At 39.9% G+C, this 144,179-nt stretch overlaps 1 protein-coding gene across 2 annotated transcripts; it reads right to left on the minus strand.

Moving 5' to 3' along the window:
- KITLG (KIT ligand) lies at positions 2,442–109,734 on the minus strand. 2 transcript variants are annotated; one of them, NM_001285670.1, is given in 10 exon segments: positions 2,442–6,797; positions 16,242–16,318; positions 17,521–17,588; positions 18,248–18,357; positions 26,358–26,441; positions 27,167–27,326; positions 32,058–32,228; positions 52,957–53,019; positions 68,849–68,962; positions 109,532–109,703. In NM_001285670.1, coding segments are annotated over 9 exon segments (825 nt in total). In that variant the 5' UTR covers positions 109,547–109,703; the 3' UTR covers positions 2,442–6,797; positions 16,242–16,278.

The raw sequence follows: 144,179 nt of genomic DNA on the forward strand, positions 1-144,179 counted from the left end.
TGGATAAGAGGAATAAATAGGAGACTTAAATAAGACCATTCACAAGCTGAGTAAGGTTGAAGCTAGGTTATGTTTACGTGGAGTTTCATTACACTGCTCCATCTGCTTTTGCATATATTTCAAATTGTCCACAAAAAGGTACAGAAAATAACTTATTGAACATTGCAATAGGTAATATCTATTCAGATGAAATTTTGTTTCCATTCCATACTTTATTATTTGCATTAAATTTGGAGGATGAGTGAAAGTTGCTCAGTTGTGTCCAACTCTTTGCCAGCCCATGGACTATACAGTCCATGGAATTCTCCAGGCCAGACTACTGGAGTGGGTAGCGTTTTCCTTCTCCAGGGCTCTTCCCAACCCAGGGATCGAACCCAGGTCTCTGGCACTGCAGGTGGATTCTTTATCAACTGAGCCACAAGGGAAGCACAAATTTGGAGAAGGCAGTGATATAAATATTCAGTCCTAGTCCTTGTGTTATTTATAACTTAAAGGGGAAAACAAACTATTAGCAAACTTCCCCACCCACCCCCCAGAAAAATTATGAGATGAGTCAAGCAGGGCCTTGAAAACCATGTTGAGTTTGGGTTCTCTCCAAAAATAATTAGAAGCCATTTCAGTGTTTTAACCAGAGAAAAATATTATCCATTGTCTCCATATTATTCACTCTAACAGAGGAACTGATTGAAAAATTGCTTAGTTCAGAATTGTGATCAATTACAAGGCTATTATGATCTAGGCTTATATTGATGGAAATTCATAATATAAAATGTGAGTAGAGAGAAAATCAGCAGAAAAATTGAAAAGAAATGGTGGGTGAGTGTTGTGTTATAAAGCTGGAGGATGGTCTCAAGAGTCCAGTACCAACTAGGGGTTAATACACAGGATGATTATTTATTGCCTAAACCACGTAAGCAGTGGTGGCTGATCTTGCCATGCTATCCTTCTCAGAAACATGCAATGGCTTAACCTAAGAATAATATGATTTCCTTATTCTGGTATCCAAGGCTCTGTTCTCATCTCACCATATACCTCCTTATGGGTTCCATGCTCAGGACCCAACTGATTCAATTTGATGGGACAAGCTGAAACATTTTACAACTACTTGCTTTGGAAAACACTGCACAGGCTGGGCGTGATTCTCCTTCTTTATCAAAATCTGTCTCATCCTTGTAAATCTTGGCCCAAACGCCAACTCCCCCATAACCATCCCTGTTCTATCCATTTCTCCTTGCTGCATGCTGCAACCATACTAGCTGGACCTCAGTTTTGCACTTAGGAAATTCCTTCACTGGCTCTATGCAGTCAAAAGTGGTTTTCATATCTTCTCAACTTCCCTCATGGCTCAGTCAGTAAAGAATCTGCCTGCAATGCAGGAGACCGGGGTTCTATTCCTGGGTTGGGAAGATCCCGTGGAGAAGGAAATGGCAATCCACTCCAGTATTCTTGCCTGGAGAATCCCATGGACAGAGGAGCCTGGCGGGCTACAGTCCATGGGGTTGCAAGAGTCAGAGATGACTTAGTGACTAAACCAACTTCAATGAAGTTAGACACCGCTTGCGATCTAACAATGTGTTAATTCAGCTTTACCTTCTTTGATTACCTTACCTATCTTTCTCAGTTACTTAACCAATACATATTTATTGGAATAAAATGATTTCTTTTTTTAAATCTTTCTTATGGGAATAGAGTTGACTTATAACACTGTTAGTTTCCGCTGTACAGCAAAGTGAATCAGTCATACATAAACATATATCCACTCTCTTCTCGACTCCATCCCCATATAGGTCACTACCGAGTACTGGATAGAGTTCTCTGTGCTATACAGTAGGTTCTTATTAGTTATTTTTGAGCTTTTTTATTTTGTATTGGAGTACAGGCAGTTGATAATGTTGTGATAGTTTCAGCTGCACAGCAGAGCGGCTCAGCCACACCTATACCTGTATCCATTCTTCCCCAAACTGCCCTCCCATCCAGGCTGCCACATAGCATTGAGCAAAGTACCCTGTGCTATACAGCAGATCCTTTTTGGTTATCCATTTTAAATATAGCGGTGTGCACATGTTGATTCCAAACTCCTTAACTCTCCCTTCCCCACCGGCAACTGTAAGTTCCTTCTCTAAGTCTGTGGGTCTCTTTCTGTTTTGTAAGTTAGTTTGTATCATTTCTTTTTAGATTCCACATATAAGGGATGTCATGTGATATTTCTCTTGCTCTGTCTGACTTCACTCAGTATGACAATCTCTAGATCTATCCATGTTGCTGCAAATGGCATTATTTTGTGGAATAAACTGATTTCTTATCTCCTTGTGTGCATATCACAGCAAAATCAAGATTGATGTTTCCATAGAAAAAAGTTGAGATTAGCGTAAATGCTCAATTATCATAATTATCATTATGAACATGTGTGACAACCTTAAGATAGCAAATCACAGGATAACTTTGAGTGCATAAAATTCTTTATTTAGAACAATAAAGTATATGTATATATAATGTAATTTCAAATTCAAACCTGTATAAAAAAGGGTCAGGACATATACCTATTTTAAAAAGTACACTTACAGTACATACACATACACATCACATTTTACAACTTTTTTTACTTAATTAAACTTCAGTCATAATAAAACTATAGAATAGTGTTGAAAGACATTTATATTACAATATGCAAACTCCAATCTATGACTGAACTAGCAATATATCTATACATCCATCTAAATGTCTGAATACTTTAAGTCCATTGATTTATAAAAAAAAAAAAAAACACAGTGGCAAGTGGACACTATAATCACACATTAATCCTTAGAATATAGGAGAATAGGATATTTTGATTGGAAACTTTTATTGAGTCACAGCTCAGAAATTAAGTAACTGAAAATACTACGGTTTTTAGTTTAAACAATGTTATTTAAAAAACAATATAATTAAGATGTAATTGTAGATGGCACTTATAAATAAATTTACAATGCTTAGGAAACATTTTTAGGATCATGAATATCCATTATAATATGGATTATTTCTAAAACAATACCTTGTTAGGAAATGAAAGTACCATTATTTTATCTTCACAAAGGGCATTTCCAGCAACATTATAAACAGCACAAATGAAGTGGTTGGAATTTCAATCTGAATGTTTGTATTTTAACTCCAATTTCAAAATAATACTGTTTCAAAACAAGCTGGCTTTCTTTAAAATTCTTATCCCATTTTCCAATTTTAAAATTTAATTTATGCTTTACCCATCTCCAAATGGATTCTAAAGTATCTTTTGGCACTTAAAAACTTTATGAGCATCTTACATTTTCTGCCCTTAGCTTTTAAGAAAATGAGAGATTTAAATGCTTAATTTGGTGCACTTCCAAATGCTACACACATCTTATAGTATCTTTTCCTGGATAAAATATACTCTTGGTTTTCATTCTTCAGAGGTAATCCAAAAATGTTTATTTAAGCAAAGGAAAAAGCCATCTCTTGTGTAAATGGTTATCCAATTCAACCTACAGTAGACTGAATTTCACTTTAAGAATGGACCATATTTACATTACAAACAAGAACAGCCATAGCTTTTTATGTTCAAATTGCTTATTCACAGAGATCCTAGTTGGATATTTTGTATGCGATAGCTTCAGCTTTATTTTATCTGTCATCTTTGTCATTCACATATCAGTAGGTTTCTCTCACACCTGTGGTATGACCTGACTTCACCACATAGATAAATAAAAAATTGAGATCCAAAGAAGGGCAGTGATTTATCAATACAGGTTAACAGCAAAGTGGAAGCTCCTGACAATTTTTCCTAACATCCACCCCACTATGTCAAAATGCCTTTTTGAAAAATATATTTTTTAGTTAAGTCAGAAAAGGTAGGCAATGGCTAAAAGCCCCATACTGGAGTTACATTTTGAAACCAGAAACTAGCTGCAGAAAAACATGAAGAACTATCTATGAATTCTGAATGGATTTTTCTATTAATTTAAAATTTCATTTGAATTAGAATATCAAAATATGCCACAAAGTTTCTCCAAAGACTTTAATTCTTACTAAAAGCAAATATTTCATTGCGAACATATTTTATCATAAATTGACATTTTCACATACTTAGTCCTTTTTAAAGAGGGTATTGTTCTATTAAAGTGTTGAAAAAATCAACGTCTCTGACTCATTTAAAAGTGGCAGTGTGGTAAGCACAACAGATTACAATACAAAATCCAGCAACACTTCGATATCACTGGGCAGGCATCATTTATCACAGAGCCAGTTTCTCTATAGATCTGGGTTCTGCCAAAGAGGTACAAAGCTTTTAGTATAATTGAGAATCTGAAGACTTCTGAAATTATTTTAAAAGACAATTTTAAAACATTACAAAAGAAGACTATAAGATACATGGCACCAATTTATAGGGTGATTTCACTGTATAAGATGTCAGTTGTGAGTTTTCCATTGTTTATGAAGGCTATTCAGAACACATACTGGATAAAATAAAGCAAAGCTATATATATTAATCTCTAAGCAGATAGGACAGTTAATCCCAAGCAAATACCATCCAAAGTAATGTTCAGCATTTTTCTATTGTTCGTGTGTTTTATTGAATTTTAGTGTTTTAAAAATTGGTATCCATACAACTGTCAATGAACTAATATATTTAATTAGGCAGAATACATTTCCCCTCACCCTACCATGCCAGATTTCATAACTTGCTGAATTTGTTTACTTAACTCTATTGATTTAGGACCATGTCCTTGAGTGTTAAAAACCCAGCTACCAGTTTTGAGAACAAAAATACATTTATTGTACTCTGAAGCTCATTAAGCAGCATTTTCACATACCTACGAAAATCGAAACCATTGCTGAAATGAACTATTAATTAGATTGAGAAGTTTCAATCTTCTCAAATCTATACGTGACTTACACATACTCATGTTAATCTATGTCTATTCAAAACAGTATCACACACTGAGACAGGTCCTTACAGCCATTAATTTGATCTCTTTTATTATACATGTCATAGTTGTATCATGGGATATTTGAGGGCCTAAATAAATTCATGCAGCTTCCTAAAGCACCTGGGTTGTATCTTAGAGAAATGACGAGCATTTGAGGAACCATAGCACTTTAGAGAAGACAGGCGTCATAGAGATCATCTGAGCTCTTTGGTATAAAAAAGAGCAAAGGCCACTTACTGGAGTTGTATTCTAATTAGCATTGAATGTAAGCTAAAATCCAACTCTATTAGAAATTCTTGGACTAGCAAAGTCAAATAAAAGGTAGCAGTTTTTCATGCCTTTCTGTGTCACTCTATTGAAGGTCATCTGATGGTGGTAGGATATGGCAATAATGTTGTATAAGGATGAAGTTAGAAGGAAGGCTTTGGATTTCTTTTATGTTCATGACACATTGAAAGACTCTTCATCAAAATAAACCATAAGATATCATTCTTTGACCTTAGTCAGATGTTCCTTTGATATAAAAAAAGAAAATTGGCAAGGGAAATTCACTTAATGTCTTTACAAGTTCTGGTTTAAAAACGCAATGTCCATCTTGGGAATTCCTGCCAAATTCACTCAATATGACAAAAATGCTGTCGCATATTTTAATAGCAAACTGACATGCATAACTACATAAAGCTCTCTCTTTATTTTTAACTCATAAACCTTAATGAATATAGAGTGCCTGATTTTAAACAAATGGATCCTTTAAACAGATAATGGTGATTATAGTATAAATAACTAAAGTTACCTGATTTCCTGCATTCTTGTAAAAGCCAAGTCATCTAATTTTCAACACCCATTATCAGCATGTGAGTGTGGTTTTCTAATCTTAGATACTAAATATCATAACTTATTTTTCCTCTCTCCCACAGCAGAAATTGAAAATGGGGCCTCCATACATTCAGTGATTCCTCCTAAGTCCCTTTACATAACTCTGTAATAGTTTTAGAATATAAACATTTTGAATATATTTTGCAAGCACAATTTATACACTCTAGAGTGGTCAAGGGCAAAGGCCGGCTTCACTAGGGGTGCCCGATGTCCTCCTCGGCAGATGGTTCTGCTGATCAGTGTCCACAGCTTCTTCATGTGACAACTCTCTAGGAGTCTCTTCTCAGCAAAGGCATCATGTTGTCATTCAGTACTGGCTAGCTTGTATGGATAGGGCCAGCCAACTTTGTCCATTTGTCTCGTGGGATACATGTGAGCACCTTCTATGTCAGGAAGAGACCCAAGTTCAGACCCACATCCCTCACTGATCAGCAGCTATGAGGCAGACCTGAACCTACTCCCACACTGTGTCCACTGCTTTCTAAATGAACAGTGGATGATGCTACTGAGTTTTTGTTTTTTGAACATTTTCTAGATCCCGTTGATACAAATGATGACCCCCACCCCCCACTATCCAGGCTGAAATCTATTTGCAGACCAAGATAACTGTGAACTGCAGGTTGTCACTGTAAAATAAAGCTATGTGGGTTTTCAGCAGTTAGATGCTTCTGGAGGCATGCAAAATTGTATGTGCAATCTGGGACACGTGCTTTCTCTCCCAATATCAGTTTGCAAGTTCTAATTGAGACCACAACTCCCTGTAGGTCCTTAAAATAGAGTCCCGCTCCATACAAGTTCTTCTTTATAGATGATTAATTCAGTGCCAGTTTCACAGTAAAACACTTTGTTCCAATTTCTCAATCATCCATAGAGTCATGGGTAGCAAGAACAGATAAAGATGTGGTCTGTCACTCCAGACAGAATAGGAATTTGTTTAAAGCTGCTTCATTTATGAAGCAAACATGAACTGTTACCCGCCTAGAGAAGAAAGGAAAAGAGAGGAATTATATAGCATATCTGCTTTTTGTCTTCTTTTCATTCTCAGCAGCTAAATTCATGTGCCTACAGAATGAGTACTAGATTTACAATGTATGCCTAAAGTTACTTGACAAATATTTTCCTAGCTATTAGCGATCACTCTGTGATCCCTCTAGTAACATTTTACAAAATCTGAAATGATCTTTTTACGTAGTATGCTTCCCATTAGAATGTAAGCCCTCTGAGGACATGGAGCTTTGTTGATCTTTTTCACTGCTGTATTCCAATAACTACAGCGCCTGATACAAAATCCATACGGTTATTCCCTGCTTTTTCCAAGTTCCCTCTACACTACTTTGCTTTTACAAAAGACCTACATTAGTACTTGTTTTCAACATACGATAGAAATCTCAAGAGGACTTTTGCTTCTATGAAAAAAGGCAAAAATTGACATAGCATTCAGGGTTTGTTTTGCAATAAGCCTATCAGTAAGTGTGCACCCCCATCAGTAAGAGTGTCACTCCCACCAAGTTCTTTCCCCAGAACTACACTTAGAATCTCAGCAGAAAGCTACTGTATCTTTGAAGTGTATCTATAAGTGTCTGTGCTTCACCTCAATTTCTTTTGTGCATCCTGTCAGTAAGATGTGTCCTAAGATGATTGCTTCTTTGCTTTAAGCCATTTTGGCTTAAGAAAGGTTTCACAGGAATCCTCTACTCTTGGATAGTGCTGGAGTGGTCTGTTTGTGCGTGCTCAGTCATGCCCGACTCTTGGCGACCCCATGGACTGTATGTAGCTCACCAGGCTCCTCTGTCCATGGAATTTTCCAGGCAAGAATACTGGAGTGGGTTGCCATTTCCTCCTCCAGCGGATTTTCCAGACCCAGGGATTGAACCCATGTCTCCGGCATCTCTTGTATTGGTAGGCAGATTCTTTACCACTGAGCCACAAGGGAAGCCCCCCCCTTATATTTGATAAATACATCTTGAACATGGAGTGGATGAATGAATGCCCTGTGGCTTTCATATCCCCAGGCACACCACAGATTATCTCCGTTTGTGATGAGAGTTATCAATCTGTGTAGCCGTGAATTTCTCTAACAAGGCTATGAAAAGGTTGTAGACAGGCAGTGAGGTATGAGGGACAGTGGCGGTGTCAGAGTGGAGAAGTGGAGTGGCATGAAATACATCAGGGATCCCACAAATGGCAGCCTCCCAGCCACTGAGAAGCACCAGTGTCTTGACTGCCTACCCAGGTTCTAGCAATCACGTCTACCAACCAAGGAAAGAACAGCAGCAAGATCGCCAGTACTGTGAGCCAAAAAAGAAACAAAGAAATCCTGTCACCACATCCTGACAAAGCCTCTGGGGAAGTTCATTTGGCCTCAGAGCAGCTTATTGTACTTGTTGAATCATGAAAGCCAGACTCTGTTCTAGTTTTTCAGTGCTGGGGTTAAACTGCTGAGCTGCGGACTCAGCTTTCAGATTTTTCAACTTTTTATTATTATTTTAATTAATTGCTTTATTTTTGGTTGTGCCGGGTCTTCAGTGCTTTCTCTGGTTGTGGTGAGTGGGGGCTAGTCTTCATGGCAGGGGGAGGGCTTCTCATTGCGGTGATTTCTTTTGTTGAGCAGCACAGGCTCTAGGCACGTGGGCTCAGGAGTTGTGGCACTCGGGCTTAGTTGCTCCATAGCGTATGGAATCTTCCTGGACCAGATATTGAAACTGTACTGGCAGGTGGATTCTTATCTGCTGTGCCACCAGGGAAGTCCCAGATTTTTCAACTTTCAACTGAAGTGTTTGTACTTCCTTATCTTATTTTTTTTATTATAGGCAGCATTTATATTTTATCTTTAGTCACAACCCCTAAATAAATGTGTATTTTGCATTTAGTTTCTTCCCTGTGAGAAGTTACAGTGTTAGTCATTCTGTTGTGTCTGACTATGGATGACTCCCATGGAGTGTAGCCCACCAGGCTCCTCTGTTCATGGGATTTTCCAGGCAAGAATACTGGAGTGGGTTGCCATTCCCTTCTCCAGGGGATCTTCCTGACCCAGGGATGGAACCTGAGTCTCCTGCCTTGTAGGTGGATTATTTATCATCTGAGCCACCAGAGAAGCCCCCTACTCTTTACCTATTTTTGTCCTTATTTATCAATCCAAAGAATCAGAGGTCACTTGTTTTAAAATGTTTGAGATCAATACAGAGGCTATATTAAAAACTGTATTAGTGTATGAGTGGTAAGAAGTACAGTGTTTTTTCCAGTAATATACTAGATGTATATAATCTCTAAATGTAATATATTTTGTATATTCCCTAAATGTAATTTACTAAAAATATAAATATATAAAATGTAATAATATACTAAAAACTGTATTATATGACAATCTACCAAACTCTGAAAAATAGGGAAATTATATTTAGGAAAGCAGAATTAAATCCTGAAGGAAAAATTAATAGACATTAAGAGAAAATTTCAGAAATACAAATTACCAAGTTTAAAAAATAAAACTTGGTTAGAAAAGCAGAAGGAACTAACAAAAGGCAAAAAAATACATTTTTTTTTTGAAAGCTATGAAGAATTTGAAATTCTAAACTTAAGCAGAGAGAAACAAGAAAGAAACAAGTCAGAAAGTCTTCTGACTTTGCCTTTGGATCATTTAGCAAAAAAAAAAAAAAAAAAAAAAAAAAAAAACATTTAAAAGCCAACAGCTGGTTTCCTATAGAACAAAACTACTATTTTAATAATGATACCCTGGATTCTTACAACAAACTCATGAAATAAACAGGGTGAGCGTTATTATCCTTTCAGTTATATTTGAAAAACCTGGGGTCAAAAACAACTGACTCACCCAGTAACCTACAGCTTGTTAAGGTGCAGCTCAAGGTTTGAACCTAAGGCTAATTCCTTCTAATCCTCTGCATCACAATGTATCAGCAGAGAGCAAGCTCCCAAACCAAACCTTCAAAGCTCTAGAAATTCTTAGGAAATACGTGGTAAAGAGACACAGATCTGGCCCTTTGGTAACCAACCAATCCTGAGTCCTGTACATTAAATGTCTCCACATAACTTGCCCTCATCCCTATTCCAGTTCTAGGATCTCCCTTCTTCTGTGTTAGCTCAGATCCACTGGAAACTTCCAAGTTGTGTTTCTTTTATAAATCTCTCCACCAGCCTAATTATAAATTACTTTCTCCACTTACTGTGCTGGGATAAGTCTACAAACACTGCTATCTGAGTGTCTACAGACTTATGCTGTTTAACCCCAATCAAACTAGGCTTTTGCCATGATTATGCAGTCCTTCCCCTAAGGTCTCAATTAAAATTCTTTGTAGATGACTTCCCAATCCCAAATCTACTATTTCCATCCCTGACTGTTCACTGAAGTTCCAGTGCAACATATTTGGTCACTGGTTAATAATTACTAACATCTCCTCCTCCCATTTTTTTCTAATGGCACTGACATCCGGTTGGTCTTATAGGCTCTAAATCATCAGAAATCCACATGCCAATGCAGGAGATGTGGGTTTGATTACTGGGTCAGGAAGATCCTCTGAAGAAGGAAATGGCACTCTACTCCAGTATTCTTGCCTGGAAAATTTCATGGGCAGAGGGGCCCGGCAGACTACAGTCCACAGGGCCGCAAAGAATCAGACTCTACTGAGCGCATGCATCCCTGAGTGCTGTAATATCAAGCCTTACATCCCATCAGGAACTAGGACTTCATTCTTTTACTGCTGTGTCTCCAAAATGGCCTACTCTTTCCTATTTCCATGGCTGGGAGCCTAGCTCAGGTTGTCATCCTCTCACATCTGTTTTGAAAATGCACTCCTCAGTGGACTTCCTGACTCTAGTTCACCACTCCCATCCATCCGGCCACATCAACATCTGATTACTTTCCTAAACCTCTGGTTTGATTGTATTACTCACATTTTTTCTAAACCCTCCAACAACTCCTTACGTGACTCAATAGTGTGTAAGCCCTGTATATTGGAATTCAGACCCTCTTTCACACTGAGGTCCATCCTTTGTTGGCATTTAAACCCTCTATGTGTGATCTCCAGCTGTATAGTCTTGAACAGTCTGTGCTTTTTGTCTTCTGATTTAGCTTATGCCATTTGCAGCACCTTCCCTACTGCCAGTAAAATTTTACCAATCATTCAAGACCTAGCTCAATACAAATGCCACCTCCATCACCTACACAATGAAGCTTTTCTCCTAGTGCTTTCGCTCCCCTGTTAAATAAGACAATTTTATCAGTTCAGTTCAGTCGCTTAGTCATGTCTGACTCTTTGCAACCTGATGGGCTGCACCACACCAGGCTTCCCTGTCCGACTCCTGGAGCTTGCTCATGTCCATCGAGGCAGTGATGCCATCCAACCATCTCATCCTCTGTCGTCCCTTTCTCCTCCTGCCTTCCATCTTTCCCGGCATCAGGGTCTTTTCCAACGAGTCAGTTCTAAGACAACTGTATGTGGGTGGAGCGATTCTAAGGGATGCTGTCCATACCATTCATTATCTAGTTATGTTGAGGGTACATCCTTGACAACCATATGCAATGGTTTGGCCTTTGATTCTTTACTGCATTTCTCTGTCAGCTCCTTCTATTGATTTTTAACCAACACCTCCTTTGGTGCTTTAAAAAATAGACTATTTATACATATGTCTTATCTCCTTTTATAGGCCATAAGCAATCTGAGGACTGAACTAGGTTATAGTAAGTTTTGCTATACTAGAGCTTGTTGGTATCACATTTGTGGTTAGAATGAAGAGGAATATGTTCTATGATCTACTCTATTTTTCTCTCCTGAACTGTGGTACAGGCAACCTAATAAATGAAAAATTCTGGGATGTCACATACGAATACTTGTCATCAGCTAGTTGACTAAATACATTTTTAACTTTTCAGAGATAATTTCACATTTGATGTCAAATAATCACAGCTTTAGTATATTTTCTCCTAGAGGCAATTTCTTTTTGTTTCTGGTTCATTATCTACTTCCCTTCCCTGTATTTAAAATATCAAACCCTCCTCCTCATTTTCCAGTTATAGGTTGGAAATCTAACTATTCCATATGTTTTCAATTCTAGCGTTCCAATATTTGTCCTGGTTTAATTTGTTTTAGTTCAGGCAGAAATTTTTGCCTCAAACCTAAGTCATTCCTTATATTTTCCCTTCTTTTGTTAACCAAGAAAATGTGTATAATACAAATTATATCCAATTTTTAAAATATATAATTACAACTTCACATTTCATTACTATTTTGATACTTTTTACTATGGTTATTCTTATTTCTTGGAAGACTTCCTCTCCTACCATGCCACAGCTTATTCTCCCTCCACCATATCCCTTTCCCCAAATTATACTCAAATTTCTTTGGCAGGTTTTAACCTCTATTGTTACAGAGAACAAAGCTTTCTCAATAAATGGTCACAAATGGTACATTCACATTTTGACTTTGGGGTTTGCAGATTCATGATAATGAGCTGCTTTTTACTTCCTTTTATATCTATCTTCCCCTCAACATTTGAATTATTTACTTCTACCTATACACATCTATTTTTACTACATAAAATTTATTCTCACATTATTGCAATTCTTTGATGTAGTCATTCATCTCTTCACTTACATGTGCAAAGTATAAACTATATAGTTCAGTGGGATTCCATAAAGAAATTCAGAAATGAGTCCTGTCCTCTCAGAGCTTATGGTTTATAAGAGGACACAAAAAGTGTATGTAAGTAAAGGTGATGCCTTCCTAATTTATTAGTATGGTATGAAATGTAATATGAAATATAATTGTGTGTGCATGCTCAGTTGGGTCCCACTTTTTGCAACCCCAAGGACTGTAGCCTGCCAGGCTTCTTGGTCCATGAGATTTGCCAGGCAAGAATACTGGAGTACGCTGTCATTTCCTCCTCCAGAGGATCTTCCTGACCCAGGGATTGAACCTGCAACTCCTGTGTCTACTACATTGGCAGGTAGATTTCTTTACCACTGAGCCACCTGGGAAATCATAGAGATTACTTTCATTTGGAAAGTCAGCTTTTCAGAGGGGCTCAGCTTTTCTGAGCCTTGAGAGAGCTTTGCCAAGATGATGATGAGTAAGGTCATCTATTTCGCACCAACTCCTCAATTATTATGTGATGAGTTTATTTCTAAACAATCTGGGGCTTCTTTAACCTGCTTCATTTTCATTCATTTAATTATATGAGTAATATTTCAGATTCTAAGAAAATAAGTTAGCTGTTCTCTATATTACCGTTTCCTCTTACTGTATACACTTTGCTGTCCTGACCAAAATCAGCAACTTAAACATACACATATAAGATAAAATAAACCTTACTGCACTTTTTAAAAGATTGTTCATCTTACTTTATTGCAGTAAGAACACAACACAAAATCCACCCTCTGAACACATTTTTAAATACACAATATAGCTTTTTTTAAAACTCTAAACATTATGTTGTACAGCAGATCTCTAAAACATACTCGTCTTGTAAAACAAAAAACCTTTTTAAAAAGGTCAATGAAAACCACAATGAGGTACCACTTCACACCAGTCAGAATGTCTGTGATCCAAAAGTCTTCAAGCAATAAATGCTGGAGAGGGTGTGGAGAAAAGGGAACCGTCTTACACTGTTGGTGGGAATGCAAACTAGTACAGCCACTATGGAGAACAGTGTGGAGATTCCTTAAAAAATTGCAAATAGAACTGCCTTATGACCCAGCAATCCCACTGCTGGGCATACACACCGAGGAAATCAGAATTGAAAGAGACACGTGTACCCCAATGTTCACTGCAGCACTGTTTATAATAGCCAGGACATGGAAACAACCTAAATGTCCATCAGCAGATGAATGGATAAGAAAGCTGTGGTACATATATACAATGGAGTATTACTCAGCCATTACAAAGAATACACTTGAATCAGTTCTAAGGAGATGATTATACAGAGTGAAGTAAGCCAGAAAGAAAAACACCAATACAGTATACTAACACATATATATGGAATTTAGAAAGATGGCAATGATGACCCTGTATGTGAGACAGCAAAAGAGACACAGATGTATAGAGTGGACTTTTGGACTCAGAGGGAGAGGGAGAGGGTGGGATGATTTGGGAGAATGGCATTGAAACATGTATACTATCATGTAAGAATCGAATCGCCAGTCTATGTCTGATGCAGGATACAGCATGCTTGGGGTTGGTGCATGGGGATGACCCAGAGAGATGTTATGGGGAGGGAGGTGGGAGGGGGGGTTCATGTTTGGGAACTCATGTACACCGTGGTAGATTCATGTCAATGTATGGCAAAACCAATACAGTATTGTAAAGTAAAATAAAGTAAAAATAAAAATTAAAAAAAAAAATTAACACCAAAACATTAAAAAAAAAAAAAGGTCATTTCGTAAGAACTATATTCCTTACCACTTAGTAAACTTTTCATTTAGGGTTTGTTTATTGCCTCAGTCACTCATTCAATAGACACTGACTGAACATCTACAATGCTCAGGCAACAAGTGAGGTGCTCATGAGGAGATACAGCAAGAACCAGTCTTGGTTCCTGTCCTTGTATATCCCCTGACTGGTAGACATGTGTTAGTTGCTTGACTACAGCCTTTAAAATGCCATCTTTTTTTTTTTTTCCCCTCTTAGGTCAGTTCCCTGGGCTTTTCCATCAAAATCTATTCTCCAAATGTCACAGGACAAGTATCACAGTTAAACACCACATGACCTGCATGCCAAAACAGGACCCCAGTGAGGCCATCCAAAAACAAACCACAGAGGACAGGCCATCCGAAAGCAAACCACAGAGGACATTACTTGAACCTTGAAGGTTCAATTAACCACTTAACGTGTGCTTGGAGGATGTCTGGCTTAAGGGAACTGAAACAGCAGATAGGGAAGAAGCAGTAGGTTTGTACTGGGATTCAAGGGCAGAAAAGTTAAGTTTTTAGAAATAACAATGATTTCAGCTTAGGGAATACTGGGCCTGAAAATAAAGAAAATCAAGTGTTCCTTTACAGTATTTGATAGGAAACATGAGTCTAGAGAGGGCTAGGATGGGAGGAGAAAAAAGAGAGGGTGCTATTCATGCCCCAGACATGGTGATCAAGGGCATGATTCAAGGAAAAAATGAAGTCTGCGTAATAGCAGGGTTAAAATGTGAGCGGCATATGTGACATAATTACTATTATTATATGAAGTTATTTTGGGTTGCTAAAAAATGGCGTTTTGATAAAAAGTGAGTTCCTGGAGGAGACAAGAGACTCTGTGACCCAGTTTCCCTGCAGAAGACTCACTGTAGAGAGAAATCTCTGAATCTGGGACAGAAGGACGAGCTGGAAGGACAATGACATGAAAGAAAAGGGCGAAGCTCTCCAGAAACCGTGTCTGTAAAAATCTGAGCAGATAAATGGTCCTCCAACCACGAGGGGGTGCCGGGGAAGAAAGGAAGATTTAGAAAAATGAAAGAACACTCATACCCCACTGGAATACATCGGGGTTCATGGGCAGAACAGAACTAACAGCCAGTTGGCGGCAGTAAAATGGGAAGAGCACGCATGATGCTGGGTCAGGTTAGTGCCGTTCAGGGTGCTGCCCGCACCACATCTGCAACTTTTTTGGAAGCTAAGACAGGAGAAGGGAGAGGAGATGTAAAAAACAGCGCCCTCCGGTCATGTTCTCCTGGTCTCCCTTCTCCCTGAGGCCTCCACAGACCCACGCAACCACCAACCTCAGGTATCTATCCCTGGCTTGTATTCAGTGCATCTGGGGTTCTGGACTGTGACGAGGCACAATGAGGACCAGTCATGTGGCAGGTGGCACCTTACCTTGACACCTTCCCTCTCCTGACTATAAGGGATTTTGACCTTTACTCCTTTTCCTTAAAATAGCAGGGAAATGTTTTTGGTTTTCACCTGATTGAGCATTTAACAAATGAGATACTTTTCCTATCATGTTATAGTAATCACACCTAATTGAAATTGGTTTTATTTATTCTTCTTCTATTTTATTTTAATCCTACTTTGCTCTATCTCTCTTGTTTATTTTTGGCCTCAAAAATAAGAAGCACTCAGGAATTCCCTGGCAGTCCAGTGGTTAGGACTCTGCACCTTCACTGCTGAGGATGTGGGTTCAGTCTCTGGTTAGCGACCTAATATCCCACAAGCCGTATGGTGTGGCGAAAAAAAAAAAAAAAAGAAAGAAAAAAAGAAAGGAATCACTCAACTGTTAATGTTCTGTATAATTCGTCTACAAGATGAATCCACTAATCTGGAATAACACTGCTTGCCTTTCAAAATTTGAGAATGCACAATTCAATGTAACAGTTTCAGCTGACATACTGATATCAGCTTGATAGAAGACAATAAATTCTGGCATCTAGGATGCTGTGTAGTTCCTGTTATATCTTTTAGCTTGAATTCTGAAAACTTACCAATGTACGAAAGTAACAGTGTTGATAGAAGCCACAGTTACACTTCTTGAAACTCTCTCTCTTTCTCTTGCAACATACTGAAAACCAAGAAACACGCTTATTTGCTTTAAGACAGATTCTGAAGTATACCATGATCTGGGCATTGTAAAGGGCAGTTTTTATTTTTCTATAAATACAGGAGCAAAAGGCTTGCAAAATTGGGTGGGAAGTTTACTTTTGTAACATTACTACAGGGAGGACTTCAACACAGTCTCTCCTCAAATAGTTAAAAAATTCTCTACGCATATGATACATATACAGAAAATGCTTGTATGTGCTTAATATGTGAATGTGTACACATACAACATGATATAAGAGGAAATAACATGCCAAATGGAGAAACCTGGATGTAAAGTCAAAGTATCGGTCCTGAGCAGTATGTGGTAAAATAGCGATCAGAAGTCAAGCATCATAAGTGGAGTGAGTGAAGTTGCTCAGTCGTGTCCGATTCTTTGTGACCCTATGGACTGTAGCCCACCAGGCTCCTCCATCCATGGGATTTTCTAGGCAAGAGTACTGGAGTGAGTTGCCATTTCCTTCTCCAGGGGATCTTCCCGACCCGGGGATCGAACCTGGGTCTCCCACAGTGCAGGCAGACACTTTACCATCTGAGCTACCAGGGAATCCCATCATAAGTGGAAGGTATCTTAGATTTTGTATCTGGCTTTAAAAAATACTGAGTAAGTTGAGATAAGTTAAAGGCTCCAAAAGCCAGCGTGAGGTCTAATAGATGAAGTGTGAGAGAGAAAAGCACTGAAAATATCTTGACTAGGAAGTGATGTCAAGAATGGGGTTTACAGAAGGAGACAAAGGTGGAAGTTCGAAGGGCCAAGGAAGGTTCTGTGGCAGCAACTCAGACAAGATGAAAATAATGACTGCCGCTAAAGAAGGAGCTAGGCATGTCTCAGTCACAGTATGTAAAAGAGGAGGGTAAACGTGCCTCCCGAGCTCCATGACCAGGAACACGATGAGCAAGATTCTGCTGCTTATAGAAAAAGAGAGAGCATACCCGAAGAAGGGTCAGGAAGCCAATTCTGTGAAGGTATTTCACAGGTAAGTGGAGATGTGGGACTGAAGAGACAATGGGAGATCAGAAATGGAGCTAAAAGTTGGAAGACATTGGTTAGGAGATGCCCTCATGAGGGTGAAACACTTCTTAAAAGATGTTTTGAGCACAGGCATGGCATGCAAAGTGGCGAGGTCAACCTTACCGATGAACATATTTAGTCACATGAAATACCTTATTTCATTATCCTCTTCATTAATCTGTCTGTTTTCAACTGTCCTTGTAAGATTTGGTTGTTTCTTCTGGGAAAAGAACAATGATATGTATTGTAAAATTATCATGTCCTATTTAAGAGGTAAATAGTCTCCACTTTTATGTTTTCATCCACAGGCAGCCTATGAAAATACTTTTGCAGTAAAAAATTATGAAAAATGCATAGTATTATCACTCAAAAGTTTTAGGATGTTGGAGATGAAAGAGTAGTAAAGAAACTGAAAGACTTAAATAGTAATCAAATTAAAAAGATATTTCAGAAAGCTGACTTGCAATCATTTAGCACATTTAAAAATTTCAGACAGGTTTCAATGAGAAGAGAATGTAAGAGTAGAAATCCAAAATAGCGTATCATACAAATGGCATTTCTAGCTAATTTTAAGCACATCATGTACTTATTCCTTTTTATATTTAGTTCAGACTAATAAACCAGTTTTCATTTTCTTAAGTATGCATTCTCAGTTAGAGGAGTGGTCTTCAAAACTAAGAAGGAACGGGGGAACCTTTCTAAGGTTTATATTCTGTGGAGGCTGTAAGTTAAGACATAGCCTGTCTTATTGTTTTCTTGGTAGGATCCTTTCTTAGAAAAGGGCAGTTTGTTAATCATTTATGTAATGTAGTATGAGCAAATAAACATGTAAAGTTTTTGATTAAGGGGAAAAAAAAAAAAAGGAATAACAGCACTTACCTTCCAGTATAACGCCCCAAAAGCAAACCCGATCACAAGAGAAAAGAATGCTGGCAATGCTACGGCTGCCCATTGTAGGCTGGAATCTTCAATGGAATTTGAGGCCTTCCCTGTAATTTAAACAGTACAGTGGTGAACACCACATACCCATACCCATGCCAGAGGTTTTGCTCTTAATGCTGTGGTTGTTCCCAACTGTTTCCGAAATATACTCTGGACCTAGCATCTGTTTAAAGTATTTAGCATACTGATTTTTCCACTTTCAATACAAGTTCATGTCGTTTCTGAAAGATATAAGGTGAAAAAGAAACCCCACAGATAGAACGCTGTCTGACTTGGTTAATGTGGACCCATATGGAACGCAGAGAACATCTATCTGAAAATGATTGCTGTCTAATCAAGCAAATTCATCTTCTATGCTTCTAATATCTTTTCACTTTTTTACACATCACCTCTTGCCAAGAAAGGTTAAAGATGACATTCTGCATCCCAATCAAGGTCTCGATGCATCAAGCTATGTCTGGCCTGCCTCAAATTTTAGTTAGTATCTGCACATTATGCTTAGGGTATTTTCAGGGACCTCAAGCTTAGAATTGGGGTGTCTCTTCATTGCATCGTCAGTTGGCATTTGCTGGATACCGAGCAGTGCTTTGCATTGTGATATGGACTAAAGGTTTCAGGTTTTCAGGCTTTCTATGTTAGAAAGCCAGAGGTGACTCAACAGGGGAGAATGGCTGGAAACACCAGTGTCTCCCCATATAACTAAGTGAGAGAGAGAGCCTGCACAGGAAATCAACTTGGGACACCTCCCTGCATCCTGCTTTGATCTTCCTTGAGAAGCAGAATGATTCAGGAATTAAACAACAAAACTCCTCTAAGGGACTCTTGCTCCCACCACAAAACTTAAACGTTTTGACAGATTCTTCCTCTCTGTCTCCTTACAAGAAACAGCTTCCTTGTTTGAGAACATGGACATATGTGTGTCAACTCGTAAGAGTTAAACTTTCAGTTCTCTTTGGAAGATGTAATACATTTATAAATTATATACTTTCAGCCATCATATGATCAAAATGTAAGCCAATTAAGTAAAAGTGACTGATTTGGGCTATGACATTTTGCAATGATACTTGGGTTACTGTGTCAGCCTACAGTCACCTATTTAATATTAAATACCTAAAGTACATGATCTAAAAGAATCAAACCACTGTATGTGTATCAGCATTTAAGAGGGAAAAGTTAACTCACAGACTTAACCCGAGAGGCAAGAAACAAATCTTGTCTACTGTAGTGAGAATAGGAATTGCCCATTTCCCTACCATTTGTAAACTTGGAACAGGAAACTCATTAATTCTACGATTCTTAGGTTTCCAAAGAGGTTCTCATAATAGAAAGTTTGGGTGTGTGTTTGGGCAGTGTAGAGGAAACATAGTGAGTCACGGTGCCCCTTATACTGAAAGGAGATTGAGTGAAGAAGTGGACTCTTCCATTCATGTAACTCTGAATCACTTTCTAAGACCAGACTGACAGATATTTTGGCCAACCCCATAGGAAATATGTCTTAGGCATCTTAAAGCTCAACATGAATTCTATCACCAAAATAAGCCTGAGTTATAAAATGGGATTTGGCATAATTAAAGTAACACTATTATTACAATAATACAACCATTTTAAGGGTTATATAAGATTACATGTGCTTGTCTGAGATTTTGCTACTATTTATAAAAGTGATTTCTATGAGGAAATGTGTTTGGAGTTACAGGCAATTCTGACCATTTTAGAAATGTTTATATCACTATCGGTAAATAATAATTTGGGTATTTGCGTTTGTATTCCAGTGACATGTTCGAATTCCCATTGATGGCAACCCACTATGGCCCACACTGTCTATTTTGATTGCTGGCATGTGATCATGATTTGGCCAAGTGACACATCCAGACATAGAGAACAAAGGAAGCTATGAATATTTTGTCCCCAGACTCCAGTGGAAAACTAGTGGGGATGGTGCTACGGAGAACTCCGTTACCTATGCTTGAGCAGCCAGATGCCCCAGAGTCAAGGCAGCTAGACATCTGCTCTTCCTGTTCTATCCAAAGGCCAAATCTTGAATTGTTATTACTCAGACCAGAGGAAAGAGCACACCCACCAGCAGTAAGCCAAAGGAACTTATTACAGAGTGAGGTGCTCTGGGATTCCCCACTCTAAATCTTCCTCAGCTAGGAGGACAGCCCCCAGGGGAGGTGCTGCAAATAAAGCCAAGCTGGAGGAGAGACTAAAGGGAGTACACCTCTCTCCCAGAACACTGTGACTCGTTAACCAAAGTCCTACCCCTAGGACTCTGGCCTTGAACAAAGTTCTGGAATTTGACTCACACCTAGCACCTGTCCTCCTGTATGAGACAGAAAAGGAGATAGGAGGTGGTCAGAGCCACAGGAGCTGACTTCACCTACAGGTGTCACTTCCTCATTTCTTCTCTGAATGTAAATGGCTTCACAGCTAGGCCTTGGGTTCTCTCCAGGGATCCTGCCATCCCTCTTCCAGGAGAGAAAATCTACTTTATTAGAAAAGGCTTTGCTTACACCTCCAAGGCATGAGTCCCAATACTTGCTACAGCTGCTATCCATCAGGGGTCAATGAGAACTGAATTATGTGCCTCAAGAGCCAAATGAAGGGTGTGCATGTGTGCTAAGTCACTTCAATCGTGTCTGACCCTTGCGACCCCATGGACTGTAGCCCATCAGGCTCCTCTGTCCATGGAATTCTCCAGGCAAGAATACTAGAGTGGATTGCCATTTCCTACTCCAGGGGGACTTTCCCAACCCAGGGATCGAAACTGTCTGTCTCCTGCATTGGAAGGGGCATTCTTTTCCACTAGTGCCACCTGGGAAGCATAAATGAAGGCTATTGGGTCCAAAGTGTTGCTTTTATATAAAAATGCCTCTAAGTTTATGGGGGTGGGGAAGCTCATCTGGACAGGATTTGAGTAATCCTGAATTCCTGAGTTCTTATTAGCTGTTCTCATTATTATGAAAACTGTCCGGTGTTCAAAATTGGTGGGAACTGACTTGTGTGGTTTGACTAATAATGCCAGACATCTGTACAAACACAGATCACAAAAACCTGTGCTACAGTTCTGCTGAATTTCTTTGTAGAGTGAGTCTGCTTATGGGCACCATGCCCAGGAATATGTCTCTCTTCTCGGTCCTTAGAAAACATGCAACTCAGTACTCTCCCTTGATTCAGAGCTCACCACAGGCTCACCACTTACTGACCCAGCCTAGCTCCTCTAATTGTTCTAATAATTCTTAATGAACATGTACTATACATCAGGCATGGTGCTAAGTACACATGTGCTAACTCATTTAAAACTCATAGAAAACTTGGAAAGATTATCAACCTCCATTTGATTGAGGAGTCCAGAGCAATTAAAACACTTGCCCAAGATCACACAGCTAGCCAAGCAAGGGCTAGAGCTGGGCAGTGGTCTTTCTAGAAGATGTGTAAGGTAATGTCAAAGTAAGGATCTTCTCTCTGTCATTTAAACATACTGTCTGTAAGGATCGCAAACTTAAACATTTTTAAAACACACTTTAGCTTGGTACAAAGAATATTACCATTACTTTGAAAGCACAACTCCCTTTGGATAACTTTTACACTGTTACCTTACCCATGATTCTCCCTTATAAGCTACAGAGAGGGCACTTACATCTCTGGGCTGCTCCATCATATGCCACGGTCCTCAACATTTGGAGTCTTATCCCTGAAAACAGCATGGTTTCTTCAAATTTCCCTGACCGTACTCCCCAAAACGCCTTACTTTCCTTATGTTACAACTAAAGACATTTACATACTTCTGTTAAATATACTATAAATAACAAAATATGAATATTTTTATTTGTGTCTGCTTCTCTTATGAGACTGTACACTCCATAATACCTAGTCCTATCCATGGGCATCTAAGTGCCATTTTCATGAGTGAGAACACCTGGCCAAAAGCTGCTGATCATGCAAGAGCCACTTTTTTTTTTTTTTTTTTTTACAAAAAAAAGAAAGGGAGAAAAAGGGAAACAAAACACAAGTCTGGTCATTCATATTGCCATTTGAAACTACCAAAAGTCTCAAAGGTACAGGACCGAACAGGTGTTTTATATTCAGTTCTCTTGTAAGTAGAAAAGATTTTGCATTCAACCCTGATGATAGCAATTTAACCTTCCCAACGTAAGTACTTATCATACTAAACAAATTATACTAGGCAACTACTTTCAGACCTTGGCCGAAAGGCAATGCGAGAGTGTAATCCCTGGGAGAGGGAAAATGCAAGAGATAAGCCCCACAACTGTCCCGATTTGCTGGCTGGGTGACAACTATTGACTTAGTAGTCTCACTGCGATAGGAAATCAGAGAATGAAGCTTAGGGCTGCTGCCTTGGCTGCAGGCAGGGCTATTTGTGAGGTTTGTAAGGCAGGGTTATTTTGGGGAGAGGAACTGTGTAGAACAGAAGTGCTGTAAGTGACTGGAGGAGACTCAGTCATTGGTTGAATAATAAGCTGTACATGCACAGTGAGAAACTTCACAAAAGCTGGCAATAAACAGTGTCCAAGAAGCTATGACTTAAACAAAGACCCTAGCAGTCAATTCAGAGACAAAGAAGTTCTGACAAGCAAGAATGGAGAGATTTTCTAGGCATTCAAGAAATAGCTCAGTGACCTCATGCCTTAGAAATAACGCTACTCTCCCTCCACCCTCTAAGAAAGCTTAAAAGAACTGAACTAACTGCCTATCAGAACAAAACAGTCACAGAAGAAATGCTACAAAATCCAGATATTCAACATAATACCTGTAATATCCAGCATATGGTCAAAAATTACTAGCCATCTAAAGGAAGATGTGACCCACAATCAGGAAGAAAAAACAATCTGTTAATAGAAACCATGCTGGGATGGCCTACATATTGAAATTTGAAAACAAGAACTGTAGAGAAGCTATTGTAACTATATCCAAGAGCCAAAATAGAAAATATTGTCAAATGAATATGCAGATGGAAAATCTCAGCAGAAAAATATAAAATATAAAAAGAATCAAATGAAAATTCTAGAACACAAAGCACAAATTTAGAAATGAAAAAAAAATGCACTGGATTCAAACCCATAGAATGGATAGCACCAAGAGTGAGCCCTGTGTAAACTGTGGACTTTGGGTGATATGAGGTGTCCATGAAGATTCCTCCACTGAACAAATGCACCACTCTAGTGGGGGATGCTGATAATGAGAGAGGCTACGCATGTGCGGCAGGGAGTATGCGGAAAACCTCTGTCTATGCCCCTCAATTTTGCTGTAAACCTTAAACTGCTCTAAAAATAAAGTCTTAATAAAAAAAATTAATGGAAAAAGGAAAACTTACTGGAAGAAAAAATTTAGCAGATGACAGAAAAGTCAGGGAACTTGAAAATAGGTTGAAATCATTCATCTTGAAGATTAAAGGGAGGTTGGAAAAAAATGAACAAAACATCCATGATCTGTGAGACTGATTTTATCAATAATATATGTGGATTATGTGTGTGATTGTACATATGTGTGATTCTTAAACTTACATATCCAAGAAGCTTGACAAACAAGAAAACCACTCCTAAACGCATCTTATTTAAACTCTTAAAACAGAAGTAAATTTTGAACGGCAGAGGGGGAAAATGACTCAGTACATATAAGGGAAAACATCATATAAATGCTGGCTGCCTTTTTGTCAGAAACAATAGAAGAAGGAAGACAATGGAGTGGCATCTTTAAATATACCAATAACTGTATTAAATACAAAATGGATGAAACAGCCTAATTAATGAAAATAAGGGACTAGATAAAATAGCAGGGCCCAACTACATCCTATCAGAGATACACTTTCAAAATAAGAAGAAAAACAGTATACATGAAAACAGTAAATATAAGAAAGGCTGGCTCTACCAATGTCAAACAAAATATGCTTCAAGACAAGAGCTCTAGCAGAGTTAATAAGGAATATTTCAGTAACATGTAAAAGTCAATTAATCAGGAAAGATATAACAATAATAAAATATATAAGTACTTAATAATAGAGCTGCTAAGTAGGTGAAGCAAAAACCATACCAAAACAAGAAATAACAAAATCCACAATCAAAAGGGAAGATTTTTAATGCTCTCCTCTCAGTAAACAATTAAAAAATTGACAAAAAATGTAATAAGGACAGAAGATCTGAACTTTATCAACCACTTGTATCAAATTTCAGGATGCTACACCTGAAACTTTAATATTCACAAAATGTCTCAATAAATTTCACAAGACTACACTGTATGTTCTCTGACAATAATGGAGTTAATTTAGAAACCATTAATAAGATATCTAGAAAAATCACATAGTTTTAGACAACAACCCACTTTTATATTCCCATGAACAAAAGAAATCATAAGGAAAATTATTTTTAAAGAAATGATAATAGGAACACAATGTATCAAAATATGTGGAATTCAGCTAAAGCTGCTTATAAGGACATTTATACCTTTAAGTGCTTATTTTAGAAGAGAAGAATGGTTTAGAGACAATGATCTAATTTTTCTACCTTGAGAACTTAAGAAGTTAGAAAAAGTTAAACAAATAAACCCAAGGCAGACGTAGGGAAATTATGAAAGGTAAGATTATAAATCAATGAAGTACTAACAGAATTTTGAAAGTCAAAAACTGCTTCTTTGAAAAGATTAATAAAATTCTTAGTAAGAAAGACCTTAACATACATAGTATCTTCAAATTTTTCGAATCCAATGGGTATTCAGAATTTTAGATCTTAGAATATTTCTGTCCTATAAATATTGTATATTATATAATATCCTCAATGAGGTATGAGTAGCACCCTATAGTCAAACACATTAATATTTCTTAGTGAAAGGCATGCCTTAGTGAAAGACATACCCACTTTTAGAGGGTAAAGATTACAAATAGCCTCATCACAATTCAGGTCAGGTGGCGCAGAGGTTAGAGCGTCTGCCCGCAATACGGGAGACCCAGGTTCGATCACTGGGTCAGGAAGATCCCCTGGAGAAGGAAATGGCAACCCACTCCAGTACTCTTGCCTGGAGAATCCCATGGAGGGAGGCACCTGGTAGGCTACAGTCCATGGGGTCGCAAAGAGTCGGACACCACTGAATGACTTCGTGACTTCACTTTGGTGGCAAACGTCCAAAACAGATTGATTTTAGAGGTTTTCCTTTTAATTTCTGAATTGAAGCATTGCTATTGTGGATTTGTATCAAATTGATTACTCTTTTTTTACAGATAGGTCTTTGATGCTCTTGAATATATGAGAGTGTCCCATTACTAACTTTTAAGACATGATCTTGTCAGCTAAGATCACAGGATGAATTTTTTCCTCCTACAGCATCCATGAGACTAGAGAGTCAGAATATTTAGTAAATCCAATGACCCTTATAGTGACTTTTGCCTGGGTAGGTAAGTTTAGTCTGTCAGTTGTGTCCGACTCTTGCGACCCCATGGACTGTAGCTCTCCAGGCTCCTCTCTCCATAGGATTACATTTGACAGAAAAAACAACATTTGACTTCCAGGAAACTGGATTCTTCTTCTCGAACAAGGATAGAAATTTCAGAGAAAGAAGCATATTGTCCCCCAACATATAATTTTATAGTAAAATTAAAAAAAAAATCAACTTTCTAAACATACAGTAATAAATAGTGTTATATACAACAAAACAGAAGATATCCTTGGAATTTTACACAGCCAGCACCTGTATTTTCCATTTTAAAATTCCATTTTTTTGTCAAGCAAATTCCATGCAAAATATATTTCAAGTCAACAATGAAAAAAGCTTAAATCATCTAAAAGTAATTTCATGCCTTATTGAAAACTATCTTAGCAGAAAATTTATTATCCCAATTAAACATTATCTCCAGCTTTAGGGAAATCCAATTGTGCAAACCTAATTATTTAATTCTCAGGAAAATCATAACAGGAAGAATAGTAAGAGAACAGAATTAATAGTAATGACTGTAGAAATTTCCTTTAAAGCTCATGCAATACTCCTAACAGAAGCTAATTGGAGCCATGCATGCATTAAGTCAGATATATGTACTTACTATTACTGCTACTGCTGTCATTCCTAAGGGAGCTGGCTGCAACAGGGGGTAACATAAATGGTTTTGTGACACTGACTCTGGAATCTAAATAGAAAGCAATAATGCGTCAGTGTTGCATGGCGATTTACATAAATTAAAGACTCCTCAAAAGGTGAAGTGCAATATTAGAGTACTTTCCAGGCCTGCTTCCCAAATCTTGGTTATTCAGATACTATTTATTTTATACTGGGTCCTGCTATTCTATTTTTATTAAGAAATTCACCAAAGTCACCTTACAGAACAAAGATTCACTGCCTACACATGCTAATAAATGTAAATAATGCAAATGGCTGGAAATTGGTCACTTTTTCAAAATAAGTAATTAAAATTTCATATCATAGGGATGATAGTGGGGAGAAAGTTTCAATACAGGGTTAAGTGGTGAAGATGAGAATTCATACCTCAGAGTTAGACCCCTAGGGAAAAGATTTGAGAAGGGGACATTAAGAAGACTGAAAGTGAAGAAGAATATAATTGTATATTACTAATAAATATCAGGTGAAAATGAGTGACTATCTCATATATCATTTACTCATGCGCAATTCTGTACTTTGAAGATGGTTAAGTGTTGTTTGGGCTTGAACACCAAGAAGTATATAACTGTTTTTTTTTTTTTTTCATGCCACCGATATTTGCTTTTATATTAGACATACACACACACATGTCTTTTTCTAGCTACATATATATTTGAGTCAGAGGTAGATTCTTACCTACACATATGATTCAGTCTTGCTTTTTACACTTATCTTAGGAATGCTTGTATGTCTTACCTTTCTCAGGACTTGATGTTGAGGAAATCACACATTCACTCATTGTAGAAGCCACTATCTCCAAGTCCTTGAAGGCATCGATGGATTTATTAAAAATTCCAAAGAATTTCTCAGGAGTAAACTGCCTGGGTTCTGGGCTCTTAGATGATTTTTTTACATTCTAGAAGAAGAAGAAAAGAAAGATTAGGTTTTTCAAATAGTCTGCAGATTTAATTAATGTCAAAATAATAGACCACAAATATGTCCTTGACAGACTCAAGTGAAACGGACACTTTTAGACAACTGTTTTTTTTTTTTAAAATAACATTGTTAATATTTTAGGAACATATCCATTGAGTTAAATTTGAATTAGATTTTTTTGCCTCTCCACAGGGCATGCAGAATCTAGTTCTCCAACCAGGGATCAAACCTGTGTCCCCTTCAGTGGAAGCCCAGAGTCTTAATCCACTGGATCACCAGGGAAGTCTCTAGACAACTGTTTTAAAACTCATAATTCAAACTGGCACTATAGGACAAATGATTCTATGCAGTTCAGTCTGGTGCTCAATTCCGGATAAAAGGAAGAAGGTGGTGGTGAGGGTGAGTAAGGTGAAAGCAACGTTAAAACAATGAAATAATCCTCACAACAAATTATAGACTGTTCTCTTTAAAGATGTTCATTAAAATCATTACTTCTCATTAAAAATATACACAACACATGCTCCAAATATGCACTAATTAAGAAGTCTAATGATGATAAATACTGGCAAGGACCTGGAGCAGAGGGGGTCTCTTATATACCGGTGGAATGACATAAATTGGCACTTTGATATTAGTAAGGTTGGACATGTGCCCATCCTGTGACCCAGAAATTCCACTCCTAGGTAACTACTTTAAGGAAACTCTTGCAAGATGTACCAGGAGGCATATTAAGAAAGTTCTTGCCAGCAGTGTTCATTAATTCTTACACCAATCAACAGGAGAGTGGTTTAATAAACACTGGTATATTGAATCAATGAACCGTTTATGAACAGTAGAAAAAACAGTCCTTTGGACTCTGTGGGAGAGGGAGAGGGTGGGATGATTTGGGAGAATGGCATTGAAACATGTATAATATCATATAAGAAACGAATCGCCAGTCTAAGTTTGATGCAGGATACAGGATGCCTGGGGCTGGTGCACTGGGATGACCCAGAGGGATGGTAAGGGGAGGGAGGTGGGAGGGGGGTTCAGGATGGGGAACACGTGTACACCCATGATGGATTCATGTTGATGCATGGCAAAACCAATACAATATTGTAAAGTAATTAGCCTCCAATTAAAATAAATAAATTTAAATTAAAAAAAAAAAAACAAAGTCAAACTGATTTCCTCACTCCTGGACTTTTTTTTTTTTTAATGTGGACCATTTTTAAAGTTTTTATTGAATTTGTTGCAATATTTTTCCTGTTTTACATTTTTTGACTGAGAGGCATGTGGGGTCTCAGTTCCCTAACCAGGGATTGAACTGGCATGCCCTAGATTGGAAGGCAAAATCTTAACCACTGGACCACCAGGGAAGTCCCTATTGGTTTGTTCTAGAAATGTGCATTTTGCATCTAAGAGCAGAATATAGCCTGAAGATTTCTCAGTATTCTCCACTCTCTGTTTTGTTATTTTGCATAGAGCATCTCTCCCTGGGATACAGTTAGGAAAAATGGATGAGGAAATTCAGATTTAGAGACTGATTTGTTAAAACCATGTCTTGAGTAAGAGGCAGATTTGGGATTAGAACTCAGGCATTGCTTTATTCTCCGTTCATGCAATTAAAAAATCATTCTCTGTGACAGACACTTCTGTGCCAGGTACCGTGTTATAAACCTGAACAAGTAAGTAATTAGCCTCCAATTAAAATAAATAAATTTATATTTAAAAAAAAAAAACCTGAACAAGAGAGTCTTTTTCTGTGGAGAGCTCACACTCTTGTTGGGGAGACAATTATAATATGCTGTGAATTTAGAGATATACGCAGGATGCTATGTCCTCAGAGAAGGTACATTCTACATCAATGAATTTATTTTTTGTTTTTATTATTTGGCTGCACTGCACAGGAGAAGGCAATGGCACTCCACTCCAGTACTCTTGTCTGGAAAAATCCCATGGACGGAGGAGCCTGGTAGGCTGCAGTCCATGAGGTCGCTAACAGTCGGGCACGACTGAGTGACTTCACTTTCGCTTTTCACTTTCATGCACTGGAGAAGGAAATGGCAGCCCACTCCAACGTTCTTGCCTGGAGAATCCCAGGGACAAAGAAGCCTGGTGGGCTGCCGTGTATGAGGTCGCAGAGTCTGACACAGTGAAGCGACTTGGCGGCAGCAGCAGAAGTTGTGGCATTTTAGTCACCTGACCAGGCATTGAACCTGGGCCCTTGGCAGTGAACGCACAGGATCTTAACCATTAACCCACCGGGGAATTACCTCAATGAGTTTATTTTAAGCATTTACAGTCTCCCTATATGCATATATATAATTTCCCTTCCTGATTTGCCAGTAGGGATTTAAGTCCATCCTAATTGGCCTCTGTGCCCTTGCTCACCTCCTCTACAACCATCTTCCACACTCACCTGGCATCTGAGCATATGGAATCACAAATATCCCCATACGTCCCACCCTTTTCGTTCTCTGCACCTCTGCTCCTGTCTTTGCCTGTGGTTCCTTGCTGCTTCATCTTTCTAGGCAACTTGGATTCTCTCTGTAAACTCAACTGAAGAGTCACCTTTTCTAAGATGTCCCTGATTTTTCATGGCACATTTACTCTCAAAGTGGGGCTTCCCTGGGGGCTCTGATGGTAAAGAATCTGCCTGCAGTGTGGGAGGCCTGAGTTCAATCCCTGGTTCTGGAAGATCCCCTGGAGAAGGGAATGGCTACCCATTCCAGTATTCTGAATCCAGAATTCCATAGCCATAGGAGCCTGGCGGGCTACAGTCCGTGGGGTCGTAAAGAGTCAGACACGACTGAGCAACAAGCACTCTCATAGTATATAAAAAAAAAAAAAAATTAACTACAGCTTTAATAATCAATGTGGATATCTTATAAACATAATGTGGAGTGAAAGAAGCAAGTCTCAAAAGCATAAAAAGAGTCTGATTTTCTATAAAATCCCCAAACAAGTCAAAGCTATATTTTAGGAATTCATAAATATATGAAAAGTGAAAGTTGCTCAGTCATGTCTTTCTGACCCCATGGACTATACAGTCCATGGAATTCTCCAGGACAGAATACTGGAGTGGGTAGCCTTTCCCTTCTGAAGGGGATCTTCTCAAACATAGTTATCTATAAATAAAAGCAGGTAATAATAATTAGAGTTAATACCTATGTACCACTATGTTAACCTCTGAAACAACTGAGAGATACCACCTGGTATGAATCTCTTGGGTTCTAGCCAAAGTGCCATGGTTAGTAAATTTATACTTTTTGGTATCTGGAATGTTCTTCTAGATGAATTGCCACTTATTGACCAATTAATTCATCTTTCAGGCCCTAGGGCATATCTTATTTTCTTCATGACACCTTGTCTGGTATACTCTACTTTTTGTGACCTCTCCTTATCATTGCCATTAGTATATCATTCATACTGATATGATAAAAAGGGATGCTAACTCTAAGATGTCATTGATTATAAGATACATTCTGATTGGGAAATTAGAAAGTAAAACAGTAGAAATGATGAATTATAGTGATTAGGTGACTGGCAGTATGAGAATTTTAAGATTGGAGAGCACAAATGGGATGAAGGTTGGGTCTTAGAGAGTGACTGGAATTTGAATGGAGACAGAGTATTTGACTATTACTATAGAGAATCATCGGAGAAGGCAATGGCACTCCACTCCAGTTCTCTTGCCTGGAAAATCCCATGGACGGAGGAGCCTGGAAGGCTGCAGTCCATGGGGTCACTGAGGGTCGGACACAACTGAGTGACTTCACTTTCACTTTTCACTTTCATGCATTGGAGAAGGAAATGGCAACCCACTCCAGTGTTCTTGCCTGGAGAATCCCAGGGACGGGGGAGCCTGATGGGCTGCCGTCTATGGGGTCGCACAGAGTTGGACACGACTGAAGTGACTTAGCATAGAGCATCATGGTTAAAGCCTTAGGTTGGAACTTCAAGAAGGCCTGTAGGTTAAACCTTGGCTTGTGAACTCTATGCCAAAACAGGTGTCCCAAGAGGTCATTTATTAGATAGACATAGTGTTATAAGATTTTAAAAAACTGTTAACATTTTACTTTGCCAAATTTGCATGATAAAAATTCCTTCATAATGATGAATAAAAATTCATCATTAATCATGTAATATCGACTCTTCTTTGTCCCCATTTTATGTGTAAAGAAGGTGAGCAAAACTATTTCTGAACAGAGCCAGGATTTGACCTCCAGCATCTCTAATCTCTAGTGGGTACACTGCTTCTTTCATATGCTTTGAACCCAAAGCACTGCCATACCCATACTCTGAAGTGACGACTAATCATCAAATGACCCAAAGACATCGAAATGCACTACTTTGTTGTGATGTTATTACTATAGATAAGAGGTCAAGTGTTCATTATAGGCAATTTTCCATTTAAAGGTAAATGAACATTGGTAACCTCACAGGAAGGCTATGAGAACCTTATCCACAAGATAAAGTCAGGGTTGTTTTTATAAGTGTATTGTGAATACATTTATTTTTATATTAAGTTACAACATTTAATTGTCTTAATATACATTTCAGTTGTGATATAACTACAAACATTTATTTTCTGTGCTCATCTTCGAAATTTTTTTAATTACAAATTTATAAATTAAAAATCTCACAAACACATCTCCACCCCTGCCACCACTAATCAGTCATAGGTTACAGAGTTGAGTAATAAAAAGCAGTCCCAATACAAAGTTACCTCAAATGAGTGTTCTTCCATGCACTCCACAAGGTCATCAACTATTTTCACAAGTTTGTCTATGATAGAATAATTGCTCAAGCCTTCAGAAATATTTGAAAACTTGTCCAGAAGATCAGTCAAGCTGACTGACAGTTGTTCCACCATCTCGCTTATCCAACAATGACTAGGCTGTAAGAAATTAAAAGAAAAGACAAAGCACCTGTTTTAAGTACAGTCACTGATTACTGGACAAAAGATTTCCTTCTATTAGAACAGGTTCGTTCTTAGGTTTTGTTTAAGTCATATCTCACAGCTGTTTCAAAATTTCCAAATGCATAAAGATCAGAAGACATTGTTGATGGTAAAGATTTTGCCCTTCCATAGAGATGAAATTAAGACAGAGCCCTTGACAAGGTTCAGATACTGCAAAATTTAATTCTATGGAAGCACATTTATTTCTTACTTACTGTATTCTGAAAAGAATTTAACCCAGAGAAATTTTTTTTTAAAGTTATAGTGGGAAAGGTTCCTATGTTCTTCAAGGAACTTCCAGTCTTTGGGGGGACTAGAATATGAATCAGAGGATCAATAATAGCTTATTTTTCTCAAGATCTTGATAGATTTCAAAGCTTCTACATAGCTGAGTTTCTGTGGGTGTTAAAAAAAAAAAAAAGCCCTGGCAAAATATGGTCTGGGAGAGAAGCACTTTGGCTTCAGTGGCAGGACCAGCTACATAATTTGGGGGGCTAACAGCAAAATGGAAATGTATTTACTGTTCAAAACGTGTTCAAAAAATGATGAAGCATTTCACGACGGTGACAGAAGAGCATGAAGCCAAGTGTGGAGCCCCACTCATGAAGCCAGCCCCGTCCACTGGTTAGAAGCTCAAGCCTTGGAATAAAGCAAAACTGGGTTCAATTCTGGCTGAGAGAATCCCAACAAGCTACATAAATTCTCTGAACCTTATTTTGCCCCTCTGTAGAAAGGGAATAACGGAAGTAAGGCAGTTTTGAGGCGATGAGGTACATAATTTGAATGTAAGTTTCATGAGGGTAGGATTTTTATAAAATTGTGTTTCCTGTGGTGTTCCTGAGACCTAGAATAGTGTCTGGCATATGGGTGTTGCTCAGAAACTGATTGCTTAACTGATATAGAAGTGAAAGAAAAAAAAAGTGAGAAAAAATACTACATAACAGGGGTCCCAACATTTTCTGGAAAGGGCTAGATGGCAAATATTTTCAAGCTTTGTATGCCAATAGGCAAAAATCAAGAATATTGCGTAGGTCCAGTTATACAAGAGAAAATGAATTTCTATCCATTCTTATTACCATTTAAAAAGTAATGATTATAATTAGATATAATTTCTTTTGCATAATTAATAATTTAGCTTCTTTTGTAACACAGGTTTAGCAATAAGAAGACTGGAACTCTTTATTGGGTCAACATTTTTGTTCACTTAGGGTTAAAAGCATTCTCTATTATCAAGCAGACTATAAATGTTCATCTGTAAAAAGACAAACTCAGCTGGCTGTACATATAATATCAGCAACATACTGGATCTGGTCTATAGAGTGTAGTTTGCCAACCCCTCTTATACATTTGCAGATAAATAAAGGTTTAGATTATTAGGGAAAACTTCTTAGCATATTAGAATGAATCATAGCATTTTTAGAAATTAAATGTGACACCACTTAAAATAATTGGAAATTTACATACTTTGTACATTGTAATATTCTCTTTTCTCATAAAGAACTTTGAAGTCTAGGTTCTGATTTATATTTTTAACTGTTAAAATGTTATAATGAAAAAAATAAGATAGATATTAGACAAAGGTAAAATGGTCTTGGCTTATTAAGATCTCACATAATTTTAAATTATTTCTATTGTGATAAAAATACATTATCAGAGAGGGTAACCAATGCCATGTAAAATGAATAAAACCCACTATAGTTTATTTTTCTACTTACCAGCAGAATATCTCTGTGGGGGAAAGTCATGTAATTCATGTTTTCTAAATTATACAAGAGAGCCATTTTATATTTATTTCATAGAACAATTTTAATAAATATGACCCAGTCAAAGGGAAACTGGTTTCTCTACAGATAGGTACACTGCAATTTCTGGAAGCATTAAATGCCATTCAAAACTTTTAGGGAGTGTTGGCTCTGGCTTCAGATAAGCAGAATAAACAAACTCCTAGTGGGAATTAGTTCAATTGGCCATTTCACTGGACTCACCAACCCAGCTCTCAAAGACTAAGTGTTTCCAAAATATGCTGAGAATGAACTCTTTGTTTTATAAAATCAGTGCTTATCTTAAGCACATGCAAGTTCATATTTGCATCATTAACAAGTCCTTTACAAGCTGTCAGTCTTTCTTTGGAGGCTGATTGCTTACCCAAGTTTCCCTCCCTTTAGACAGCGATAATTCCCTTTAGATAGTCATCCCTATCAGCAAGGGGCAGATTTCCTAGGATATGGAAAACAGCACATTCTGTAAATACCACTTTAGTAGTATTTATATGGTAGAATAGCCTTCACCAGTTAGTTCATCCCACTGAAATTGTGCAAATTTTTCCATGGCAAGTACAGCTCATGTACTAATCTTTTCAAACTCTGTCCTTGCTCCACTTTATGAATAAGCTCGCCTGTCCTCTCTGATCCTCTGACGTGTAGGAACCAAAATCAAACTCCCCTATTATGAATTAAGGTACTGTGGTCTTTGCGTTAAATGAACAGGTTGTTTTTTCTTTTTGGTTTTTTGTTTGTTTGTTGCTTTTTTGTGGTTAAAGCAGAAAGGAGCTTGTTTACATGTTTCTTAGTTTTAAATGGGGAACACTGGGGTGCTTACTGTCACTTCTGTTTATCTCTATCTTCAACTGAACTCTATGTTTACATTCCTCATTCAAGTTCTTATTTAGCTATGAGTACTCACCCCATGGCCACCCACCCTTGTTTTCACATACCTCATCAACAGTCCAAGCAATCAACTTTCCCAGAAACATTTTCAACCCTAAACCTGTAATTTCTTACTGTTAAATCATGGAAATCCCATAATCGAATCCTAGCCCAATACCTGCCCCTTTAAGGTTATGAAAAATTCATTGATATTTGACATAAACATTGAGACTACACTGCTGAAAAATATATTTCTAAACACCTTTAACTGTATTTCATTTATTATACATTCTTGCATAATTTTCTTCGAAAGACTAATCAATTCAAAGCTATTTCTTTTCACTAATCTGTTTAAACAGCTATATTTTAGCTTTTAAAGTTTACTGAATTTAGGAGAGATAAAACTGAGGTAAACAATATTAAATATCAGCCAGTTTTAACTTGTCTGCCTACAAGAAAGGAAACCAGCCTTGACTAGAATACCAAGCAGTTTCGCATTTTCTTTTTAATTAAATCTAGTCAATGATTTGTAGACAGCAAAACACAGTGACCTAAATATTTCATTTGTGAGATGATATGAAGTCTGTTTTTCAACTCTTACAAGATTATTATGATTAGGAAATAGATAATTAAGTGTGCAATTCACAAATTTAAGTTTTTCCTTTACCTTAATAAACAGGCATTATTCATCTTTCAGAGACCATTTTAAACAAATAGTTTTATATTGTACAACTATTAACTCACAATATATATTAGAAGAATAGAAGATATAAATAATGTTCTCTTTCACTAGAAGAATGTGAAAGATCAGTAAAGTTGATAGAGTCAGACAGGACATCAAAGAGGTGATGTAAAGAGCATGTTTCAAATTCCTGAAGTACATATAATGTAATGTTTTATTCACTCATATACACACAAAAAGAAATATAGTTTTTTGCTTCGAAAGGGAAAACTTGTCTGGATTTTCCTTAACTTCATACTCTTAATTTCTTACCTTCTTTTTTGGTAGCCTGTTACATTTTCTGGATCAATTATAACAGCTCTATTTAGGATTATTGGAGCAACATATGCTTTCATTCATATTTGTGTGTGTATATATAAATGATATATAACACGCGTCATTCTAGAATGCTAACTGAATCGATGACATTGAATCAATGTCCTTGACCTGCTTGCATGCCACCACCACAGAAGATCTGGGTAAAAACTATGAACTTCCTAAGGATCTTAAAAGTACCATAAGCACCAAATTAATGATAAGATTTAAAAAAAAAAACTACAATTGAAAGCATTCTAAACATAATTAAGAATATGACCACTTCCAAAAATCAACAGTGAAAACTCACACATTCACACAAATATAAATTAGATGATACGTGGATTTCACAGGATGTGTGATATAATATCTCTGCAGACGTAGAACTGGTAAATTTGAGAACATGGCTGAAATAAAAACATCCGAGAGACTTGCTAAATCTGGCCTGCCTTCTTCTCTCCATCCCCTGCTTCATTTAAGAAACTATGCTGGTTTATTAGCTGAAAACATTTGACTCAGGATTCTGCATCAGTCTTAGATGAAGAGTCTCCAAGAGCAGCCCAGAAGCCTTTGGAACTAGAATCTGAAAGTGGAAAAAACACACACTAATGTTTCTTCACGGAGGTACTTGGCACTACTTTTTCATTTAGTAACTGTTCTTTGAGAGAGATGTGTCTGCTTTGTCAGGAAGCCTCATGGAGGTATGTGCACTGTGAGGAATTCTCCACAAAGGAGCTGGCGTAAAACATCCATTAGAGATTCTGAGGGAGCAAAGCCCTGGCTCATAAACTATGAGGCTTCTGAGGAATATTCACAATGAGTCTTCTACCCCATCTTCTAATCCAACTAATCTAATTACCAGCATTACCGCCCAGTTTGATTGTTTCTGTTTTGCTTTCTTTAATGTGTGTCAACCTTCAATCTTGCCAGAATTAGAAGTATGAATGCCCACAGGCACAAAGCACCCCTTTCTTTCCTCTTGCGCTTCCAGCATTTACCTCCTGGCTGGTTAGTCAAAAAGAATCTAGCACTATGGCGCTAGAATCGTAACGGTTTAGATCTGGAAGAAATGCTAAAAGACCATCTGGTCCAGTCCCACCAATTTCATAAACGGGAAAATCAAGGAAGGTCTTGAGCAGTGAAGTGGTTCACCAAGGTTACACAACAAATTTAAAACAAATGCCAGAAACCAAGACTCCCAAGCACTTGCCTGGTTCTTTCATCAGTAAATACAGTCAAAACACATACAGCTGCAGCACTTTCTTCTGCTGGGCTCTCCATGACTCATGTGGTCCCACTTCCGGACGAGACACACTGGTCCTTAAACTCAGTTAAGAGATTACTTAGGAATTAGAAATGGCTCTGTCTCATTTCAATGAATCCAGAACTGTATTATAGGAACCAGATTTCTTCCAGTAACTGTTGCAACCAAATAACAAATGCTAATTGCTATTAGCGGGCTTCCCTGGTGGCTCAGCCGGTAAAGAATCCACCCGCAATGCAGGAGATCAAGGTTGGATCCTTAGGTCAGGAAGATCCCCTGGAGAAGGGAATAGCAACCCACTTTACTATTCTTGCCTGGGAAATCCCATGGGCAAAGGAGCCTGGGTGAGCTACAGACCATGGGCTCACAAGAGTTGGACACAACTTAGCGACTAAACCATCACCACCAATTGACTTTAATGGACTTTCCTTACTCCTTCTGGTTTTTACTCTTAGGACTAGAAAGCAGACACTCCTTGCCAATCTCGAACATTTCATGGGCAGGCAGATTTAAAACATTCCTATAAAAACACTTCGTAAAATATTGTGTGCTCAAGTTACTGCTGTAGAGTCTCCAAAATCTTAAGTCCTTTTTTGAGCTGGGTTTTGTCATGATTTATTTTAGTCCTCTCTCTAAACAATTAATTTGGGTCTTCAGTGTTCACTGCAGACATCTAACTGCATTTTCTTGCTTTAATTAAAGTGAGTAGAAACCTCAATCTGATTAAGATGGTAATCAGTCCAAACACTATAAATACATGTGGTTTCCCCAGGCAGGCCTATAAATGGCCTCTGAGCCAGATACAAAATAGCGCCAAGAAGAACATCGGAGATGAGGGCAGCCCTGATGAACTAGGGGCTGAGTCTAGCCCTAACTCTGTTAGCACACTTTGTGATTTTAGGCAAGTCACTTAATCTATTCAGAGCATCACTTTCTCTGTCTCTAAAATATCTCTGTCTAATCTGTGTGAGCCAATAGAGGGACCATTAGCCACCCTCAGCTACTCATCACTCAAAATGTGGCCAGTATGACTGAGGAACTAAAATATTAAGTTTGCTTAACTAATTCAACATGTTGAAAGTTAGAAAATCATTACACAATTTGGTGACTGAACACTTTTAAGAATCTTCAGAAAAGCTTAGGTATGTGAATCTGTGTTTTCAATTGTCAATTTTATAAAAATCTAAATGAGTAAATATTTCTGATGAAAATTTAGTATTTGAACTGGAGTGTACTGTAGATATGAAATACACAGTGGATTCTGAATAAATATTAAACATTAAAATATGTTGATAATTTTATATGGTTTACAAGGTACAGTGATAATATTTTGAATATATTAGACTAATAAACTTTATTACAATTTTTCATGTTCCTTTTTTTTTTTTTTTAATGCAGCTACTGGACAATTTAACATTACATATGTGGCTTCTGGGCTTCCCAGGTGGCTCTGTGGTAAAGAATCTGCCTGCCAAGATCTCAGCTGACACGGATTTGATCCTTGGGTCAGGAACATCCCTTAGAGGAGGAAATGGCAATCCACTTCAGTTCATGTTTGGAAAATCCCGTGGACAAAGGAGCCTGGTGGGCTATAGTCCATGGGGTCACAAGAGTCAGACACAACTGAGCAACTTAACAACATGTGGCTTCTATGCTGTTTTTTTCAGGTAGTAATGGTCTAGATGTTCTGAAAGTATCTTAATGTAATCACTTACTTATTAAGATGGGCCCTGTAGTTTGAGTATACAAAGTGAAAGTGAAAGTGAGGTTGCTCAGTCCTGTCTGACTCTTTGCAACCCCATGGACTATAGCCCACCAGGCTCCTCTGTCCATGGGATTCTCCAGGCAAGAATACTGGAGTGGGTTGCCATTTCCTTCTCCAGGGGATCTTCCCAACCCAGGGATCGAACCCGGGTCTCCTGCACTGCAGGCAGATGCTTTATCCTCTGAGCCACCAGGGAAAGAGCCACCTAAAAATTAGTTTTTAATGTTACATTTCATTCATTTACCTAACATTTTATACTTATTCCTTTGAAAGAAATATTATATAAGAGCTAGAAGTAGACAAGTACAGTGTCTACCTGACTGACTTCCATTTCTATAGGAAGCATTTCAAATCATAGGGGTGGATCCTTGGGATCCACAATTACAAACAATGGCCTTGCCCAGCAGCCACAGCTGACTGGACAACGTGGCATCCTGAGACAAATGGGTCAGTTGGAAAGTCCCTCCCCGCAAAAGGTAGTAGTGATAAGAACTGATAACTAGTCTCTGAGCAGGGTCAAACTGTAATATATAAGTGTGGGAGCTCTGGGGCAGCTATTATGCCATCAGGTGACTGAAAACACACAAAAAATTCTGCACCGGTGAAACAGAATGAAGCAGAGATGCGGAAAGGAAAACTTGGAGGCTTTCCAGTCCTGGTTCGAGTCCCTTTATGAGGCCTCGCTGTATCCCTCCCCTTGACTTGAAATGCTATTCTTCAGTATCCTTACAGTAATGGGACTTTTTTTTTTTTTTTTTCGGTGAAGCTTGAGTTCATTACTGTTAGCAAGAACCAAAGGAATCTAAACAAATAAGGTAGGCTCCTTCAAGATTTGTAAATCAGACATTTTTCTGGCCAGCAGTTAAATGTTTAATGGTAAGTAGCTTTTGAGTTGGAGAAGGGAATGGCATCCCACTCCAATACTCTTGCCTGGAAAAATCCCATGGATAAAGGAGCCTGGTGGGCTGTAGTCCATGGGGTCGCTGAGTCGGACGCGACTGACCAACTTCACTTCCACTTTTCACTTTCATGCATTGGAGAAGAAAATGGCAACCCACTCCAGTGTTCTTGCCTGGAGAATCCCAGGGACAGGGGAGCCTGGCGGGCTGCTGTCTCTGGGGTCGCACAGAGTCGGACACGACTGAAGCGACTTAGCAGCAGCAGCAGCTTTTGAGTAGCTACTACCTGCTCAAATGGTAAGGAAATACAACAGGGTAAAAGAGTTGATCCCTAATCTTTAGATAAATACAGTAAAAAGAGAAAATATAACAACAAAATAATCATGAGGACATAGAACAATTATTGCATGTACACTATATCTTGGGTTTTTCACATCTTAATCATTTCTCACAACAATACTATGAGACAGATCCATAACACATACAATTTTTAATAGCTTTGTTAGCAATATATGATCAATTACCCAAAATGATTAGTTTTGAGACAAATTCTATAGAAATTCAGAGATAATAAAGTAACAGATAAGGTCCACGGAACAAATACCACATCAGTATTGCTCATCACTTTGTCCCACACAAGAACAGATTCAGGGTGCTGTCAGTTTTTATTGGCCAATGATACAGGGAAGAGAGTGTGGTCTGGGACAGTAGGAAATGGTCTTATGAGAAACAGGGATCTTAAGCTGACCTTGGAGATGATGACCTCTAAGATGCATTCAGTCCCAGGATACTGCATAATTCTGTGGATAGAATTTGGATGAGTGGGTGGGAGAGGAAAGAATATTCCTAGCAAAGGGAAGCTATATCATGCAGTCTTGGAATTGAGAATAGAAGAGAATGGCAACCCACTCCAGTATGCTTACCTGGAGAATTCCATGGACAGAGGAGCCTGGCGGGCTAATAGGGTTACAAACAGTCGGACAAGAATGAGCAACTAACACTTTCACTTCAAGGTGATTCTAGGAGGGTGGGGCTCACCTGACTGGGTGACGAATTTGTGTTGCAAAATAATGAGCATTAAGGTGAGGTGGTTGGCATGGGGCAAGAAGGTTATTATGGAAGCTTATGAACATCAGACTCAGGAATCTGGCTTTCAGCCTTCAATCACTGAGAACAATGAGAAAGTTCTTGATTAAGGAAATGACTCAATTTAAAGTAGTCGCATAACAGAAGGCTTATGGAAATCATGATTCCTCAAAATAGCATGATATTGCTTTTAGACCTAAACCTTTTTACGAAATGCATACATATCTAAAAGAAGATGGGTAAAACACTGAGGTGCAAATACTTTGTGATAAGTTACAGTCATTCACCACATCATCATAATCTTACAGATTCTATTCAATTGGTACCTCAGGGAAATTACAAGGGATTACCTGTGAGAGAACGTCCCTCCTTCCTTCCATCTTCACTTTCAGCACATAAGTGTTTTTCATACATTGAGTACAAAAGAAGCAGGGCAAATGCTAACAGAATTTTGCCAAGGGGACACACTGGTCATAGCAAACACCCTCTTCCAATAATACAAGAGATGACTCTACATGTAGACATCACCAGATGATCGATACTGAAATCAGATGGATTATGTTCTTTGCAGCTGAAGATGGAGAAGCTCTATATAGTCAGCAAAAATAAGGCCTAGAGCTGACTATGGCTCAGATCATGAGCTCCTTATTGTAAAATCCAGGCTTAAATTGAAGAAAGTAGGGAAAACCACTAGGTCATTCATAAATGATCTAAATCAAATCCTTTATCATGTACAGAGAACGTGACAAATAGATTCATGGGATTAGATCTGATAGACAGAGTGCCTGAAGAACTATGGATGGAGGTTCCTAACATTGTACAGGAGATGGTGACCAAAACCATCCCCAAAAAAAAGAAATGCAAGAAGGCAAAATGACTGTCTGAGGAAGCCTTACAAATAGCTGAGAAAAGAAGTGAAAGGCAAAGGAGAAAGGGAAAGACATACCCAACTGAATGCAGAGTTCCAGAGAATAGTGAGGAGATACAAGAAAGCAAGTTGAACAATGCAAAAAGAAATAGAGGAAAACAACAGAACGGGGAAAACCAGAAATCTCTTCAAGAAAGTTGGAGATATCAAGGGAACATTTCAGGCAAAGATGGGCAAAATAAAGGACAGAAATGTTAAGGACCTAAAAGAAGCAGAAGAAATTAAGAAGACGTGGCAAGAATACACAGAAGAATTGTACAAAAAGATCTTAATGAACCAGATAACTATGATGGTGTCGTCACTCACCTAGAGCCAGACATCCTGGAGTGCAAAGTCAAGTGGGTCTTAGGAAGCATTACTATGAACAAAGCTAGTGGAGGTGATGGAATTCTAGCTGAGCTATTTCAAATCCTAAAAGATGATGCTGCAAATCTGGAACATTCAGCAGTGGCTACAGGGCTGGGTCAATTTTCATCCCAATGCCAAAGAATGTTCATACAATTGTGCTCATTTCACATGCTAGCAAGATTATGCTTAAAATCCTTCAGGCTAGGCTTCAGCAGTATGTGAACTAAAAACTTCCAGGTGTACAAGCTGGATTTAGAAAAGGTAGAGGGGCCAGATAGTAAATTGCCAACATCTACTTGGAACATAGAAAAAGCAAGGGAATTCAAAAAAAAACATCTGATTCATTGACTGCGCTAAAGCCTTTGACTCTGTGGATCACAAAAAACTGTGGAAAATTCTTCAAGAGATGGGAATACCAGACCACCTTACCTGCCTCCTGAGAAACCTGAATGCAGCTCAAGAAACAACAGTTAGAACCAAACATGGAACAAAAGACTGGTTCAAAATTGGGAAAGTATGTCAACACTGTGTAATGTCACCCTGCTTATTTAACTTATATGCAGATGTGAAATGCAGGGCAGGATGACTCAAAAGTTGGAATCCAGATTGCCAGGAGAAATATCAACAACCTCAGATATGCAGATGATACCAGTCTAACAGTGGAAAGCTAAGAGGAACTAAAGAGCCTCTGATGAAGGTGAAAGAGGAGAGTGAAAATGATTACTTAAAACTCAACATTCAATCTTGAGAAAGAAGAATGGAACTGGAGGAATCAACTTGCCTGACTTCAGGCTCTACTACAAAGCCACAGTCATCAAGACAGTATGGTACTGGCACAAAGACAGACATATAGATCAATGGAACAAAATAGAAAGCCCAGAGATAAATCCACACACATATGGACACCTTATCTTTGACAAAGGAGGCAAGAATATACAATGGAGTAAAGACAATCTCTTTAACAAGTGGTGCTGGGAAAACTGGTCAACCACTTGTAAAAGAATGAAACTAGATCACTTTCTAACACCGCACACAAAAATAAACTCAAAATGGATTAAAGATCTAAATGTAAGATCAGAAACTATAAAACTCCTAGAGGAGAACATAGGCAAAACACTCTCAGACATAAATCACAGCAGGATCCTCTATGATCCACCTCCCAGAATTCTGGAAATAAAAGCAAAAATAAACAAATGGGATCTAATTAAAATTAAAAGCTTCTGTACAACAAAGGAAAATATAAGCAAGGTGAAAAGACAGCCTTCTGAATGGGAGAAAATAATAGCAAATGAAACAACTGACAAACAACTAATCTCAAAAATATACAAGCAACTTCTGCAGCTCAATTCCAGAAAAATAAACGACCCAATCAAAAAATGGGCCAAAGAACTAAATAGACATTTCTCCAAAGAAGACATACGGATGGCTAACAAACACATGAAAAGATGCTCAACATCACTCATTAATAGAGAAATGCAAATCAAAACCACAATGAGGTACCACTTCACACCAGTCAGAATGGCTGCGATCCAAAAATCTGCAAGCAATAAATGCTGGAGAGGGTGTGGAGAAAAGGGAACCCTCCTACACTGTTGGTGGCAATGCAAACTAGTACAGCCACTATGGAGAACAGTGTGGAGATTCCTTAAAAAATTGCAAATAGAACTACCTTATGACCCAGCAATCCCACTTCTGGGCATACACACCGAGGAAACCAGAATTGAAAGAGACACATGTACCCCAATGTTCATCGCAGCACTGTTTATAATAGCCAGGACATGGAAACAACCTAGATGTCCATCAGCAGATGAATGGATAAAAAAGCTGTGGTACATATACACAATGGAGTATTACTCAGCCGTTAAAAAGAATTCATTTGAATCAGTTCTGATGAGATGGATGAAACTGGAGCCAATTATACAGAGTGAAGTAAGCCAGAAAGAAAAACACCAATACAGTATACTAACACATATATATGGAATTTAGGAAGATGGCAATGACGACCCTGTATGCAAGACAGGAAAAAAGACACAGATGTGTATACCGGACTTTTGGACTCAGAGGGAGAGGGAGAGGGTGGGATGATTTGGGAGAATGGGAATTCTAACATGTATACTGTCATGTAAGAATTGAATCGCCAGTCCATGTCTGACGTAGGGTGCAGCTTGCTTGGGGCTGGTGCATGGGGATGACCCAGAGAGATGTTGTGGGGAGGGAGGTGGAAGGGGGGTTCATGTTTGGGAACGCATGTAAGAATTAAAGATTTTAAAATTTAAAAAAAATAAAAAATTTATTAAAAAAAAAAGAAAAAGAAAAAAAAAAAAAAACAACTCAACATTCAAAAAACTAAGATCATGGTGTCTGGTTCCATCACTTCATGGCAAATAGATGGGGAAATAGTGGAAACAGTAGCAGATTTTGTTTTCTTGAGTGCCGAAATCACTGCAGATGGTGACTGCAGCCACAAAATTAAAAGACATTTGCTCCTTGGAAGAGAAGTTATGACAAACCTAGACAGCATATGAAAAAGCAGCGATATCACTTTGCAAACAAAGTTCTGTAGAGTCAAAGCTATGGTTTTTCCAGTGGTCATGTAAGGATGTGAGAGTTGAACCATAAACAAGGCTGAGCACTGAAGAAATAATGCTTTCAAACTATGGTACTGGAGAAGATTCTTAAGAGTCCCAAGGGTAGCAAAGAGATCAAATCAGTCAACCATAAAAGAAATCAACCCTGAATATTCATTGGAAGGACTGATGCTGAAGCTCCAATACTTTGGCCACGTGATGCTAAAAGCCCACTCATTAGAAAAGACCCTGATGCTGGGAAGGATTGAGGACATGAGGAGAAGGGGACAACAGAGGATTAGATGGTTGGATAGCATCACTGACTCAAAGGAAATGAGTCTGAGCAAACTCCAGGAGATAGTGATGGACAGGGAAGCCTGGTGTGCTGCATTTCATGCAGTTGCAGAGTCAGACACCATTGAGCAACTGAACAACAATAGTCATACATTGGACTGTGAGGATGGACGAGCAAAATATACAACTCCTGCCCTCAGGGAGTTTATAGGTAAATAGAAGATTACAACTAAATACTTGCACAAATAAACAAAAGCACTACCATTCTGAGGAGTACTATTAGAAGTTTCTAATATGAGGGTATGGCTTCCTCAAGGAGAGTAAAGGCTTCCTTAAAGAAGTGAAATTGAAAATCAATTTGTCAGACAAACAACAAGTGCTAGAGAGGGTGCAGAGTGAAGGAAAGTCTCCTGTGCTGTTGGTGGGAATGTAACTTGGTGCAGCCTCTGCAGAAAACAGTATGGAGGTTCCTTAGAAAACTAAAAATCGAGCTACTGTATGATCTTTAGCAATCCCACTCCTGGGCATATACCTGGGCAAAACTAAAATTCAAAAAGATACATGCACCCCTATGTTCATAGCAGCACTATTCACAATAGCCCAAACAGGGAAACAACCTAAATCTCCATCAATGGATAAAGAAGATGTGGTACATAAACACAATGGAATACTACTCAGTCATAAAAAAGAGCAAAATAGCGCCGTTTGCAGCTACATGGATGGAACTTCACACCAAGTGAAGTGAGTGAGAAAGAGAAAGGCAAGTATCATGACATCACTTATATGTGGAATCTAAAATACAGCACAAGTGAACCTGTCTACGAAACAGAAACAGAAACAGACTCACAGGCCTAGTGAGCAGACTTGTGGTTGCCAGGAAATGGGGAGGGAATATGGGGTTGGTAGATGCAAATTATTACATGTAGAACGGATAAACAACGAGGTCCTATTGTATAGCACAGGGAACTATATCCAATATTCTCGATTAGCCATAATGGGAAAACATATTGAAGAATGTATATATATATATAAAACTGAGTCATTTTGCTATATAGCAGAGACTGACACAACATTTATAAATCAACTACCGTTGTTCAGTCGCTAAGTTGTGTTCTACCCTTTGCGACCCCATGGACTGCAGCACACCAGGCTTCCCTGTCCTCTATCTCCTGGAAATAATCAACTATACTTCAATTAAAAAAAAATTTTTTTAAAGAAAAATCATAGAAGAAATTAAAAAGAAAATGAAAGAGGAGTTATCTAAAGAAAAGGATTAACCAGCACACTAGGTTCAGAGAAAGACTTGCAGGAAAGGAACAGGGGCAGCAGGGAACATGTGAGGCTGCAGGACTGAAGAAGAATCTGGAAAGGTGCCAGATCACCAGAGTCTTGGAGGCCATGTTAAAGGAGCTTCTTTTCCTAAAAGCAACCAATCGAAGTATATGAAGAAGAGGGATAAAATGACCAGGTGTATTTGTTTTGAAGAACTGCTGTCTTTTAAAGAAGAGTTGAAAAATCAAGTAATAAATCCCTTGACTGGTGAGGGATTTGTGAGAAGACCCAGAGGGGCAGACCAGCAAAAAAAGGTACGAATAGTTGAAAAAGTGAAATCGTCCAGAAGGGAGGAAGGGTGCTGCAAAGGGGAGATGGCTGGGATCCATATTTTTAGAATAACATTATGTATTGCCAATGACTTCTTTGCTTAACCTTGACTTAAAAAAAAAAAATAAAAACTGACATGACAGTAAAGACTGGTTCATGTAAAAATCAATCTACAAGAGAAACTTTGATGAAGAAATATACATGGTCTTCAGGTATCTTCCCAAAGATTGCTGCTTAGTAATCTTTGAGTAAATACAGAGGAATAGTGGGACACCTGAACCAGGAGATTAAAACAAGCAGCACCATGGGAAGAAGATGGACACTGTGCCTCTGGGAGTGATAACCAGAGGACACACCATGCCTTAATGTAGCATCACACCTTGGGATGCATATTCTGACAAGATGGTTGGATGGCGTCACTGACTCAATGGACATGGATTTGAGCAACTCCGGGAGATGGTAAAAAACAGGGAGGCCTGGCATGCTGCAGTCCATGGAGTTGCAAAGAGTCAAACAGGACTGAGTGACTGAACAACAATAACAGGCTGAAATCAAAGTGACCACAGATTACATGGTGTTTCCTCTAGAGGCTCTACAGAAGAATCCCCTTCCCTGTCTTTTCTAGCTTTCGGGGATCGCCCACATTCCCTGGCTTGTGGCCCCTTCATCTTCCAAGCTAGTGGTGTAATACCTTCTGTCTGGTTCCTAAACTCCCTCTCATAAGGATTTATGTTATTAGATTGGGTCCACCTGGATATTCCCAGGATACCCTACCCATCCTCAGATCCTTAATTAAACCTGCAAAGACTCCTTGCCATGAAAGGTAATATAGTCACAGCATGAGACATCTTTGGGGGACCATTATTCTGCCGATCATACATAAAATCAAAATGCAAATCATGATAATAGATTAGATCTTGTACCAGAAGAAAAACATGCCAGAAATATTTGGTAACATTGAAATACAGCCAACAGATTGAAGTATTTTAGTTACTGCTAAATTTATTCAAGTGGACAACTGTGGTTATGTAAGAGAAAATACTTAGGAAACACACACTTAAGTATTTAGGGGTAAACAGTCATTTTGTATACAACTTACTCAAGGGGTTTAGATATGCGCATACAGAAAGCAAGAATTTATAAAGCAAATGAAGCAAAGTGTTAAAAACAATTGAATCTGTATTAAAAGGTATATGGGTGAATATTCTTATAATCTATAAATTCGAAAGTATTTCAACTAAAAAGTTACATAAAAAGTGGTTAAGTACGCAATTTAACTAAAAGCAGATTAACTTTATTATGCCAATACCACAAGCAACTCATAGTTTATATCATTTTAGAGAGGTCAGAATGACTGCTGATTCAGCAACTCTATTTCTGTTCTTTCTACATGACTAGTAAATGAAAAGGATAAGAAACATTTAGGATTTTTAGGCTAAGAATTTAAAGGAAATCCTAAGTCTGACAATATTATAGTTTCAAAGAGTTTAAACTAAAATCGGTAATTATCGTTAGATTTAAATACCAACCAGTGGATCATACCCAGCTATTTGTGAGAGACAATCTGCTGGGTAATTTTCTAAAAAGGCACTTAGAAAAGTAATCTCCCCTTTTCAGGAGTATTTAGTTGATTTTTAAAACAAAACAAAACAAAACAAAAGTATTCTATTCTAGAACTTTCTTCTGCCCAGTGCCTCCAGCAGAATTTTATTGGTTTGGCCCCAGAGAATATTTCTGCTACCCATTCTGGCTCCCACTCCACCCTGTATTGTTTAAAGACAAAAGATAAGGCTGCCTGGACTCCAACCACTGACAAATAAGCCTGAGCCTCTCCACTGGGAAACTCCTCTGGTCTTAGAAGAAACTAACATTTTTAAATGAAGGTAAAACAAAGCATACGAACCCCTGTGTTCGGGTTTGTTTTTCTTGCCAACTGTGGTAGCCAAGAACAGAGTTCCTCCAATTGTGCCAGGACGGTGTGCCAAGACCGAATAATAGTGGGCTTTTCTCAATTACAGAAACAAGGCGGAAAAAATAGGTGGCAATGAATCCGTTTAATTTTTATAAGTTTAGCTGTTGTTAGCACCAGCCAATACTGAAATTTATGATTCAGCACAATCTATGATTACACCAGCACAGAAGAATCTATTTTGCTATTTTCAGTTTAACACATTGTTTTTCAAAGAGTTGCATGATTTCTTTAAATGAATTTGGCAATCCCAGCCTAAGTATTTCTATAGTCAGGAACAGGGTATGTCTTTATTACTTAGATGCTTCACTGAGAACTCTTTGCCTTGCTATTAATAGATTACCACATGAAGGGTTAAGAGTCAGATGACCTAGGATTTCTTTTTAAGACTATCACTTTCTAATTGTTTAACCTTGGTCAAAATGCTTCTGGTTTACAAAGCTCAGGGTGTCATTTGTATAATAAGAATCACAGTAGCCATCCTGCTTGCATATTTTTCTAACCATCCAAGGAGATAAAAATGTGAAGTCATTTTTCAAATAGAAAAGCATTATAAAAAGGCCAGCTAACCCAACCTCGTAATTACTAGTTTTTGAACGTGAGGTTAATTGATGGATGTTTGTTTGTTTCTTAAAGTGTCTCATAAAGTTTTCGCTCCATCAGTTTAGTTCAGTCACCCAGTCGTGTCCGACTCTGCGACCCCGTGAATCGCAGCACGCCAGGCCTCCCTGTCTATCACCAACTACCGGAGTTCACTCAAATTCATGTCCATCAAGTCGGTGATGCCATCCAGCCATCTCATCCTCTGTCGTCCCCTTCTCCTCCTGCCCCCAATACCTCCCAGCATCAGAGTCTTTTCCAATGAGTCAACTCTTCGCATGAGGTGGCCAAAGTACTGGAGTTTCAGCTTTAGCATCAGTCCTTCCAAAGAACATCCAGTACTGATCTCCTTTAGAATGGACTGGTTGGATCTCCTTGCAGTCCAAGGGACTCTCAAGAGTCTTCTCCAACAACACAGTTCAAAAGCATCAATTCTTCGGCACTCAGCTTTCTTCACAGTCCAACTGTCACATCCATACATGACCACAGGAAAAACCATAGCCTTGACTAGACAGACCTTTGTTGGCGAAGTAATGTCTCTGCTTTTGAATATGCTATCTAGGTTGGTCATAACTTTCCTTCCAAGGAGAAAGCATCTTTTAATTTCATGACTGCAATCACTATCGGCAGTGATTTTGGAGCCCCAAAAAATAAAGTCTGACACTGTTGCCACTGTTTCCCCATCTATTTTCCATGAGGTGGTGCGACCAGATGCCATGATCTTTATTTTCTGAATGTTGCTAGTTTTCCCTAAACAAATACTTGCTGAGTGAGCAGATGATTAGATTAATTAAGGTTCAGGCTGCTATAAAATTTACATTACTATTAGGACAGACACTGACCTAGGCTTGCTAGGTCAACAAAGAGGTACATGGTTCAACAACAAGGTACATGTTCTAAGGAGTTCTAAGGAATTTAGTAGATAGTAAAGATTTTAGCAAGGACTAATGAAAAGAAATATGCCTTTCAAGAGAATGCTCTTGAAATGACAACCGTACAAAGTTTGGAAGACATTTTAAGCACAAGCACTTAGTGATGTGCTTATGTAACTTATACGCAGAGCACGTCATGTGAATTGCCAGTCTGGATGAGTTACAAGCTGGAATCAAGACTGCCAGGAGCAATGCCAACAACCTCAGATATGTGGATGATACCACTCTAATGGCAGAAAGCTAACAGGAACTAAAGAGCCTCTTGATGAGGGTGAAAGAGGAGAGTGAAAAAGCTGGCTTAAAACTCAATATTTAAAAAAAAAAAAAAACTAAGATAATGGCATCAGCCCCATCACTTCATGGCAAATAGAAAGGGAAGAGGTGGAAGCAGTGACAGATTTCCTCTTCTTGGGCTCTAAAAGCACTGTGGATGGTGTCTGCAGTCATGAAATTAGAAGACGATTGCTTCTTAGAAAGCCATGACAAACCTCGACCGAGTGTTAAAAAGCAAAGACATCACTTTGCTGACAAAGGTCCATATAGTGAAGTCTAGGGCTTCCCTGGTAGCTCAGCTGGTAAAGAATCCACCTGCAATGCAGGAGACCCTGGTTTGATTCCTGGGTTGGGAAGATCTCCTCGAGAAGGGAACAGCTACCCACTCCAGTATTCTGGCCTGGTAAATTCCACAGACAGAGGAGCCTGGCAGGCTACAGTCCCTGGAGTTGCAAAGAGTCAGACAAACCATGAGATTTTCATTTTCACATGGTCTTTCCAGTAGTCACATACAGATGTGAGAGCTGGATAATGAAGAAGGCAGAGTGCTGAAGAATTGATGCTTTTGACTGCAGTGCTGAAGAAGACTCTTTAGAGTCTCTTGGACTGCAAGGAGATCAAACCAGTCAATCTTAAAAGAAATCAACCCTGAATACTCTTTGGAAGGACTGATGTCGAAGTTCCAATACTTTGGCCACTTGATGGTAGAGCTGACTCATTAGAAAAGACACTGATGCTCGGAAAGATTGAAGGCAGAAGGAGAAGAGGGTGACCGAGGATGAGATGGTTGGATGGCATCACCAATTCAATGGTGAACTTGGGCAAACTCTGGGAGGTGGTGAGGGACAGGAAGCCTGGTGTGCTACAGTCCATGGGCTTGCAAAGAATTGGACACGATTTGGCAACTGAACAACAACAATTTAGTGACATGCTTATTAACACACTTGAACAGGTAATAATTTTGATGGATGTGTCCACAGAAAAGACTCAAAGTCAACTTGCAAGAGGTCAATGTGTAATAAGTATTTTGGATGTTATAGAAAGATGTCAATTTGCAGAGCAGAGAGTAACCCAAGTGGTTTTAAATTAATTCAAAGGAACACAATACAGTAAAGTGAATCAACATGGAACATATTATGTGTCAAAAGCATTTTGCAAAATATCAGCAAGTTGTAAAGTCATAGATGCCTTATAATGGTATCAACATAAAATATGAAAATATGTAAAACATGGTATTATATATATATGGATGTAGAGTTTGCTATCAAAGTATAAGAAAGAGTAGGGCTACTGTGGGGTTACACTCAACACAACTCCGAGGGGATGGTACCCTCATGTCAAGCCCTGAAAACATGCATTGGAATGAGAAACTCCAGCTCAGAATACTTATTCCTAAGAGATAAGTTCTCCCTAAGAGAAAAAATGGTACTTAAGGGTATAGGAGAGAGGTATATACGGGGCTTTAATTTATCATGATTCACTATTAAAAAGTACATTTGAAACCTATTTCCAGGGCAAGAATAGAGAGGCAGAGGCAGAGACTGGACTTGCAGACATGAGGGGAAAGAGAGGGATGGGGGAAAGGGTAGGATGAATTGGGAGATTAGGATTGACATATATACACTACCATATGTAAAACAGATAGCTAGTGGGAACCTGCTATTTATATATAAAAGCACAAGAAGCTCAGCTTGGTGCTCTGTGATGACCTAGATGGGTGGGGTGGAGGTAGGTGGGACAGAAGTCCAAAGAGAGAAGGGATATATGTATATGCACGGCTGATTCACTTCATTGCACAGCAGAAACAACACTGTAAAGCAATTATACTCCAATTAAAAAATACAGTTGAAACAAATATTGCAAAATGGTAACATCTGATGTTATGTGACGGGTCCACAGTCGTTACATTAGTCCCTATATGTGAAATATTTTTTCGTGACTTAATACTAATACTATGTAATTAGAAAATCAATGAAAATTCTTGGTTACAGTCATAAAAGCGTACCTACAATCATGGCTACATTTTTATTGCAAATTTTGAAGAATCAGTCACACTGCAAATAAATTCAGAGATAAAACATTTTGTGTTCTCAAATTAAATAGGAGACTTTATAGGACCTTTTCAGGTATGAAAGTAATTTACATAATTTTACACTTGAGCCTTAGCTTGGAGGAAGGCTGAAAGAAAAAGAAGTCAGTGGCTAGCTATAAAGGTGATCTTATGTGCTTTGGGAGTATAGAGGGGAGACACATGCTGAAATGTTCAAACCAAACCAAAATTTAGCAGTTGCCTGAGGAAAAAATACAAATATACAAGTCAAATTCCAAAGATACCTTCTTCAAATTCTGACAATTAGCAAACTCTTAAATGGCAGACAGTTTCCTATCTCAATATGAATGACCCCGTTTCTTTTGTCAGCTACCACAATGAAACCCAGAAATGTACAGTTTACATACCAAAACGTCCATCCCGGGGACATATTTGAGGGTTATCATATAGTCTTTTGGAAGATTTGCCACCTACAGAGACCAAAAGAGAAAAAAAATCTGTAAGAAAATTTGTACACATCAGTTAATCATATTGTTTTCAGTGGTTTAGAGAAAAACACCTGCAAACCTAGTTTGCTTTTAAATTACCACTGATTTTCAACATTTACATACATAGTGATTTTTCATTCTTGATTTCCCTTTGCAATCAAAAGCACTCTCCAGAAATGAAGTAATAATACAAATCTTTTTTCACTCCAAATTCAGTTATGGGTGGCTAACTATAATCTACTGAGTTTGGAAACATGATTTGAATTTCAGCTTCCATCTGTGGTCTTGGAATTTCCCTTCAGGACTATTTTCCTATTTATTCCTCTGAAGGATCAGTAACACGGTGTATTTTTCTCGTTAAGTGGTTCTCCAAGTGATGCATCAACGGCACCAGGGAACCTGTTAGAAATGCAAAGCCTCGGACCACACCAGACCTACTGAATCTTACTAAACAAGTCCTCCAGGTGATTCTGATGTGTGCTCAAGTTAGAGTACTACTGTTCTATGTTAATCCTAGAAAAAAAAGTGTTAAGTTTCAAAAGAACAATGATCCTGATAAGCTGCACGTGCTTTATCAGTTAATTAATTTAGAAAGATTCAGTTTTGTGATATAACGTAACCTACTTGCCTGGGACTGAACGTTTGAGATGCCTCAAATGTTTAACTCGCTTCTCTTAAAGACTTTCAAAAAATATCTAACCCATTTCCATCAGTCATTGTGGCATAAGTTGAACAAGCACCTGATTTAGAACCAGGGAATTTAGAAAAAATCTAAACTCTACTTTGGTTTCTCTCATCTGTAAAGTGGAGATAAAAGTATCCATGTCCTATATACACTACCATGTATAAAACAGCTAGCTAGTGGGAAACTTCCGTATAACAGGGAGCTCAATTTGGTGCTCTGCGATGACCTATCACAGAGTGGGGATGGGAGTGAGACTGGGCAAGGGGAATATAAGCACATATATGGCTGATTCACACTTTTGTAAGGCAGAAACCAGCACAACATTGTAAAGCAGTTGTCCTCCAATTAAAAAAAAAAAAAGAAAAGAAAAAGTACCTGTCTCTAAGAGCCAATTTAAGAATTTAGATGAGTGTGCCAAGCATCATAAACAATCCATATTCTTTACTGAGAGCTATACTGGAAACTGACTTCCAAGGCACAAGATCTAGTAAGTTACAGAGTTTTCGGTTCACTTGTCTCCTTTTCTACATATCACCAGCTCTGACATCTCACCCTGCTAGCATAGTTAAAATTTCCTTCTGTAGAATATGGCCCGTTTATTCTATGTACAAATTGACTTAGCCCGCTGGGTCTTAAAACAATAGACAATGTAAAAAAAGTGGTTTTGCTCTATTATATCTTCAGTGGGTCTACCTGCTCTGGCAGACTCATTTTCCGCTTTACCCTATTTCTAAAATCATCACTATTCTCCATCGTGAGCTAGAACCTGGTACATATTTTCAGACTAGTTCATCTCTGACAAGACTCCCAGCACACAGCCCTTATGTTTCGTCTTGGCTTTGCCAATAGCTTCTAGAATTTGAGAACAATTTGCTGAGAAAAGAATCTAGGTAAAGGCATATGCAGTCAGAGGGGAGCCAAGGCAGTAGGTGATCCCATTATCCGTGCTACCATCCAACGTCCAAGGGAACCACCTCACACTCATCTCAGCCTCCAGCCTAACACTTACCAAATACTTACCATGTTCCAGCACTGTGTTCATTATGGGCTTACGTTGTGTGATCGCATCCAACCCTCAGAATCACTTTCACATAGTATTGCTAAATTGATGAATGAAGAACTTAAGACTCAAAGAGGTCAAATAACTTGACTGAGGTCACATGACTACTACCTGTTAAGTCTGGACTAGAACTCAGGTCTCTGACAGCCACGCCTCCGTTACCTCTCAGCTCAACTACACGTGGTCACCCATCTACTCTCTGCACACTGTCCTAGATTATTTCCCACTTGTGAGGCTCATGAACATCCCTTCTCGTGCCACCCCCAAGAAAACAGTCAAGTCTGCACTGCTTACTGAGAACACATCTGCACTGCCACAGGAGGTGGCATTCTTTAAGTTCAGGGTGACTTTTCACATTAACGTTCTTTCTCTTGGTCAAACTCCCCACCATGCTTCCAGGATTTCTTTTGTCTTGTGGATCTTCACCCCCATATTTGAAAAGCAGACGAACCTCATCATTTTATGGAAGCCCCGGTGGAAAGCAGAGCTAACAGCTTCACAGGTATAAAAGCTGGAATCAGAATGAGCAGCACCATTCTGTTTTGTTACGAACCAACCAGGTAAGTGAAAGCCATTCCAGATGGAGAAGCATGGCACGAAATGGTGGGTGTTCTGAACACAGGTGCTTGACAATCTAGCCCCCTTCCTTAAGCACAGTTAACATTATCGGAAAATAAATACAGAACTGACCAAATTAGTATTCAGAAAACTTATGATCTGAGTATGTACCAAGACAGCAGAGAAAATGTAAAAGATACGCTGGCCAATTCTGTTTTATTAGTAATTGACATGTAAAAATTGCTGCAAAGAAGTCAAAGAAACCTTACCACTTGGTGGGGCGGGGGGAGGGGAGGTGGCAGTATATCATAATAACGTCTGCCTTAAACTGATTTACTGATATTTAGTTTCTAAGGGAGCTGAAAAGGAATACTATTTTTGAAAAATGCTTTAAAAGTTTAAAAGGTTTTGGTACACAGTCTCTGCCACAACCAAGATACATATTATTGGGTCTATTTTACTGAATGACACATGGAGGCTCAGAGGGGTTAACTGGCATCTCGGGGTCACAGACATGAGTACACAGTGCGAGTGAACACACAAATCCCGGCTCTGGGATTTGTGCTGGTCTCAGCAGTCATCTGTCGATCAGTCTCCACATTATTACTTTCTTGGAATGCACTGGTTCATTTCCAATCACATTTGGAAGAGAAATTAGGAAGTCAAGTTGTATATTTTTTATGGCCACTTCATGAATTATTATTTTACTTTATAAACATTCATAGTATATTGAATAGCATCCAAAAAGCACAGATAACCTTGTGATAAATTCTCTTTCTCTTATGCAGGGTGAGCACTGCAGAAATTTGATAGAGTAGAGGGAGCCTTTGGCCTGGAACTAGGAAGATAAGCTGCTCCTTCGAGGCAGTTACTTTGATGAAGGAGTCACAGCACAGGTCCTGGTGTGTGTCCACACTGCTCAGGCTGGATCCAGGTCCTGCCACGTGCTAATTCAGTGATCTTGGGCAAGTTACCAAATCTTCTTTAGCCTCAAGTTCCACATAGGTAAAATGGGAATCACAGAACTGAGCTGGTGGATTTATTAAGACTATACAAGGATAATGTAACTTGTTTAAAATACTTATTTAGTGTTGTGCGTGAATGAGTACTTAATAATTGCAAGGGAGAGGGACATTCTAAATACAGGAAGGAAGAGACATCTGCAAAGACAAAGACATGGTAGACCAGGGACAGATCATTCAGGCTCTAGCCGGTAGGAGGTAAGAAATATGCCAGGAGACCCACATCAGTGAGGGACCTGAATGTTGGGCCACGGAGGCCAAGTGGGAAGCAGTAAGGTTCAGCGGAACCAGTTCCACCACTAGAGCCCTACAAGTCACTCTTGTCTTAGGCACATTGCTTCCTTCCTGTGGAACCTCTACCCCTCATCTGCAAGATGAAGAAGTTGAAGGAGAAAATTACTAAGAATTCAGTTGGATATAACTTCCTTGTGAAAGCAGTGGTGTTACACTGAATGTGTTTAAGCAGGAAGAAAACATGACAGTCAATTTAGGAAGGTTAGTTTGGAAGTACTCTTGCCTGGAGAATCCCATGGACTGAGGAATCTGGTGGGCTGCCACCTACGGGGTCGCACAGAGTGGGACACGACTGAAGCGACTTAGCAGCAGCAGCAACAGTTTGGAAGCATGCACTGAAGCAAAGAGAGAAGACAGACCAGGGCAGTTTAGAAGACCAGTGGGAGAGTACTGAACACGCATTAAATATTTCTACAGAGATTAGAACCTGAAAAACCAGAGACGTGCTTTAGATTCCAAGGAAGCATCCTGCTGGTAAGGTTATGTGGGTACGCCTACAGATTTTGAAAACCTAACTGTCCTAGTAAAATAAGTTCAGGGCAAAAATTAAAAAGAAATAGAACCTAATTGATGGAAAATTTATCAAAGCTCAAATTATTCCAATGAAAGAAATGGTTTGGAGTGTGAGGATTTAAATACTGTACCAGATTAGAAAATGCATAAAACTTCCAAAACAAGTCATTTTGTGATATGATGGGCTTCCCAGGTGGCTCAGATGGTAAAGAATCTGCCTGGGATATGGGAGATCTGTGTTCAGTCCCTGGGTAGGGAAGATCCCCTAAAGAAGGCAATGGCAACACACTCCAGCATTCTGGCTTGGAGACTCCCATGGACAGAGAGTTTGGTAGGCTATAGTCCATGGGGTTGCAAAGGGTCGGACACAACTGAGAAACTAACACTTTCACTCTATTACTAGACAGGCCCACTTGTTATCTTTTCATTTTTTCAAATATCTTAAGGATTGATCATACTCAGTGATACTAGGGGGAAAATGCATAAGAGAATCAGTTCAGTTCAGTCGCTCAGTCGTGTCCGATCCTTTGCGACCCGATGAATCGCAACATGCCAGGCCTCCCTGTCCATCACCAACTCCAAGAGTTCACTCAGACTCACGTCCATCGAGTTCGTGATGCCATCCAGCCATCTCATCCTCTGTCATCCCCTCCTCCTCCTGCCCCCAAGCCCTCCCAGCATCAGACTCTTTTCCAATGAGTCAACTCTTCGCATGAGGTGGACAAGGTACTGGAGTTTCAGCTTTAGCATCATTCCTTCCAAGAAACACCAGGGCTAATCTCCTTCAGAATGGACTGGTTGGATCTCCTTGCAGTCCAAGGGACTCTCAAGAGTTTTCTCCAACATCACAGTTCAAAAGTATCAATTCTTCGGTGCTCAGCTTTCTTCACAGTCCAACTCTCACATCCATACATGACCACTGGAAAAACCATAGCCTTGGCTAGACAGACCTTTGCTGGCAAAGTAATGTCTCTACTTTTCAATATGCTATCTAAGTTGGTCATAACTTTCCTTCCAAGGAGTAAGCGTCTTTTAATTTCATGGCTGCAGTCACCATCTGCAGTGATTTTGGAGCCCCCCCCAAAATAAAGTCTGATACTCTTTCCACTGTTTCCTCATCTATTTCCCATGAAGTGATGGGACCAGATGCCATGATCTTCGTTTTCTGAATGTTGAGCTTTAAGCCAACTTTTTCACTCTCCTCTTTCACTTGCATCAAGAGGCTTTTTAGTTCCTCTTCACTTTCTGCCATGAGGGTGGTGTCATCTGCATATCTGAGGTTATTGATATTTCTCCTGGCAATCTTGATCCCAGCTTGTGCTTCCTCCAGCCCAGTGTTTCTCATGATGTACTCTGCATAGAAGTTAAATAAGCAGGGTGACAATATACAGCCTTGACGTACTCCTTTTCCTATTTGGAACCAATCTGTTGTTCCATGTCCAGTCCTAACTGTTGCTTCCTAACCTGCATAAAGGTTTCTCAAGAAGCAGGTCAGGTGGTCTGGTATTCCCTTCTCTCTCAGAATTTTCCACAGTTTATTATGATCCAAATAGTCAAAGGCTTTGGCATAGTCAATAAAGCAGAAATAGATGTTTTTCTGGAACTCTCTTGTTTTTTCCATGATCCAGCGGATGTTGGCAATTTGATCTCTGGTTCGTCTGCCTTTTCTAAAACCAGCTTGAACATCTGGAAGTTCACAGTTCACGTATTGCTGAAGCCTGGCTTGGAGAATTTTGAGCATTACTTTACTAGTGTGTGAGATGAGTGAAATTCTGCAGTAGTTTGAGCATTCTTTGGCATTGCCTTTCTTTGGAATTGGAATGAAAACTGACCTTTTCCAGTCCTGTGGCCACTGCTGAGTTTCCCAAATTTGCTGGCATATTGAGTGCAACATGTTCACAACATCATCTTTCAGGATTTGAAATAGCTCAACTGGAAGTCCATCACCTCCACTAGCTTTGTTCGTAGTGATGCTTTCTAAGGCCCACTTGACTTCACATTCTAGGATGTCTGGCTCTAGGTGAGTGATCATACCATCATGATTATCTTGGTCATGAAGATCTTTTTTGTACAGTTCTTCTGTGTATTCTTGCCACCTCTACTTAGTATCTTCTGCTTCCGTTAGGTCCATACCTTTTCTGTCCATTATTGAGCCCATCTTTGCAAGAAATGTTCCCTTGGTATCTCTAATTTTCTTGAAGAGATCTCTAGTCTTCCCCATTCTGTTGTTTTCCTCTATTTCTTTGCATTGATCACTGAGGAAGGCTTTCTTATCTCTCCTTTCTATTCTTTGGAACTCTGCATTCAGATGCTTATATCTTGCCTTTTCTCCTTTGCTTTTCACTTCTTTTCTTTTCACAGCTATTTGTAAGGCCTCCCCAGACAGCCATTTTGCTTTTTTGCATTTCTTTTCCATGGGGATGGTCTTGACCTGTCTCCTGTACAATGTCACAAACCTCAGTCCATAGTTCAAAAGTTACTCTATCAGATCTAGTCCCTTAAATCTATTTCTCACTTCCACTCTATAATCATAAGGGATTTGATTTGGGGCATACCTGAATGGTCTATTGGTTTTCCCTACTTTCTTCAATTTAAGTCTGAATTTGGCAATAAGGAGCTCATGATCTGAGCCACAGTCAGCTCCCGGTCTTGTTTTGCTGACTGTATACAGCTTCTCCATCTTTGGCTGCAAAAAATATAATCAATCTGATTTCAGTGTTGACCATCTGGTGATGTCCATGTGTAGAGTACTCTCTTGTGTTGTTGGAAGAGGGTGTTTGCTATGACCAGTGCATTTTCTTGGCAAAACTCTATTAGCCTTTGCCCTGCTTCATTCCGCATTCCAAGGCCAAATTTGCCTGTTATTCCAGGGGTTTCTTGACTTCCTACTTTTGCATTCCAGTCCCCTATGATGAAAAAGACATCTTTTTTGGGTGTTAGTTCTAAAAGGTCTTGTAGGTCTTCATAGAGCCATTCAACTTCAGCTTCTTCAGCATTACTGGTTGGGGCATAGACTTGGATAACTGTGATATTGAATGGTTTACCTTGGAAACGAACAGAGATCATTCTGTCATTTTTGAGATTGCATCCAAGTACTGCATTTCAGACTCTTCTGTTGACCATGATGGCTACTCCATTTCTTCTGAGGGATTCCTGCCCGCAGTAGTAGATATAATGGTCATCTGAGTTAAATTCACCCATTCCAGTCCATTTTAGTTCACTGATACCTAGAATGTTGACATTCACTCTTGCCATCTCCTGTTTGACCACTTCCAATTTACCTTGATTCATGGACCTAATATTCCAGGTTTCTATGCAATATTGCTCTTTACATCATTGGACCTTGCTTCTATCACCAGTTACATCCACAACTGGGTATTGTTTTTGCTTTGGCTCCATCCCTTCTTTCTTTCTGGAGTTATTTCTCCACTGATCTCCAGTAGCATATTGGGCAGCTACTGACCTGTGGAGTTCCTTTTTCAGTATCCTATCATTTTGCCTTTTCATACTGTTCATGGGGTTCTCAAGGCAAGAATACTGAAGTGGTTTGCCATTCCCTTCTCCCGTGGACCACATTCTGTCAGACCTCTCCACCATGACCTGCCCGTCTTGTGTGGCCCCACAGGGCATGGCTTGGTTTCACTGAGTTAGACAAGGCTGTGGTCCATGTGATTAGATTGACTAGTTTTCTGTGGTTTATGGTTTCAGTGTGTCTGCCCTCTGATGCCTTCTTGCAACACCTACTGTCTTACTTGGGTTTCTCTTACCTTGGACGTGGGTAAGTTACCGTGGCTATAATAGCATGTGGGAATGCTGGAAACTTGGCCAAAAAAGTCTTTGCAAGCCAGTCACTGGCCGCTTACCATGCCCTGTAGGTATTTGGGCTCGGGAGAAAAAGAACTCAAAGTCAGAACATTTAACTCCCTCTCTAGATCACTGATCTAAAAGCTTTGGATCTCAAGATCCAAACATCATTGAGGTCTCTCAGTCTTATGAAATCAGTGGCTTTTTGGACATCCTCAGTGAGATCCTTGTGTCAGTTGTTTCTGCCAAGATGTTGATAAGAATCAAAATGCAATGATAGTAACTCGTGATTCCTTTGAGCCTACATGAAACAGTGCACACATAGTTGACCTTTCTGAGGAAAAGAGTCCAGTTCTCAAAGTCTCTGTGACGCAGAGAAGTTTAAGAATCACTGCTGATTCTAAGAGCAAAAAAAGCCTTCTATGCTTGTACTTAAAATATCCCAGTAATATCTCAGTTTCCTCCCATGCCACAGCTTAGTGTAACACTGGTTGTTCAGTCCTCAGAAATAACAGAACAAGGCTTTTTGCCTTTTTTATTTCCCCTTATACGCCATTTCTTGTTAATACTGACTAAAAATCTCACCGGGGTCAATTGCTTTTTTGTTTTTTAAATAATAACTCAGTCAGTGATTTAGAAGAAATTAACATGACAACTCACAAGACTTTCTGGGTCATCTTTTCTCAGTGAACAATACCCAAATAAGTTAGATGATCCTTGTCTCCTTCAAATGAAAGAGATTAAAAACATTTGGTCTCTACCGTCTAACACAGGGAACTCTACTGAATGCTCTGTGGTGACCTAAATGAGAGGGAAATCTAAAAAAGAGGGGATATATGTATAACTGATTCACTCTGCTATACAGCAGAAACTAACTCAACATGTACAGCAACGATACTCCAATAAAAATTAATTTTAAAATGTTGGTCTGCTTCATAAACACACCTTATGATGATGACTCCTGTTAAGTAGTACTAATCTATAATTTCCTAATCATAAAATAAGGAGACTTCTACCTAGGAAATACAATTCAAGAGGACAGAATGATTGTTCTTAAACTGCAGTTGATACTGACATGTTAAGACATCATAAATTATGAACTGGGTTCTTACGTTCCAGAGATAAGCAGTTATGGGTTCATACCTCTAGTCATCTCCCAGTTTCCAGGTAAGAATCAGCAGGTTACTAACCATCACTAGGCTTCAGCTGCCTAATCAATACACTGGTGCATTAGTCAGGCTTCCCTTTGACCCAGATGGTAAAGAATACATAGGTGGACAAAATCATTACCTCCTAGGGCTGCAATGACTAAAACAGACAATCCACAGACAGTGCTTTGCATGGTGCTTGGATGTTCACACAATAGTATGTGCTGTAAAAAAGTCAAGAAGCAGGAGATACTGTACCTAAGTGGTTTATCTTACAAAGGAAGAACAACATTTTCTTTATGATAAGATTGACATGCTTGGCAACATAGCTAGTCAGTTTTTACAAATATTATTTCTAATATACTCTGTCCTTTGAATACTGTTTAACTCCAAAATTTAGCTTTAAATAGAGGGAAAAAAAAAATCTACTGACTGCAGGAGCAGAAAGTAAAATGCTAAATACTGCAAATTAATAAAAAATCAACTTTAAAAACTATCCAGCTATCAAACTGTTGTTCTTCAATGGTCAAACAAAACTATGGGGGCCTCTGCTTTTAAAGAGAAGATATACTTAGAAATGGGAAGACACAGAGACTCCAATCCTCCATTTTAATGCAGTGGTAATTCTATCCAAAGAACATTGTATTTGAAGAGAATAAAAATTCATCACTATTCAAAACTGTCCACTGGAAGTGTGAAATTTGTTATCTAAGAATATTTTTATAATTTTCTATTATGCCAAACTGTAAGAGTCATGTATTAATCTGTTTAAAAGAATTGCCTACTGCAAGACCAGGAAAGCCACAAACTTCTGACTTTACCCTACTGATCTATAGACTGACCTTGAAAAGACAGTGATTTCCACTTTTACAAGATGGGGGCTAGAACAGCAACCTGCCTTAAACATTTTAAGGAAGACAAATAATTACCCAACAGATAAAGATAAAAATGTTTTCAAAAAGCAGCAAAGTCACATTCAATTAAACTCCCCCAGACGAAGAAAAATTATCAAAAATGAAGGAAACAGTAGAAGGAACAGAAGGAAAAACTAATTTGATCTATTTCAATGTTTGGATTCCTTTTTTATCAACACAGTCATTAAGAGCTGCAGTTGAACCACCCCAAAGATACACGTTTTTAAAGTTTGATTTCACCCCCTTCCCAAATACCCTTTCTTTAGGTAGGTCTGAGTTTGCCATTTAACACAAGTCTTGCAACATTTTTTAGTAACAAAGCAAAATGTTCTGTAAATAGATGAACTATTATGCTGAGTAAACATGCCAGAAGGATTTCAAATGGAAACCATGGGGACTATAGGTGTAGTACAAAATGTCCAAGAAGAAATTAAAAAGAAAATGACAGTGAAGTCACAAATACGCTTCTGTGACATGGGAGTCACCCCAAGCAAACAAACTTAAGATTTGTGGGCAGAGTGCAAGTTCCGCAAAGGCGGAACTGGCAGCATTGGTGAAGGAATGATTTTAGTTGAATAAATTACAATGAGCAAAGGATAAAAAGGTATTCTCAACCCACTTTCTTTTTCTCAGGTAAAATGTACAAATGTTATGCCTGAAAAGCAAGTAAATCTAATCTGATATAACCTCCTTTAGTCAAGGCATAACTGGATTATTCCAACACGTACAATCTGAAGAAGTAGGACTATGGAATAAGAGAATCTCAGGGCTAAAATGGGCCTCCCAAGTTATCCAATTTGCTAGTTCTTATCTTTTTGGGGGGAGGGTTACAGACTTCTCTGGGAAGCAGATGAAAAGTTATACATGTTCTTAGAAACACACATAGGGCTTCCCTTATAGCTCAGTTGGTAAATCATCTGCCTGCAGTGCAGGAGTTGGAGAAGGAAATGGCAACCCACTCCAGTGTTCTTGCCTAGAGAATCCCAGGGTTGGGGGAGCCTGGTGGGCTGCCATCTATGGGGTTGCACAGAGTCGGACATGACTGAATCGACTTAGCAGCAGCAGCCATGCAGGAGACCCGGATTCAATTCCTGGGCTGGGAAGATTCCCTGGAGAAGGAAATGACAACCCACTCCAGTATTCTTGCCTGGATAATCCCATGGACAGAGGAGCCTGGCGGGCACAGTCCATGGGATGGCAAGAGCTGGACACAACTTAGCGAATAAACCACCACCAGAAACACATAAGGCACACAGCAAGCATAATTTGGAATTTCATTGGAAAGAGTTTGAAAGTTTATGAATTCTAGATTAAGAACTACTGATTATGTCCTAATTCCTCATTTTCAAAACCAAAAGTTGAATCCCAGAAAGGTTCAGAGATTTACTTGTCCAAAGTCAAACAGCTGAATAACAGCAGAGCTGGTATCAAACACCCTAGTAAGCCTGACCTACTTCAAGATGCATTTTTGCTCCACTGTTCTCCAGAGAGAGGCTGTGGTTATCTGTAGCCATAAAACTGAAAAGTCACTCATGTCCCTGTTTGAATTCGTGAAATCAATGAGTTTTAGGCTAAGGACGGGAACGCCACTTCTTTTCAAATACGGAAACAACCCCATATTGTAAGTATGATATTATGACCTCAGCAGTCCTGACCTATGCAAATGACTACCACCTGGGACGCCAGTCCAACACATTAAGTTTCCTACATCTCATCTCCATGAGCTGCAATCCAGTATTTCTGAGGCAGGGCCCTGATGGCTAAACTTTTCATAAGGACCCTCAGAGATTGTCACTGGATGGTTCTCAAGTAATATTCCACAAAACGCCAGTTTAGAGATGTGATTGCAAACATTTTTTCCAGAAGCTCAATTCTTTGTTCCACCCAAGTCTTATTCAGAAACCCAGAAACACAAATAAAAGCAGAGCTGCTGGGTAGTCTCTTAAGCCAGTCTGAAAACCACTGTCCTAGAAGACAACACAGGTGTGGGACCAGGAGCTGGACCTCACCACTCATGGATCTCAGTTTTCCTATTTATGAAATTCTAAAATCTCTAAATTCAGCTCCAGTATCCTATGACCCACAAACATCACTACCATCACACTACCATTCTATCCTCCGTTGCTAAGTGTGTCCAACTCTTTGTGACCCTGGACTGTAGCTCACCAGGCTCCTCCGTCCATGGGATTATCCAGGCGAGCATACTAGAGTGGGTTGCCATTTTCTCCTCCAGGGGATCTTCCCAACCCAGGAATCAAATCCGGGTCTCTTGCATTGAGAGATTCTTTACCACTGAGCCACCAAGGGGGCCCTGTACTACAATTACTAACATAATATTTAGCAAGCACTTGCTATGTTCCTAGCACTGTCCTTTTAATTTATTTAATCTTTAAAATCACTCTTTGAGGTTAAGTACAGTAGATCCTTGAACAACACGTGTTTGAATTTCGTGAGTCTACTCATACTCCTATTTTTTTTCAATAGTATTACACTACTACACAATCCACCTTTGTTGAATCCGTGGATGCAAAAACCACAGCTAGGGAGGAACCTTATATGCAGAGGGCCAGCTATAGGCTGTGAGATGATTTTCCACTGCAAGAAGGTTGGCACTGCTAACCCCTGTTGTACCATTAATCTATTACAATGATGAGGAAACTGAGGCAGAGAGATTATGTGACAATAACTGTGGTTATATATATATGTGCATATATATATACACACATACACACATTCTCTTATTCCATCTACACCACAAAATTGGGAAGAACTGAGCTTTAGAAAGATAATTTCTTATCTAAGGTCAAAGAGCATGTCTGTCAGATGCTAAAATCCATTCTAACCAAAAAATTAGTACAAGTCGGATCCCATACTTTACCAGAAAATATTTTAAATAGCACCCATTTTCATGTGGTTATTGTGTATTAGTGATCTGCTTTCATATATTCATAGAGATGGCTTAGCCCCAAACTAGATTATAAACACTCTGAGACCAGGGATTATTTTATATCTTTCAATTTCCTACTCTATGAAATACTGGCTGTGCATTAAGTAGGTCTTCATTCAATCAGAAGTGATCTTCTAAATCCTTTTTTGTTATTAACTTGACTTTCCCCCCAATAATCTTGAGTAAACACACTAATTTCATTTAGATCAACTCTTGAAATTAAAAAATTCCCCTCTGAGTCAGTTGCTGGAAGGGAGAAAAAAGATTTTTTTTCAGCTTAATGATTTTACATTTGCCCCTGGGGAAAGGAATTATATTAATATTTTACTAAGTATGTCTTTCCAGGCATTTCTTTCTCAAAGTTTCTTGCATTTTTCAACTGATAGGTAACAGACTGAAAATAAGCAGATGGTTAAAGACAAGAACGGAAAATCTTGGAAGGTGCTTACAATACTTACTTATGCCACGTAAATATCAGTTTGACATTTCACAGGAAGTGGTGCTTATTAAGTAACATTCTTCAAACAGCAAAAAATACTGACTACAAGTAATTTTTCTTAAATGCCATTTTAATTTTGGACATGCTTAGCCTGTGGTCAGATACACCATCACCTTCCATCTGTGATTCCTTGTTCACATATTTGAAATTGGATGCCTAGGACAAATTCCTATCTCCTCTGCTCATTGTAGCGCCATGGTTCCACAAATAGCCCCATTAAGAGTTGTTCATGTCCCAGCTGTGACCTACTTTAAGTCTATTTTGGAGACTCGCATTAATCTAACATATATGTAAACCCATACAACATAGAAAAAGCTATGGTTTTTCCGGTAGTCATGTATGTATGTGAGAGTTGGACCATAAAGAAAGCTGAGTGTCAATGAAAAAGAATTGATGCTTTTGAACTGTGGTGTTGGAGAGGACTCTTGAAAGTCTCTTGGACTGCAAGGTGATCAAACCAGTCAACCCTAAAGAAAATCAGTCCTGAATATTCATTGGAAGGACTGATGGTGAAACTGAAACTCCAATACTTTGGCCACCTGATGCAAAGAACTGACTCCATAGAAAAGAGCCTGATGCTGATAAAGATTGAATGCAGGAGGAGAAGGGAACAATAGAGGATGAGATATTTGGATGATATCACCAACTCTATGGACGTGAGTTTGAGCAAGCTCCAGGAGTTGGTGACAGACTGGGAGGCCTGAAGTACTGCAGTCCAGGGGGTTGCAAAGAGTCAGACATGACTGAGCAACTGAACTGAACTGATACAACGTAGATAAAACTGGCCATAATAAGAAATGAGGTTAAAGTAAGGTCACAATATTTTGGTCTCCAAACTTTGACAGCATAAACCATCTAAAACAATGGTTCTTCAATCTCCTTTAAGGAATATCTTTAAAATGTAGATGCCTAGAGCCCTTCCTCAGACCTGTTTAAACAGTGGGGCCCAGACACCTGTGACTTGCATGAACGTCACAGATAATTTAGTTGCTGCGCAGTGATGAACATCCGTACTTTATCCATCGAACAAACATTTCATGAGGGCCTTTGACCCATACCAAATTTTGAATATAAATGTTTTCTCCTTAGTATAGTTCCTTGGCTCACAAACTAAGGAGCAACTTGAGGAAAAGGATCATGATCTATGTTTTGAAAAAAGTACTTCCCCCAGCCCATCCTTAAACCCAGCTGGGCCATATAGGAGGCAAATGTTACCGTGCTTGGATCACCAGCCCCTCAAATAAAACATGTTGATACACCTTCAGATACTGCACCAGAGAATATTTTTAAGCCTGGACTTTGTAGGTATCCAAAGAAATCTGGACGGTGTGTGTGTGTGTGCTTGTATGTGTATATTCTTAATTCTACATTGTATGTGTATATTCTTATTTCTACATTGAGACTAAGCTAAGCAAGACTCAGATCGTAGCATTAAACTTCTGTTCTGAAGCTTGGCTATGACCCAAAATAACAACATATACACCAGGAAATGCATATCAAAGTAGGAAAGATACATATCTCAACAAATATACTTTCCTTTCTTTTTTACATACTACAACCCTCATTTCGTTCCTGTTCTCACATCACTCTGCTCTCGAAACAATATTCAAATAACTGAGTGCCAGTGGGCTCGTTTAAATCAGGAACTTACAAAACAGCTTTTCAAAGTGTGTTCATTCCAAAAGCAAACAATGCTGCTCCAATGAACAGGTACAACTGCCGCCAGATCCTGAGGCTCGGGAGGAATCCATTTCAGAGGCTGCCACGCCCCGCTCCCTGCGGTCTGCGTCTCGAGAGAAGCTGGCATGAGGCTGGCCGTGAGGAAGGCGCACTAGTGAGAAGCGGCTTTTGCTGAGGGGATGGGTGTGGGAGATGTGTCTGGTCAACGTTTGGGCAACAAACGACTCCAGCTGTGTTTACTGAGGGGGCAAACACCCACCCGCGTGTAACGGGGTCTTAGAGAGGTTGGAAACGGGAGAATGAGCAGCTCAGACCTCCTTTTGTTAGGCTCCTTAGAGAAGAGCAGGAAGACGTGTGGAGGGAAAACGAAGCTTGCCTACGAGATAATGGGGAGCAAGCTAGTGCTCACACATCAGCAGACAGAGCCTCGCCAGTGTCCTTCACTGCCTGCCAAGGAGAAGAAGAGGCCAGCAAGGAAACAAAGTCCCTCAAGCGAGGTGCGGCGGCCAGCTTGACCAACAAGATGCTCCGTGACCGCAAGTTATCTCCTGACCTGCTCTCTACAAACCCTTCAGGATAACTCAGTGACTTCTCTCCTGACTCTGAAAGACACTAATCTGGGGCAAGAGAAAAAGGAAATCTTTTTCAAAAAGTACAAGAGTCAGAGCAATTGAAAGCATTCCTTACCAATTTTGTAACGTCTTTCACATCATCAGTCACACGGTTCCGGCAGATCCCTTGAGTGTGGACGAGAGGATTAAATAGGAGCAGTTGAAGATAAATGCAAGTGATAATCCAAGTCTAAATGAAAAGAGAAAAAATGCTGGTGACCGTCAGTAAATATCCATAGTCACTCACACTAGTAACAACTAACATTTTCTGCCTTAATGTGGAAAAAAGAATTGATCTTGAGGGTTGTTTTTTTTTTTTTTCTTTTAATACTGTTGGCTTAAATACAATTAAATGCCTTACACACAAACTATGCTAACCAAATTTATTAAAATTCTCAGTTAAAATACGGTTTGGATTTTTCATTTCAATGACAGTATCTTTAACTTTTGTCAAAAGCTTTCTATGGGCAATTCCCCAATGGCAATTAGGAATGAACTTGTAGCAACATGAAAAGAATTTATCACTTAAGCTATTTTCTAAAAACTAGGGAATGCATAAAATTTGTACCTTAAGGCACCAAAAAAATTTTTCTCTACTTTAAATGTAGACTGTATGGCAAGTAACAGCAAAACTCTGAGCATTGCTTTAACCCAATAACCTACTGGAACACCCAGTTAAAGTGAGGGAGAGATATTTAGGAGAGAATGTAATCTAATTGGTGAGATATCAAAAGAATCATTGTTTTCTATCAGCTTTTTAGCGATTTAACAAGGAAAAATATTTTTTTTAGTCAATGAGAAGACATTTTTGCATACCAGCATGAAGTAATCACACACACACACACACACACACACACACACACACACACACACACACACACACACACACGCTACCTCTCTTTCCAAATAACTCTTTCAACCATGTTAAATAGTTACTTTTATGCATGGCTTACTTTTTCTTATCACTCTATGTTTTGTATTTCCAAAAATTGGGGCATCTATTTTTTTCCCCCTCAGTATCTTTATAAGACATAACAGCACCTGGAATATAAAAAGCTCTTGCTAAATATTTGCTAGATGAATCAGTGATCAAGGTTAAAAAAGAGTCTAATGCTTCAAATTTGGTACCTATTTATTGAACTTGTACGAGACAGGGACTAAGCCAGCCAGAAAAACAAAGGTGATAAGACTGCCCTGAAATGCAGGTTCAGGGAAATAAGTAATACCCACACCCCGTGATAAATGTTTTGGGAACCCAGAGGAGAAAGCAATTAATCAATTAATCTTAAGGGAGAGAACTCGTGGCAGAAAGGCAGTGCCAAGAAAAGCCTCAGAGAAAATGTGACTCCAACTGGATTCTGGTGGACAGAGGAGGAATTTGCAAGAGGTGACAGGGAGGGGATGAGCATTCCAGGAAAAATAAACAACAGGAGCATAGGCATAGAGATGTGATGATATTTTAAAATGTGAGAATTCTTTTATGAATTAACATTCATCTACGGAATCTTAAAATTACACAAAGGCCCACCTGCACATGGCTAGAAATCTTTCCTACTTATTATGTAACCAGCCATGTATTAAATGTAACTGGATTATTATTTTCAATTAATATCTGCCACCTTAATAGATACTATACTGGACCAAGTTACAATGACCATTTACTGAAATTTCTAAGACTACAATACTACCTACATAGATAATAATGGAGTGTGAACAAAACTAAAATCCCTTCATTGTTTACCATTGTAATCTATGAATGTTAAGCAATCCTGCTTAATTTTGTTTAAGGCTACTTTGAGCTTGGTGGGATCCTGCTCTTCTCCCTTGGGCCAAAAATAAAGACTAAATTGTGTACATTGGGGGTCCCTAACCTTTGGGATCTAGTGCCTGATGATCTGAAGTAAAGCTGAGTTATAAATAATAGAAATAACATGCACAATCCATGTAATATGCTTGAATCATCCCCAAACTATCCCCATCTCTACCCTGGCCTGTAGAAAAATTGTCTTCCATGAAACTGGGCCTTGGTGCCGAAAAGGTTGGGAACCGCTGGTGTAAATGATTTGTTTGGGGGATTCTGCTTTTTAGACAATCCCAACACATAACATCTCCCCTAAGAGTTTCCCTTCATGTGTGTAAATACAGTGCTTAAACTCAAAGTGTCTTTCATACTGTCATCGCTAAAATCTAACCCTCCCTTGAAACAGATTTCTCCAACACCCTCTTTCATGATCTGACTTTGGGATCCTCCCTAAGGATCTCTATAAAGGGCCAATCCCTAATAACCTTATTCATATTCTAGGCTGTAAGGAATATAAAGGCACAGGGATGAGGGAGGGGGAATTCAATAAAGGTGATCGAAATATACAAACTTTCAGTCGAAAGATAAATAACTACAAGGGATGTAGTGTATAACATGATAAATATAGTTAGCACTGCTCCATGTTACATATGAAAGTTGTCTGAGAGTAAATCCCAAGAGTTCTTATCACAAGGAAAAAAAATTCTGCTTCTTTACTTTTGTAACTATATGAGATGACAGATGTTCACTAATCTTAATATGGTCATCACTGCATGATGTATGTAAGTCAAATCACTACACTGTACAACTTATATAGGGTATATGTCAATTATATCTCAGTAAGACTGAATGAAAAAAAAAAAAGAAATATAAGGGCAAAAATTCTATTGATTTCTCTTTACCTTGTCTTATGCCGGACACTGAAGAAACACTACACAAACATTTGTTCACTCATTCATTCATTCAGCAAATATTTGTTAAGCACCTAGTGCTACTGTGTGCTGGGCACTGTTCTAGATGCTGTGGATACATTAGTTTAAAAAAAAGCAAAAATCCCTGCCCTCATGAAGCTTAGCTTCTAGCGAGAGAAGGCATAGCATGACCAATAAAACTGATAAATACCCAGATTATATAGTATGTCAAAAGTGCACCATGAAAAGAGAAAAATTAGATCTCAGTACAGGGACTGGAATTATAATGCCTACTGTTCTCTACTAGCAACAGGGTCTTAGGTTCCAGGTGACAGTTACACTCATGAGGCTTTGGAGGCTTCACCCAGCACCAAGTGTACTACTGAGCTTTGAGAAGGGAAACAGGAGCGGTGACAAAGAGCACACAGCAGGGTAGAACTCATGACTGACTCCTGAACCATCTCTAATGTCCACATATCACTACATCCCTGGAGCATGTGGCAATGATCCACAATGCTGGGTGGGCAGGACCACTTCTCAGGCTTGTATCTCGCTAGTTGAGTAGCCCCTTCAGGGACATGCCGTGAGCTGCCACTCATTCTCCATTATAGCTACTCCCACCAGTAACAGTCTCAACAATAAAATGCATACTGGTGGTTGTTCTGCTACCTAGTAACTTCAGCAGAATTCTCTTGGGTGAAGTTTAGGTATACTCCTATCAATTACTTGAGTTCTTGATACAAAGAGGAAGGTAGAGAGGTCAAATCCCCAGGCATCTCTGAATCTAGAGAAAAGGCCACAGTACCAGCTATTAACGCCACCTCTCTTTCCCCAGAGACTGCAATATGAATGACTGCAAAAAGAATGCTATTTTGATGGGGCCTTATTGGGAAGGCAATGCTTTATCAAAGATTAGATGGCACTAAGGGAATTATCCATGCAGATGTCTGTAGGAGAGTGTTACAGACAGAGAAAGAGAAGATACTGCTAAGTCCCTAAGGTCTATTTTGTTGTTTTCAATTGAATCTTTCAAGATACTTTATTATTAAAGTAATATATTATCATTACCAAACACTTGGAGAATAAAGAAAAAACCTACTTGGAATGTCACTACCCTGACAATTTTTAGAAAGTGTACCTCCCCCCACCATTATAAAAGAAATGCATCTCATTGATTTAAGGAACCTGCTTTATTTAAGGAAGAGCAAGAAGAAAGCAGGGCTTCTCAGGTGGTGCTAGTGGTCAAGAACCCATCCGCCAACACAGGAGACAAGAGACTTGGGTTCTATCCCTAAGTTGGGAAGATCCCCTGAAGGAGGGCATGGTAACCCACTTCAGTATTCTTGCCTGGAGAATCCCATGGATAGAGGAGCCGGGTGGGCTACAGTCCAAAGGGTTGCAAAGAGCTGGACAGGGCTGAAGCTTAGCACACATGCATGCATGTGAGATTAAAGCAGCGAGCAATGAAGATGATGATGTCAAAGAGAACAGGTCAGATCATGTAGGGTCTTGTATACTCCTCTGGATTTTTGACTTTTACTGTGAACCAAGATGGATTCGTTGCAGGATTTTGAGCATAGCAGACAGATGACATATTATATAATAATAATACTAAAAACCTGGTCCTTTCTTACAAAACTGAATATACACTTACCATATGATCAAGCAATCATGCTCCTTGGTCCTGTCCCAAGGAGCTGAAAATATATATCCATACAAAAACCTGCTTACTGATTTTTATAGCAGTTTATTCAAAACTGCCAAAACCTGGAAACAACCAGAATGTCCTTCAGCAGGTGAATAGATGAATAAACTGTGGTATATCTGGGCAATGGACTTTTACTCAGCACTAAAGAGAAATGAGCTATGAAGCCATAAAATGACCTAGAGGAAACAAATGCACATTACAAGGTGAAGAAGCCAATATGAAAAGGCTCTACACCATTTGATTCCAACTCCTCTGTCATTCCGGAAAGGGCAAAACTGGGCAAACAGTAAAAAGATCAGTGTTGCCATGGGTTGGAGCAGGAGGCGTGCACAGACAGAGCATGCATGCATGTGTGCTCAGCTGTGTTCGACTCTGCGCGACCCTATGGACTGCAGCCCACCAGGCTCCTCTGTCCATGGGATTCTCCTGGCAAAAATACTGCAGTGGGTTGCCATTTTCTTCCCCAGGAGATCTTCCCAACCCGGGGATCGAATTCATGTCTCTTGCATTGCTGCTGCTAAGTCGCGTCAGTCGTGTCTGACTCTGTGCGACCCCATGGACTGCAGCCTACCAGGCTCCTCTGTCCATGGGAGTTTCCAGGCAAGAGTACTGGAGTGGGTCGCCAGTGCCTTCTCCGTCTCTTGCATTAGTAGGCAGATTTTCTTTTTACCACTCAGCCACCTGGGAAGCCCACAGAGCACAGAAGACTTCTAGTGCAGTGAAAGTACTCTATATGATACTATAATTGTGAATATATGTAATTATATGTTTGTCTAAACTCACAGAAAATACACCACCAAGAGTAAACCCTAGCATAGACTATGGGCTCTGGGTGATTTAAGTGTATCAGTGTAAGTCCATCAGCTGTAACAAATGCACCACTCTGGTGGGAGATTATTGATAATGGGGGAGGCCCTACATGTGCGGGGTAAGGGGCATTGGGGAAACCTCTGTACCTTCCTCTCAATTTTGCTATGAACTGCTCTAAAAATATAAGTTCTTTCCCTAAAAAAAAAAAAAAATTTAAAAAGATCACTTCTGATTGCTGTGGTAAGAATAGACTCAGGCTTTAACAACAAGTAGAAACAGGAAGACCAATTTGGGGATACTACTATAATCCACGCAAGAAAGGGCTGTCGCCGTGTACTGCTTAGAGGTTGTTAGCTCAGAGTCAAGGATGACTCCAAGGATTCTGGTCTGAGCAACTGAATGGACCAGTATTGCCATCAAGTTATCAATACGGGAATGACTGAGGGGTAGAGGAGGTTTGGGGGGGTCATGTCAGGAGTAAAGTTTTGAATGTCCTCAGTTTGAGATGTCTTTAAGATATCCCAGTGATGAAAGTAGGTCAGGATATTCGAATCTGGACTGAGGAGGGTAGTTTGGGCTGGATATATAAATATGACAGCCTTTGATACATAAATGGAATTTTAAGCAAAAGAGTGGATGAGACTATCAAAGGAGTGAATACAAACAGAAAAAAGAACAAATAACTGGGTCCTATGGTGCTCCAACCTTAAGAGCTCTGGAAAAAGATTTAGAACACACAAAGGAGCCTGAGAGACAGCCAGGGGAGGAGGAAGAGGAAGAACCCAGGTTAAAAAAAAAAAAACCAGGAACAGTAAAAATACCTTAAGGAGATCAAACTATGAACTACATCAAATACTCATAACAGATCAAGCAAAATGAGGACTGAGAACTGATCACTGAATTTAGCAGCACAGAGGTCACTGGTGACATTAACAAGAGCATTTTTATTAAAACAGTTTGGAAAAGGCCCGGGAGGGGCGGATTTGAGAGTGAAGGGTGAGCAATTAGAAACAATGCATACAGATAGCTTTTTTAAAAGAGGTGTCTTTCAAAGGATAGCAAGTAAATAAATAAACAAAGAAATAACAACAAAGTGAGAATGTGGTTGGTGAAGAATTAGGTTGGAATGGAGGGAGACTTTTATTTGTAAGATGGTAGAAATACCAGGCTGTCTGTATACCTATGGGGACAGTCCAGAAGGAGATGCAACTGGCACTGCAGGTCAGAAGAAAGGTACATTAGAGCAATGTTCTTGAGGACAGGAAGGGGTGAGACCCAGGTCTCCAACAGAGGGCCTGGCTTTGAATAGACTGTATACTGTAGGTCATCAGTACCACCAGGCAGGATGTCTGAATGTGTGCACAAATGCTGCTGCTTTCTGAACAGCAGTGAATACAACTTTCCCTTACTGAATATTTACTGAGTACCAAACATTTTGTCCAACTGATCACAAACAAAATTTAAGATTTATCTATCTTAATTTTGAAGATGAAGAAACCAAAATAAGGAGAGATTTGGTGACTTCTACATGGTGAGGGCTTCCCTGATAGCTAAGCTGGTAAAGAATCTGCCTGCAATGCAGGAGACCCTGGCTCAATTCCTGGGTCAGGAAGATCTGCTGCAGAAGGGATAGGCTACCCACTCCAGTATTCTGGCCTGGAGAATCCCATTGGCTGTATAGTCCATAGGGTCACAAAGAGTCGGACACTACCGAGTGACATTCACTTTCACTCCGTGGTGAGATCAGAATGAAAACTCAAGTGTGCGCAGTTTGAAACCCTGTCCTCTTCACCACCTCGTACTGTCATAGCACTCCCAGGAAGCTGTTATATCACTGGGGAGGACTCTGACACCATCTCTCAAAGACTTCAATAATTATTTAAATACCATGCATATGAAGACAAGCTTGTTTCCAAGTCAAAGCTGAATATTTTACATTTTTCAGAACTTTTAATTTTATAATTTTATATGTTTTTGAGCGTTTAAACATATATATTAATTGTAAGTTTTGTAAGACATTCAAAATCTATTAACAACTGCAAAGTAATTTTACCAGGGCAACAATTTCTTTTGGATCAACTATCTACAAACATCTGTAAAGATGACTTTGCTCAATTTATTAGGGCCTATTTGGGCAGGACTAAACTTAAATCTGTTAATACACTCAAATATTCCTGAGAGAATGTAAATTGGTGCAGCTACTATGGAAAACAGTATGGAGGTTCTTCAAAAAAACTAAAGATGTTTTCCATATGATTTTATCATCCCACTCTTGGACATATATCATGAGAAAACTATAATTTGAAAAGATACGGGCACCCCAATGTTCACTGCACCACTATTTACAATAGCCAAGCTATGGAAACAACCTAAATGCCCATCAACAGATGAACAGATAAAGATGCGATACATGTATGGAATGGCACAATAACCATAAAGTAGACTGCAACAGTGCCATTTACAACCACATGAATAGACCTAGAGATTACCACACCAAGTGAAGTCAGTCCGAGGAAGCCAGACACCATATGATATCACTCATATCTGGAATCCAAAACACAATACAAGTGAACTTGCCTAAGAAACGGAAACAGACTCACAGACATAGTAGTTGTGGTTGCCAAAGGTGAGGGGAGATGGGAAAGGAATGGCTGAAAGTTTGGGACTAGCAGTTGCAACGTATTATGCATAGGATGGATAAACAAGATCCTACTCTATAGCACAGAGACTCATATTCAATATCCTGGGATAAACTATAATGGAAAAAAAACATGAAAAAGAATGCATGAATGTAACTGAATCACTTTGCTGCACACTGGAAATTAACACAACATAGTAAAACAATTATACTTCAATAAAATAAAAAAATAAAAAACAAGTCTCTCTGAGAAACATATTTCATGAAGCACTATGTTAAAGCTATTACACTGAAATTGTAATTTGATGTTGCATATACAGTTGGCCCTTGAGCAATGCAGCAGTCATCTATATATAATTTATAGTCAGCCCACCCTGTCCCTGGCTCCTCAGCATCCAGGGATTCAACCAATCTGAGACTGTGTAGTACCTCAGTATTTACTATTGAAAAATATCCATATATAAGTGGACCCATGCAGTTCACACTCATGTTCTTCAAGGGTCATGTACTTTGCTACTGATGAGTATTCATCTTTCATAAAATCTAATCATTCACTCAGGCATAACTAAACATTAGGATGGAGGAGCAGTCAGGGTAGAAACGTATTGAGCATTCTGCACAGCAGTAGTAATAACTCCCTATCAGTATTTCTGGGAGAGGGTTGAAATGAGGAGCTTACTTTTTTAAATGGAAAAGTATTTTTTCCATATTATTCTATGCAGAAACTATTCTAATATATAGTACACACACTTCCCTGATATCCTAAACAGTGACTAGAAATATTAAACTTTGCTTTTCTTTGATGATTCATTCTCATCAAATAAAGGAAAGACTAAATGAAACAAGCCAGACAGGGAAATACAAATATCATATGATCTCCTGTTTGTCAAAAAAAAAGAAAAGGTGAACTCATAGTAATGAAGAGTAGAATGGAAAGGTGGCTAGGGGGTGGAATAAACGGGGAGATATTGATTAAAGGTTACAAACTTTCATTTATAAGTTCTGAAGGCCTAGTGTACAGCACTTTGACTCTAGCTAATAATACTGCATTGTTCACTTGAAGTTTCTAAGAGTAGATCTCAAGTGTACTCATCATACACACAGACATACACACACATATACACATGGGTGACTGTAGACAGTCTGACTGTGGTCATCATCTCACAATGTATTCATATATCAAAACACCCCATCATACACCTTAAATAGATACAATTTTATTTGTCAGCCATACCTCAATAAATTTTCCACAGTTTGCTGTGATCTATAGTCAAAGGATTTAGTGTAGTCAATGAAGCAGAATTAGATGTTTTTCTGGAATTCTCTAGCTTTTTCTATGATCCAAAGGATGTTGGCAATTTGATCTCTGGTTCTGTGACTCTGTAGATCACAACAAACCATGGAAAATTCTTAAAGAGATGGGAATGCCAAACCATCTTACCTGCCTCCTGAGAAACCTGTATACAGGTCAAGAAGCAACAGTTAGAACCAGACCTCAAACAACAGACTGATTTCAAACTGGGCAAGGAGTACATCAAGGCTGTATATTGTCACCCTGCTTATTTAACTTACATGCAGAGTACATCATGTGAAATGCTGGGCTGGATGAAGCACAAGCTGGAATCAAGATTGCCAGGAGAAATATCAATAACCTCAATATGCAGATGACACCACTCTTATGGCAGAAAGCAAAGAGGAATTAAAGAGCCTCTTGATGAAGGTCAAAGATAAGAGTGAAAAAGCTGGCTTAAAGCTCAACATTCAAAACACGAAGATCATGGCATCTGGTCCCACCACTTCATAGCAAATAGATGGGGAAACAATGGAAACAGTGATAGACTTTATTTTCTTGGGCACCAAAAATCACTGTGGACAGTGACTGAAGTCATGAAATTAAAAGACATTTGCTCCTTGGAAGAAAAGCAATGACAAACCTAGACAGCATATTAAAAAGCAGAGACATTACTTTGCCCACAAAGGTCTGTTTAGTCAAAGGTATGGTTTTCCCAGTAGTCATGTATGGATGGATACGACAGCTGGACAATAAAAGAGTCTGTGTGCCAAAGAACTAACGCTTTTGAACTATGGTGTTGGAGAAGACTCTTGAGAGTCCCTTTGACAGGAAGGAGGTCAAACCAGTCCATCCTAAAGGAAATCAACCCTGAATATTCATTGGAAGGACTGACACTGAAGCTCCAATACTCTGGCCACCTGATGCGAAGAGCTGACTCATTGGTAAAGACCCTGATGCTGGGAAAGAATGAAGGCAGGAGGAGAAGGGAATGACAGAGGATGAGATGGTTGGATGGCATCACCAACTCAATGGACATGAATTTGAGCAAACTCCAAGAGATGGAGAAGGACAGGGAAGCCTGGCGTGCTGCAGTCCATGAGACTGCAGAGTCAGACACGACTGGGCGACTGAACAACCTCAAAAAAGCTAGAGGGGAAAAGCATTTTGGTTATGTAGTTGTGACTGTCCTTCTCCGAGGAGCTCCAAATTACTGTACTTGTTTGAACGACTGTTTTTCAATTGTATTTTTAGTTTTGTTGGTTTGTGTCTTAATCGACTTATTTCCCCCATATCATCAGGTAATGATTTGCAACATAGCTTTACTGCTAATATGCCCATATCTAGCCTCTTGTAGTCTCCATGGCAAATATAACACACATCCCATGGGAGGCGGGGCAGTACTTACGGTAGACAGAATAGCGGCAAAAGGGACAGCCACGTCCTAACTCCTGGAATTTGTGAATATATTGCCTTATATGGCAAAATGGACTTTGCAGATGTGACTACGCAAAGGACCTTGAGATGGGAGAGATTATCCTTGATTCTCTAAATCCAACCTAACCATACTGGTCTTTACAAACTGAGAACCTTTCTAGCTGGTCAAAGAGATGCAATGATGGAAGAAGGGTCAGCAAGATGTGACAATGATCAGGACTTGACTTGCCACTGCTGGCATTTAAGACGGAAGTAAGAGACCAGGAGTCAAGAAATGCTGGTGGCGTCTAGAAGCTGAAAAAAGGCAAGGAAAGAGTCTCCTTTATGGACTTTAAGACAACACAGGGTCTCACCTTGCTTTTAGCCCAGTAAGTCCCATTTTGGACTTTGGAATCTCCAAACCATGTCATAAATCTGTATTGTTTTACGTCACTAAATTGGTGATCATACTTGTTCCAACACCAATAGAAAAATAAATCAAAGCTCAATAAATTTACTTTCTGGATGAATTAAGCAATGAATGGAGCACTGTGCAATGTTCAAGTTATTCCTGGGAAGTAAAATATACTGCCTCACCAGAATTCTGGGCGCCCGAAGCTTGCTTTAAGCAAGCAACTCAGCTTTTTTTTTTTTCTGTTCTATTTGTTCACGCTTCCGGGTAAGATTTTGTTTGAACAAAGGTTTCCAAGGACAAGAAAGAAAAAAAGTTCACGCTTTTGAAAACCTGTAGTGTGATGGCAGGGGACAGAAGGCGGATCCAGAAAAACCTCTGAGCCCCTCACTGTGTGACTTCAAACAAGCCAGTGAATCCTTCTGAGTATCTGTTTATCAGTGTCTACAATGAGAATCATTTTTGCCTCCATGTTCATGGAGTGCTGGTGAGAATCAAGTGAAAACTTTCCAAACCACAGGTGCTGTGCAGTGATTTGTTGTGTGCCCTGCAGGTTCTGGACTGTCTAGGAAGTCAGAGAAAGAACTGCTTCAAAATCATACAAATAAGAGTCCAAGAAAGGACTTTATAGAATCAGTCCTGCATGAACAAAGAGCCTGATCTTTAGTGCATAGGTATTCTGACACTAATTTGGGGGTCAGATGGCTTTCTGAATTTATTTCTTAGTTCTCAGCTGTGTTGAGAGTAGCTTGGGTTAACAGACAATTGACTTCCAATGAAGTGAGGTGTTCCAATCCATCGACAAAATATTTATCTTTGTTTTCTCTCCCTTCCTCTTTCTCTAACTTCTGGAAACTTCAACAAGGGTATGCGGGTGCCTGAACGCGTGGGCAGGTGCGTACACACACACCCTATGGAGATAGAAAGCTGAAGCAAAATGTCCCTCGTTTGTGACTTCAGCTCTACAATGTGTCTTTTTGGCTTGGGTAATCATCTTGCTGTTTTTTCCGTAACACTCTGCTTCTGCAGATGACATTTTTCTTCGGCTACTTTGTTTTAGCATTGTACAACTTTTCTCTCTAGGTCACGCTCATTGTATGATAACCCCTCATTTCATGATAACCTTTCACTGCACAGACACATTAAACTAATCTTATTGTCGGCCGTTTCTAGATTTTTTTTTTTTTAATTTAGCGGCATGCGTCAAAAGTGTCCCCCACGTCCTCCCCATGACACACACAATTCCAATAACCCTTTCATAGTTAAAGAGCCCTCAGCTTATTTACATGATGAAAAATGAGAAATCTATAGGCACTACCAGAAGCAAAATAAACAGTAGAAACAGTCCTAATAGAGGGAGGTGACAGGGACTAAAATTCACATTCAACTGTGAATGACAAGATATAGCGGGTCTTTTTTCTGGGAGCAGGTTTTAACAGTGGCAGACAGTACTGAAAAGGAACTTGAAAAGAGAAAATTTACAGGAAGATGAGGCTGAAGACCCCTAAAGCAAAGGTGTTATCTAAATTTGTTTTTGTTGAGAACCAGTCTCAAGAGACTCTAGTGGACCATTCACCCATTCATCAATTCTTCGGAAGCAAAACAGCCTTTCTTACAATAAAAAGCCACATGCCAGAAAAAGGAGCTGCAAAGCCCCCTAAAGCAAACGGGCTACTTGATCTGAACATGTGTTATTACATAGAAGTCAGGTTGCAGACTCCTTTCCTTTTAGTAGAAATTAACACGCATGCAGACCAAGAACATCAGGGCAACATATGCTGTTCGGGAAACCAGAAGATTCTAATTCTCCAAACCTGGAAAAAAAAGCAAACTTTTCTATGCACGTGAAAAGTGGTTTTAAAATATGCATTTCCAGGGTCCACATTACAGACTTTTCAAAGTCGAAAAGGTAAGCAAGGCGTCTGTGTAGCCTTTTTCTTTATGCAGAGAACTACAGACTGGTATTAGGACTGCCCTGAACAAAACAGCAGCTGCTGCCAGAAACAACATTCATCTCCTCTTTAATCTTGCCTGCCAGCTAGCCAAGCAGGCAGTTCCCTTGTAGCCCAAATGTGCTCTGGAAGACAGCCAACTGGCTCAGCCACCCAGAGCCAGGAAAGCAAGTTACCAAGATACAGGTATAGGAATGAGTCCTGAGTTCAGATTTTCTGAGGTCATACAAACCATATCCTCCCAAAATAATCTTTACCTAAAGCAACAGCAGATTGTCAGTCAGTGAATAACCGTTTAGTTCTATGTGACTTCTTCCTTCAGATTTTTTATTGCTCAGCAAGATTTTGCCATCCGACATTATAAAGAAAATACAGAAGCATCCTACACAGATTCGAATTCTTCTCTAGAGATTGTCCAGTAATCTTGAAGGGGCAAAAGAAACAACGGATTGGTTGTTTTTACCGTTATCAGGAAAGGAGATGTTAACAGGCCAGTTAAGTGAAACTCAAACCAGCTTGAAGTCCAGTCAGTCCAATAAAATCCTATAAAGATATTCACTCTTCTCTCTTTCTCAGTGCAGGTCTTTTTGTGAAGTAGAATATTTTGAAATATGGGTAAGTATGCTCTTATAACAAAATCTGAACATTCTGAAGGGAACTGCTTAATAGCAAAAGGCAGGCAATGGCTTTAAAGTAAAAGGAGAATTTAAGGACTTCAAGATAATCTATAGGAAAGAATGGGGGTGGGAGGAGAAACGCCCTGTGACAGTTCATCCTTACTCTATATGTAAATACTATTTAAAAGGGGAAATGACTCACATATATTGACTCCTACGAAAGGCCACACATTGCAATCTGCGATATTTCATATGACTTTCTCACCAATCAGGTAGATTATTATTACCCCATTTTGTAGGTGAGTAACACATGATTTAGTGAGATTAAGTAATTTGTTTATGGCCACTCTGCTAGTAAACCCCCGAAACCAAGTTTATTCTTTGAATTTAATTTTATTGAAGTATAGTTGATTTACAATGTTTATGTAGACAGCAAAGTAATTCAGTTGAATATGAATATTCTTTTCCATTCTTAGTTTATTATAAGATTAAATATAGCTCCCTAGGCTATACAGTAGGTCGAGTTTACCTCTTTTATATATAGTAATGTGCATGTAACCCACTCCAGTATTCTTGTCTGGAGACTCTCATGGACAGAGGAACCTGGCAGGCTACAGTCCACGGGGTCACAAAGAGTCAGACACAACTGAAGCAACAGCAATGTGCAGGTATACATGCTCAACTGTGTCCAACTCTTTATCCCCATGGACTGTAGCCTGCCAAGATCTTCTGTTCATGGAATTTTCCAGGCAAGAATACTGGAGCAGGTTGCCATTTCCTTCTCTAGGGGATCTTCCTGACCTGGAGATCAAACCCACATCTCTTGTGTCTCCTGCATTGACAAGCAGATTCTTTACTGCTGAGCCACCAGAAAAGCCCTCACTTACTTCACTTACCATGATAATCTTTAGGTCTATCCATGTTGCTACAAACTCCATTATTTCATTCTTTTTCACGGCTGAGTGATATTCCATTGTATACATGTATCACATCTTCATCCATTCATCTGCTGGTGGACATCTAGGTTGCTTCCATGCCTTGGCTCTTATAAATAGTGCTGTAATGAACACTGGGGTGCATGTATCTTTTTGAATTATTGTTTACTCTGGATATATGCCCAAGAGTGGGATTGTAGGATCATGTGTCAACTCTGTAGTTTTTTTGAGAACCTCTATACTGTTCTCCATAGTGGACATACCAATTTACATTTCCACCAAGAATGTAGGAGGGCTCCCTTTTCTCCTCACCCTCTCCAGCACTTATTATTTGTAGACTTTCTGATGATTGCCATTCTGACCAGTGTGAGGTGATACCTCATTGTAGTTTTGATTTACAGTTCCCTAATAATTAGCGATACGTTGCATCTTTTTATGTGCCATCTGTAGGCCATCTGTATGCCTGGACCAAGTTTAAACCAAGACCTACACTACACTGGAAAGGAAAACACTGGGTCAGTTAGCAAAACTTCTGTTGTTGTTGAGTCACTAAGTCAAGTCTGTTTGCCACACCATGGACTGCAGCATGCTTCCCTGTCATTCACCAGCTCCAGGAGTTTGCTCAAACAACTTAATTGTTATATCTGATGAACAATTAAGTTTTATTTACCATGGCTTCCCTCATAGGTCAGCTGGTAGAGAATCTGCCTGCAGTGTGGGAGACCTGGATTCAATCCCTGGGTTGGGAAGATCCCCTGGAGAAGGGAAAGGCTACTCACTCCAGTATTGTGGCCTGGAGAATTCCATGGACTATATAGTCCATGGGGTCATAAAGAGTCGGACATGACTGAGCAACCTTCACTTCACAATGCCTGTACTGTGGACAACATACAGGTCTCTTTAACTGCATCAATTTCTAAGTGAAACAGCAATCTCAAATTATGACTAGGCTGGGTAGACAAGTAATGCAGGTAAATCGGGTTATGATTGCTGTACCTTAAAAAATTGCATAGCTAGAGGGAAGGGAGAGCTCAAAAAATGAAGTGATAAGTTGTTCCTTCAGATAAAAACAAAAGTGAGTGCTTTCAGACTTCTAAGAAGAGCTACTTATTCATCATCAGATCCATATGGAGTACCTGATAATTACAGAAGGTAATGATACCGAAGATATGGTCATGGCCTCCAGGAGCTCAAGCTCTTGTCGAACACAACTAAGTGATAGAGCATCTAAGAGCGGAAGGGCCCGGAGAGACAGCTAAACCTGACCTTGGGATGGGAGAGTAATGGAGGGGCTCAGTGACAGCTTCTGGGAGGAGACCTCTTTTACAAAGGTGAGAGGAAGGTAGCCAGGTCAAAGGGAGCTGGGACGAAGACCTGTGGCAAAGAAATTAAAGTAGCAGGTGCCTGCAGAAGCGAAAGAGGCATTTTCATAGGTCTTCATGTTTATGACTGAATGAAAAATGAGTCTCAAGGAAAACACAACAATAGACGAGGGTAGAAAGATAGGCAGAGGCCCTCCCAGTTTCGCTAATTGATTTGAATTTTATTTTAAAGGCAATGGGGATCTCCTGCTGGATTTTCAGCAAGGAGTATCAAGATCTGATTTATATTTGAAAAATTTGTCAGTAATCAGAATAAAGGATAGATGGGGTGGAGGGGGGCTAGCAATAAGCCTGGAGCAGGAGGTCAGTTAAAAGGTCAGTGGAGTCATCCAGAGGCCACAGGAGGAGACCCTTAACTCATAAGTGGCAGTGGAAATAGAGAAAGAGACAAGTTCAAGAGCATGTGGAAGTAGACAGAAAGAAAGTGTGGGGTGTAAGGGAGGGAGTCGCAAATGACTTCCACGGGTAACTGAGGCAGAAGTGGTGCTGGGCCCGTTAGAAGTGGCAGCTGGGGATTGGAAGTTATCACCCAAAACCCTGGAGAATACCATCATATAAGAAGAAAGAATTAGCCACATAGAAGATGAGAGGATGAGAATTCAAACAGAAATGAGATGCTTATTCGTTGCTTTGGGGGTACCCTGGCCAACAGAGGAGAAAAGTACAAAAGGGAGTATAATCAATACAACAAGCACTAAAAGATGTCAACCAGTTGGTTGTCGGAAGAGGACCTAGAGGAGCTGACCTTGATGAGGGCTGTTTCCATGGAGTGAGACCATGGAGGATGGACCACAGGGGTCAATGAGAGCGAGCAAATTTCAAGGGCTTACCACCACAGAGAGTGGCTAATGCCTAGAATGGCTAGAAAGTTAACTTTAGTCTTGGCAGATGAGAAAAGGCACCTCTATCAGAATGGGGTGGGACTTCTCTGCTGGTCCAGTGGTTAAGACTTCACCTTCCACGGCAGAGAGTACAGGTTTGATTCCTGGTCAGGCAGCTAAGATCTCACATACCTCAAGGCCAAATAACCAAATTATAAAGCAGAAGCAATACTGTAACAAATTCAATAAAAGTTTTTAAACTGGCCCACATCAAAAAAATAATAATAATAATGGGCTAAAATGAGTAACTAAGCCTTCTTCCACCTTAAATAGCCTGAGCATAGAGAACTTTCCTGTGGTTAATGAGAACCAAGTTAGCTCAGAGACTTTGCCCCTGTATGAAAATATCTACAAAGGACTTCTACCTCAGGCTAGAATCTAGGGGCTAGGTGTTGAAGTTTTATTGTTAATACTTTTAATAGAAGCACATGTGATAGAATAAGCTTTGTGCAGCAATGCAGATTTCATTAGAAACAATGGTAACAGATAGGTCATTGCTATTCATAAATATAGATCTTCAGAAGTTACATCAATGCAGAGAGAAAAGATGTGTTTTATAGAGATGCTAGCTGGTGACCTAATTCTAATCAATATGAAGAGGAAGAGGATATGTAACAAACCAAGCTGGTCTAGAAAACCAGTGGGTGCTAGCTCAATGTTGAACCTAGGTTTACACATCTGTTGCCAATTCTTTTTTGCTATCAGTGTTCTTTTGTTTTTGTTTTTTAATAAGAGCAACAGGCCCTCGACATTGGGAAGTATAGGAATATTGCAAGAAAAAAAAATGACAGTTCTGAAATCCACATACTCAAAAATTTAGCACTTTACGAGCACTGATTCTTTAGGGCTGGCAGTATTCACTATTGTGTTAATTAATTGCTCTTAAAATTGAATCATCATGATATACATTCTGAGGGTTTATAGCTTTCCAAAAACAGTTACAAAACCTAAAGGATAATTTATCTTCTTCCATCTATGTGACTCACTTCTGAAATTGTGATCTCCTGTGAATCAAAAGTTCTGCGAAATCTGTACAATCTTCTGAACTCCAAACAATTCAGGGATGGAAAATAAGCATGGGCTTCAGTTGCTCTGTGACTTCATGCACTGAATTTGGGCCGAATGCCTGAGCCTCTTAGAACTTCTTGTGTTCACCGCCCCCTCTGGCTGTAATTAAATGTGCTCAGATGTCTTGTCCTATCAGCTATTGGGAGTGTGACAAGCTTGGTCTCACGGGCCCTTTTCATTTTTAAGAAGATTCAATCTGAGGAAGCAGCTCAGGAAATCTCAGACGAAGTTTCTTTTTTCCCCCACCTGAGTTTTTGGACTACACATAGACTCAGTCTTTATACACTGCTGGGACTGTTCCAAATAGCATCAAAACCAGGAGGTCAAAGGCATGAGCTCAAAGAACACTCACAATCTTGATCATTTTCTCCATCACATCAGATGACAAGCCAGATTTGCAAAGGTCACTGCATGAGCTTCCCTGATTATGCAATGTGTGCTGGACATGCCGAATGCCTCTGGTTGAACTGAATCAACTGTTGAAATGTTCCCCCCACTTTCATGAAAGGTGCCCCAACTGAAACAAGGGGAACTGCTGTCTTATGTTTAGATCAAAGTATAATCGTCTGGGGGTATTTATTCAGAATGCAGGTTCCTGGGCACCATGCGGAATCCAAATTTGTGAGGGTCCATCTCAGAAGTGTGTACTTTTAACAAGATTCTTAGGTACTCTCTGAAGTCCAAGACATACTATTTTAGGCTGCACTAGATCATGGGTGCTATATCATTAGAGAAAATGAAAATGTCTGAAAAGGTATGAGAGGTTGCATTTGGTTCAAGGGTTACACGTTAGATACTCCTCATTTAGAGGAACTTGAAAAAAGAAGAGTTAAATATAGTGAGTGTCAATTGACCCTTAATTCCCATTCGTGCTCTCTCTGACCATATTCTTCTGTATTGTAATGGCTGCAAAATTAAAACTTCCATGTCTTGGATTCCTTTGCAGTTAGCGATGGTTGCAGATGTGACTTAGGTTTTATCAGTCAGGCACAACTCTGTAAGATTTGATATGGAAAGAAAATCCAGGAGAAGAGAAGCTGGATGGATGCTGGGCATGTATTTTGCTGAGTGGTGGTTGGGGATGGAGGGTTGCAGGGAGGGCCTGCCATCAGGAGCAGCCCTGGCTGGACAGCACCGGCTGTATGTAGCTGCTTCCCAGGCTGCCTTGGACTTAACTGCGTTCTGGGTGTGGGAGTATTCTGAAATCTCAACCTGTTCTTCTAGCCCTTCCAGTGGTTTCATAAGCCATCAAATATACTTCAATATATCCCCTAATGTTTAAACTAGCTAGAGTAGACTGTATTGTCTGCAACTAAACCCCAAGCAATGTTAGGAGAGAAACATTTAAGTTACTGAGCATTTATTTCTCACAAAGGTCAGTCTAAATTCTCCTTAGGAATTTTCCATTAATATTCAAAATTCAAATTGTAAAATAAGAATCATTTAATTTTTTTTCTTTTAAAGGCAGTTTTTGGTTTGCAATTCATGAGACTGTTAATGTAATTCTACCACCTGAAGCCCAGCAATCATGTATCTATGGCATGCCTAAAACACGTTCCTCTGGTAATTCTACCACCTGAAGCCCAGAAAAGTATCTACTTTTGACATGCCCAGGACATGTCCCTCTGGTAACAATATATTTCAACTGCAGGTTCACTGCTTATGAAAGAGATGAGATGATGTTTAGAAAAGAAGAAAATCGGCAAAGTAAGATGTAAATTCAAATCCTGATTCTGTCACTTACATGCTGTAAATTTCAACAAATTATGGAAACTGTGAGGTTCCTTTTGGTTTTCGCATGATGATAACATTTCTTTGGATATTTGAAAAGATTAATAAAGAAGACTGTGTTATATAAAGCTGTTATACAAAAGGACTGGCACACAGTAGACCAAGGCAAGACTGTTAAAGCTATGCCTGTGCGGTGCATGCCCAGTCACGTCCAGCTCTTTGCTACCTCATGAACCATAGCCCGCCAGGCTCCTCTGTCATGGGATTACCCAGGCAAGAATACTGGGGTGGGCTGCCATTTCCTTCTCCAGGGGATCTTCCCAACCCAGGGATTGGACCCATATCTCCTGCACTGGTAGGCAAATTCTTTACCAATGCACCACCTGGGAAGCCCATTAAAGCTATACTGGTATACCTTGGATTGCAGGGTCAGTTCTAGACCACTGCAATAAAGCAAGCAAGTCACACTAATACATTGGTTTCCTGTTACATACAAAAGTTGTATTTACACTATGCCATCACCTATCAAGTGCGCAATAGCCTAACATCTAAAACAATGTATAGAACTTAATTAGAAAACACTTAATTGTTAAAAAATGCTGCCTATCATCTGAGTCTTCAGTAAGTCACAGAAGTCACATGAAACATCACTGATCTCAGATCACCGTATTATAATAATGACAAAGTTTGAGATATTGCAAAAAGCCGTGACACAGACACACAAAGTGAGCAAGCGCTATTGGAAGAGTGATGCTGAAAGCCATGGTCCAGGTAGGGATGCCATAAGCCTTCAGTTTGTTTAAAAAAAAAAAAAAAAAAGCAATATCTAGGAAGCACAGTAAAGTGAAGCTTGATAAAAGAAGGTATGCCTGTAGCTATTTTATCATTACTCCTGGTTTTCTAACTGCTGACTTTTAAATTAAAAACTATACTAACAGTGGATGTCACAATCCCATTCATTTCCCACCTTCCTCATATATTACAGATCAGCACAACACGGTGATTAAAAGAGATTGTGAAACTGACCCCTGAGCTTAGATCCGGGATCAGCTCTCCCAGCATCGACAGGTTCATCTCTACCTGGAGCAATAGTAAGTAAGTCAAGTCACTCAGTCGTGTCCGACTCTTTGTGACCCCATGGACTGCAGCCCACCAAGCTCCTCAGTCCATGGGATTCTCCAGGCAAGAATACTGGAGTGGGTTGCCATTTCCTTCCCCAGGGGATCTTCCCGACCCAGGGATCAAACCCGGGTCTCCCGCATTGGAGGCAGACGCTTTAACCTCTGAGCCACCAGGGAAGCCCCACCTGGAGCAATAGTGAGATGGAACTGTTTGGGCAATAGGTGAATGTTAACCTGAAAAGTAGACTTTCAAAAGTCAACTTCAGCTTCAGTAATAATCCAAGACGGTTTTAGAAAACAGAGCGTGTTTACTCAGGCACAGAGAACAGTTATAGAGTGGGGAGCTGGGAAGCAGTGATTCTACAATCAGGCTGCTCTAGATTTAATCTCTACTGTGCTACAGACTTGCCTCATGGCCTTTGGAAAGATCTTTCTCTGCTTTAGTTTCCTCACCTATAACATGGACCTAACAATGGAACTCACTTCACGAGCTTTTCAAGGACTAAAGTTTCACACACACTTGGTCTGGAGTCTCTCCCAGCTAGCTCACCCTCCTAAATGTCCACCACTGTGGTTATCAATGCTGTCTTTCCAACCACACCTAGAACAAGCATCCCCAGCAATGTCATTTCCAGACCTGAAGCCTGGTGGCTCAAGCTACCACGCTGAGCATCATCCTTGATCCTTCCCGTTCCCCTAGTTCCACACTGACTCTGTCAAGTCCTGTTAGTTCTACCAGCAAAATAAGTCTTGAAACACTCACTTCCTTCCGTCTCATCTCAGAGCAGTACCAGTTGTGCCCAGCTCCATCACTCCTGCCTGGAAGACTCCAAGGGCCTTCTAAATAGCCTCCTTTGCTTCCATGCCTGCTACTCACAAGACTGTGGTCTTCAGGCATTGCAAATCACTGCCACCTGCCTACAACCTCAGAATGCCTTTCCATTACAGTTATGATGAAATGCACATCCCTATCAAGGTCTCCAAGGCCCTATTTAACACAGACTTGTCCTGCTCCATGCTCAGTCTCACCATGCCTTTCCCCTCACCATACTCCAGCTCCACTGGCCTCCTTTCTGGTCCTTAAACGCCAGGGATATATTTCTGCCCTAAGCTGTTGTACCACCCTTACAAGCTTTCTCCCTCTTGGGCTGTGAATGAGGCAAATCTTTCTGATCATTCAGGATTCAGTTCAGATATCATCTTCTGGAAAAAACCTTCCCAGGTGACCTGCCTGAAGCAGCTCCAGCACTCTCAGATCACAGTTTTATTTCCACTGAAGCACTTTTCATCAGAAATTATGAGAAAACTGTCTTGATGGTCCATTTATTCTTATCCCTGTTCCTTCTGACAAGTGGGAAAATGGGGTGAGGATGAGGATACTGCTATTGTTGTTCATTATTCTTATCTCTAGCTCCTTGAACTCGGAGAGGGCAATGGCACCCCACTCCAGTACTCTTGCCTGGAAAATCCCATGGACGGAGGAGCCTGGTGGGCTGCAGTCCATGGGGTCGCTAAGAGTCGAGCACGACTGAGTGACTTCACTCTCACTTTTCACTTTCATGCATTGGAGAAGGAAATGGCAACCCACTCCAGTGTTCTTGTCTGGAGAATTCCAGGGACGGGGGAGCCTGGTGGGCTGCCGTCTCTGGGGTTGCACAGAGTCGGACACAACTGAAGCGACTTAGCAGCAGCAGCAGCAGCTCCTTGAACTACTTAAGCACTCCTACCATCTAATTCTCTTTTATATAGTACAGACCTGGTGGGAGCATGCTTTAAATTGTTTGCATAGAGAATAAACTCAGGTATGTGAAATGAGGCACAGGTGAAGCCAGGATAGTGTGTGATTCAATCCTTAGCAGGCGGTGTCCTTATTCACCATGAACTGACATTACCCACCAGGCAGGCTTGTTACCCCCTGGAGAAGGAAATGGCAACTCACCCCAATACTCTTGCCTGGAGAATCCTCATGGACAGAGGAGCCTGGTGGGCTACAGTTCATGGGGTCACACAAAGTTGGACACGACTGAAGTGACTTAGCATGCTTGTTACCTGTCTCCTGCTCTTGAGTTTGAGCCCCATAAGGCAGGCACTTTTTCTCGCTGTTTTGTTCAGGGTGAGTAGAGCAGTGCTAAATACAGAGGAGCTTCTCATTAACATGTATACAATAAATCCATAATGAATGAAGGATAAAAGGAATCAATGAATGAAGGATAAATGAAACTGTTTTGCTCATCCGTTGGGCATAAACCACTGTCTTCCTTCCGAATCCAGTAACTGCCAAAGACTAATGATGACACATGAATGTTGCAACATTTTCTTAATTATCCAAAATGCAACATCAGCTAAATGCCTTTCAGTTTGAATTTTAAACCATTTTCTTTGTACCTTTAAATACTTCTCTAGCCCCATGAAAATGGAAAATAAGGATATAAAACCAAGGCTACTCTATAAGCCCCATGAAAAGCAGGAATGATGTGTTTTCTTCACTACTGTAGCTCTAGCCTCTAGCACAGTGCTCTGCTAAATGCTAAATAAACTGTTTATTTAGCACTTAGGAAATGTTTTTACTGGCAGATTTGGCCAAAATGTGGTAATAACCCGAAGTACTGACCTGCCTATAAAATCCCAATTCCCTTTCTAAAGGAACTAGATGAGTATCATGTGCAGTTACTTTCTTTTATTGACTCAACAAAGGCATTAGAAAAAAAAAAAAAAAAGACCTGGAATGCAGACACTTTCCTATAGTAAGTTCAGTGGAAGTAAGCACAATTATACACTCTTATTTAGAATTCAGTATAAGATGCATCTATAAATTTCTCCCTGTTTCCCCAGGGAGCTGCAATCCATCAAAATTTCTAAAGCAGTCATTCATAAAAAATTATTCATGGTGGCTCTGCACTGGGAAACACATGCAGGGAATATGATTTCACTAGGGAACAGGCACGTTCAGAAGTGATGACATACGTTAAGCTTTTAAATGCTAATCTTATCTTTTCCCAAAGCACTGGTTGACTCTATCTGTCATCCCTACTGAAGCAACCAAAAAGAAACCTCACAGAACTAAATGACTTTTTTATGTCATCAGACCCATTCCTAGTTTGACTCAAGAATAAAAACAACTACGTTTTCTTCAGAGCAACACAGGCATAATATCTCCGTTCCCCTCTTGCAAGACTTGTTTGCAAGAAACAGAAAGTTGCATGCCAGACTACACAGGAGTGGACTCAGATGGCACTGCCCTCACCACCACTCCCCTCCAAAATAGACATTTTCATGCTAATAAGCATGACTACACGGCAAGCTCTTTTATTGCGATTTTTCACCATGATATCCATAGAGTTGTGCTTAGCATTCTCCATAATATGACTATGTAGGAAGAGACTCCAAAATCACTAGAGAAAGGAAGACATAAGACAGAAATAAAAAAGGAAAAGACTTTTTAACAATGTACCAGGCTGTGAGGAGTGGTATCACACACTTTTTATTACTAGCTTTTAAAAGGTTCTTAGTTAACAATCTTCAAAGTAAATGTCAATTATTTTGTGTTCTGAAATTCTTTCTCAGAGATGACCTGGAAGATGATCAATTAAGTTTCCTTGTATAATAAGACAAAAGAAGAATATGGAAAATGTACTTTAAACCTGCAAGCCTTAACTCTAAAAAAAATCCTAGAGGAAAAAAAAAGAAAGGAATTTCTCCTTGGGTCAGGAAAGAAGATGAGTGAGTATCCATTGCAAGACTGTTCTTTGGGCTTTTTTCAAAGCAGCTGTTTTGCTGAGGAATCAAAAGTGGATGGAGGGATACATATAAACATGGAGAGTGCTTGGAGAGCAAAGAGATTCTCTCACTAGACAGGGAAGAATGGGAATCCAATTCCTCAGGAAATGAAGATAGGGCCGTGTAGCCAGCTAAATGAAATTTCAAAGATATGCTTCAGCTGCCGTATGATTCGAGTGCCAAATCTGCATGTCAACTTTATTGTTTAACTTTTGTGTGTCATCTCCCCTTCTCCAGTATGGTACTTTTTGGAGCTTTTGTTTGTAAATGGAGACAGGAGGTAGATTTTGCTCCTTATAATGTAGTATAATCCAAAATTTAAAAAGTTTTTACAGGTTTCAGAAATGCTAACCTTTCAGTTCTACACCCCAAACCAAGCAGCTTACCTGATTAGGGAAGAAAAAAAAAAAAAAGTAAAACTAGGGCAACGCTATATAAGGTTGCATAACTTTAACAACTTCAGAACTTTTGAAAACTTGGCATCAAAATAGTTTTGTCTTTAAGAACTCTGTGTTGTAAGTGGTATCATTGCCTTGGGTCACTAAGATGGTGGCTTCTAATCACAGATAAAATTTGAAAATGTCACTTCATGTTAAATCCTTCTCCAACTTTCTTCCTGCACACTTAAATACATCTTTGATCCTGAGTACTGAAACATCATTGTTGCTAAATTCCTTAACCACATCAACCTTAAATCCATAAATATCACTTAGGTTGAACCATCTAAAGTTCTCATACTGTCTATTGTCTCATATTTCTTTCATCACTTTCTTGATAGAGATTATACACAGTAGTGTATAATCCTTCACAATATCCTTCCTTTGTCTGTTGCACTGGCTAACCATTAACCAACACAAACTGTGGGAAGAAAATATGAAAGGAAGCTTCTTGAATGTGTGTAAGCAAGACTCTTGAGAGTCCCTTGGACTGCACGGAGATCCAACCAGTCCACTCTGAAGGAGATCAGCCCTGGGATTTCTTTGGAAGGAATGATGCTAAAGCTGAAGCTCCAGTACTTTGGCCACCTCATGCGAAGAGTTGACTCATTGGAAAAGACTCTGATGCCGGGAGGGATTGGGGGACAGAGGAGAAGGGGACAACAGAGGATGAGATGGCTGGATGGCATCACCGACTCGATGGATGCGAGTCTGAGTGAAGTCTGGGAGTTGGTGATGGACAGGGAGGCCTGGCGTGCTGCGATTCATGGGGTCGCAAAGAGTCAGACACAACTTAGTGACTGAACTGAACTGAACTGAAGCTGGAAAGAATTTCATTTATTCTATTTACGACAGTCATTCATTATCATGTATCAAGAAAAACATCTTACCTAAGCAAAAAGAGAAAATGTCAGCAATACTAACACCAAATAAACAGACTGGTTTTAAGCCTAACTAGTTGTAAGGTGCTGAGCAGCTTACACCCCCTACCTACTCCTATTCTGTAAATGGAAGGGATCACATGACCAGACTCGTAAGTGGAGAAACTAGTGCAGATAAAAGTCTGTGACACACTTAGGTCAGGACCTGGTACACCAAATGAGAACCAGAATCGGCATTTTCTTCACCCCTATCCGCAGCAGTATCATCTACTAAAATCCTTTCTGGCTCTTGCTGCTACTGCTGCTAAGTCACTTCAGTCATGTTCGACTCTGTGCGACCCCACAGACGGCAGCCCACTAGGCTCCTCTGTCCCTGGAATTCTCCAGGCAAGAACACTGGAGTGGGTTGCCATTTCCTTCTCTTTTGGCTCTTAGACCCTATATAATCTTGAATTAGCCAGCACCATCTCAACCTGCTATTCAACCTAGTGTGTTATTTCCTTAAAGATGGCCAGTAACTTGACCCACCCAACTCCTTTTTTAATCCATAGTTTCTACCTTCTTCTACAACCCCAAGTGGCCCACTTCTCTCTCCAAACAGAGGTATGTTTGAGCAACATATGTTTGTGCCAAGTGGTACTGCATGCACGGTCATATGCATTTCCTAGGTATGACATCAATGCAGGATTGACGTTCCTCCTACCTTTCAAATCGCCCTCCGCGGTACCACCCCATGCATCAACCGAGGTCAGCAGGCATTAAACTGATAAGCAGTCTGACCCATGCTTAGAATGCTGTAGTCAAAGATTCAGTAAAAGAAACAACTGATGTGATTCATTCACTCATAGTTTGGTTCCAAAAACCTTAATAAGATTTTGGTGTTGTTCCACTAGCTGAGGATATCAACATGAACCAATTTAGGCAGGTAGGCAGGCAAATAAGAAAATTTTGTCATATTGTTTTATATATACATATATATTTAATGCTATAGAAGCATAGGGTAAGATCACTAAATACAGGGGGAGTGGCGGCAGGGAAGAAGGGCAACGGACTTCAGGGAGGGCTTCTAAGAAGAGGAATCATTTCAGGTAGATCAGTTGGAGGATAAAGAGGGGCTACTGGGGCTTTCAAGACCAAGTGCAGCGTGGAGTATATCACTGTTTCACTGCAGGTCGGTTAGGTGACACTGGCATGAAATTTACCACCAAGGGAGCAGTGGAGATGGGCAACAGCCAAGTCGCAGTGAATCCTGCACAGTGTGTTGAGGGTTTGGACTTTATCCTGCAGGTAATATAAAGTCAGTGGAGGATTTTAACCAGGGCAGCCACATGATCAGACTTCTTTAATAATCTGGGCTGTGTACATTACAGAGAATCTTTAACATTACAGAATTCACTCTTCATTTTGTTGAGTTACAAAATCGATGCCATCAGAGGGACAAACTCTATACCAACACCACAGAGTTGACTTTAGGATGCGGATTCTTGTGCAGCCAGTCAAGTGCTTGTTTTGACTCGGTTGCATTGCCCTCGTGTGCCAGGACACAATTTTCAAGGAAAGATGCAAAAAGCCCCTTTATAATCTAACTCTCCTCTTAAACAGCTTATAACACACATATCAATGATTCAGCCCCATTCTCCTTTGGGCCTTAAAAGAATGGACATACCTTTTTTTTTTTTTTTTTCTTTTTCAACATTTAAAAGAGATCTTTTTGCTTTTGAGTTTCACTTGAGTTTTGACTCAAGTTGCTATGTTAAAGCCTGTGAATTGAGCCCAAAGTTATTTCACGCTTCTCTGGATTGATAACTTAATTGTTGAAGTCATGAGAGTCAAAGATTCAATCAAGAAACCTCTAGAAACAGCCTTCAGATTATGCAACGTCAGGAAATAGGAGCCGTTTTCTGTCTTCCGCAAGTCAGCACTCCACCAAAAGGAACATAACAGTTTAATGTTCTGTCCAAGAAGGGAATGCTTATTTACCTGAAATAATGGACTGACCAAAGTAACTTGCATCTGGTCTTGATTGATACAACACTTACTTGAAGATTAACCTCGACAATCAAGCCCTTAAACTCGAAAACAGCATCACCCACAAGAAAATAAAACCTGAATTTATAATGCAAATGTCCCCAAACTGCTGATCCTACACCCATGCAAATTCAATGCATGCAGACAAAACCAAAAGAAAAAAAAGCAACAAACTGAACGCAAAAATGAATTTTGCTTGCAATCCACTAGCATTTCCCTAGGTTTCCTGGTATCTGGTATGGAACAGTCCTTCTTATGCACTGGCTCCTTTAATCCTCAAAACCACCTGATGAGTTAAACATTATTATAAATGTCATCTTACAAATGAGGAAGTCAGAATGTTAAAAGAAGTAAGCGACTCAAACTCATTCCAATTTGAAGAGATGACTCCGTATCTATGCGTCTCCAAAACTATTAATACGTACTATATGAAGCAGTGTGAGGCTCATTTGGGGAGACATTAATAAACTCAAAAATTTTCACTATTTAGAAAGCTGGACTTATTCATTACTCAGGGCTTAGAATAATAGCATGACTGTAGGCCTCTGAATGAAACAACACAGTGTGAGGAGCACTGGTCTATTAATTATCTCTGTCTCACACAACTGGTGATGCAGTCAAGACAAGCATCAGCATCCGTGGTTTCAAAGCAGGAGGCTGACCCACATCCAGACCCCTACTAGTCTCGGTTCACGGCTACACAAGCCCATTTCCCATAATCTCTCTTTGCTTTTCTGCTTTTCAGTGACAACAGGTTTAATAATTGTAGCTGTTACATGAGTGGAGCAAGAGACAGAACAGACGGATCCATTCGGATCTATTGGCTGGCGTCTTCCAGTCCCTAAAGATTAGAGATACCACTCATGGAACATCAGTTCTGGGTCAGCCAATTTCCGTACATTATCTCATGTAATCTTTGTATTCTTCCAACTATATTTTATTACCCTTACTACCCCATTATACAGATAGGAACACTGAGGCCCAGAGATAGAAAGTGGGTCTTGGTGAATAACAAGATTAAGGACTTCAGCCTCATTCTAACTCCAAAGTCCATGCTCCTTTGAGTGTCTAATGAGGCCAATGAATCAAACCCTTACATAGCCACAATTTAGTGCTTAAGAGTATAGCAGGAAAACATGTGTTCAGTCTGAAACACATTTTTTTATAATAGTACAATTCTGTGAGTGAGGATCACAAAGCAGATATACAACACTATTTTTAGGTTAAAAAGCTGCAGAGTATTATTCCACATTACAAGAGAGGAAATTCAGTTTAAGAGAAGGCTAAGCCAAGTTAACTAATTTGCCTAAGATCCCTTTGAAAGCTAGAATAAAGAGCTAGAGGTAAAACCTAGGTGCTTTTGACACAAAAGCCACGCTCTTTCCCTTCTCCCTCAACAAGTGGCTATATTTCTGTTGATGCAGAAAACGACTCCTCCTCCCAGAGAGGGAAAGGAGATCACTCACCAATTCAGGGGAAGGACTCATGGTCTGTACCCCCAGTTCCAGGGAGAGCACAGGGCTGAGGAACGCAGGCCCTGGTTCCAGACCGCCTGGTTCCTAGGCCAGCTCCGCCACGTATTAGCACTGTGACCTTGGGCACATGATAGAAAGAAGTAACTTTGCTCTAGGTAAACTATCTTGTGATTATAAGTATACACATTTAGCTCTTTTTCAGATTTTTGGTTAGAGTAGGGAATGAAAACATTTAGGACTAAAGTGAATTCCAGGCCTGAGGTATTTGGATAAATTGCTTCAACTTTCTGTTTCATTCTGACAATGGAGATTTTGCAGTGAAAGTCACTTTAAAACATAAGGCTTCATTGCTATTGATAAGCTTGGCTGTGGTGGTGGTTTAGTCACTAAGTCGTGTCCGATTCTTTGCCGCCCCATGGATTGTAGCCCGCCAGGCTCCTCTGTCCATGGAATTCTTCAGGCAAGAATACTGGAGTGGGTTGCCATTCCCTTCTCCAGGGGATCTTCCCAACCCAGGGATCAAACCTGCATCTCGATTCCCTAGGTGCCTGACACTGGACTAAGAACTTTTTGTGGATTATTTCACATAATTTTCACAACCACCTTTGAGAAATGTACTGCTCTCCCTTTTGGCAGATGGGGAAACCAAGGCTCAGAGGATCAGCCAACCAAAGCAGGCCATCTAACTGCTGTCTGTTTAGTTCTGTTTAGTTCATCACACCTCTGCTCTGCTGTTTCTTTCACCTGTGTTCAAATGATTCCAGGATCTTTTAAAGAACACTTTCATTTCCACTAAACTGATAAGTTACAAAGTGGTGCTGCCACCACGGATGGTCCAACAGTCATTTGTTGCAAAAAATCATAACATCAATGCAGGAAATGAATTTTTACTATTCATGCAGTTGGACTGAAAGGGAATTACAAAGCAAAGGTCACAACTTTAACAGCTGATAGCTTTAGCAAAAAGACATTATTCAGTAGTTTTCCAAAAATGATCACAGTCACTGAAAACTGTCTTCAGAAACAGCATGAAAAGACAGTCAGAGCAAATTGATTAAGGTAATCCTTGAAACAGCTTTCTACTCCCAAGAAATTATTTTGCAACAATTTTCAAATATTTAACAACCTTCCCCTCTGCCAACAAAAGTACCATTTTATTTGACAGACACCAAGAACTTGGCAGTGATTCTTAATTCCATAAAATAAAATGGCATTTTTCCAGTTAACAAGGGGCCTCCCTCACAATGGGTCAGGGGAGGCACGCCTCTGATGGCTAGGGAGACTGAGGATCACTCTGGGCTCCCAGACTGTGGGAGTGTTACTGCTCTTCACTGCCATTTACACTCCTGGGTGGTCCTGGGAGCTGAGTCAGAAGCAATGCCTCACTCACCCCAGGAGCTCTGCTTTGCCTGCTCAGCCTTCCCCTTATAAGATTAAAAAACCATCATCTTCACACACACATTTTTTTTTTAAGTCTCAAGCCTTACAGATTATATGTATATTTAAACATAGGTGCATTCCATTGACGTGGTTCAGTGGAATCTAGTTTGTAGAATTAAACAGGCTTGGCTTCAAATCCAAACTCTTCCACTTATGTGCATTTTGCCCCACTTTTAATCTTGGGCAAGTGTTCTTAATCTCTCTGAACTTTAGTTTCCTTATTTGTTGAATAAATGATATCAATAATGATATCTGCTTCATAAGATTTTTTTTTTTTTGGCTAGAATCAAATGAGAAATTCCTGTGCAGTTTGTGGCCTGGTGCCTCAGGTATGGTGAGTAATCAATGGGTATTAACTAAGTAGCTAGTCTTTTTATTTCCTTATTGTTCCTTTTGTTAAGCAGCTAGTCTTTTGGCCCATTTTGTATGCCTGTTAACGTCACAGCAAAGAGAAAAATGAGGTAGAGGATGTAAAATTGGAGGAAAATTCGGTTTAATCTGCCAAGAGTGCTAAGGAAGGTAGATTGTGTATAAGGAAGGCAGTTAAGGTATAAAGCTCCCTTTTTTTTTTTTTTTAACTTTTCTGTTAGAGTAATAGTTGATTAACAATGTTATATTAGTTTCAGGTGTACAAAGTGATTCAGTTATACAAACACGTGTATCTATTCTTTTTCAGTTCTTTTCCCACTTAGGTTGTTACATAATATTAAGTAAGTAGAGTTCCCTGTGTTACACAGGAGGTCCTTGTTGGTTATCCATTTAAAAAATGGCAGTGTGTACATTATCAATCCCAAATTCCCCAACTATCCCAAGCTCTATTATTTTAATTCACTTATTCATGCAAGCCCTATACCCAAAGTCAAGAAATGCGAATAATGCATTTATGTCTTTCAGTATGTGGATTTATGGAAAGGTTCTGCGACTCACTCTTCTTGCTAAGCAGGGACTGGTTATTTACTAGGAGGAAGCCCCTGTGCCCTTACACAGCCTATCTCACTTAATCACATCATCAATACTACCCACAGGTAGTTATTTCTGCACCCATTTTAGAGACTGGGAAAGTAAAGCTCAGAGAGAAATACTTACTGAAGAACACACTGCTAGTAAGTGGCAGGACCACTACTGTGTTTGCTTCAGTCCAGTGGTTTTCGTATTCTCATATGCCTGCCAGTTTTGCTTAGTAAATAGTGCATATTCACTGAAAATTAATGCTGTAAATGGGGACCAAAGTAGCCTTTCCAATCATTAACCAGACGTTTCTATGTATGACACGGCCAGGACAGTAGTTAAAATTTGCCTACTGTTAAAAAAAAAAAAAGAAAGAAAAAGGCTTCTAAAACAGGTTATTGGCCCTTAACAACCTGATATCAGGCGTTTATTCATTCCACAACATTCAATTTATTTTCACTGAGCCTCTAGTGTGAACCACTCCACAAAATTTTTGTTGCCAAATTCTATTACAGGCAGCTGTTTTTAATATCTGACTGCATTTGTTTTTGACTCAATGCTCTTATGAGCAGAGTGTGTATCTTTGAGGTTCTGAATAAGCTGCACTAACGGACTGCGGTAGTGCCAACTGAATCTCGGGGTGTTGATCATGACCAGAAAACCCTTTGAGTTAACAAGGAAAAGACTTTATCTTGGTTTCCTCATCTGTGAAATGGGACCTAAGAAGAAAAGGTCTTTGAATTCACTCATCTTGGAACTGTTTTCTACTAAGTGCTATTTTGGCATAACCTTATTATCAGGGTGATCTGATTTTACAAAACAATCATGAAAGCTATTTAAAATGGCTACACATTTAAATGTCAAATGCTTGACACAAACTATAATAAATATCATTCCCTCAAGCCAAATCATTTATCTGTGACATTTATACAGAAATGCAAACAATAAATGGTCAAATCAACTTGGGGGTTAGAAGTCTGTGGAATTAAGAATCTAAAAGATCCGAGTTTCAAATGGAGGACTATTTTTTATAGTTTACTATTTCCTAGTACTGTTCAGACAGAGAGTACCATTATGGCTACAGTATATTATAAACAAATGTGTCCTAAAGTTTTAAAATACTTTCCTGGGCAGGGGTTAAGAATTAGAAAAAACAATATTGTTAAAATTTGTTGCATAACAATGGAAGGATTATATAAATCCTACTTTGTAGTTCTATGCTTTTCTACATAGAATTAATTTTATCCAGTATTAAAAACGTTATGCTAATAACTTCTTTTGGATTTTTCATGAATGTTTTCTGACTTCTTTACTATTCCAGCATTTTAGCACCCACTTTGGACCATCTGGAGGCAGAAAGCACAGAGCCAGTTCCTATAGTGTGATACTATATCTAACAAGCAGTAGAATGACCTGAGTTCATTCTCTGCCTAACAGAACACATCAGAGATCTCTGGGTAGGGCTGGCTGAAGGTAGCAGCTTTCTAAAATTGCCAGAGATCCAAGCTAAAGCAATCACAGAGGTCTTAGTCGATCATCAAAAATGGAAATCCCTAATGCAGTGACTACTTCAGAAGTGTTAAACTGTAGGTTTACACAGAACCGTAACTACTGATGTGCAACTGCTCGGGTTTGTTTTGCAATCCTTGGCTTTTCTGGATCACATTAGAAACCATCCTATAGGAAACATTGCTACCCTTCCTCCCTCCTCCCTTCTAAAGTTCTGCAGTGAAGTCAGTTTTAACAGCCATCTATAAGTCCCCCCACTCCAATATTCTTGCCTAGAGGATGCCATAGACAGAGGAGCATGGCAAGCAACAGTTCATGGGATCGCAAGAGTTGGACACGACTTCGCGCTATCTTTCTTTTCTTTCTTATAAGGACAACACATTCCAGGAGAGGAGCAAGGCCTTTGTAACACAACCTACTTTCTCTGCTACACTCTTCTTGGAAATCAAGAGATGCATGTTTTCATAAGGCATCTAGGAAGGCTTCAGAAAGGGACCCTAAGTAAACAGTCAAAAACTCAGCAAAACAGAGTCCGTGACAATAGATTACCACTATTAAGCTGTAATTTTTAGAGGCAACTTGGTTTACTACCACTCAAACACTGGCATTTAGAAGAAACAGGCCAATTACCAGATGTAATTCAGTCCTGGACTTTTGGTAAAGACACTTAAAAGGAAAGGTCCTTGGCTTCAGAGATTTCATGTCAAGGTGACAAAGAGGCAAAAGTGCTAAGCACCCCCACAGGGCTTTTACACAAAAGATGAACTTCTGCTCCTGAAAGGGCAACAGAGTATGTGTATGTAAGACAAACAACGGCTCCCTCCAGGTTATGCTCTTTCTTTCCCGGTCTCCAGTGGTGGCTTAGTGTACAGTCAGGGTACATTAGACAGCGGGGACACCCTTTCTGCAAAGGTGAAGGAGGCTGGGGCTTGCTTTTGCAAATGAGCAGTGACGGAGCTCTGCTCTTGCTCTCGTCTTGTACGCCCTTTTGCATGGTCACCCTGGAGAGCAAAGGCATTATTTGCAAGGCAACTGTCAGATTTCTGAGCTGCTGTCTGTGTGCCAGGAACACAGAAAAGGCACCCTAACTGCCCCCCTTAGAGACTACATTCTAATCAGCTGCACTCCAAGCCCCAAGGCAACAGCTTACACCTGCAAAGTCAAGTGCTGAATTCTTATATCCAGATAACCGAAAGATAGCCACTGCTGCCGTTCAAGTGTCTGGATCACCGCCTCAATTCTGAACATGGTTTTAGTAGGAAGCTCGCTAGATTTTGCTGATGATGAGAGCAAATGGTACATTGTTGTCATAGTCACAGCTCTATTTTCTGCAGAATTTGTAGTCTTTTGCCTGGAAGAGGGGGGGTCCAATTGATCTTTGAATATTCTCATGCCAATCATGAGCAAAGTGGCTTCTGGCTGCCAAGGAAATCCAGCTGCTGGCTACCAGGCTAGTCCCAGGTTCCAGTTCTGTCAGTCGGCAAGAGAAGCTAAGGAAAAGTGGTGAGTAAGAGGTCTTCCAGAGCGGTCCTAGACCTGCAAAAACCCACGACAAGGAGAGACTCAGATGGCAAGGAGCCATCCTCAGGAACAGTCTCTCCCGGAGGCAGAAGAGCTGCTCCCTCCTTTCTCAGCCTCTGCATCTCCAGCTGCAGACCCCTCCTCTTCACTCTCTTCTCAGGATTAGCTCTAGGGCACCATAAGACTAAGACTAAGACTCAGTGACTCGCCCAAGACTACAGAGGCTCAGTGACTGGCCCTGGAGCCTGAGCCAAGTGCAGGACCCACATCTCTGATACCCTTCACGAAAGCTCTTTCTATACATTTCTACTCCAGGCACACAGATATTAGAGACCTCAGGGGCAGAAATGACAAGCTAATACGGGGAGGCAGGCATACATTAGTTATGAAAGAGGATCTCTCTGGCTGTCTGACTTTGCCTTAAGATTCTTCTTCACTTAAGAGAATTTAAAGATTGGAAGAGAGACAGGAAAGATCCCCTTTAGTGAGGGATACTGCTAAAATAGGAAGTGTAAACACCATTCTTTATAGAAAAACTATCAAGCAGTAGCTGAAAAGGCTAAAAGTAGAACAATTTAAAGTGAAATCTCCTTCATTTTGCCCCATTGGATTTATTTTCCATATATATAAGTTATATGGTTATACCCCATAACCACATATAAGACAATGGTTATGATTTCTATTCACACCAAAGCAATGACTACATGAACCTCAGAACCAATGGAAGCTTAAACACCAACTGGTTCAAATGTCTATTTTACTAGAACCTTAGAGAATTTTAAAAGTGTAAGACACTGAGAAATCACCTAGTCCTACTTTTTCATTTTACAGTAGAGGAAACTGAGGTCCAGAGAGATTCAAATACCTTCCCAAAGTCATATAACATAGTATCTGTGCTAAAAAAGAACTCCATCCCCTAATAACCAAGTCAATGAAGCAACCTAGAAAAATAGGAAAATGTAGTCAAAAGACAAAGAGAGTTATATAAAGGACAGTCTTCCTGTCCTTTCTGACACACATTGTGATTTTAGAAAAAGGTCCCTGAGGCCTAACTATAAGAAAATCACATTCCCCCCCCATCACCTCCATTTTTCTGGACAGAAAGAAATAGGTAGAGATAGATAATGACAGTTCTCTCCCACCCTCAGTAAACAGTTTTAGCATGCCCATAATTAAGTGAAAAGACAAAAGCATCTCACTGCATCTATAAATCAGTAAGGCTACAGTCAATGGTTTCTATGAGACAAAGTCCAAACAAAATAATCCTGAAAGCAGCATATATTAGAAAAGCATCCTGGTGTTTCTTCAATTTGTTTTCTAAATTGTTCCAACTGCACAGGTGACTAACACTGAAAAAAAAGACAGTCTCCTGCAGCTGCTCATGATTCATGTACTAGAAAACAAAGATAAAAGATCATTCCTGACAGATTTATATCCAAGTGTCTTATTCTAATTTACAAAAGGGAACGTTAAGGTAATCAAGGGAAAAAAAAAAAAATCTCCCAAAATTGCATAATGGGAAAAAAAAAATGTCACTGCATGTTGCCTGGTAAAGACAGTAAAGAACCCTGCAGACGTGAATCCTTGTCCTCACTCAGAAGAGCAAGTTCAAGAACATCAAGGACAAGAAGCTGACCCAGTCCCTTCTAAAAAGAAATAACATAAATCCTCAGATTTCAGATTAGAGGGGCTCAGAAAGCGAGAATGCAGAAATATGAAAGTGAATCAGAGATAGTGATATTTCCTTTTTCTATTTTCACTCTCATTTTCACTTTTAAAGAAAAAAATTTAAAGAATTTAGCATCTCCCATGCCATGGATAGCCTTTCTTTTCACACATTCTTGATTTGATGAGTACAAACACATTATCAGCCTATAAAGTTGAATCCACAGATCGAGATTATGAAAATTTGGTCTCTATGCTTTGATGGTTAAGCATCGTTTACCTGCAAAAGCTAGTTTTATCTCTGGCTTTTAAGAGAGCCAGGAGGCAACTTTCTTCTAGGGATAATAAATTTAGGCTGTAACCACAAGCAAGCCACTGTGCTGGGATACATAAAATCCCATTTAATCCTTACAAATCTTTATAACTATTTGATAAGCATTGTACAGATTACAAAATGGAAATCCCAAGATGTTAAACCACGTGCCTAAAGTCATTTTTCTCACCAGTGGTAAAAGAGGAATTAGAATCAGTCCTGACACAGATGTGTAGAGCGGACTTTTGGACTCCGAGGGAGAGGGAGAGGGTGGGATGATTTGGGAGAATGGCATTGAAACATGTATACTATCATGTGGGAAACGAATCGCCAGTCTGTGTCCTATGCAGGACACAGCATGCTTGGGGCTGGTGCACAGGGATGACCCAGAGAGATGTTACGGGGAGGGAGGCGGGAGGGGGTTTCATGTTTGGGAACGCATGTACACCCATGGTGGACTTGTGTCAATGTGTGGCAGAACCAATACAGTATTGTAAAGTAAAATGAAGTAAAAGTAAAAATTAAAAAAATTAAATTAAAAAAAAAAAAAGAAAAAGAATCAGTCCTGAAAAGCTAAAGTTTAAGATGTCTTCACTATTTTTTAGGTGCTCCCTGGACATGGATGGGGAAGGGCACATGAAGTGGGGCTTGCCAGACCATGCAAGAACCTCTCATATTCAGACTAGCTACTTGGGGAAGAACTTATTCTTTTTAACATTATTGATGGTGATGGAAAGATTTCAATCACATCATTATAGAATAAATGTGACTCACAATTTGCTCTCTACAAATCAGCAGTCAGATATAAATAAAATTTGGCAATTTTAATTGGGTTGGCTCAGCCCTTCAGATTTCCATATGGTTATTTTCCTTGTTTTATGTTCAACGTAATCGATTTAGCACTTGCGTTTCAAAGTTTTGGCAGAATGTATCAATTAAAAGCTACATAAATTAGGGTTGTTCAAAGCACACATTCCAAATGGAGTGATTTCTAAGGACAAGATTAAAAAATGCTCTTTTCACAAATGTTAAATTTTTCCAAAAACTTGCATCATCACCCAGAAGACAAACTTCACAAAGACAAAAAAAAGGGGAGGGGGATATCTTCTTTGGAAAAACAAAAGCTAATAATCATTCTATTTGCTTCTTCTGAGAACTAACGTGTGCCTAAATTGGTCTTCTCTACACCATTTGCCAGACGAAATTTTCCTATCTTCATATTTCTAAACCCAACAGCAGTTGTGAAAACTCTCACAAACCATCTCAAAACTAAAATGTAAGTACATCAAAAAACATGGCATCAGCCCTGTTAAACTAATAGCATTTTTCTAATTGGTCTTGCAAATTAATATGTCCAATTGTTATTATATGCTGAATATAGATGTTCTAAGCCAGAGAGAGACACAATTCTCTTCAGAAACCGTAAAACCACACAACAAGGATAAAATACATTCAGAAATCTGAAAAATGCAAACCACTTTCATTTCTGTAGACATGTGATTAAAACTTAACCGTTCAAATTGCTCCTCACGACTCCTGCCGTGTAATTATTGCCCATCTGCTGGTCCATCACATGTGCTAAATAAATGAAAGAATCGTTTTTTCACACCCCAAGTGGTTGTTGGTGGAATTTCCACATTTATTTAGCTTGACTATAAGGCTAGAATGTGTCTTATAGCCTGGTGTCCCTGTGATTCTTGGAGAGCTGCATAATTCAAGTATATTAATTTATCATTCTATATCTTGGGTAATGGAAGGGTACACAACTGTTTGCTTTATTACAGACCTTGAAATTGATTCCATCTTTATAAATGACTATTTCAACTACTGAATATTAATAGCTATTCCATCCTTTCGAGTATAACATTAGATTCACTGGAACAATTGATCTCATCTCTTAATGCCAGATTACCTTATGTTACTTTCCCTCCATACAGAGTTGCACTAGAAAATTTCTTTGTAACTTTTGGATTAGAAAATCTAACAATATGAATGAGGACCTACGCACCCTCCCCCATTTCCACTGATTACTTCATTGATTTCATGTTATTTCCAGGGTCTCCTTCTTCAGTGGCAAGAATGTGGAATTGCTAGAAGTATCCTTAAAGGAAACCTTGAAGGTCATTAGATCCCAGGCAATGAATGCCTTCATTCACCAAGGGCACTGCCCTGCTTTGCCTCCAGCCCTTCAGCATCAGCAAGTTCCCCCAAAGGGCTTGCACTTTTACTCAGCCTGAGCAGGTCACATTTCTAAAATACTTGCCTGTCTCCAACGTCCCTGGTCAGCAGTACTGATTCACTGCCACCAAGGAGTTTCAGGCTAGTTCGACCTCTTTCTAGTTTTCAATGGCATTATTCCATGTAATCCGATTTACACAGCCATTTAATCAAAGTGAGAAAGGAGATTACAGAGCTCACCGTTTGTTTTGCAAAGCAAGCAAGGGTGCAAGGATCATCAATCCTACCGAATCTAAGTTGACTTGATAGTACCGTCCCATACGCCCCCCCCCCACCCCCCACCTTTGGATTGTTGGTCATTAACCTGATCTGTCTCCAGAGATCTTGTTTAAATAGGAAGGTTTCGGCTCTTTTCCTGAATCGGAAGGTAGCGGGGTTCTCCACCCAGATCTCACTACTGCCATTCATGTGAGCAGATGCTACTGTGACAAAGAATTGGTTCCCCGCCCATGCTTATTAATTTCACACAGCAGAAAGCATGTATAAGTCAAGCAATTACGTTAAAACTTCTGTTGCCAGTCTTCCATATTTGCATTTCAACAGCCCGCTGCGGTGATCCCAGGTGCTCTGCCAATAAACTAACCTGCTGGCAAGAAAGAAACCTGCGCTGCGCTCCTTTCCTCCGCCTTGGGCAGCTACCCTAGAGATTACACAAACCTTTCTGCCAGGCCAAGTCCCAGACCCCTGCTCTTTTCCACACAGTGTAATGGGCTCGGGTCTTTCTACTTGGTTCTGAATGCGTTGGTACCCTTCCCAGATCTAGACGTTTATTGAAAATGTGACACTTAGTGAGTCATTAAATAAAGCATTTTCAAGATTCTAAACTGAAGACGTATACAATCTTTTCACCCGCCACTTCCACCCCCTCGACACGTGTCAAGAATTGCAATCTCCAACAGAACCTCTGGGGGGTGAGAGGGCAGCCTTACCTAACCCGCAGCAGATAACACAGAAAAATTCCTAATGGGAGAAAGTAGAGGTGAGAGCTGGCGAAAAGAACTGTGGATGGGAGTGCCACGCCGGCCCTTTATCAAGGACAAGCCAGAGATATCTGCTGCAAGGAAAGAAAAGGAAAAAAAGAAAAAACCCCAACTAATTGTACCCCTAGACGGTGCTCTACCCTCTGTGCTTCTTGTGCATAATGCAAATTTTGCAGCACCGGGAATTACCTCCATAACTACCACCAGAGGTGCCCATTAAAATACGCACGCGCGCACACTTATACAACTTTTTCTCTTCTGTAATGGAAGAAAGTGGGTGCAATGTGGAGGTATTACCCTATCTAGAGCTCGCCTAGAGCCGCAAACCTGGCAGGCGCCGCGGGAGCCAAGTTTCCCCCGGCTGGTGGGGCAGGTTCTCCGCCCAGCTGAGCGCGGCGAATAAGGACCTCGGAGTTAACTCGGACCAGAGTCCACACAAGCCCGGCACCCACACCGGAGCCACACAAAAATCTGAGTACGCGAGTGACCGAGCGTGGCGCGTGGGGAACTGTTGTGTAATCTTCCCGAAATCCACGGGAAAATGTCTCCCGTGCAAGGACGTGCCTTTCTGGAATAACTTCAACTCTCCGGCCAAAGAACAGATCCTTCTGTCTTACAGGAATTGCGGCTCCCGACTGACAGCTCCCAACTTATGGCTCCAAACTTGACACTCGCTCATCCTTCCCACTCCTCTCCAGGCTCACCCAAGCCGGGCGGCTGGGGCTCGCGCGCCTCTCCTGCCTCCCCCACACCCTCCAGGCTCGTCCGGCAGGCACAGCCCCGCACGCCGGGGCAGCTGGGGCCGGAACGCGCCGGCCTCCGGGCACGGTTTTTCTTGGAGAGCTGGCGAGCTCCCCGGCGCGCCCTACTTACTTGTGTCTTCTTCATAAGGAAAGGCAGCGCTGTGATCCAGCCCAAGCAGCGGTGTGGCAACTCCGTTTAGCTGTTCTGGAGCTCCAGCATACTGCATGAGCAGCGGCTGCAGATAGTCCACGCATTGAGCCCGAGCGCAACGCCCGCTCCACTGCCAGTGCTTGACGCGGCGATCCCTGTCCCGGCGCGAGACGGTGAGCGAAGCCCGGGCCGGCGCGCCGCCAGCACTTTTATACGGCTCCCGCCCGCCTACTCCGGACACGCCTCCTTCCCTTCCGGAGCCCCGGGGAAGCAAGCCTGGGCTGGGGCAGGGGGCAGGGGGGCAAACCCTGGAGGGCGGCTGGAGCGCCAGAAGTTGGACAGATCAAGCGAAGCGCGTTCCAGCGCTGGGGGGCTGGTGCGCGCAAGGCTGGGAGACCACTGGGGCGCGGGGGCGCCTAGGACGAAGGTGAACACGCAGCAGCCGCCACTCGCGCTGCGCCCCGGGCGCGGAGAGTCTCTGATCTGCCTCTTAGCCTGGCATGGCCGGGGACTCACGAGAAACCTTGAGCTTGGGCGACGGCTGGTAGTTTCTTCTCTACTGCAGAGGCGGGGCTGGAGGGGTCACTCGGGGCCTAGCGAAGAATTCACCTCATCCTGCTTTAGGGAAAAATATGTTTAAAGCTTAATTAGGATCTATATAGTTAGGCCATTGTCCCACTCCAATTTTTTTAAACAGTTACTTTAGTGAATGGATATTTAATCATTGAAATGACTGTTGACTCAGAGTTGAATGTTGCTAAGGGCAATGCTGTTTCCAGAGTGATTTACGGCTGCTGCTTTAGAAATTAAGACGAAACGAGAAGCGGTAGGTAACAGGCAGGCCACAGAACCAGGCACTTTTGAAACTTGTACTTTCTGTTGTTGGAGAAGGTTTTGGAGTCAGATAATGCAACAACAATAATAACTAAAACCATTGTGCGATGCACTTAATTACATGCCAGGCGCTGTGCCTGTAAAGCGTTAGTACTTTACAGCGATTATCTCACTTAGATCCTCTCCACAAATCTATTATATAGGTCTTGTCATTTTTATTTCCATTTTATAGTTGATGAAACAGAATTAGGTCAACTTTCCCAAATCACAGCTAGTAAATGGCAGAACTTAACTTGAATCCAGAGTCCTGGCTATACAGCTTTTAAAAATATTTAAAACAATTATTGACTCTCTAAAGCCCCATTATATTTGTTCTTATTTCAGACCACTAAAAAGCATTTTATTAATTCTTTGAAGAAAGTATGTACTAGAGATTAATGTCAATAATCTGTAAGAAAAATGTTATGTAAATTTAGGAATAGGTATTTTAATGAGTAGGATTCCAAATTAATTAATTCAGTGAGCCTTTTTAGAGAAATGAATATGCCAAACTTATAATCATGAAAAACAAGAAACTAGGTAAAATTTGAAGCTCATAGTATTAGTTTTCCATCACTGCTGTGACAAATAACAAAAACTTACTCACTTTAAACAACACATATTTATTATCTTACAGTGTGGAGGTCAAAAGTCCAAAATGGATCTCCCAGGGCTAAATGTTGACAGGGCTATGTTCCTTATAGAAGCTCTAGAGGAGAATTCCTTTTCTTGCTTGTCCAGGGTTCTAGAAGTAATCCAGAGTTTTTGGCTCACAGATGTTTTCCTCTTCAAAATCAGTTACCGGTGAGTTGAGTCTTCATAGTGCCCACTCTGGCCTTCCCTTCTGCCTCCTTCTTCCACTTGGAAGGACCTTGTGTACATTAGGCTCACCTGAATAATCCAGGGTATGCTCCCTAACTCATCTGATTTGCATCATTAATTCTGTCTGCAATCTTAATTCCCCTTTGCCATTTAGCATAGCATAGTCACAGGTTCCAGAGATTAGAACATTGATATCTTGGTAGGGGTTGAGGGGGCAGCAGGTACAGGCATTATTCTATCTGCCACACTCAAGGGAGCTTCCTTGGTGGCTCATCGGTAAAAAAAAAAAAAAAGAAAAAAAAAATCTGCCCACAGTGCAGGAGACTCAGGAGACACGGGTTCGATCCCTGGTTTGGGAAGGTCCCCCGGAGGAGGAAATGGCAACCCACTCTTGCCAGGAAAATCTCGTTGACAGAGAAGCCTGGTGGGCTACAGTCCATGGGGGTCACAAAGAGTCAGATGTGACTCAACACACACCACACTTAATAGCAAACAAATTCCGGGAGAACAAGGAGTGGAAATGTGCATTTGTTTCACTATGATCCTTCATCAAGTGCTTTACTCCAAGCAGCCACAGGTCTCTGGCGAGGAGACTGTCTCCTCCATAGTTATAAAAATAAGCGTTTGAAAAAAGACCGCAACCAAAGTTCAGAGTTTTAAATAACTACTCACTTTCAGTCAAAACAGTGCTATAAAACCATCTTAAACAGAGTGGAAGTGTGAAAACAGAAACAAATAGGACCGTAGAGGAAATCATTTAACTAACGACTCCTCCCTGGCAACCCAATCTTAATATAACCAGCCTTTAGGAGTAATTTTGGTCTGCCAGAATCTTCTAAAGGGTTGCATATATATTACGCACTAAGGAGTTACACTTCTGAAATGTATCATTATGGACCAATGGAAAGGGAAATGAGTTTGAAGAAGGTTGATTCTATTTCAGGCTCTATGCAGGCTCTATTATCTTGTCTCCAATCAGGGATTTAACAGTGTGGCATGCATAATTGTAAAGGCTCCCCAAGTGACTATAGATACTACATCTTTGTTTATCAAATCAAAGTTGTTGAAATGCATATTTTTAAAATGTTTACTGTGTATTAACATGTATAACATATATAGGGTTTCCCTGGTGGCTCAGATGGTAAAGAATCTGCCTGCAATACAGGAGACCTGGGTTTGACCCCTGTGTCAGGAACATCCCTTGGAGAAAGGAATGGCAACCCACTCCAGTATTCTTGCCTAGAGAATTCCATGGACAGAGGAGTCTAGCAGGCTACTGTCCATGGGGTCAGCAAGAGTCAGACACCTCTGAGCAACTAACACACACACACACACACACACACACACACACACACACACACACACCATATATATCATATTAAACAGATGAGTCCAAGTTGATTGCTTTTTTAGGAAAAAAAAAATAAGGGTCAATTTAAAACAAGTTTAGTTTATAATATTAAATAAAACTGGTAGTAAAGGAAGATAGATATTGACAAAAATCATCATGGTAGAATTACTGAAGCTTGGCCAACATCTATCTAATCATACTAATTTTATGAAACCAATAAGAGGAAATGGCCTATAGGTTAGAACAGGTTTAAAGAAACCAGAGAATTTAGACCTAGCAGAAATTCTGTCCAGTTTCTTTCCAATCAACTGGATAATTCATCTCAGTGCCCACTATGCTCATCTCCTAGAATAACTCACTCTCTTCTCTCCCTTCCTCCCTTCTTCCTTTCTTCTCCCTCTCAGTTCTGTTTCCTTTTTCCACCTCCACAGTCAATGGCTTTTTAGCTTAATAGCACGACTGACTTTCTCACCGATAACTCTGTATCTGTTGTTTCCTTCATGCGATGCTACAATTCTAATGGTGACTGCAGCCATGAAATTAGAGGATGATTGCTTCTTGGAAGGAAAGCTATGACATCCCTAGACAGTGGTCACATACAGTTTTGAGAGCTGGACTGTAAAGAAGGCAGAGTGTTGGAGAACTGGAAGGACTGATGCTGAAGCTCTGGTATTTTGGTCACTTGATGCAAACAACTGACTCATTGGAAAAGACCCTGATGCTGGGAAAGATTGAGAGCAGAAGGAAAAGAGGGCGTCAGAGGATGAGATGGCCAGATGGCCTCACCGATGCAATGGATGTGAACTTGGGCAAACTCCAGGAGATAGTGAAAGACAGGCAGGGCTGGCGTGCTGCAGTCCATGGCGTCCAGAAGAGTCAGGCATGACTGAGTGATCGAACAACAACGACAAGAAAGAAGATATCACAGTGATTAGAAGAGCCAGCATACGAATCAAAGACTGTGGACAAGCTCATCAGGAGGTCAGAAGTGGGTCAGAAAGACTCAGATCTCTCTTCAGGGTATGCTTTTGAGAGAAGACAAAAGCCAGCATCCAGCCCCTTAGCAGAAGAAACCCAGGAGCTACTTAAAAGTGAACAAGAGGTAAGGCTATGCCCTAAATGGATAGGAGGCATCAGGAATTTTTTCTTGCAGAATAGTAGGCTCCTGTTACAGGGTACAGGGAGTTCAACATTTGATACATTGGGGAGAAAGTCTGTCCAGGATTATCTAGTCTTTACTTGCATTCAGTGCTAGTTGGTCCATCATGCTGTTTTTGATTAATTGTTGGAAAGCTTCTTTTTTTTTTTTCTTTTGAGCTTTAACATTTGTTGTTGTTGATGTTGTTTAGAGATGGATTTAATTTAGTAAGTAAGTCTGGTAAGTCTTGCCTGCATACGAAACATCTCTCGTTCATTCACCCCTTCTGGTTGCCCTCTGTTAGACATAACACTTTGATCACATAACCTCCTCTGTTTAAATGTTCTGAGGTCTGGCTCCTCACTGCCTCTCCAGAATCAATTAGTGCTGTGCTCCTACCCCAGAGGCAAGAGCCATTTGATATTCCTCAGAATTCTCTCCTATCTCAGAGCCTGTACTTATTCGGTACTCTTCCTTCTGCCTCTGCCTAGACCACTTTGCTCAACTCGCTCCTCTTCGCCTCGTAAATACCTTCTTATTCTTTAGATCTCAACTCAGTATTCCCTAAATTCCCTTCTTCAAGTAGGTCTTCCTCAACCTCTGATCAGCCTCTTTGATCAGCCTGCTCTTATTAGAGGGGCTTCTCAGGTGGCTCAGTGGGCAAAGAATCTGCCTGTGATGCAGGAGACACAGGAGCCTTGGGTTCAATTCCTGCATCAGTAAGATCTCCTGGAAAAGGGCATGGCAACCTACTCCAGTATTCTTGCCTGGAGAATCCCATGGACAGAGGAGTCTGGTGGGCTACAGTCCACAGGATTGCAAAGATCATGCATGACTGAAGTGACTGAGCATGCATGTCTTTTATTAGAAGGGCTTCCCAGGTAGCGCCACTGGCAAAGAACTCTCCTGCCAGGAGACATAAGAGATGCAGGTTCAATCCCTGGGTTGGGAAAATACCCTGGAGGAGGAGAGCGTGGCAACCCACTCCAGTATTCTTGCCTGGAGAATCCTATGGACAGAGAAGCCTGGTGGGCAATAGTCCATGGGGTCGCAAAGAGCTGGACATGACTGAAGTGACTTAGCACACATGCACGCTCTTACTAGAAACTCAAGTATGAATTCCCTCTTTAATAGCATTTATAAAACAGAGGCGGTTTCCCATTTGTTTGTGTGATGATTAAAGTCACTCTGGCTATCCTCACTCATTATTTTACCTTCAGTGTTTAGTGCAGTGAGCAGAACACAGTGAATCTCTTAAACATTATTCTGATTAGTTTGCTGATGCTAGACAGGAGGCAGTAATTGGACAAGGCCCATAGCTTATATGATATCGCCAATTTCTCACAACAATCATGTAAGGGAGATAACATTTGTGTTTGATCAATAAGGAAACTGAGGACCAATAAGATTGAGTAATTTATTCAAGTTCCTCAACTGGTAAGTGAAAAGTAAAGTCAGGTCACTCAGTCATGTCCAACTCTTTGTGACCCCATGGACTGCAGCCCACCAGGCTCCTCAGTCCATGCGATTCTCCAGGCAAGAATACTGAAGTGGGTTGCCATTTCCTTCTCCAGGGGAATCTTCCCGACCCAGGGATCGAACCCAGGTCTCCCACATTGGAGGCAGATTCTTTAACCTCTGAGCCACCAGGGAAGCCAGTAAGTAAAAAAGGCATGATCTAATTCAGGCTGTGGACTATGGTTAGGATTTTTTACCTACTCAGCACCTCTCCTATTCTTCTTCCTCTGCTACGAGCATCCCACTTTCTTTTGTAGAAATCACACAAGATGATTCAAAGTCTTTCAGGAGGGATTGTCATTCACAAGCCTTTGTTCCCCACCTTCCCCCTTCACTAGAGGCCTGGGTTTAGAATCCTGGCCAATCCCCTGATTGGTGAGGTATGGCTATATCACTTGAGATGGGCCAATCAGAATCCACTGAAATATTTTCCTGCTAAAGTTACTTGGTGAAAGTGAAAGAGGAGAGTGAAAAAGTTGGTTAAAGCTCAACATTCAGAAAATGAAGATCATGGCATCCGGTCCCATCACTTCATGGGAAATAGATGGGGAAACAGTGGAAACAGTGTCAGACTTTATTTTTTTCGGCTCCAAAATCACTGCGGATGGTGACTGCAGCCATGAAATTAAAAGACGCTTACTCCTTGGAAGAAAAGTTATGACCAACCTAGATAGCATATTCAAAAGCAGAGACATTACTTTGCCGACTAAGGTCCGTCTAGTCAAGGCTATGGTTTTTCCTGTGGTCATGTATGGATGTGAGAGTTGGACTGTGAAGAAGGCTGAGTGCCATAGAATTGATGCTTTTGAACTGTGGTGTTGGAGAAGACTCTCGAGAGTCCCTTGGACTGCAAGGAGATCCAACCAGTCCATTCTGAAGGAGATCAAGCCTGGGATTTCTTTGGAGGGAATGATGCTGAAGCTGAAACTCCAGTACTTTGGCCACCTCATGCGAAGGGTTGACTCATTGGAAAAGACTCTGATGCTGGGAGGGATTGGGGGCAGGAGGAGAAGGGGACGACCGAGGATGGGATGGCTGGATGGCATCACAGATTCGATGGACATGAGTCTGGGTGAACTCCGGGAGATGGTGATGGACAGGGAGGCCTGGCGTTCTGCGAGTTACAGGGTCGCAAAGAGTCGGACATGACTGAGCGACTGAACTGAACTGAAAGTTACTTGGATATGTTACCTTCTTCCTATGAATTTGCCACAAGCTACGAAAATGTGACGCTTTCTTTATCCTATTGATGTCTGGTTTGACCAGCCTTAAAAATGCTGAAAGATAACAGTTCAGAGTATTCTTTGAAAACCCAACAGTTCTTATATTTAGGGAATACTATCAAACTCGTTAGTTTATTTTTTCTTGATTATAGAATACAGATTAGAAAATATTGCCAAGGATAGGATATACTTAAATAATTGGTAGTCAGCATTCTTTTCCCTTTACAGACATCTGAAAATTAATCACAGGTCCAATTTTTAAAAAAAAACAGTAAATAATTACATTCCTGAAAAAAAATTGTAGAATTAACTTATTTATTCATTAATGAATTCATTTGACAAATATTTTTAATGCTTTCAGTAATTATAACATAATTTTTAATTACCTTCAATAATCTACTCTAAAATGTATTATTCATTTCAATCCTCACTACCCCACTTCAGAGCTCATGAATTTCATTTAAAACTATTTGAACAGAGTCACCTAATGTCATCCCGTCTCTGGTCTTTTCTTCTTCCCATCCACTTCATCATCACTGTCAACATTACATTAGCATCTGTAATGATATAGGCACAGTACCTCATAGTCTATAAATGTAGTCTGATTCTCCGTAACTAGAGGATAAAATCTGAAGTTCCCGGCAATTTGGCCACAATACGTGTTTGTAGCTCCCTAGACTCATCAATTGTACTGGCTACTTCCTTCCAACTAGCCATGTTGGACTTCTCAACATTTTCTCTTTGACACCTTTGTTCCTATGCTCACATTGTTCCCTTTGCATGGAGTAGCTTTTTCTCTATTTTCTGCCTGAAATCTCCTTTTCATCATTCAAATCCTGGTTCAAATAACACTTCCTCTTAGAAGCAGAGTGGTTGCTCACTCCTTATAACATTCATTAGGCTTACAATTAATGAGAAAGTTATTTGGTAATCCGTGAGCCCTCATTCAGAGAAGGAGAGAAGGATACTCTCAGTATGTGCTGAGCAAAAGAATGAAATGAGCTGTGGGAATTTGACGGGAACACTCAAGCAAGAGGATATGCACATGGGGGCTTGATAATAGTTTCATGTGATTTTTTTTTTTCTTTTTACTAAAAGGTTAGCAAATATGTTTTGACTCAAAGTTTTATTTTTAATAAGTATAATTATTCCCTTCAACTTATATAACTGTTTTTGTGTCTTTCTAATCCTTAAAGATTTCAGAAACAGTTATTTCACTATTTCTAGGTTTTAAAACTAGAAAAGAATTTTGATAAAAGGTGGTTTACACAGTTCATCTACAGATGAAGAATGGAGGCCACAGAGAGTCTTATTTGAATGAGGAAGAGAACATTTGGAGAAGGCAATGGCACCCCACTCCAGTTCTCTTGCCTGGAAAATCCCATGGGTGGAGGAGCCTGGTAGGCTGCAGTCCGTGGGGTCGCTAACAGTCGGACACGACTGAGCGCCTTCACTTTCACTTTTCACTTTCATGCATTGGAGAAGGAAATGGCAACCCACTCCAGTGTTCTTGCCTGGAGAATCCCAGGGACGGGGGAGCCTGGTGGGCTGCCGTGTGTAGGGTTGCACAGAGTCGGACACGACTGAAGTGACTTAGCAGTAGGGAACATTTGTCTCCAGAATTGACTTAAGAAACACTTTCTGGCTAGTCCAGAAGTACTACTTCCAAGAAATCCAGATCAAAGAGTAAATATTCTACCTTGTTTACAGTAAAGAGTGATTATTAATAAGATAATGATTTTTAAGATTATTTAGAGAAGAATTTCTAGAGAAAAAGGTAGAATTGATTTTCTAATTAATATGTATCTCTGGGAATATGCATTTCTATATACATGTATATATGTATCCATATATATATATGATAATCAAATACCATGAGCTGTTATAACTTTTAGTATTTTACTGTAAGTCCCTATTCTCCATGACATTTAAAAACCATTATATAATTCTACATTTTTACAGAATTTTCCTTGATATTATGACTTCCATATATGCCCCATAACTTTTATGTGTATTAGATAAATTAATTTAGGGTGATGTTTTTGTCAGTGATGTTACTCTCTTCACTTAACTGATTTAAAAGAGATGTGTGACTCGAACTGTAGCAGTGTTCTTTTTTATATTATACTTTTGAAATGTGTTCTCTAATGAATCATTTAAATGAGAAGTCGCTAGTGTATGGCTTATTTCCTAATTGACAAGTTTGTTATATTCAACTCTTGAATGGCACAGTTAGTGAACAGTGTAGAGACATAGACAAATGTACTAGTACTTGGTAAAACTCTATCGTGAAATGTAATATGACTCCCCTGGTTATCTCCCTTTAAGAATTATAAACAGGGAATGATAGAAAAGCTGTCATGTATTTGGAACTTTCCTCTTTCTTCTTCTGGAACGTAGTGGGTGAAAAGAATTTGACATTAAGGCAGCTAGAGGACAAATAAACTTGACTCAATTGTAGGTTCCAAAGTCTGAAACAAGCATTGTAGATATTTTCTTTTTTTTAAGTGGATGTGCAACTTGCCTAGACAAGTAGCAGATTTTTCTTGTCTCCCTCCAGCGTCATCAGACCACTTATCAAGTTTGGATAAAAGACTTTTGTTAACAATGTACCTTATTGTCTGTGTTTTCCCTCAGCTAGAAACTATTTGCAATGACCCCATCTTTAGAGGTTATGCAGATCTTGACCACTTTTCAACCTAGTCTGCAAAGACCTTGAGGGAAGAGATGGCTTTCAGAATTGAGAAATCCTAGCTTAGAATGGCTGGTAAGCCCTAGACATTGCCATCTTAGCCATATACACCGGCCACCCTCACCCACCTTCCTTAAAAAAAAAATTTTTTTTTCATTCAAATCTGTTATTGCATACTATGGAGGCTCCCGTGGCAAATCCTTGTTACCAGCTTTTATTCTGAGGCCTGCACCCAAGGTGAGACAGTAGATAAAAATGAGATAATTATTGTCATAATCACTGATTTTTAAATATATATTTTCTTTTTCATTTATAAAGAATTCACACTTAAATTGTGTTGATTTTTGCTATGATATCTTTCATTTACCTTAAAAATATGCAGCTTGGTACTGTGTGCATGTTATTTGATGGAGAATACATTCCACATGCTGAAAACATCCTATTCAAGAATTTTAGTCCAGGGCTGGCCAGCTAGCTTTCAAGCTAAAAGTTCCATGCACTATGAGATGCTAATGTATGCACTTCTATCATCCATATCTATGCTATCTAAATCAAGCTTATTTCATAGATGGCAAATATGTTAGAAATAGGAATATTCTATATTATTCATAAACAGCATACTATATGGCAAATAATTTTTCAGAGGTGAAAATGCTGGCTTATTGATCAATATCATTAATGTAAGAAGACAGTCTCATTGGTAAACTTAAAGCTCTTCAGGATATGTGCACTGCCTAAAATTGTTCTAGAGGCATAGTCATGAACAGGGTATAATAATTCAAGGAGGCCTGAAAGCTTTAGCAGTAAAAATGATGCTTAAGACTTGAGTCCCAGACAGGTTGGTTCCAGCTATTGGGTAAGAGAATTTCTAATGATGTGTTTGTTTTGAGTAAATAGTTCATGTGAGATGTTTATGGAACACTTAACTGTACTAAGAGCTGGAACTTTATCAAACTATAAAGAATACCTGGTGTGACCTGATTTATGTCTATTTGTCATTATATTGGGGCTTCCCTGGTAGCTCAGAAGCTTCCTGCAATCTGGGAGACCCAGGTTCAACTGCTGGGTCAGGAAGATCCCTTGGAGAAGGTCTATATGTGTTGCAGGATTTGGTCTGTGATTTGCTTTCAACAGGATCTGGTAGCCACATAATCTATCATAAAGAATCTAAGAGTTGTGCATATTGAATTGGCTTGAGTCAGTTCGTAATGGTTTATGGAGTACTTACCATGTACTTTGCATATATTAGTTGACCTCTATAGTAATTTATACAATAATTCTCACTTTACTCCTTGCACAACAGTTATTGTTTGGTTTTGGCAAACCATCTCTGTACAGGATGATGCTAATCATTGTCATTATTTAGAGAAAGAGAAGCAAGCTAATTAACTCGAGTTGGACATGACTTAGCAACTAAACTACTACTACTATGAGGTGGGCATAATTAACTGTTTCACAGATAAGGAATCTGTAGCCACAGAGCAGTTAAGTGACTACTCAAGGACATACAGGTAGAAAGTGGCCAGTCTTGGATTTAAGCTGGGCCTGAATGACTTTAAAAGCCCATCCTTCTAACCATGATGTTTTACTGCATCCTCTAATGATTTTTTTCTTGTTCATAGAAATATTTAGGGGCTACGAAGTGACTTAAATATTTCTGATAGTACAGTATCTACTTTGCAGAGTTTTCTCCTGGGGTCCAATGATAGAAAATAATTTGTCAAGTGTAGGGCATGCTGGATAGCTATCAGGACTCTGAGATAATTAGACACTTTTCAAAGCAAGACTCTCAGCATGGAAAATGTCCTTAAGGATTTTGATTCAAATGACTGATTTCATGACAATGAAGGGCCCCCAAAGCAAAGCAGTGTTCTTTTATGTAGAGCACAGGAAATAGGCTAGCACTGAGGCTTTTCAGGGCAAACATTGGACGCTTAAGATTATCTGTGCTGATTTTTCCCTTAATCCACCTTATCGGGTTTCTGGATACCTGACCTTAGTATAGCTTGTACAATATCATCTCTGTCACCTTTGTGTTTGTGGGCTTATCTTGATCAACTATCAGTGCAAAGTGAGAAGTTGCCTTTCATCTGGTTTCCAATGGTGCTAACTAGGAAAAAGAGAAACTAAAAAGTTTGCATTGAGCAGAAATAAAGTAGTAAAGGTATTAAAGCGCCAACAGCTAACCTAAAGAAGGCATTTTGAGGAAGGAAGGCTTCCTAGGGAGAAGGTTCACTAGAGAATATCGACAACATAGTACGTGGTGAACAAAAAAGATTGGCTAAAATCTTGATTATTTGCAGTAGTACAAAGTTTTCCTATTTGAACTTCAATAAAGAGTTTTTGTCAATTCATCCTTATGCTGAAGCTGTTCTCCTAAATCAAATACATCAAAGATGTGGCTTTGTTAAGGAAGATAATCCTTGAACTCTTAGCAATATAAGCAGAATTGATTAAAAAAAAAATAAAACAGAAGGCATGATGCTATAGAAGCCTTTTTCTCTGAAAAGGAAACAGAACACATATGACTTCTGGAGACCAGCTAAATCAGGTAGAAGAGCAGAGAGAGGCTTTGTAGCCAACAATGGAGGAAAAAAATGAACAAGGAGGTTATAAAGTGCAAAATGATTGATTTTACAATGTGTATTATATAAAAAGAGGAAGTATATTTTGTATCTGATGTCCTTCCTTTTACACTGTGTGGTAATGAAAAGAATGTTAGCTTTACTGTCAACAGACCTGGGATAAAATCCTAGCTTTAGTACTTTCTGCCTGGGAAATTTAGGGCAGATTCTTAAACCTCTCTGAGCCTCAGTTTCCCCATAGGTTAAATGGAACTCCCAGTATTCATTACCCAGAAGTGTTGAACCCTGTATCGATCATAAACCTTCTTTTTGACTTCGGGAAACTCAATTTTCCTGAGCCTCAGAAACTCCATCTGTAAAATGGGAATAGTCATGTTTCCTGGCTCCAATCTAGAACTTTTCCTGCACAGGTGGATGAAATATATAGGACTGACTCTCTTGATGGTTTTTTTCTCTGTCAAGTTAGAATAAAAATGACTACTTAGTAGTTGCCTTTTAAAGATTAGAGTAATACATTTCAAGTTCATAGTTCATCAGTTCAGTTCAGTTGCTCAGTCATTTCCAACTCTTTGTGACTCCATGGACTGCAGCATGACAGGCTTCCCTGTCCATCACTGACTTCCGGAACTTACTCAAATTCATGTTCATAGAGTCAGTGATGCCATCCAGCCATCTCATCCTCTGTCATCCCCTTCTCCTTCTGCCTTCAATCTTTCCCAGCATCAGGATCTTTTCTAATGAATTAGTTCTTCACATCAGGTGGCCAAAGTGTGGAGCTTCAGCATCAGCCCTTCCAATGAATATTCAGAACTGCCCAGCTCCTAGTTCATAGAAGCAGGCAATAAATGATACACAGCTGGGATGCAGTAAATGTTTGGAGTACATTGTTAAATCCACATTAGATCTATTGATGGGATTGGCTTACTCAATACTTGTTTTCATAGGGAAAAATATATGCCATAACAGACAACATAGGAGAAAAAAATTTCCCATATTTAAACTGTGTTCACTACTTTTGTCCTTGTGGAGAAGGACATATACATCATACTCTCTATTTTCCAGAAAAGAAAGCTGAGATCCAGAGAAATTTAGTGGTATTCTGCAGAAATGGTGTGATTTAGTAGGATCAAGGCTGGAATCTGGATTCCTGAATTCTGTCCCGGCAAACAATCTTTCCATCATAAAACATTCTCACTGTCTTGTTTTTCTGGTATAACTTTCAAGAAATCTTGTTGGGATAAATTGTAAGAGCAAGAAGTAAGCAATCAAGATAGGCTTTCCTCTAATGAGTTCATGATGTGTTGATCCCCTTGGCTTATCATTTCATTTTTTTAAATGGAAAAATGATGATGAATTCTCTGTAACATTTAGAGAGAAACAGAGAGCACACTTTACTAAATTGAATGGATCTGTGCCACTATCAGCTTTGAGACATGAACTGATTTTAGACCCCTGAAAGCTGAAATAGCAAAATGTTTTGTCTTTCTTTGGGAAAAAAGATCAAAGTTTTTAAGATCAGAAATCAAATTCCTCAACTTGAAATAGCAAAGAAAAAAATATTTTGATGAATAAAGCAATTGGAATACTAACAAAATGATTAAAATTTCTTTGAAACAGAAGTCTTCTCATCAAACATGGTTACTGACTACATAGAGTTTAAAAGCATTGGGTTTGTAAGAATCAAGTCCAAACTAACTTAGATTACTTAAAATAGTTTATTATCCTCAGTTAACTGCTTAAATACTTAATGAATTTTTTCTTTGCAATAATAAAATACTTTTAGAAAGTAAAAGAAATAAAAAATGTATAAATGTATATATAAAATATAATATATATATTGGTTCAGTTCAACTGGCAATTTAATTCAACCTACAATACTCAAAGAGAACCTATTCTCCAGGGCATGATTCTGGCCCTGAGATAACACAGGTCCTTGTCCTTGAGGAATTCAGCTTTACGGTAGTAAAATTTTACTTGCTAGCTTTTATTGATCTCTTAATTTGTATCAGCCACTTTGCCAAGGGTATTGCATATGTTTTCTTTTCTTTTTTTGATGGGTAAGAAGTGGATTTATTCAGATACAGAGAGACACACACTCCACAGGCAGCGTGTGGGCCATCGCAGAGGGAGAGTGCAGTGGTGAAATATGGTGTGGTTAGTTTTTTATGCTGGGTAATTTCATATGCTAATGAGTGGGAGGATTAGTCCAACTATTTTTGAGAAAGGGCAGAGATTTCCAGGATTTGGGCCACTGCCCATTCCTTGGTCTTTTAACAGTGACTTGGGAACCCAGAGTAACCTCAGATATGCAGATGACACCACCCTTATGGCAGAAAGTGAAGAACTACAGAGCCTCTTGATGAAAGCGAAAAAGGAGAGTGAAAAAGTTGGCTTAAAACTCAAAATTCAGAAAACTAAGATCATGGCATCTGGCCCCATCACTTCATGGGAAAGAGATGGGGAAATAGTGGAAACAGTGGCTGATGTTATTTTTGGGGGCTCCAAAATGACTGCAGCTGGTGACTGCAGCCATGAAATTAAAAGATGCTTACTCCTTTGAAGACAAGTTATGACCAACCTAGATAGCATATTAAAAAGTAGAGACATGATTTTGCCAACAAAGGTCCATCTAGTCAAGGCTATGGTTTCTCCAGTAGTCATGTATGGATGTGAGAGTTGGACTATAAAGAAAGCTGAGTGCTGAAAAATTGATGCTTTTGAACTGTGGTGTTGGAGAAGACTCTTGAGAGTCCCTTGGACTGCAAGGAGATCCAACCAGTCCATCCTAAAGGAGATCAGTCCTGAGTGTTCATTGGAAGGACTGATGTTAAAGCCGAAACTCCAATCCTTTGGCTACCTGATGGTGAAGAGCTGACTCATTTGAAAAGACCCTGATGCTAGGAAATATAGAGGACAGGAGGAGAAGGGGATGACAGAAGATAAGATGTTTGGATGGCATCACCAACTCAATGGACATGAGTTTGGGTAAACTCCAGGAGCTGGTGATGGACAGAGAAGCCTGGCGTGCTGCAGTCCATGGGGTAGCAAAAAGTTGGACGTGACTGAGTGACTGAACTGAACTGGGAACCCAGAGACCCCACAGAAAATGAGACATAACTGTGTTTGCATGTCTCCTGCGGAGGTACAGGTCAGCAGTGGACTGCTGCAGAGGCAGAGGCTCTGGGTGCAGTAGACCTGGATATGGCATAAGCCCTCTTGGAAGAGGTCACCATTATCCCACCACAGAGCCACCTCTTGGAAGGCATAAACAAAATCCTGTGCACACCAGGACCCAGCAGAAAGGAGCAGTGACCCCGCAAGAGACTGACCCAGACTTGCCCGTGACTGTCCAGGAGTCTCCAGTGGAGGCGTGGGTCAGTGGTGGCCTGCTGCAGGGTTGGGGGCACTGTGCGCAGCAGTGTGTGCATGGGACCTTTTGAAGGAGGTCGCCATTATCTTCATTACCTCCACTACAGTTTGGCCTCAGGACAAATAACAGGGAGGGAACACAGCTCCGCCTATCAATAGAAAATTGGATTAAAGATTTACTGAGGATGCCCATCAGAACAGAAGCCAGTTTCCCCCTCAGTCAGTCTCTCCCATCAGGAAGCTTCCATAAACCTCTTATCCTTCTCCATCAGAGGGCAGACAGAAAGAAAAGGACAATCACAGAAAACTAACCAATCTGATCACATGGACCACAGCCTTGCCTAACTCAATGAAACTATAGGGCCACCCAAGACAGATGGGTCATGGTGGAGAGTTCTGACAAAATGTTGTCCACTGGAAAAGGGAATGGTGAACCACTTGAGTATTCTTGCCTTGAGAACCTCATGAACAGTACGAAAAGGCAAAAAGATAGGATACTGAAAGATGAACTCCCCAGATCGGTGGGTGCCCAATATGCTACTGGAGATCAGTGGAGAAAGAATGAAGAGACAGAGCCAAAGCAAAAACAACACCCAGTTGTGGATGTGACTGGTGATGGAAGTAAAGTCTGATGCTATGAAGAGCAATATTGCATAAGAAACTGGAATGTTAGGTCCATGAATGAAGGCAAATTGGAAGCGGTCAAACAGGAGATGGGAAGAGTAAACACTGACATTCTAGGAATCAACGAACTAAAATGGACTGGAATGGGTGAATTTAACTCAGATGACCATTATATCCACTACTGTGGTCAAGAACCCATTAGAAGAAATGAAGTAGCCATCACAGTCAACAAAAGACTCCAAAATGCAGTACCTGGATGTAATCTCAAAAACGACAGAATGATCTCTGTTTTTTCCAAGGCAAACCATTCAGTATCACAGTAATCCAAGTCTATGCCCCAACCAGTAAGGCTGAAAAAGTTGAAGTTGAACGGTTCTATGAAGACCTACAAGACCTTCTAGAATTAGCAACCAAAAAAGATGTCCTTTTCATTAAAGGGGACTGGAATGCAAAAGTAGGAAGTCAAGGAACACCTGGAGTAATAGGCAAATTTGGCCTTGGAGTACAGAATGAAGCAGGGCAAAGACTAATAGAGTTTTGCCAAGAGAATTCACTGGTCATAGCAAACACCTTCTTCCAACAACACAAGAGAAGATGCTACACATGGATATCACGAGATGGTCAATACTGAAATCAGATTGATTTTATTCTTTGTAGCCAAAGATGGAGAAGCTCTATACAGTCATCAAAAATAAGACCAGGAGCCGACTGTGGCTCAGATCATGAACTCCTTATTACCAAATTCAGACTTAAATTGAAGAAAGTAGGGAAAACCACTAGACCTTTCAGGTATAACCTAAATCAAATCCCTTATGATTATACAGTGGAAGTGACAAATAGATTCAAGGGATTAGATCTGATAGAGTCCCTGAAGAACTATGGACAGAGGTTCCTGACATTATACAGGAGGCAGAGATCAAGACCATCCCCACGAAAAAGAAATGCAAAATGGTTGTGTGATGAGGCCTTACAGATAGCTTTGAAAAGAAAAGAAGTGAAAGACAAAGGAGAAATGGAAAGATATATCCATTTGAATGCAGAGTTCAAAGAATAGCAAGGAGAGATAAGAAAACCTTCCTCAGTGATCAATGAAAAGAAATAGAGGAAAACAATAGGAAAAGAGTAGAGATCTCTTCAAGAAAATTAGAAATACCAAGGGAACATTTCATGCAAAGATGGGCATGATAAAGGACAGAAATGGTAAGGACCTAATAGAAGCAAAATATATTAAGAGGTGACAAGAATGCACAAAAGAACTTAACAAAAAAGACTTTAATGACCCATATAACCATGATGGTGTGATCACTCACCTAGAGCCAGACATCCTGGAATGTGAAGTCAAGTGGGCCTTAGGGTGCATCACTAAGAATAAAGCAAGTGGAGGTGATGGAATTCAGTTGAGCTATTTCAAATCTTAAAACATGATGCTGTGAAAGTGCTACACTCAATTTGCCAGCAAATTTGCAAAACTCAGCAGTGGCCACAGGACTGGAAAAGGTCAGTTTTCATTCCAATCCCAAAGAAAGGCAATGCCAAAGAATGCTCAAACTACTGGACAATTGCACTCATCTCACATGCTAGCAAAGTAATGCTCAAAATTCTCCAAGCCAAGCTTCAACAGTATGTGAACCGTGAACTTCCAGATGTTCAAGCTGGATTTAGAAAAGGCAGAGGAGCCAGAGATCAAATTGCCGACATCCATTGGATCATCAAAAAAGCGAGAGAGTTCCAGAAAAACATCTATTTCTGTTTTATTGACTATGCCAAAGCCTTTGACTGTGTGGATCACAGCAAACTGTCGAAAATTCTTCCAGAGATAGGAATACCAGACCACCTGACCTGCCTTCTGAGAAATCTGTATGCAGGTCAAGAAGCAACAGTTGGACATGGAACAACAGACTGGTTCCAAACTGGGAAAGGAGTACATCAAGGCTGTATACTGTCATCCTGCTTATTTAACTTCTATGCAGAGTACATCATGCAAAATGCCAGGCTGGATGAAGCACAAGCTGGAATCAAGATTGCCAGGAGAAATGTCAATAATCTCAGATATGCAGATGACACCACCCTTATGGCAGAAAGTGAAGAACTAAAGAGCCTCTTGATGAAAGTGAAAAAGGAGAGTGAAAAATTTGACTTAAAATTCAACATTCAGAAAACTAACATCATGGCATCCAGTCCTATCACTTCATGGTAAATAGGTGGAGAAACAATGGAAACAGTGACAGACTTTATTTTCTTGGGCTCCAAAATCACTGCAGATGGTGAAATTAAAAGATGAAATTACAGAATGCTTGATATTAAAAGATGTTTGCTCCTTGGAAGAAAAGTTATGACCAACCTAGGCAGCATATTAAAAAGCAGAGACATTGCTTTGCCAACAAAGGTCCATCTAGTCAAAGCTTTGGTTTTTCCAGTAGTCATGTAAGGATATGAGAGTTGGACTATAAAGAAAGCTGAGTGCCAAAGAATTGATGCTTTTGAACTGCGGTGTTTGAGAAGACTCTTGAGTCTCTTAGACTGTCAGGAGATTAAGCCAGTCCATCCTAAAGGGGCTCAGTCCTGAGTGTCCATTGGAAGGACTGATGTTGAAGCTGAATGTCCAATACTTGGCCACCTGATTTGAAGAACGGACTCATTTGAAAAGACTCTGATGCTGGGAATGATTGAATGCAGATGACAGAGGGGATGACAGAGGATGAGATGTTTGAATGCCATCACTGACTCGATGGACATGAGTTTGAGTAAGCTTTGGGATTTGGTGATGTACAGGGATGCCTGGTGTGTTGCAGTCCATGGGGTCGCGAAGAGTTGGACATGACTGAGTGACTGAACTGAGCTGACCTGGAGCTGTCATGGCACTGGGGGGTGTGTCATTTCACTTGCTGATTAAGGATCAGAATCTAGTCTTGTCTGTCATCTCGGTCCCATCTGATTCTAATCGGTTTATATTATGTGCTTGGCCTATGTCATTCTTTCAAAAGTTGTGCCCTGCCCCTTTCCCTCCTGTTACATTCCCCGCACAGAGATTTTACTCCTATATTCTTATGGAAAGCAGAAGGGCCATCTTCTGTAATTGCTTCCAGGCTGAGTAGAGACATCTCCCTGCCTATCAGGGAGTAAAAATCTCTGGATACCTGATCTAGGAGCCCCAGGGGCAGGGAAGCTCCTTGTTTTAGTCTGCGTGAGCTGAAATCCCTACATAGCCATCTTCTTGATGTAGAACTGTTGTAACTGGTTTCTTAGTCTTCTTATGTATGTTTTTGATGATGAAGCATTTGGTACCAGCACCAGTGTACAGAAATATCTATAAATGACAAAAGAGTCAAAAGTCATGGTCAAATACCTGATTATAGTGTAAGATAAAGTTCGGTTACAATAATCAGAATTACAAATTACCACATTTAACATAACATACCAAATAACCCTAGTTAAATATTTCTCTCTGAGATTCCTCAGGAGTCCTCTAAAACATCCCAAAGTTAGTTTTTATTCAGATAAATTATAAGTCACAGGGAGACAAAACTTATTCCCTATCCAAAGTTATAAAGATCTCAAAAGCAAATATAAATCACTTACAGGTAAGGAAACTCAGCTCAATTTGTTTGTCAAAAGTAGCATTTCAAGAATCCTTTGAGAGAGAAACCAAATCCAGTCTTGTCTTAGCCCATTTCTAACAAAATCCATTTACTCAACTAACTTTTATCCAATCTTAGAAAATCCTGATCAGCTTTATATAAAGCCTTGATTACTTTCCATTGTTGAGGTTGTGGAATCATAATATTTTTACCTAACATATACTATTGCTTTGACTTATTAACGCCCTACTTTTTTCCTTGGTATAGCAAGGTTGTTGCATTTCCTCTATCAAAGCCTAAGACTTTTAAAACTACCTGTGTTTTATCTGTTGGTATGTAAGCTGCTTTCTTTGCTTCTTGGTCAACTCGGTGATTTCCCTTTCCAATTTCAGACCTGAGAATCTGAGACTGATGTCCCCTACAGTGAACAACAGCTATTTCTTGGGAATCTCGTATAGTAACCATTAGCTGGACATCTTTGGCCAGACCTGGGACCTCGGAATTCCACATTCCAGGGCCTAGTAAGTCTTCTATCTCAACTTCAGATTCAACCTGTCCCTTTCTGTTTTCTGTTAAAATCATTTGGCAATGAGGGTGGTTCCTTTGCCCTTCCAGAAATAGAGTGGCCCCTAACTTCGTTAATAAATCTCTTCCCATTAAAGGGATGGGGCAATCAGGCACAACCAGAAATGAATGTAAAAACAACTGACCATTAGCATTGCACAAAACAGGCTCCAGAAAATTGTGTCCCTGTTTCTTCCCTGACAACTCCATTACATATTTCTTATGATCACGAAGGTTTACAATCCTTTGAGTTAAGACTGAAAAGGTTGTCCCAGTGTCTATAAGAAATTTTACCAAGCAGCCAGCCACATCAATGATCACCCGAGGCTGGACATTAGTTATGTAGATGCTATCTCCAGGCAGAGCCACTTTTGGCCTTGGGTCCCGTCAGTCCTCTGATTGCAAAACCATCAATGGCTGAGAGGCCCCTGTCAGTCTCTGGCATCTGGGGCATTCCCTCTGCCAATACCCTGGCTGCCTGCAAAGGACACATCGACCACAGTCCTTCCCCCATTGCCCCTTTTGTCTACACAGGGTATACTGGCCTTGTATGAGTACCCATGAGCCTTGTGGTCTATCAGGACCAGATTGGTGGTCTTTGAGCAGACAAAGCGATTGCAATCATTTGGGTCTCTTGTATATTTCTTTGGGTGCGTTCAGCCTTTTCAGCCATATCCTGATTATTGGAAACCAAATGAGCCAACTGGATTAAATCATTCATTGGAGTCTGAGGACCAGCAGTTGCTTTCTGAATTTTGTGCCTGATGTCTGGGACAGACTGGGCTATGAAATGCATAGCCAAAAGTGCCCATCTCAGAGGAGGAGGGATCCACATTTGTATACTTTCTAAAAGCCTCCACTAATCTCCTTTGGAAAATTGCAGGATTTTCATCCTGTCCCTGTTGGACCTCTTTCACCTTTTCATAATTAACAGGCTTTACTGTAAATTTCTTCATACCCTCTATTAAACAGTTAATCATACGATCCTGTCTGTCTGTATCAATAGAATTCAGCTGGTAATTCCATTGTGGGTTTGCCTAAGGGACAGTGTCAGTCCTCAGTTGGTGCACTGCATGGTCCTGTCTGGCTCAGGCTGCCAGTATTATACCCTGGTTTTCCTCAAGGGTGCAGTAATAGGATAGTAAAATCTGTAAGTCCTGCCAGGTGAGATCAAAAGATTTCACTCACTAGTAGCGTAAATTCTTTTGTAAAACGTTCAGGATCCTCAGAAAAACTTCCCAACTTGTCCTCTGCCATACTTAGATCAGATATTGAGAAAGGTACATAGACTTTTATTGTTTCTTGATTTCCATCAGGAACTTCTCTCAGAGGCAAAACTGTAAGGGCAGTTGGTTGGTGACTTAGATCTTTGACAGTGCTAGCTGAGCTAAGGATGAGCCCCTTGGGTAACTCAGGGTACAAAGAAGAGGTTCCTGAATATGGGTGGGGTCACTTTTCCATCCTTAGCTGTGTCTTCCCTCCAGGGCAATGATTCCTCCTAGTAGGTGAGGAATAGCTGTCTGAAACCATACTCACAGAAGACTAGTCAGTCTAATCACACTAGGACCACAGCCTTGTCTAACTCAATGAAACTAAGCCATGCCCATGGGGCAACACAAGATGGGCGGGTCATGGTGGAGAGAGCTGACAGAATGTGGTCCACTGGAGAAGGGAATGGCAAACCACTTCAGTATTCTTGCCTTGAGAATCCCATGAACAGTATGAAAAGGCAAAATGATAGGATACTGAAAGAGGAACTCCCCAGGTCAGTAGGTGCCCAATATGCTACTGGAGATCAGTGGAGAAGTAACTCTGAAAGAATGAAGGGATGGAGCCAAAGCAAAAACAATACCCAGCTGTGGATGTGACTGGTGATAGAAGCAAGGTCCAATGCTATAAAGAGCAATATTGCATAGGAACCTGGAATGTCAGGTCCATGAATCAAGGCAAATTGCATGTGGTCAAACAAGAAATGGCAAGAGTAAACGTCAACATTCTAGGAATCAGTGAACTAAAATGAACTGGAATGAGTGAATTTAACTCAGATGACCATTATATCTACTACGGCGGGCAGGAATCCCTCAGAAGAAATGGAGTAGCCATCATGGTCAACAGAAGAGTCCAAAATGCAGTACTTGGATGCAATCTCAAAAATGACAGAATCATTTCTGTTCGTCTCCAAGGCAAATCATTGAATATCACAGTTATCCAAGTCTATGCCCCAACCAGTAACGCTGAAGAAGCTGAAGTTGAAGGGTTCTATGAAGACCTACAAGACCTTTTAGAACTAACACCCAAAAAAGATGTCCTTTTCATTATAGGGGACTGGAATGCAAAAGTAGGAAGTCAGGAAACACCTGGAGTAACAGGCAAATTTGGCCTTGGAATGTGGAATGAAGCAGGGCAAAGACTAATAGAGTTTTGCCAAGAAAATGCACTGGTCGTATCAAACACCCTCTTCCAACAACACAAGAGAAGACTCTACACATGGGCATCACCAGATGGTCAACACCGAAATCAGACTGATTATATTTTTTGCAGCCAAAGATGGAGAAGCTATATACAGTCAACAAAAACAAGACCAGGAGCTGACTGTGGCTCAGATCATGAACTCCTTATTACCAAATTCAGACTTAAATTGAAGAAAGTAGGGAAACCGCTAGACCATTCAGGTATGCCCTAAATCAAATCCCTTATGATTATACAGTGGAAGTGAGAAATAGATTTAAGGGCCTACATCTGATAGATAGAGTGCCTGATGAACTATGGACTGAGGTTCATGACATTGTACAGGAGACAGGGATCAAAACCATCCCCAAGGAAAAGAAATGCAAAAAAGCAAAATGGCTGTCTGGGAAGGCTTTACAAATAGCTGTGAAAAGAAGTGAGGTGAAAAGAGAAGCGAAAAGCAAAGGAGAAAAGGAAAGATATAAGCATTTGAATGCAGAGTTCCAAAGAATAGCAAGAAGAGATAAGAAAGCCTTCTTCAGCGATCAATGCAAAGAAATAGAGGAAAAGAACAGAATGGGATGGACTAGAGATCTCTTCAAGAAAATTAGAGATACCAAGGGAACATTTCATGCAAAGATGGGCTTGATAAAGGACAGAAATGGTCTGGACCTAACAGAAGCAGAAGATATTAAGAAGAGGTGGCAAGAATACATAGAACTGTACAAAAAAGATCTTCATCACCTGGATAATCACGATGATGTGATCACTCATCTAGAGCCATCCTGGAATGTGAAGTCAAGTGGGCCCTGGAAAGCATCACTACAACCAAAGCTAGTGGAGGTGATGGCATTCCAGTTGAGCTGTTTCAAATCCTGAAAGATGATGCTGTGAAAGTGCTGCACTCAATATGCCAGCAAATTTGGGAAACTCAGCAGTGGTCTTAGGACTGGAAAATATCCGTTTTCATTCCAATTCCAAAGAAAGGCAATGCCAAAGAATGCTCAAACTACCACACAATTGCACTCATCTCACATGCTAGTAAAGTAATGCTCAAAATTCTCCAAGCCAGGCTTCAGCAGTATGTGAACTGTGAACTTCCTGATGTTCAAGCTGGTTTTAGAAAAGGCAGAGGAACCAGAGATCAAATTGCCAACATCTGCTGGATCATGGGAAAAGCAAGAGAGTTCCAGAAAAACATCTATTTCTGCTTTATTGACTATGCCAAAGCCTTTGACTGTGTGGATCACAATAAACTGTGGAAAATTCTTCAAGAGATAGGAATACCAGACCACCTGACCTGCCTCTTGAGAAATCTGTATGCAGGTCAGGAAGCAACAGTTAGGACTGGACATGGAACAACAGACTGGTTCCAAATAGGAAAAGGAGTACGTCAAGGCTGTATATTGTGACCCTGCTTATTTAACTTATATACAGAGTACATCATGAGAAATGCTGGACTGGAAGAAATACAAGCTGGAATCAAGATTGCAGGGAGAAATATACGTAACCTCAGATATGCAGATGACACCACCCTCATGGCAGAAGGTGAAGAGGAACTAAAAAGCCTCTTGATGAAAGTGAAAGAGGAGAGTCAAAAAGTTGGCCTAAAGCTCAACATTCAGAAAACGAAGATCATTGCATCCGGCCCCATCACTTCATGGCAAATAGGGAAACAGTGGAAACAGTGTCAGACTTTATCTTTTTGGGCTCCAAAATCATTGCAGATGGTGACTGCAGCCATGAAATTAAAAGACGCTTACTCCTTGGAAGAAAAGTTATGACCAACCTAGATAGCATATTCAAAAGCAGAGACATTACTTTGCCAACTAAGGTCCATCTAGTCAAGGCTATGGTTTTTCCAGTAGTCACGTATGGATGTGAGAGTTGGACTGTGAAGAAGCCTGAGCGCCAAAAAATTGATGCTTTTGAATTGTGGTGTTGGAGAAGACTCTTGAGAGTCCCTTGGACTGCAAGGAGATCCAACCAGTCCATTCTGAAGGAGATCAACCCTGGGATTTCTTTGGAAGGAATGATGCTAAAGGTGAAACTCCAGTACTTTGGCCACCTCATGTGAAGAGTTGACTCATTGGAAAAGACTTTGACGCTGGGAGGGATTGGGGGCAGGAGGAGAAGAGGACAACAGAGGATGAGATGGCTGGATAGCATCACTGACTCGATGGACGTGAATCTGAGTGAACTCTGGGAGTTGGTGATGGACAGGGAGGCCTGGAGTGCTGCGATTCATGGGGTCACAAAGAGTCAGACATGACGAGCGACTGAACTGAAGTGAACTGTTAGAGTAAATCAGCTAAAAGATCTTTTGAGTCCTTGCTAGAATTATCCCTCAGAGCTACACACATCTTAAATCCCTTGTGGATCTAATACAAGGTCTAAATACAAGGCCAGGAAAATTCAAACATATGGAAGCTCACTCCATTTAAATTTCCTTCTACAATGTAAATCTAGCTGCAATATAGTATCATAACTCAGGGACTCATTTAGTGGCTACTTTTCTTGTCATCCTAGCTCATATTGTGGCCAAACATGATTACACAGACTAATGAATTTCATTGGTTTTAATCCCAGTAGTCTGAATCGTTCCCAATCTTGGAGGATTAGACCCAAGGGGTATTGGTTGGGATTGATGCCACCTGACCCATTTCAGATCCAAACCAGAGATGATGTCTCTAATTCCCATTCTATTCAAAATTTTACCCTTAAGTCAGAATCCACCACACAATTTGGTCAAGATTTGCACTTATGATTTTAGATGCTATCTCTTTGAAGGGGGTCCCCCAACCAGTTGTTAGTACCCAAAAGCTGTTGCAAGGAAATGTCACGAAGACATCCCCAATGGTGTTGATGATGAGCTGGAGGTGGTTTAGCTCTAAGTTGGGAATAAACGGTCAACACTTGTAAGGATCAGAGGGAGGGGAATAAAAGCAATCTTTTGGGGTTAGCAGAAGAAACAGCAGAAATGAACAAGAACAAACAAATGTAGGAGAAAAAACCTCAAATAAAACAGTATAACTCTGTCCTATAATTCTGTCTGTTGGACGTGCATAAGTATTCAAAATTGACCTGCCAGTCACAAATGAGCAGACAACAGCAGAGCATTTCCTCAGTATACCTCTTTAGGGACCTCTTTAGGACCAAGATCTGACTTTAAACCTTCTCTTACCTTATCACCATCCCTTCGTGGTCACCAGCTGAAACCGTTGAACACAGATTGGGACTCGAACCCCTGTACTGGGACTTGAATCCAGCCAATACCCAGTTTGGGACTTGAACCCACGTGGCTGGGACTCAAACCCAGCCAAAACCCTGCTTGGGACTTGAACCCACGTGGTTTGGACTCAAACCCAGCCAAAACCCACAGTACCTGGTTTCAGGATCTAATGAAGTTAAGGTTCTTGATATCTCATTGCAGAAAGAATTCAATGAGAGATAAAGTGATAGGTAAGAAGTGGATTTATTCAGATACAGAGAGAAGCACACTCCACAGACAACGTGTGGGCCATCACAGAGGGAGAATGCAGCCATGTTTTCTTATTTAATCCTCTCAGGTCAATCCTTCAGAAACTGCACTTTATTCTCCGATTTTTTTGATGAGGGAACAGTGTTTTAGATTTAGGAATTTATCCTAGGACACAGAGTTCATAAATGGTTTATTCTATTAATTAATGTGTTAATACAAATATACAGAGACAAATAAACTAACACAAGTAAACACAAATACTTGCACATTCTATTTTTTAAAAGACTATGAATATACTTTTCCTTTTTAAAATGAAACAAAGGTGTTCATTGTTGTTGTTTCTCCTGTCAGCTTATGCTTAAATAATGACTATACAGTAGCTGTTCCATCCTTATGTAGAAAGATAAATGCATTTATAGTCACACAGAGGCGTGCTTAAGTCTCTTGTGGCTATTAACTCAAGTATCAAATGCTCTGATCCTAACGCTGCACTTTGTTCATTTTTTTTTTAAAGATCAATTGAAACCAAAAGGCTATTTAAACATAGGTTCACTTCATAATTAAACTTCTCATCTTAAACCATATTTGTGCTTTTCCTAGGGAACTGCGGTAATAACATGTTTTGAATACACTTAGAACTGTCTTTTTAAAAAGGATCACAAAGGACCTTAAACATAGGTGCCTGAGTAGCACAAGTGTAGGAGGAATATTTAGGGAAACAAATGGATTCATTGGAAAAGACCCTGATGCTGGGAAAGATTTAGGGCAGGAGGAGAAGGGGACAACAGAGGATGAGATCGTTGGATGGCATCATGGACTCAATGGACATGAGTTTGAGCAAACTCTAGGAGACAGTGAAGGACAGGGAAGCCTGGCGTGTCGCAGTCCACAGAGTCACAAAGAGTGACTGAGCAACTGAACAGCAACAAATGAAACTTTACAAAAGATAGACTTCTCAAAATTTTATTTGAAGTTTTTGGATAGAAAACACTTGATAGAATATTTAGAAAAATATTGAGAGATATCTAATTCTGTTCATGCATTTAAATAGTAGATTGAGTGGCTATGCTAGTTCACTAGGCTGCCATAAGGAACTACCACTGACTGGGTAGCTTACACCAGAGAAATGTGATTTCCTTACAGTTCTGGAGGCTGAAAGTCCATGATCACAGTGTCAGTGGGGTTGGTTCTTCTGAAACTGCTTTCCTCCCTGCAGGTGATTACCTCTTGCTGTGTCCTCCCATGGTTGTCCTTCTGTGCATTTGTGCCCTGGTTTTCTCTTTGTGTGTCCCAAACTCTCCTTATTATAAGGACTGGCTTCCCAGGTGGCTCAGTGGGTAAAGAATCCACCTGCAAGCAGTGCAGGGAATGCAGGAGATGTGGGTACGATCCCTGGGTTGGGAAGATCCCCTGGAGGAGGGTATGGCAGTCTGCTCCAGTATTCTTGCCTGGAGAATCCTATGAACAGAGGATACCGGTGGGCTACAGTCCATAGGGTCACAAAGAGTTTGACATGACTGAGTGACTGGGCACATTATAAGGACAGCAGTCAGGGGTCCACCCTATTGCCCTCATTTTAACGAGTCACCTCTTTACAGGCCCTTTCCAAATACAGTCACTTTCTAGGTATTGGGGATTAAGGCTTCAACATATATAATATTTTGAGGGGACTCAGTTCGGCTCCTAAGAGTGAACTGTAGCTGCAAAGAGCTCAGAGTTCTCTCAGATCTAAGAATGCATTTTCTTCAAAATTTTCACTGCATGTAAGTTGACCACCATTTAATTTGCTAGTATAATGTTTTTTTTTCCTCAGGAGGCAGGTGAGGTGGTCTGGTATTCCCATCTCTTGAAGAATTCTTCACCGTTTGTTGTGATCCCCACAGTCAAAAGCTTTGGCATAGTCAATACAGCAGAAATAGATGGTTTTCTGAAACTCTCTTGCTTTTTCAATGATCCAGTGGATGTTGGGAATTTGATCTCTGATTCCTCTGCCTTTTCTAAATCCAGCTTGAACATCTGGAAGTTCACAGTTCATGTATTGCTGAAGCACGGCTTGGAGAATTTTCAGCATTACTTTGCTAGCATGTGAGATGAGTGCAATTGTGTGGTAGTTTGAACATTCTTTGGCATTGCTTTTCTTTGGGATTGGAATGAAAACTGACCTTTTCCAGTCCTGTGGCCACTGCTGAGTTTTGCAAATTTGCTGGCAAATTGAGTGTAGCACTTTCACAGCCTCATGTTTTAGGATTTGAAATAGCTCAACTGGAATTCCATCACCTCCACTAGCTGTGTTCATAGTGATACTTCCTAAGGCCCACTTGACTTCGCATTCCAGGCTGTCTGGCTCTAGGTGAGTGATCACACCATCATGATTATTTAGGTCATAAAGTTCTTTTTTGTATAGTTTTTCTGTGTATTCTTGCCACTTCTTAATATCTTTTGCTTCTGTGAGGCCCATACCATTTTTGTCCTTTATTGTGCCTCCTGAGAAATCTCTATGAAGGTGAAGAAGCAATAGTTAGAACTGGACATGGAACAACAGACTGGTTCCAAATTGGGAAAGGAGTATGTCAAGGCTGTATACTGTCACCCTGATTATTTAACTTATATTCAGAGTACATCATAAGAAACATGGGCTAGATGAAGCACAAGCTGGAATCAAGATTGCCGGGAGAAATATCAATAACCTCAGATATGCAGATGACACCACCCTATGACAGAAAGCGAAGAAGAACTAAAGAGCCACTTGATGAAAGTGAAAGAGGAGAGTGAAGAAGTTGGCTTAAAATTCAGCATTCAGAACACTAAGATCATGGCATCTGGTCCCATCACTTCATGGCAAATAGATGGGGAAACAGTGGAAACAGTATCAGACTTTATTTTTTGGGGCTTCAAAATAACTGCAGATGGTGATTGCAGCCATGAAATTAAAAGGTACTTGCTCCTTGGAAGAAAAGCTATGACCAAACTAGACAGCATATTAAAAAGCAGAGACATTACTTTGCCCACAAAGGTCCATCTAGTCAAAGCTATGGTTTTTCTAGTAGTCATATATAGATGTGAGACTTGGACTATAAAGAAAGCTGAGCGCCGAAGAAGTGACGCTTTTGAAGTGTGGTGTTGAAGACTCTCGAGAGTCCCTTAGACTGCAAGGAGATGAAACCATTCAGTCCTAAAGGAAATCAGTCCTGAATATTCATTGGAAGGACTGATGCTGAAGCTGAAACTCCAATACTTTGTCCACCTGATGTGAAGAACTGACTTTTGGAAAAAGACCCTGAAAGACCCTGATGCTGGGAAAGATTGAAGGCAGGAGGAGAAGGGGATAACAGAGGATAAGATGGTTGGATGGCATCATCGACTAAATGGACATGAAGTTGAGCAAGCTCCGGGAGTTGTTGATGGACAGAGAAGCCTGGCATACTGCAGTCCATGGGGTTGCAGAGTCGGACACGGCTGAGCAACTGAACTGAACTAACGGCATGTTTTTATTTATTTATTAAAATGACATTCCTGCTTTTCTGCATTACCCCAGAAGGGGTCATACAGTGTTGTTCAGGGTTTCCCTTGGACGTTAAAGGAAAACGATCACAATGTTTGAAGCCCTTGATGTCCTGCAAATGAGAAAGAAAGATATCCTTACATTGTTTGCAGCAGGAACCCACTTAGGTGGCACCAACCTTGACTACTAAATGGTCTATGAAAAGAAAAGTGGTGGTGTTACTTTTTGCACCTACCGAGAGAAGCCTCTGCTGGCAGCTCCTGCCATATTTGCCGAGGGATACTGGTCAGCGATCTCGGCTGAAGTTTGCTACTGCCCCTGGGGCCATTCCTTTTGCTGACTCCTTCTCTTCTGGAACTTTTCCTAACTCAATTCAGACCTCCATTCCAGAGTCAAGACTTCAAGCGGTTACTGGCCCCAGGCTGATCTTGAAGGCGTCTTCTGTTAACCTGGCTCTCATCTCTCCTCTGTGCTGTGTGTACAGCACCATCTCTGAGCAACAACAATAGTTCTGCTGGGCGGATGCATGGTGAGAAGTTCTGCGCATGCGTTGCGCCAACTCCCATGAGCCCCCTCCAGAAGGTCGGCCTGATGTCTACGCTGCAGAGGTGATGAGTTGGCTGCTGCAGGAAAGGCTTTGACTCGGGAGGAAGTTCAGGGTGAATGGACTGCTCCAGCACCAAATTTACTGCCGCTTGACCTGAAGTTGCAGATGGGTTGCAGGTGCCCTCTGGGCCTATCCAGCAGTTCCTACTGAAGACTGCCGTGCTCAGCCCACCACCAAGGACAGGATTGCAGCTCCCACTGCTTAGGTCACTGAACAGGTAGGAACAACCACTGAGTGGTCTTCAGTTGCTCTTCCACAGACCCTTAAACAGGAAATGGAAATAAGACAGGCAGAAAATAAGGTTTCCTAAAAAAAAAAAGACATTTCTGAATTAGCTATACACACAGATACATGTGTATGATAATATCCCCGTGTATATATGAGTGTGTTAAGGTAATAGAGAAATAGAGATACAGCTGTGATTACATCCAGCTTTTAACTCATACATTTACACCCAAAAGTGTGTACCTAGTTAATTGACCAATTACACATGATCAAATGAATAACAAGAATCATATACTTTCACCATGCTAAAAGCATTCTGTTTAAAAATGAATTTGAATAAGTTTCTTTTTTAGATTAACCTACAATTTCATGCTACATTCAACCTGGTTTTTGGATGCATTTGTATAGACTAAAATAAATTATGTGGGGTTGTACTCTGAGTTAAAAGTCATCCCAAGTATGTTCAATAAGAGCCCTGCTGTTGTAGATTGTATTTTCCAAAAATGGCTGCAAGAACATTTCCAATCCTACAGACTTTGGCAATTTCCCAGTCCAGAGGTGGAGTCTGTGTCTCTCTCCACAGCAGTCCTCCTCTTTGAAACTTGGTGGGCCCTTCTGACTGCCTCCGTAAATAGAAAGCAGTAGAAAAATTACTATGGGACTTCTGAGAACAGGTCATAAAAGGCAACATGGCAGTTTTTTTTTTTAATTGGCTTAATTAACTATTTATAGATGGTTTTCAAATATATGTTTAATCTTTTAAATGATGCATATAGTTCAAAATTTATTTAATTTCTTGAAAATGACTCATATAGTAAATATTGTTACTGTTTTGTAATACATTTGTTTGCCTTTCCGTAAAGGATAGTTCTCTGTTTTTATTGTGGAAATAATGTCTCACAAATCTAGAATTATTCTGTCTACTACCTTAAATTATGAAAAGTTAACTAGTAGTCTTAGGTTGGCTGTTTTTAATCATCAGTATTTTACTTCTCCAGATAATTTTCCTCATTTATTAAAAAATAGAAGGTTGTACCAAACCAGTATTTTCCAGATGATATGACTGTAAAATTACCTAAGACATTTATTATAATGTTCCAGGTCTCTCCCTGTGAAGATTCAGTAGGTCTGGTTAAGACCTTTTTTTTTTTTTTTTTTTTAACAAGACCCTGATATGACTGTTATGTTTAAGCAAGTTTGTAGGAAGATATCAAACTAAGTAGAACTACATTTAATTCATGATCATCATAAATAATGGGAGCAGGATGTTAATAATTCAAAGGAGTATATAATTCCCAGGGTTTGTACTTTTGAATTCCAAATAAGTCCTGCATTATTTTTCCTGCTGTTATACTGTCCTAATTATTCTTTCTCATTGAGATATAAAAATGAGTATTAATTACAACCATATGCAACCATATACGGTTCCATCAAAAAATTTAAATTACAGAGCAGAGTTCTTGAGGCACTAGCCTACTGTGTTTGCCCTTTGCCTAGCAAAGTGACAAAGCCACTTTTTTCTTTTCTGAAAATAAAAAAAAATCTAGTGATACAATAAAATCTGTATTTTAGAAAATAATATGGCAGCAAAGTATAGGAGAAATTGAAGGAAAGAAAAAATATATATATATATGTATTCAGCTAAAAATAGTTTTTCCTTCCGGAAATGGTCACTTATGTTGTCAAAAGATGCTTTTAAAAAATACTACTTGAAGATTTTATATTTAATTAGCATGTGTCTTCACTTCTAAAACTTTCTTGGGGTCACAATTCAGCACTCTAAAATTGGGCTATGTACATTGTAATCTCTGTGAACATTTCACATCTCATTTTTCTTTATTAGTGATCCCATGGAAGTTATTAGACATAGGGTGGGTGGTTGATGAGCTAATGACTCTACATTCACCTGTACACTCAGTTTGACATGCTCTGAAGCCAGATCATACTGTAGATGAGAGGGCTATTTATCTTCCCTGCCATGGTAGCTTTTGGCAGGGTATATTTCTATGCTAAGACATGGGCACCAGCAGAACAGGGTAAGTTAAAAGGGGTGAGATTAAGGACTCACAGACAGAAAGGTTAAACCAAGCAGTGGGTTGGCAACCATAGCGGGGAATGCAGGAGTAGGGAAGGAGAAGAGAATCTGTAGCTTGTTCCAATTTCCCTGGTATAAATACTCCTTCAAAAAGCACTTTCAAGCTACCAAAATGAGATAAATGGACTTGCAAAGTTTCTGAACTTTAACAGCTCTTTGGTATGAGCTAGTATGGGTCAGCTCCAGCACACTAGGAGTACTGCACAGAGGTTTATAACTCTGGATAATGGACCAGGAATCAGCAGCTAGGCAAAGAGATTGCAGGAGTAGTTGCCTGAATCCAGGCAAATCATCTGGGTGATATATACCAGTATCATCATCAAGAAAAACCTAGCAATGCCATTGAAAAGTTGTCTGAGCCTTGGCCTCCTTATATTCTTCTTTCTCTTAAAAAAAATCCTATGAGGGTAGGTTGGAGGCAGGTGGAAGCAGGTTGGAGTATCTGCCAGAGTAGAGACCGTATGGCAGTCCCTGCCTTCTTTCTCCCAAGTAGATAGGCTGGGTTTCTGGGTTATTAGTGTTGCTGAGTCCAGAGTCCAAGCTTGTACTGCTCATGGGCCCAACAGACTGGTAAATCGAGAGATGAATTGTTGGGGGCAAAGAATAGTGATTTTATTAGACAGAGAATGCCCAAGACTGGGAAGATGGACTAGTGCCTCAGGTCCAAGCCTCTCTGATAAAGTACCTGATCCTCTTCTCCAAAGCTCCCTGTGAGGTCCAAGGGCTTCAAGCTTTTCCTATCTTATAAAGTCCAGAGGCTCTCCCAAGTATGAACTCATGACTCTAGGCCCAGATTGACAACACTTCTGTCCTGCTCCTCAGAAATCCACACCACATGGTTATGTGGTGGAGGCCTCTTTGTCCCTCTCTCCCTGTTTTGTTTTTGTTTTTGTTTTGTTTTGTTTTTTCTGAGAAAGGGCTAGGAAAGTAGTTTGGTATCCTCTTTTCTTGACTTTTGTAGGAAGTCATCCCTGGAGTACAAATTAGAATTATGCCTCCTTAAGCCATTTCTTGACCTCTTTATATAGATTGTCCCCACTTAAAACTTTGGCCACACTCCGAACATTTTTTCCCTTTTCAGCTTTATTTTCATCCCTAATATTCATCACTGACTGGAATGCTACACATTCTACTTCTATACTCGTCTATAGTTGTTTTTTTTCCCCACTCGAATGTAAATCACAAGAAATCAGTGCGTCTGTCGGTCTTGTTCATTGCTGTCTCCCTGGCACCTTGACTCATGGCATGCCACAGGTACTAAGCAGTTATTGAATATGTGAACACGTAAAAGAATGATGAACACATTCTGGAGGGCAGGGCTCAGAGCTGGTAATAGGGTTCAAACCTGTGGTTTCTAGTGTTTGGCATCATGAGAAAGAAGCTGAAGGTTATTTCCATGCATAGCTATTATTTATGTTTTGTTTATTTATCCATTCAGTTTGTTGAGAGCCTTTTGTATACAAAGCATGGTTCTATATACTGGAAGTTGGTACAGCATTCCAGGATAGCAGGTTTATTAGGGTCAATAGGGTATAGAAATGATATTACTATACACAGTTATGAGTGTTTACTTACATGCTGGCTGAAAGACTATGTGAATGAAGGCTAGAGTAAGTGTCCTGTTAGAGGTAGGTGCAAAGTGGGACCCAGAGAAAGATCTGAGTGCCTTGAAGGAGATGGTGGACAGGTATTACTGGGCATAGACTTGCAGAGGAGAAAACATTTATTTTATGGACTAAAGGAGTTGTTGGCAGACTTCACTGTGGGTTGAGAGAACTGAATACCCAAAACAGATGAGGAAGCTTATGGCATTTTGAGGGAATTGCTGAGTTATCTGTGACCAGGGATAAGGCTGGGAATGTAGATTGGGACATGATTTGAAAATATGTTAAGGATTTGAAATTTATATCCAGTAGGTTATGGGAAACTATT

The sequence above is a fragment of the Capra hircus genome, chromosome 5 (assembly GCF_001704415.2).
Source record: "Capra hircus breed San Clemente chromosome 5, ASM170441v1, whole genome shotgun sequence".
Classification (NCBI taxonomy): domain Eukaryota; kingdom Metazoa; phylum Chordata; class Mammalia; order Artiodactyla; family Bovidae; genus Capra; species Capra hircus.

What these genes read in the sequence shown, in the direction of transcription:
- KITLG (XM_018047536.1), bottom strand. An exon ending in TCCCCGGGATGGACGTTTTG is followed by an intron (nt 32,229 to 52,956) that starts GTATGTAAACTG and finishes AATTTCTTACAG; the next exon opens with CCTAGTCATTGTTGGATAAG. An exon ending in TGGAAGAACACTCATTTGAG is followed by an intron (nt 27,327 to 32,057) that starts GTAACTTTGTAT and finishes TTCTTCTTCTAG; the next exon opens with AATGTAAAAAAATCATCTAA.